A 144,179-nucleotide genomic window follows, 5' to 3' on the forward strand; every position below is an offset into this window, starting at 1 on the left:
TAATTACAATATATATATATATATATATATATATATCGTTTATTTTTATAGCATTTGAATTAGGTTTATGGAAGAATATCCAATTATTGGGAGAACATGGGGATTCAAAGATGCCTCCTCTTGCAAGTCCTTAGCCACTTTGGAATTTCAAAATTCGGAGTGGGATTCCCTATTCTGTCTACATTAATCCACTTGCATTCATAGGCGGCACCAATTGCAAATCCGCGTTGGACGCATTATGCATTCGGCCTCATTTTTAAAATGTTAAAACAATCGTAATTTACTATCATTCTCTACCCCTCTTTTTAGCCTTGGCCGGCCCCTAATATGTGAGAAATAATTAGGGATTGACATAGACAGAGACATAGGAAGGCCACCAATAATATAGGCAACCGTACAAGTAAGGGGATGCTGCCGTATTTGTAGCCCTTGATCCAAGTTATATCATATGAAAGAAGAATGTCTCTTTTGTATTGCCTATTATGTTAATGGCCATTCATAATGAATTAGATTAAAGAAGTAAAAGGAAAAATAGAATAAGTTATTTTCATGGCAAAGCCCTGAAAAGGAGGTCTAAAGGGATAGTCAGGGTTAAAGACGTTTGAGAAGAGGACAAAGGCTTTGGAGGGTGAGAGAATATATGCTTTGTTTAATGTAAGTTTAGGGCAAGAAATCAAGTATTGGGGGACCATGGTCTTCTTGCTTCCCATGCCCACTCCCACACATACTATATTATATTCCTCCATTATCAAATTTTCAGGCTTCACCACATGTATATGCATCTAGTACAGCTTCCTTGTTCACCGTCGCTCAAAGCATCGCAGCAGGCTCGTAGAAGCATTCTCCGGACTTTTCTCTGCTGAGTTCCAAATTCCAATGACAATTTATTTTCCTTAAAGCCTATGGGATTGATTAGTCTCAAAATCATTATTTAATGTAAATAATATTAAATTTGAAAGAAAAGGGTTATATGATGTCATCAAATAAGTAACTAGGAAAATATACCTTTCCCTATGGTTTGTTTGTATCAAATTATATCATCCAGTGGCTGTAGTTTAGTGGTGAGAATTCCACGTTGTGGCCGTGGAGACCTGGGCTCGAATCCCAGCAGCCACATACTTTGAAAGGTTAAAGCCTTTTTCCAACTTACACTAATTCCAAAAATTAATTTTTTTTACACTTTTCAACAAATTAGGTGATGTTTGTTGTGTATTGTTATGACTTTGGAATTTAATTGTTGCTCACATGAGTTATAGTAAAATAACTTTAGACTTGTATAGTGCTTAAGATATTTTATCAAACTATAATAATATAAAAAAAACAAGTAATTAAAACTTTTAATTGAACTAAATCAAATCAAAATAAGTCGATTTAGTTAGTGTTCGGGCATTACGTTTCATTCTATTCATTAACAATTTTATTCATTTTCATTCTTAAGAAGTGATTTAGTAGTTGTTTGATAAATCAATTTAATGACTTAATGTAAGTCATTAAGTAAATTTAAAATGTTTAATAAAATAAGTTAGTATTATAACTTAAAGTAAAAAAATAACTTTAAATATTAATAAAAAAATGATTATTTTTTCTTAGTCTCAAAACTCTTTTAACCTCTTTTACCCATGTTTAATGAAAATATATTTCATAATTATAGCTCTGCATTCATAATATTTTTATAATTATCTCATGTTTTTACAATACTTTAAATATGAATATTTAATAAATAAATTTATTACTTAAGATTAATGAAAATATAAATAATGGTTAAATTATCAGGGTAAATATGTTAATTTAATGATTTAGAATAAAATTTAAGTTAATTTTTTCAAAGAAAAATAAATAATAAGTTTAAGTTGACAATTTAACTTAAAGTCAACCTAAGTAATAAGTTTTATCATATACCCACTTACTCTCCATTGAAGATTTGAAATTGTCAATTCAATTGAATTATAGAGGTAAATCTGAAAAAGTTTGTTAGAGGTTAGTATGTAAAATGGTATAGATTAAATCCATTTTAAAAAATTGAGTAAAAATGTCTTCATTAATTTTTGGGAAGTTGAAATTTTATTTTTTTAAAGAAAATTTCATTTGTAACTTATCCTATCATTCCGTGAACTCTCAAATCTCATGATTTTCATCCCCTCATAATACATGGATAACAATATACATACCAGAAAGTAAGCCTTTAGGATAAGCGGTCAAGTAAATATATGCATCTTGATCTTATATAATGGATTACTAAATTAGAGATCCTGAATTGCATGGTTTTTTTATCACCATAGTTGGTGTGAAGATTTTCTAAGAAACATCTTTTCAATCCTACTAGAATATAAGATTTTCCTTTAGTTAGTATATAAGAACCAAACAAAATTGTTCTTAGGCTACGTTTGGCTGACGGAATAAGATAGATGAGAGATTTTACAAAAAACATATTTTCAATCCTCTAAGTGTTATCCTAGTGGAATATGGGATTTTCCAAAATGTTCTTAGTCTACATTTGGTTGATGGGATATGATAGAATAAGATATGTATATCATAAGATATCACATCCTATCATATACATATCATATTGGATATGATATACATATAATAAGATATGATTTCCAATAAAATAATAATCATATCCTATGTGGATATGATATTTTAAGGTAACATATCTAATGAGATATGCTATTTTATATTATATTTATATTTAATTTGTGAAATGAATAAAAAATAATATGAAATATATATTATTTCCAATGTTTAAAATAAAAATTATATCACATTCAAATATTTTCTATTTAAAAAAAATGAAAATTTTATTATGATTAATAATATTTATGATTAAAATATTTAAACTTTACAATAATTTTTTTTATATTATGTTATTTAATATATAAAAATAATTTATATATCATATATTAATATTATTTTATAAATATTTTTTTTAGTTTTTCATTTTTAATCATAAATTTAATTTATAATAAAAAATAATAATTTGTAAAATGAGGATATTAAAAATTAAAAGAATTGATAAAAAATAAAAAAATTGATACACGGGATATGTATATCTCATCTCTTACCATGGGATTTATATATTTCATCACTTATCCTATTCCATATTTGATTGAACATGAGATAAAGTAAATGATGAGATAACTTATCATATCTCATTACTGATATAATATAATATCCCCTCTCTTATCACATCTCTGATCAATCAACCATGACCTTAGGTTATTAAGATTGATTAGATTTTATTACTCAAAAATCAAACTAGTTATACATACCTTAATATTAGGTTGTGAAATATATTTATTTAATTTAGTGTAAATAATAATAAAAAACCATATATTTAAACACCTTTTCAAATGTTTTAATAAGTATTTTAATGTTGTAATATTTGTATTTAAAAAAAAACATTTAACACATTTTGATAGTATAATATTTAGAACCAGTTTAATAGTGATTTTATATCAAGATGGTATCCAATAAAACTAAAACTTTGGTAGTTATTAGCTTAAAATGACTAATTAATGTAATTTTATTAAAATTTATATTTAAAATTTTTTATTTAATTTTTTATTTTTCAAAATATTAAAATTATTTAATTTATACCTATTTGCCAGAAAAAAAAAAAAATCACTTGTATCATTGTATTAAATAATTAGCTTGTAAAAAAGAGTCCAAATAGAAATCGATAAATTCACCTTCATAAAAGTGAATTAAAGGGAAAGTAAATTAGTAATGATGGATGTGGAAGAAGTTAATACGGAATTAAGATTTAGGGTTAGGGGCATTCATTATTTTGAATTTTTTTTTAAAAAAAATTCTAAATTGCTTTTTGATTTAAAACAATATTAATAAATTAATTTATTAAATGGCGTGGTACTTTTTGATAATACAAGTCCATTTTAATGAATTGGACACAGCATGATTTAGGTGGCTGCCGAACAAAGGCAAAAAAAAACATGGAAGGAAAAATGAAAAGAGGCGTTAGGGATGATGAGCAGCACTCAGCAGTAGAGCACATGAGAAATTGGGTAAGGAGGGAGAGCCGGCCATCGAATAGGGCGCTTCCACGTGGCATGAGAGCTTGCTTATGATTCGGGAAAAGCGAGCATTCATGGAATGTTTCTTCGAAACATTCACGACAATGATGAATTAAAAGTGAAGCAAAGTCCCATATCTTCACTCCTCCAATCATTTAAGCAACTCCCCGCACCCCAGCTGGCTTCCCTCGCCTTCCCACTATCATCTTCCTTCCTTACTAAATCCACGGTCCCATCGCTCATGCCACCGCCTCAATTTCAACCTACCCCACAACCATCAACTAGGAAATCATGTGTTCATTTTATATATATATTTTCTATTTTTAATTTTTTAAAATAAAAAATAATTTATCTTATTATTTCAAAAAATCAATTTTTAAAATTTGAGATAATAAATTTTGTTTGATATTTCAAAATTTTAAAATTATTATTTTTCAATATAAGAATCTAAAATTTTTTGTAGATATATTTTATTTTTACTTATTTAATATATTGTGAATATAAATTTTGTTCAGGAAAATGGCAAGAAAATGACGAAATTAGGTATTTTTTTAAATGTGGGCCGAGGTGAGGGGATAGGACCGTATCAGTCAAATATAGCAACTTTCTAAATTTCAACAACCAACGGCATAAGAGGCGTGAGCCGAGCTAACATGAGCCGATGATGGGCGGCGTGCGATTTGTGAGTTTGTGCATGAATATGGCGATATTTCTTAAACAATTAGAGATCCGTTGTTGTCGTTCGTGGAACCAACGCCGTGGGGTGTAATGCGCCACCCCCAACCCCGTATTTATCTTTCTATCAGACTCTATCTGCTTTAGCTCGTTACTCCGATCACGACAAGATAACGAATCCCAATTTGAAAAAGATATCCCAATCTGTAAGAGATCTCACAGCTCTCCTCTCTGTAGATAAGGGAGATGTCTGGTTGTTTTCCCGTCTTCAGATCCTTAAATAACTTCGGCGGATATTCGTTGGGGTTAGGGTTTTGATTTCTAAGGAAACAGTGGTTTTCAGAGCGAATTCCAGAGTTTGTGGTTATTGTTTTTGATGGAGAGAAAATTTGAGCTTGGTTTGAATGTTTTGGGCGAAGAATCCGGAGCAAGCTAAAGAGTTTTTTCTTTGAATTCGAGGGAATCTGTGTGCGTCGAAGCTTGAGTTGAGAGAAATTCAAAAATTCAAGAAAGAAAATCGCGGTGAAAGATCTAGAATTCGTGGTTACAAGGCTTTTATCATTCGGAATTGAGGTTTTTTTGTGCTGGAATAAGTTAAAAGTTGAATGAGTGGTGAGAGATTGTGAAAAAAAGCGAAGGAAGAAAGTGAAGAGAATAACATAAAATCGAAGAAGAGAATCGCAGAAGATTGAAGCGAAGAGGTTGAAGTGTTTCTTTAAAAGATTGCATTAGTACTGCGGCAAGTAAGGATAGATTCTAAGCGCTTTTTGTATAATTTTTAAATCCTGTATCTTGTTTTGCATAGCTATCAATATCACTGCCTGTCTCACTCACTTTCTCAATTGGTTCCCTGCTGCAAAGTTAAACTGCTGTTTCCTGTAGGTAGAGTTAATTAGAGTTATTCGTGTTGTTATTAGCTTTTGCTCCATGAGATTTCCATTTATTACGGAATCAATTGTTCATTATTTCATGGATCTGGAAGAATTTAGTGCGTTCTTCTATTGTTTAACTCTTTCTTTCTTTCTTTCTTTCTTTCTTTTTCCTTTTTCAAATGCAGCAATATGTTCAGTGTTGTGATTTTGAAAAACTATTTTTAAGAATTTTCCTTAAAGGACTTTTTTTTTTCTTTTAATACATCAAACAACAACACGTCCGTTGTCAAAAATTCAATGATTTCAGTTTTGATGTCTTTGGGAAATTTTAACGAGTTCTAAAACACAAACCAAACGGACCCTTATGTTCTTTCATGTTCTGTTTCTCAGGGAAATGGCCACTCGAGTTGAGCCTCCAAATGGGTTTAGGTCACAAGGGAAGCATTATTACACAATGTGGCAAACATTGTTCGAAATTGATACGAAGTATGTTCCAATCAAACCCATAGGTCGAGGATCCTATGGTGTAGTGTGCTCTTCCGTAAACATGGAAACAAATGAGAAAGTTGCAATCAAGAAGATCAATAATGTATTTGAGAACCGTGTTGATGCTCTGAGAACACTGAGGGAGTTGAAGCTTCTTCGACACATTCAGCATGAGAATGTGATTGCTTTGAAGGATGTGATGATGCCTACCCATCAGACAAGTTTCAAAGATGTCTATCTAGTATACGAACTGATGGATACGGATCTGCATCATATTATCAAGTCCCCGCAGCCACTTGTGAATGAACACTGCAAATATTTCATCTTTCAGGTATTAAATTCTCTCAAACAATGAATGAATCTTCATCTGTTGTCTAGTTTTCACAACAGGTCAATACAAATGTGGTACTGAAAGAAAAAAAATCTACATCTTTGCTCTTGTGTTTCACTCAAGAATTAATATTTGATTCAATGCCTCTAAGTTGCTGGATTTGTGCTCTCTTCTTTGATGAAGTGATGCTGCCTTGGTACCATGTGAGTTTATGATATTGGCATTTGTATCCTAACTATCATTACATTTAAAACTAACATGTTCACAACCAGACTAATTACTGCGAGTTATAAACATACCTTGGCACTGAACAGGCATTTAGTGGTGAATACGATCAATTTGGATAAGACATGATATATATCTTTTTATGATTACAGTGTTACAAACATATGCAAAATTTGTGTCGGTCATAAAGTGGCATTTATTAGATATCTATCAACCTTTAGCTGGCATTATATTAGGTTTAGGTATATTTAACGTGCATATGTAAACATTAGATCAGTACAGAGTAGTTTATGCGCTACTTCTAAGTTCATGGACAAATAATGAATTGTGACAATTGATTCCAGTTTGTATTTGGATTTTTTTTTTCCTGCGGTATTTTACATGTCAAATAAATACAGCTTTAATTAAGATCATTATTCAAATTTTTTTTTCCCAGTTTTCTTTTGTTTTTGTTGATTTTTTGGCCCTTCATGAGTTCTGTTGCATCAATGTGTAGAACCTGGTTGCCTGGGATACTCCTGTATTTCATCTGGTTGATCTAATTTTGAGCTTTAGAAAAATTAAACATCTTTGGGTGTGGTTGAAAGGTAAAACTAGATACATAAAATCACTATGCATACTGTAGTGTGACAATCAAGCATTATTCAGTCAAATTGATGTGCCTCTTTGGTTCACCTTTTATGGTTCAATATTATTGTTAATCACTGGGTGCCACTCCAGGATGGCATGATATCCGTTTCACCAAAAAGCAAGGGCCTTTGGTAATTTACTTATTTTCTTTCCTATTTAAATGACAAGTGCCCCTTTGTCCCCTGTTGTGGCTTCCTGTGACTGTGAGCCGAAATAGATTGTGAACTGTGGACTGAGGAATTTACGAAATTGTGTACTAAAAGGTAAATGATTCTGTGCCATGCGAAGCAACTCTCATACACCCGCCATTCAAAATTTTTGAACTGCATGGAACATGGTGTGTTTTGGAAAATATCAGGCAAGATTCCTCTGTTTTACAGTACAATATGGATACTGTCATTGTTAATCTTGACAGTTAGTGACAATGAGGTTGGCTGCAAATAGAGAGAACTGTTGTTCCATTTCTTGAAGAAAAGTTCCCTATCTAGGGAATGATGTCTGCAGTATCATGTCATGCCTTGCATGACTAGAAAACTTTTGCACATGGTGCAAAGAGATCAAGTGTTCTTGCATCTTTCGAACAAGTTTCATGGACTCCTTAGCTGGGGAGGCTTTTAAAATGATCTAGGGAGCCTCTCCCTAGACTTGTGTAATTCCATTACAACAACTAATAGAAATATCCAATTTTATTGATCTGTCTTAAATATTGAAACTCGCTCATGTTAAATGTCACCTTTAAAAATATTTTTCTATTGCAACGTTTCTTGTTGATTCATCCTATTGCTATATATGCGTATATATATTAATTATGTGGCTTGAGTCGGTCCCATTTTTTTGCTTTTGTTTAAACCTATAACAACATGCTGTAAATGTCGAGAACATGCAAAATTTTATCTCTGGTACACAGTTACCTGTTGAATTTTTGAGATACTTCAGCTTGAAATATGGTACTTTCCTTAAAGTACCCCTCCCCCCTTTTACTTTAATGCCCTCTTGCTTGTGGCTAATCTTGCATTACGCAATGCAGTTGCTTCGAGGGTTGAAGTATCTCCACTCGGCAAATATCCTTCACCGTGACTTGAAGCCTGGGAACCTCCTTGTGAATGCAAATTGTGACCTGAAGATTTGTGATTTTGGGCTGGCAAGAACCAGCAAAGACAATGGCCAATTCATGACTGAGTATGTTGTCACCCGCTGGTACCGTGCACCAGAGCTTCTCCTCTGCTGTGACAATTATGGAACCTCTATTGATGTGTGGTCTGTAGGATGCATATTTGCAGAGATTCTTGGCCGGGAACCAATATTCCCTGGAACTGAGTGCCTCAACCAGCTTAAACTAATTATCAATGTTCTTGGCACCCAGCATGAAGCTGATCTTCAATTCATTGATAATCCAAAGGCCAGGAAGTATATCAAATCACTCCCATATTTTAGAGGGGTTCACTTTTCTCATCTTTACCCCAGGGCTGACCCTTTAGCTATTGATTTGTTGCGGAGAATGCTTGTGTTCGATCCAACCAAGAGAATTACAGTTACAGAGGCACTTCAACATCCATATCTATCAAATCTGTATGATCCAAGCTGCAACCCTTCTGCCCAGGTCTCAATCAATCTTGACATAGATGAAAACTTGCAGGTGCGGATGATTAGGGAGATGATGTGGAGAGAAATGCTTCATTACCATCCTGAAGCTGTTTGTTCTCATGCCTAGACATGCCTGGTAAAGCCTCATCTAGCTGTTTTGCATTGGAAATGCTGTAAAATGAGTTCCAACTATTCAGCAGAGAAGCATCCATTCTAGTGTTGTGCTGTTATCACTTGTTGTTTTCAGGAAGATTTTGTTTAATGTTTATTAGCTTCAATTGTCTACATGGTATGCAGCCTCTTGTAGCTTGTAAATAGGCAAGTTGATGCATTCCAGGCAACACGGTCTATTCTCTTGTATATTCATTATGCATCTAGGTCAAAACCAAAGTTGGGCCAGGCGGCTCAAGTCTTTGCCTAATAAGTAACACCTGTGCAGATAGCTGTTCACTTTTGGTATCATTGCATTCTCCACTTCATGGGCGATTCAAACATATTTCCTTGTTAACATAGCCACCAAACTGTACGGTCATCGCAAGAACAATAAATGTATTCAGTTTTCAAGCCTGTGGTGTTTAGAACTGATGGTTTATTTCTTGAACGGTTTAAACTTTTTGCCTGAACTTTTAATACTAGTGACGGCTTAATATAATATCAACTTTTTGTTGCATTTGGTACAATATCGGGGGCACTGGCGGAGCTAACTAAGGACCAGAGAGGCACATCACGCCCCACCCCACCCCCCCAATCTTAAACTTAAAGGGAAAGACTGTTTTCCACGCCCCCTCCAAAAAAAAAATTGCAATAGGGGTTTTGAACATCTTCTGCTTAAAGGGAAAAACTGTCTTCCACTGCATTATACACCATTGCCCTTCTTTTTATGCCCCCTTGAAATAATTCCCCTATTTATACCCCTCCTAGAGCACCTTAAAATTTTTGTCTTTCAAGTATAACAAAGTTAAAAACATTTTATAAAATTACTATCAAATGTGTTTTTAATATTATAAGGTTAAAATATTTTTATTTTTATGTATTGGTGATTATTTTTCATGGCCATCGTCAAAATTTTAATTTTAAATAACAAAAAATATTGTTAAGGGACTTATTGCAATGCTATCGGAGACATGTTGCAATTATAATGAGGACTAGTTTTTTACCAGTGGCAAATCAGTCGATATTTTAAATCTACACAATGTATGAGACCTTCAATGACACCTAGAATTTGCTAAATATTCCTTTGTACTATTATGAATGATATAGTGCAATTTGAAATATATATATACATACATATATATAAAGGTCAAGGACTTCAAATCATTGCTCTCATTGAAGTCTATTGGTGGTTTAGTGTTGTGTGGGTTGTCATAAACATTCAACAACCAAAAATGAGTGTCATAAAGAAATATTTCTAAGTAACAATATTAATTCTGGATGTCATCGAGAAATTGATTCGACCTCCAATTATTTCACAACATTCTTCCGAATAATTAATTTAATATTTAATTAAAACAATAAATTTGCTGGTTTGATTCCACATTTTGTACGAAGGAATGGCCAACCCAAGAGGGCCACCAACCCAACTCTGGTGTGGGGACCACTTAGGCAGAGAGGCTGTCCAATTCACTGTTGGGCTTTTGAGTAGTGCGCCCGCCCAAAATCACAGGTCAAGCACTAGCATAATTTGCAACAAGTAGTGGAAAGCTCCCCAGCAAGCCACTTGCAAAATGTGATGGCCTAGAGATGCGAGCTTTTGCTTAGCTGGGCTAGCAGTAGCAGCCAGCGGAAGTATTCTATTCCCTGTTTGGAAGCAAAGTCCATGAGTTGGCTTGTCACTGAGCCAATTGCCAGTTATCAAATCCTATGCCAAACTACTGAGATCATAACATAATTATAAAAACATCCAAAGCACCAATATTACCATAAAACAAATAATTTTAAGTACCTCTTCGTGACCCGAAAGCTTATACAATATTAAACGTTGATATCCGGGAGAGTCTATGAGAAGCTTCCAGGCTTCCAGCCACCACCCATTGTCTCTCAAAGAAACAGATGAATGAAAAAATAAGATGAAACTTTCGTTAATTTCTTTTGTAAATTAAGCAGTCAAAAGCTTTTGGGAATCTTGAGATCAGCTTCTAGGTAGATTCCTTATAAGCTAAAGCTTCAAAATAAGCATATGCTTTTCATGTTCACTAAATACTTTAAAGTTAACAGATTAAGTAGCCAAGTTTGAATGCTTTTGGCCGCCTTCTCTTCCTAAACCAAAAGCTTAATTTGAATGAAATAATGTGATGAATAGGTATACGTGACGATCCAGTTTCAATCGTATAAATATTGTCCATTTTAGACTCAAAAGGATCCTTACAATTTTAAAATATATATACATAATTAAAAGAAGTTTATACTTAGATAGCGTAAAAAATTCTTCTTTATCTGATTTGAGATACCACAATTTTATAGGCATGCTTTAAAGTCGTAAGGGCCTCTTTTACCGCAAAGCGAATAATATTTAGTTATATAATTGGGTGTGGGTCATTACAAATGATATTAGAGTCGATCTTCAACCTCGGTATGAGGGTTTGTTTGGCTCCATAACAAATATCTGTTTGTTTGGTCCCACAATCTTATGGGACATAGCAAGGACGTTGTGTCTATATGGAGTGTGTTTATGATATTCTACATTGGATATGAAAGAAAGTTATTAATATTATATAAGTATGAACTTCTCTTAATCATGTAAACACATTTTAAAATCGTGAGAGTTCCTTAATCTCAAAGCGGACAATATTTATACGGTTAGGTGTTATCAGAGCCGATCCTAATGTAGGGATTTGTTTAACTCAATAGGAAGTGTTTGTTTATTTGCATAATGAAAAAGTTTTTGACATTACGTAAGTAAGAGCACCTCTTAACCTGTAGATGCCTTGATACTATGTGACTATGAGTCTCTTTTAATCTCGTAGATGTGTTTTAAAACTGTGACGACTTCTTTGGGTTCAGAACGAAAAATATATACACGGTTAGGTGATTGTTAATAGTATACATGCACCTAATATAATTAAGCTTACAGCAGATCGACATGCAAGCATAGATATGGTTTAAGTCTGCTGGCAGTGCGATATTCTGGGTCGGTGGTTTCTTTCTAGTCCCAACTGCCCAGGTCCATATCTTAGCAGCAAAGCAAGGTACTGGACCATATAAAGTAATACAAAACCTAGCTAGAAATATTGAAGTACAAGATTCAACCGCCAATGGATGGTTGGTTCCTTCACAGAATTGCTCATCTTACTCTACTACGTTTAGTCCCCTGTTATAGACTACTGCTGCATGCATGGCTTTTGAAAGTGATGGAGGAATCTTTGCTTTTGGGACATGGATCTCTCTCACATATAGCTCGTGGGTGGCTTAAAGCCCTGTGGTGACGATCATGACCCGTAAAGTGTCCCATACACATCTTACCCTGGTGGAAACTGGAAAGTGCTGCAGTGGAGAAGACTAAGGGAGGAAAATGATGGATATTTACTTGATAAACTATATTAAGAAATTGGAGCACATTATATTGAATGCAGTTGAATTTTCTCTTTTGGAATCAAATGGTTTTGAATCCGCCATATTTTTTAAAATGTAAATACTTTCTTGGGGGGTAAATAATGTGAGGCGAGCCCACGACGTGCAGTCATCGATCTCTCTATCAAGAGGCCGCCAGCATGGTCCCTTTTCCTTTGTCAGTGTGCGTAGGTGGGTTAAAATATATTGGGATGCTAGAGGAGTAACCCTAAAAGAAAAGGCCACAGGAAAGGAAAAGAGACGAATATTTATCCTCTTGCTGCTTTAGTGAGGTCAGATTGCAACTTTTAGCAAACAAAAGAAACACTACCCTATTTTTAACTCAGAATGCTTGTGTACTATATATATATATATGTCCACAGAGAAAGAACACCCACTTGAGATCTTGCTCAAACCAGCCTAAAAATAATAAGTAAATCCTTGGCAAAGTTGAATGAACATTGACCCTAGAAAGAGACCCACTATCACCCCACCCCTCTTGCTGTCCTTTTTGACCGTCCGGCTCAAAGCAATCCAAGATGACAATTAAGAAAATACAGTAGAACCCTACCATAGAATACTGTGACCCGTCTCCTCAATTATTCCACCCCCAGCTGTGAAGGCAGTCGAGATAAACCCTAAAAACTGTGGAAAACATTAGAGTACAACAAATAATGCAGTGCCTGTGGAAAACCCTAGAAACAACAAAACTTCAATCCTCAAAGAATACGAGTGGGGCTAAGTAAAATCTTCAAAATTTAGAGCGATGTCTTGTCTAGTGTTTTGTTTTTTTGACGGTTCACATAACATTCACCTTACTCCCAATCTGCTACTTCACAAAGGACCAAGAAGCTTGTAACTAAGGAATTGTCTAAAGTATTTGTGTCAATATAACCCAGTTCTGCTCGTAATTCCCAATCAACCTCTATTCACTTTTTTAAATTAATGGTCATGATCAACATGGATAATTGATTTCCCACTAGAGTAAAAATCTGTGGCAAAAAGTTCATATGAAGTATTAGATACTGTACACAAGCTCAAATATATTCTTTTTCTTGGTGTTAGTTATGTTCAGTACTGTTCTTTCCCTTTCCTTCATGCTGTTACCATTGTTTTTTCTTATATATGCATGAGAGTTGTACAGGATTCCCTTCTATTTTCAAAGCCAAACAGATACCAACCACTATGTTAGGCAATTTGATTCAGTTCTCGTAAAAGAGATGCAGCCCAACAGCAGCATGCGCAACAGTAGTTTCATTTTTCTAAGGTGGGGTTCCCTCATAACTTCTTTTTCCTAATGTGTGACTATTCAATTTTGTCATGGTTTCTAAAGCTTTTGCGGTTCAATTCAGATCTGAGATTCCTTGCTCCAGCTCATTTGCCACTGTGATCCTGAAAGAGATGCCCCAGTCAACACCAACACATCACATATGCATGAATCAAAATAAAGTTTCCAATTTTTTAAAACTTTCTAGCATCTTTTGCAAAATATATATAGTTCGTTGGCATTGAAAATATAACTATTTTGAATAATTCTTTCACACACAAAATATTGAATTTGTCCTTCATATTGATCTTTATGCCATTTTCTAAAAGCATTGATTGAATATTGGAAAAGGGTGAAAGATATTGCCCTAAATCATAGATTTATACACCAGTTTCTTTTACTTGGACATGTACTTTTGTTTCCTATCCTGTGAATATGATTCCTCTGGCAATGAAAATGGATTTGGATGTTTTATGCACTCAAGGGCTTTCTTTGGTTTTACATTTTTGCTTAAATAAGGAAAAAAATAAGAGGAAAAGTAAAAGGAGCACACTTAAATAGAGATAACCCCATCTAAGCACACAGCATCCTGACAACGAATATGCTATGGGTTTGTGGAGATTATTGGAATCTCCATTATCACTAATCCTATTTTTAGAAAAGAAAAAAAAAGTGAAAAAGGAAAAACCATAAAGGAGGGCTTGGTATAATGGTTGATGCATCAAGCCCTTATTCAACTTTTAGTTTTGTGTAATCATGCACTGAAATTTAGGTTGCAAATTTGTCAAATAAATATCTTACAGATTGAGGGCACATCCTCTCGTATGAAGGTGTGGGGAGCATAGTAAAAATAATCAATTTTCCAATCAACCGATCTAGAAATCATGAGATATGGTCCTATCATACCAATTAAAACAAAAAACCAAAGAAAAGGATTGGGCTCTGGGATATAATTCTGAAGGTTGAAGTAGGTAAGGATACAGCTTCAATATTACACTGGGAATGGAGGGGCGCAAGAGAGGGCCACAGAGCCAATTCCAATTGGGACCCCAGCTCCAAAGTCTGACATGATTGCATGTGATATTGTACCGCACACATATTATACAAAGATCCAGTACTGCTCTTCCTCTCACCTTTTCCTTGAAATTTGTGGTGTCTTCCTCAATCATGGCGTCCTCTTCCACACACTGCTATTCCACCCTTGCCTCCCCCAGAACCCCCTTAATTATTATTTTTAACTTCCAAGTACAATATTTGAACAGTGCCAGTAACAATCCCCTTTCAGTTTCGTTGCAACTTACAGGTGGCAGTACCGTAGCAGTGACTGGAGGAGCACGAGAGGCCACAAGCAGCAGTCTGCTCACTGCTTACACACACCGCTCATATGTAAACCCCAGCTGGCCGCCCATACGTGGAATCCGAGGACAACAAGAACTCCTCCACATTAATCATATAGTACTTATAAAATAAACAGCTTAGTAGTGGCAAATTAAACATGGGTTCTTCCTCCCAACAAACGAATCCTGTGATCTGCCACTTTGAGCCACTTGATTTGTAATCTTGCTTTTTCTTTTTTTTGGGGCCTTTTTGTCAAGTCTCAATGATATAAAATTTTCACACAAGGTGGGTCATGGGTGCCCATACATTTCCCTGTAGAAAAGCATATGATAAGTGGTGTCCTTTTATATATGTATATGCATGGTGCATGTGCCCATTGATATATAAGCAATGGAAATAATAAGTTAGGTGCATGGTATTCCACCAACTGCGTTTCCAGTAAATAAAGATATATTATAGCTTTTGAAATTGCTATTCTCTTGCAATTATCAAACCGTAAGCTGTAATAATCATGCTATAATGTCAAAACGACGACGTTCTATGCATATGCGTAGAGTATATTTTTAGTTCACGTAACTCAGCTCTCCAGACCCCTTCTAGATGGAAGAAAAAGACCGTCAAGACAAAATTCCAAAAGCTTACACTTTTTTAAAATAATAAAAATAACAATTTTTAATTTATTTTCTTCCTTTCCAATGGGCTGGCCTGGTCTATAAATTCCAGTATTAAGAGCCACATAAACCTCTTCCACTTTCTTCTCGTCTTCCTTGTAGAATTTGAGGGTCTCCCTGCTCTTTTTCTGGCTCTCTCCAGATACTTTGCCAGATCGAGGTTCTGAAGCTCTTGTGTTTGAGATTCGCTCTCTGTTGTATTCTTAATTCATGATTAACATTTGGTTACTGATGTTTGAGATTCATGTCTCCAGTACTCAGTGAAGTTCTCCGTTCTGGGTTTATGATAAACTCTACCCTCAGACGCAGGACCCACTTAGTTCAGTCCTTCTCTGTTGTCTTCCTCTACTGGTTCTATGTTTTTTCATGAATCACTGATCGTCTTTCTTGGCCTTTTTATTTTCAATTTTCTTCCTAATCCGTGAACAGTTATACTAACACCATCTGGGTCCTGTGGACCTGTGCCTGTTCTTGTTCAAGCATAGTCCACCCACAAAAAATCTAGGTCTTTTTTAGCTTATTGATTTTCTTTTCTTCTGAGCCTGCATATTATGGGTTCTTCTAGTGGAGCTTCTTCAGAGTCCAGCCAACTTCAACACTCAGGTTCCGAAGAGGATCTCCGGCAAATTATGGATCAAAGGAAGCGGAAAAGAATGCTTTCGAATCGCGAATCAGCGAGGCGATCGCGGATGCGTAAACAAAAGCATCTGGATGACATGATGGCCCAAATGGTTCATCTCAGGAAGGAGAACAACCGCATCCTCACAACCATGAACGTCACCACACAGTTCCATATGAACGTTGAGGCTGAGAATGCTATTCTGAGAGCTCAGATGGCTGAGCTTACCCTCCGATTACAGACTCTCAATGAAATCATGGACTACCTCAACTCAAGCAACGTCCCCTTTGGAACTGAATATCAGGGTACCCAGATAGCTGATGAATGCTTTATGAATATTCCATGGGTTCCCCCCTTCATCAATCAACCCATCATGGCTTCTGCAGACGGCATGTTCATGTACTGAAATTCATAGATCAATCTTGAGTAACTTTATTGTAATTTTGCTAGTGGGTGCATGTTCCTTCAGATTCTCAATAAGTAGTCAGGAAAAAAAAAAGGGTCTTCGTTTGTAAAATAGGCGGTCATAAATATGAGTCCAGCTAAGAGCTAAATGTATGCAAGTTGTCATTCTGCAATTTTTATTACCAATAAAAAGAACACTTTAGAAGGGTGTTTTTGATGTATGCATGAATGTGGTTGTAGCAATGTTTATTATATAGAGTTACAATCACCAAATGAACGGTTATTATTGTTGAGCATATATAAAAAGGTAAGAATATATATATAATACCATCATTATTGGCCATGCATGGCTTCCCATATTGGACCTCCCTCAAAATTAATATTATTTCTGGATGGTGGTGGTCTTTTGTTTGATGAGGTGAGCTCTTTGGACATAAAGAGTATTATATACCAAAGTAATGAAATCAAACATGGATGGGCTATTGACAATCAGAGGATAAAACAAAATCCAACTCCTAAATAATTAGGCCTAAAGAACTTCAAGAATATGTGGGTCTAGAGTCATTGATTGTGTCATGGTTTTTGTTTGGTAATACAATCATGTTGCAAACCATGCCTCAGAAACCCTACCCAATTCTCATGAATCATTCAGTGTGTTTCAGTGGATGTCAATTCTTGACCCATCAATCATACCGAGCTTAAGGGTCGACCTCTTTGATGATTGCTTGATTTTTAGTACTAGAATGATTTGGGTGTTGTTCTTGAGGTAGGTGCTTGTGCATTTCCTGAGCCCCATCTCACCTAGATTGAAATGATCTCTAAAATAATCAGAGATTCCTCATTGAATTCAGAGAGTCACTCGTCTCTTCAGGCCCCATATTTCTTCAATAAATTACAAGTATTGCAAAGAGACAACCACTATGGCATTTTGGTCACCACATGATGATTAGATTATACCTTTTTTAATGCCTGATACATTTAACTTTACTGCATAAAATATACCCACCAGAGAATTAACCATAGTAATTTGACTTGAGGTTGGAAAGGAGGGCTCCCGGAAAAATTGATATTCAAATCATGATTGAGTCCACAAGGTTTTGTGATTTGTACTGCAAGTAGAATTTGACACGCCTTAAAGAGCCCGGATTTTGAACATAATATAAAATTAAGCACCTAGATTATGAATATAATCTAGATTAAGAACCTCATATTCTAACCGTATGTGCTTTGGTCTAAAGGAAATGGAATGAAGAAGTGGGACTGATTGGGTGAAGTGATCTCTTCTTGAACCATGTTGTGACTTGTGCAAGAGTAGACAAGGAAGATGAGATCACTGATTAGTAATTACCATGTCCATGTCCTTCAATCCCTATTATATTTGCCTGCATTCAATCAAGATATAATTAAATACGGCTAAAGAGGGATGATGAAAGCATCCATGTGGGCAACCATCTGCGAAACACAGGCCCACATCAGTCGAGGAAAAAGGGTGGTCGGTCACGTAACTGGGTTTAGTGGGGGGTTAGTATTAATATTAGTTTTGTGTGTCCATGGCCTGACGATAGCCTAATACTTAATGTCGAGTCTTTCTTGCCACTTGATAATTGATTATAATATGGGGGATAAAGTTATGAGCATTTCATTCTACAACATGAGCACGCTTGATGCATTAACAGCTAAAAATAATTGAAATGGAGATGAAACTCAGCCACCCATTTCAAAATATGTATATATTGGGGCAATTAGCATTATCTTTATGGATAATGAGAGAGAAAAGCTAGGTAGGTAGCATATATTGTCATAGGAAAGAGAGAGCAGTTGCATGGGTTTGAACTTCCTGAAAGCATGAAATGTCACCACAATACCTAATTAGAAACTTTAGCTATTCTAATCATTTTCTATGGCGAATGGTGCAATGTCATTTTCCTTAAATTTAGTTCGGGATTCATATTAATTATTAGGTATCTAGTTTGAGTAATAAATTTTGTTCGAATTGAAAAAAAAAGGTATTTTGAGCATTTTTTGACTCCTCTACTTCATCTAATATTGGGCTTGGACAACGACAGCCCAAGGGTGAATTCTTAGGAGCACTATGTCAGACTTGATGGTCAGTAGGCCCATTCAGCTAATGTGGGGTTTCCTATGCTTTGGGCTGATTATGGAAAATAATGGGCATCCGCCACTTCAGTAAATTAAAGAAACTGATGTAGTCCTACTAAACCAATCAAATCAGTTTGACTTTTAACAAGTGCAATTTGAATATCCATGGAAAATGTACTAATAAGACATTATAATCACCATAATGACCCGCTCTTAATCGTGTAAATATTGTCCACCTTAAAGCTAAAGGGACCCTCACAGCTTTAAAACACGATATGGGATGTCACAAACACCCCTCTATGTGACACAACATCCTCGTTGTGTCCCATGAGATTGTGGGGTCAAACAAACATCTTTACGGGACCAAACAAACCTCACACTAAGATCGGGAATTGACTTTGATACTATTTGTAACGATTCGCTCTCAACTATGTAGATATTGTTCGTTTTTTGTCCAAATAAATTCTCACGGCTTTAAAACGCGTCTACAAAATTACAAAGAATCTATACTTATATAGCATCAGGAACTTTTCCTTCTATTCGATATGGGATGTGGGAAAATATATACGGTACAATTTAGGTTATTAAATAATGATACAAGTAAATGAAATCAAGATATAAAGGTATAAATAAATGGGATCATGTTATAAATAATGAAACTAAAAATTATACACATGATACCACCTAATTAATGGTACATTTTCAATAGGTATCGGAAAAAATACCCTTCGTACTATAGTTAAGCTTTATTGATTTTATGAATATGCTATTTCATTTTCCTTAACTTCTAATTAATAACAATACATCTAAATCAATAGTTTAAGGTTTTATTTTTATGCGATATATGATTGTTCAAGATTTAATAAAAAATTTATATTTATTAATATATTTTGTAAATTTTATGAAAATATTTTTTATTATTATATGATAAATTAATTTTTAAATATTGTGATTATATTTTAAGCTAAAAGTTTTAAATATATTTGAAAATTAATTTTAATTATATTTTTGTTTTAAAAACATTGATATTAAGACCTAAATTACCGTGCATCTAACCATATTGGTATTCATTTGATTTTTACACCCCTTGCTTAAACCCAAAACCCTGTTCTGTTGAGCTACGAGTAGGAGTAATCAACTGAGCATAGGGTAAACAGATTTCGCGATGTCATCAGAGCTTGGAACCTCCGAAAACCCTAGAAAATGGCGGTTCACTTGGGAAGCTCAATCTCACATCCCAACCCTCCGATTGTTTCTCTTCGATCAGGGCACCAAACCCTGCATTCAATGCAAAAATCTGAAAGTCGATTTGAATTTCGAACGGTCATTACTTTTAGTGAGCTGGTTCGAAGAAGAAACAGAAATCTCATTTAGGGTGCCGGTTCCAAGGGTTTTGGTTGACATTGAATCACCGATTAGTTTTAGAGCCATGGAGGATCACATTGAGGTTAAGCTCGTCCTGCTTCTTCCTGTCGATCACCACATTGTTTCGAACTTTAATTCCATATTGAATATGTCGGAAGCTACCTCGCAGCTGTTTTCTATGGATTCTGGTAAGCTTAAGTTGTCGATAATCTTGTTTATCAACTGTTTATTGAATTAGCTTTCAGTTGGCTTAACCCGCTGTTTGGTTGAGAAAACTAAGGAGAAGAAAAGAACTGAAATTTTAATTGTGATTCTATATTTTTTTTTATTGACGACAATTCTGCTCAACTAAGCGTATATGTGTATGTGTATGTGTATGTGTGTGGGGGGTGGGTTGGGTTGTGGTTGTTTTTCTTTTCTTTTCTTACATTTTCTCAGCCGTCGACCAAAGAATAAATTAGAAATGTGTGAAATCGTGATGTTTTGGTTGGTTTAACCATGAAAATAATGAAATTTTCAATGTGAATGGTTTGATATCTTTGGCTATTTGAATGCATTTTGCCATAGCTGACCTGTAATGCTGTCACCTTTTAAAATAGACGCAATTTTTTTAAAAAAAAAACCAGGAGGAAACCGAAGTACTCAATTTTTTTAGAGGTTGGTCCAAATTCGTCTGAACCTTAGGTGGTGAAAGTAAATGTGAAGTCGATGATGTGAGCATTGAAATTGGAGATGGTTCCTATCTCCAAGATGAACTTAAGATTTGAGCTTAGACTTGCTAGAAATGGAAAGATGCAATTGATGCTATTATAATGTTTATAACAAGTCATGGCATGTAATGACCTATTTCTCAAAGTTGGCTCTCAATTGATCTCTCAAATTTGATAGAAATGCAATCATCCAATTTTTTTTTTTTTTTTTTTTTTTTCTATAAGTAATCAAAATTTCATTAAAAAGCTCCTAACAAAAGCAGTGTAGCCAAGTGCAGAGGAAGTACACAAGGCATGTTCGTGGTCAGAAAGGAAAGCTAAACAATACCTTAAGCTCTTCCTTAAAAGATAATTCAATCAAACAAGGAGCCAAACACATTCTCTAGTACAACATTAGACCTAGGAAAAAGAAAATCTATCAAGAAGTTTTCATCGTTTATTATGAACTTTATTCTCTTGAATCTTTCATTTCACTTGTTCAAATGGACCACATCAAACAAAGAGGAACAAGCCTTTAAAGCTTTTTTCAACTCTTCCCCATGAAACTGCCATGCCAACCAAAGAGCAGGGAGCACCCACAACACCCCAAACATAAAAAATAGCAAACCCTATGGAAAGAAAGTACTAACTGTGAAGCACCAACCATGATTCATAAGCTGATTTGAGGTAAGAATCTTCTCCCAAACAACTGCCCAGGCCAAGAAGAGAGAGAGAGAGAGAGAGAGAGAGAGAGAGAGAGAGAGAGAGAGAGGGAGATAATATGATTAGTTGGTTTCTCATCCCACTTGCAAAGGAACTGACTAGGAAGCACCAACCTTGTTTCGTAAGCTGATTTGACTAAGAATCTTCTCACATATCCTCCAGGCAAAGAAAAGACTAATGGAACCCAAACCTTCTTAGCAGGAAAAGAAATATGTACCTTGTGGAAAAAAATCTGGAAAAAAATAATAATAATTTTGGTTGAAAATTTGCCATTTTTAGTTATCCTCTAGCCCATCCTGTCAGGAGAAATCTCTCTTCACAGCCACTGATTGGATGCACTCAAGGAAATCTTGCACCATCCCCTCCTCCCTTTCCTGGAAATTTCTGTTAAAGCTGGGGGATTAGTGACCCTGATTGGCCCTCCTCTTTCAAAGATCAGCAACTTTAACACTTCCATTACAAGCAACATCAAACAGAAGCACAAAAGAGTTTTTAAATGATCACTTCTCTCAACAATTCTCACTCCAAAATTTGGTTTGAATGCCATCTCCAACAACAATGTTCATACAGGAGTGAAATGCTTCCCATCCTTTTCTAATTACTTCCCAAAGACCAATCTCATAATCACTTCACTCCACTCCTCCCCCCAACGATAAAGAGGCCCAACCTCCTTTACCTCGCCAATTTTGCCCTGGATGACTGCCCTCAAAAGAAAATGTCACTCCTCCATAAAACTTTAGAACCGTTTTCCAAGTAAGGCCTTGTTTAGCACTAAGAGAAAGAGAGGCTTCAGATTCCTAACCCTCTTAATTTCTTAGAGTAAACAGATGACCATCTTACACTGGCATAAAATAAATAAGAACACTTGAAATGGTGCTTTTGATCAGTGTAAGTTTCCCTCCCTCAGATAGATATTGCATCTTTCATCAAGCTGGTGAAACTTTTCCTCAACTGAATCCAAAATCAGCTGTGACTTAAATGGAGCACTCAGCTGTATCCCCAAGTAAGTTGACAGCAACTTTACCACCTTACACCCAGGGATTGCCACTAGCAAATCCAAATTCATCAACATCTCCTACCAGAATAATCTCCCTCTATTGAAAATTAATTTTAAGGCCACAAATCACCTCAAAACAAAAGAGTATCCACCTTAGAAACAAAAACCAATCATGATGTGCATCACAAAAGAAGGGAATCATCAGAAATAAATAGGTGCAAAAACTCTACTCTCTTTCCACCTCTCCCTCCCGTCTTGAGATCTATAATGAAACCACCCCCCACGGTTCTACTGAGAGAACAGCTCAAGGTCTCCATGACTAATACAGATAACAACGGGTAAAGGGGATCATCCATCATCCTGGCACATGCTACAAGAACTGAGACATAAACCAGTTGGTTTTCCATTAACCAACATTGAGATGCTAAAGCCTCCAATTTTTTTTTTTTTTTAATTTTGTTAAATTATACTTTCTTTGTCAAATTAAAAGAGAGTCAAATCCATCCTTCATGTTGTTCGTTTGTAATGAGTGAAAAATGTGAACCTGTATCAATGCCCTTGTCTTATAGAAGTTTGTCTTAGCATCTCCATTTCTTTGCATCCTTTTCAAACCCAGTGAGATCAGTTTGCAAATTTCCCTTATATCTTTTTGATTGAAAAAAGTTGAGGTGGATCAACCTTGATCAGGGTATTTTGGAAGTAATCTATTCTAATTAATATAATTACCGAACAAACTGTTTTCAGCAATGGTTGAATTTGCTTCTCCTATTAATTCAATTGGGATAGAGCTCAGTCTTTCTTGCTTTTGTTCTTTTTGTTTGTCCCACTCTTCTTTTCAAGATTAGCCTAAGCATGGAGTTTGGTTTTGAAAATTGGTGGAAGAAAGTCCTATCAAAAAAAAATTGGTGGAAGAAAGGCAGCATACTTTGTTAGGCTACTATTTGGCTCTCAGAAGCAGGATAATGAAAAAGAAAGCCGAGGCTTTAAGAGTCTTTATAGAATTAAGGCCTTTGAATATTTTGTGCTTTTATTTCCGTCTGCAATTTTACCATATCCAGCACATTATTGTGCTTGCTCAATATTTCCCATGAAAGGCATGCCATTGCTAAGCATGAAACCTATCATACACTGGAAGGAGTTCCTGTCAAGTTTTTTTGTGATAGGAACAGTTTGGAAGCTTTTCACCTATGAAAAACCCCACTGGTTGTTGGAACAGTGTGAGCTGAGACAGGCCATGCCCAACCAGTTCTTGGTACCTTAGTCTTTAGAAGAATCTAGAAGAATGTGCTTTTTGGTAGGCTCTGATTTATTGTTATCTTGTCCTTTCCTCTATGCCTTGTTTCTAATCTGCCATGAGTTTTTGGTTCAGATATAAAGAGTCTATCTTCCAGAGGAGGAGTGCACTTCTACTGCAAAAGTTGCTCAACTAATTTAACTAAAAAGCCTCTCAGGTAGGGTTTGTCCCCCCAATTTATGCCTATTAAATTGTCACTTTCTATTTTCTATCATGCTTGTGCTGCTGTGCAGATGTTGGATGTATTTATGACATTGCCTTTGAACTTTGAGTTGTTTGACATGCGTTTTGTCTCACTCCTCTTTATTTTTATGTTTATCTTTTGGCCACAAATATTTCTTCTTACATAAATAAGCAAACCAATATGGTGTCTAGATGCTAATCGCAGTAAAGTCAGAGTGGCCAGTAAATCAACTTAAAGCATCATACTTTTGGTTCTTAATCCATGACTATATTGATAAACGATATGAAGATTTTATCGTCTATAGCCTATCAGAAAGATCTTTTGCTTTATAAAATGCATATCTCCCTCATTCTTTGCACAAATAGTTGTGAGGGTCTCATTGTTATACCTTCTTGTGAAAGCACTGCTGATCTTATCTGAGGTTTGATTTAAAGATTATTTTAGCAGTTTCAGGTCAGGGTAGGCCAGGGCAACCAAGTTCTGTTCGATTCTGAAGATTGCAGTTTGGCAAACAGCCCATCCCCCCACCTGCCCTGAGTGCTGGCCCCTCATACCTGTCCAATTGTGAGTGCAGCAGCTTAGTTTTTCAATCTACCCATACCATTACCATCCCCATTGAGAATTCTCTCTGCCTATACTGTATGTTTTGCCCTATGGCCCCATTGAGAATTCTTTCTGGTTATGCTGTTTGTTTTGCCCTGTGGTTCCTAGATTTTAGATCATTGATTCTTTGAGAATATCCCCTTTTTTGGACAGGCTACCAACCAGAATAGATTAAAAAACACCTGCTAAAAGAGTGGGTACAACCCAAATGCACATGTATACAGATCCCACAAGAATATGAACTCTGCTGATTGAAAATGTGTTAGGTTGCTCCAGGGAATTAGAGATTGTGTGTTGTTATATACAACAACCTTATCTCTCTCCACACCCACCTCTTTTTTTTTTTTTTCTTCACTGAGGTGGGTGTGTAGAGACAAATGATGAGTGTTTTTTTTTCTTTTTTTCTTTTTCTGATAAATAAGCAAAATGAATATATTGATAGCACCAATGAAACTATACACCAAGGTAGATAAGACAAATGTAATAGGTGTCACTAGGCTTTGCCAACAAGAGAGAAAACATAAAAAAACTACTCCCTCCCTTACCCAAACCCTACCCAATCGACAAAATCAATTAAATACATTGATGCTTCTAATATCTACATCCTAACCAATAACGTCATACTTCTAAGCAGTGTTTGAAAAATCACAATTTTTCACCGAAATATCGGAAAAAAATCACTTATCAGCGGTGTCTGAAACGAAATCCACCATGGATAATCTATCTGGCGATTTTTCAGGAAATTTCCCAACTTTTTCGGTCAGTCAACTGACGGTCAACGTGCTGCTGCCCGTTCAAATTTCACCTGTGCCTGCCCCTTTAAATTTCAAATTTTTTAGGTTTAAGTTGCAGTCAAGGGGGGTTTAAGCTTGGTTACCACTGGACCAAGTTCTCCCTTGTTAATATATGATGATAATAAATATGTTAAAGTTCATTATTAAAAAATAAATAAATAAATTTTAATTTTTTTATTTTAAATTTTATTTATTTAATTAATAAATGTATAAAAACTATCATTATAATTTTCTTAATAAATATTTTTTAATATCATTTATATGATAATTAAATATTAAAAAGTCATATATGCATCATCATTTATTTTACATTATTGAATGCATTTGAATTAAATTAATTATAGTTTTAATATTAAATGTATCATCATTTATCTCATTAATCATATTTTAAAAAATTACTATCACTTCACTTTTAAAATTTTTTATATTTATTCTTTTAATTTTGAATGTTTTTGTTTAAAAATATTAAATATATAAATTTATTCAAAAAATACTAAAATATAAAAAAATAATAATAATGATGTTCTAATATTTTATAAATTAAAATTAATTTAATTAGATAAATAATAAATTATTAAGATTGATATATCCTTGCTTACCAATATTTTTCTCTTTGACCATACCTTATGTCAATTACACTTAGAAAATAACTTTAATACGTGTATTTTTATTTATTTTATGGTTTTTTATTTTTTCTAAATATTTCCATGAATTTTGAATAATTTTCACCTTACTGATATTTTTGTCAAAATATTTACCGATATTTCCGATATATCCGTAAAATCCAAGTACTGATATATTCATATTTACCGATATTTCAAACCATGTTTCTGAGGAAAGAGTAGTATAGCAATTGAACCATTGGCTCCTCATTTTGGATCGCTCTTCCATTTCTTTCCTTCCAATTCTCAAAAAAAATGTACAACGAAGCAGTTCTACACACCTTGCATTTTCTTCCCACAAAAAAGTCATGCCACCTAAAAAGACTCTCTATAATTGAAGAAGGAAGGTCCCAAACAATGCCGAACAAAGAGAAATGCAGCCGTCATAACACCCTTACTTTGGCACAACTCACAGTGAAGGAGGATGTGATCAATTGATTCTATGTTCCTCTGATGTTGGTCTAACATAGGAAAAAACTGGTGTATTTAACATCCTTAGAGATCTTATAGTTTGTTAATTTGGCATTGACAAGGCAGGTATTTTTTTTCTAGATCATCTACTTGTTATATGACTATATTTGTGATTTTTCTTGCTAAATGATTTTTTTATTTGGCCCGAGCTATGGCTCCACATGTCTATTGCATGTCCAATTGTATCCGCCATTGGATATATGCATGTTGGAGTATTAAGTCCGACCATAGTGCCATTTATGCATCAAAAAGAAAAAAAAGGGTTCACCATAGTGTCCAACAGATGTTCTTCCATTTTAGAAGTGTGTCTGCTACTGTGATTTTTCTTGCTAAATGATTCTTTATTTGGCTTGAGCTATGGCTCCACACGTCTGTTGCATGTCCAATTGGGTCTGCCATTGGATATGCATGTTGGAGTGTTAAGTCCACCACAGTGCCATTTACCTATCAAAAAGAAAAAAAAAAGGTTCACCATAGTGTCTAACACAGATGTTGTTCCATTTTAGAAGTGTGTCTGCTACTTACTGTTCCAGTAATGTTAAGCCTTTAAATAAAGTTTCTTTCTTGAAGAATTAAATAAATTATAATATATATTGGTCGGATTTAAAAATTCTGCTGCTATTTATGCTACTTTAATGACTTTCATCATTTCATGAAAACTTTTAGAGACTGTTCTTATACATGTTTATTTGAGTTTGCAAATTGCATGAAACAGGTTGAATTTAACCTTTTTTTCTCCCATTTATGTAGTTCTTTTGCTGAGATGCCATCAATCAATTGGCGAGAGGTTGCTGACAACTGGTTTGGTGCTTGTTGCTGTTCATTTGGAGGCATAAGTGAGAAGCTGGTAGCTAGATATGCAAATTCCTATTCATGTGGAGAGGAATCATGCCTATTAGACGCTACATCTGTTATTCTTTGCAAGGATGACCTTGTGGGATTTGAGTTTCCAGACAGGGATGGTGACCAAAACTATGAATCTGAACCTGATTGCACTGAAGATGACTGTATAAATGAAGATATGCAAGATGCTGGAGGCAATCATGGAAGATGTGTGTGCCCAACAGTTAAAAAAGAGAAAATGTCTGATCTCAGTGGAAAATTAAACTCCTTGCATATTCAGAAGGAACCCTTTGTTGATAGCCCAGGATACAAAATTATTGAAAAGGAAATTACTGTTCCCAGTTTGGTTGGCACGGTTCCAGTATCATATTTTTCTGAAAATGTAGCATCAGCACCTGGATGTTGTGCTGATAACAGAATTCATGTTCTGAATCATGATAAGGAAGTTTGCACTCCTGACACTGTATCATATTTTTCTGAAAATGTACCATCAGCACCTGGATGCTGTGCTGATAACAGAATTCATGTTCTGAATCATGATAAGGAAGTTTGCATGCCTGACACATCCGAAATCTCAAAGGAACAGAAGGTTACAAAAGCTAGTGAAGTCCTGGCAAATAAGAAGTCTTTCCTTAATGGCTTTCTTGGAAACATTTTCATGGCTAGATCCTACAATCTTTCAAAAGATGTTGAGTGGATTAAATTTGCATGCCCCCAGTGTTCATCTCTTCTGGGAGCATACCCTTGTGCTGATGGTTATGCACCCTTAGATGGTGGAGTTCGATTGTTTAAATGTTACATCTCCACTTGCTTGCCAGTCTGTGAATCAGGTGACCTTTTTAGGTAAGCAAATAGATGTCTATTATCTGCTTTAATTCTTCCACTTAATTTTGTGGATGACACCTGTGGGAGAATCTATTTTTTGGGTTTTGCTGCATTCATCATCTACTTAAGTTAGCCTTTTGTTTTAACTAATTATAAGCTTAACATGTCATAAAAAAGTATGGCATGCGAGTTTGGGTAAAAGGGTAATTACTTCCTGAGTTCTCAAGTACTGAGAGTATTTATCAAATATATATATATATACACATATATATTATGGCTTACAGTGTTAGGTAAATGTGGATAAAGTTGACTTTTACTGGTGTGGAATATAGAATTAACCTAAAAAAAAAAGGCAGTACACCACCCGCCAACCTCCATCAAAACAGAAAAATTAAAAAAAAAGTAAAAGAAGGATTTTTTGCTTTATGATTAGCTTTTATGTAGTGAATTATACAGAATTCAACACAACCATTATTGGACAAGGTGGAGTGTATATATATAACCTTTTTATACCAAGGAAAACCAAAAATCCCGTTGCCTGGACCAAGGTTTTGCTTGAACTACAGCCTCATTATGAACTTGACTTTCAAATGCCTAAATTGGTGACAAAAAAAATCCCAGGACTGCTTGTATTGTGTCCCATTAACACTGTTTGTTAGGCCGGGCAATCCAGTTGGTGCTCGAGCACATTATGGTTGGGTCGAATAGTATCCAATCTAACCTGGGCTCTCTGGTTTAGGGTTGAGCCAAATGAATTAGAAAACTTTGATTAAAGAAATATATATTTAAATGATTGATAATTTAACTATATAATGAAGCCTCTTTATAACTGGATCCCTAGCAATGCAAAAGGGAAGGACTTGGAAAGTTTGGGTTGGGAAATGGCAAAGTCCTGGGGATTGAAAGGCAAGATGGGTGTGGCAAGCTTGGGAAAAGGACGGGCATTATTGGAGTTAGAGTTCGTGGAAGAAGCAAGGCGGGTCCTCATCTCTGGTAAAAAGGCGGTGGGAGGAGTTCAGTTGGACTTGACACGATGGAGTCCAAGGTCGGGTTGTTTGGAAGAAGGCGAGGTAAGAAAGGAAGTTTGGGTGAGGATCTTGGGTCTCCCAATCTCACTATGGGTCCCGTCGGTGCTGAGAAGGATGGGGGATGTGTGCGGTGGGTTCCTAGACATTGACCCACAGATAGAGAGTATGGAGGAACTACAGTGGGCTAGGATATTAGTAAAATCGGACGGCGAGAATCTCCTTGGTTCGCTGGAAATAGGGGTTGAAGAGGCGACCTATATCCTAACCCTATGGTGGGAGGCGGTGCCGTCGCTAAGGCAGGAAGAGGGGAGGAAGCGCGGACTGTGGAGTCGTCCAAGTGGGGAGATCAGGGGTAATGCAGTTGCACGCGCCAGGTCGCGAGTGGAAGAGATGGCGTGTGCGGGGTTCGAGGAGCAGCGTCAGTCAGTGGATGAGACTGGACGGCTGGCGCAGGACGTGGGCTCCGATGCGATAGGCTCCCAAGTGCAAGTGGGTCTGTTGTAGGGGTCTGGCTCGAAGTCTGGGCCTTCGGCTTCATGCCTAGCGTTGAAATGGGCTGATGGGCTTTCTATGCCCTTAGAGGGTGAAGCCTCAAAGGGGGTTTTGTTTGGGCCGTCGCATCCCAGGAGCTCGGGGTGGGCTGCAGGCTCTGGGCTGGCCTCTTCTTTTAAGGAGAAGTCCATCCCGTTTCAGGCCCATCTCATTGATAGTGAGCTTCTTTTAAAAGCCTGGCCCCCTGTTTCCACCGACCATAGCAAGGATGGCAATCTGGAGTTAGAGTTCGTCAGACTCAGAGAAGAAATTGGGAGAAGGCAGCAGCCGGACTTAAACCACTCAATGGCAGATAGGGTGCTAGAGGAAGAAGCCGCGAGGTATGGATTAGTTATGAATTTGGGGGGTTTGAGGGCACAAGGGTCTTCCTCTTCTAACTTCTTTTATTTTGGTCGGACTCCGGAGAGGGAGTTTTACGACTATTCTGGGGCGCGAAGGGAGGGCATTCAGGAAGGAAGTGGGTTACGAAGACCAAATGCAGAAGAGCACGTCGGGAGAGGGGATGGCTGTTGGGACTTAGTAGAGGTCAACAGTGTCGATCCCTTGGAAAGAAATTCAAGGTGGACTTTAGGCCAGACTGAAATCCAAGAGGGTAGGAAGGAAGAACAGCTTAATTGGGAGGAGAATAGTTTGGTTAAGTTTAGTCATTTTCTAGGTTTCTCAACCAAAGGGTTGGAGAAGGAAATTTTGAGTTTCTTGGGCAAAATCAGGAAAAGAAGGGAGAAGATACATGGTAAAGGTCTGTTGGAGAATTCAAGATTTGAGAGGGAGCTTAAGAGGCTGGAGTGCTCTATTAATTATGAGGGGGACACCAAGAAGAAAGGCCCTACTCAGGGTAGAGGGAACCAGAGTGCAGTTGTCCAATGAATTTAAAAATATTGAGTTGGAATATGAGGGGAGTGAATGATAGGTCCAAAAGGAAAGTAATTAAGTCCGTTGTCAGAAAACAAAAGGTGGATTTGTTCTGCATTCAAGAGACAAAGATACAAGTTATGACTAAAGGGGTGGTGAGAAGCTTAGGCCCAGGGAGATTCCTAGACTGGAGGGTCTTGAATGCTATGGGGACGGCAAGGGGTGTCTTGATTTGCTGGGACAAAAGATCGCTGGAGATTTTGAATTGGGAAGAGGGCCAATTTTCCATCTCCTGTAGATTTAGAAATGTGGGAGATGGAGGGATCTGGGTGTTTACGGGGGTCTATGGCCCTTTCTCCAGAGAAGAAAGGGAGAGTTTGTGGGAGGAGATTGGGGCAATTAGAGGATTGTGGGAGGAGCCTTGGTGTTTAGGAGGCGACTTCAATACGATCCTGTACCATTCTGAAAGGAGTAGAAATGGGAAGATTACCTCAGCTATGAGGAGATTTGCCCAGATCATAGATGATTTAGGGCTAGTTGATTTCCCATTGCAAGGGGGATCTTTTACTTGGAGTGGGGGGCTCAACAATCAATCATGGGCCAGGTTGGATAGATTTCTAGTGACTCCTAGTTGGCTCGACCAATACAGCAGGGTATATCAAAGAAGACTTCCCCGCCCAACCTCGGATCATTTCCCGGTTTTGCTTGGGGGGGAAGGGCTAAGAAGAGGTCCTTCCCCTTTCAAATTTGAAAATATGTGGCTCAAAGCTGAGGAATTCAAAGACCTGATAGGGGGGTGGTGGCAAGGGATAGTGGTTAGAGGCAGCCCTAGCTACAGGTTGGCTGTTAAACTGAAGGGATTGAAACAAAATCTAAAAATCTGGAATAAGGAGGTGTTCGGAAGCTTGGAGAGAAATAAAGCTGAAGCCCTTCAACAGGTGGAGCATTGGGATTTAGTGGAAGGAGAGAGAAGCTTAACAGAGGAGGAATTATGCCGCAAAAAGGAAGCTAAGGAGGATTATGCAAAGTGGGTGTCGCTGGAAGAAATACACTGGAGACGGTTATCAAGGGAATTATGGCTAAGGGAAGGGGATAGGAACATGGGGTTTTTCCACCGTATGACCAATGCCCATAGGAGAGTCAATGCCCTGGATAAAATAAAGATAAACGGGGTGAGACTTACAGAGGAACAAGAAGTGAGGGAAGGGATTGCAAATGCCTACCAGCAACTTCTCTCAAAAAGCTTGGGTTGGAAGGCGGATATAGGGGGTCTGTTGCTGAAGCAGATTAGTCATTCAGAAGTAGAAGCCCTAAAGTTCCCATTTTCTAAGGTAGAGATTCATGCAGCCTTAATGGGGATGAATGGGGACAAAGCCCCGGGTCCGGACGGATTCACGGTGGCTTTTTGGCAAAGCTGTTGGGAGACTGTTAAGGAGGATGTTTTGGATATGTTCAATGAGTTCCATGAACAGAATTCCTTCATTAAGAGCCTAAATCATACTTTTCTGGTCTTGTTATCGAAGAAAGGAGGGGCGGAGGACATGGGTGACTAAAGGCCTATCAACTTGCTAGGGGGATTGTATAAATTGTTGGCTAAGGTGCTGACCAACAGGCTTAAAAAAGTGATAGGAAATGTGGTATCTTCCGATCAGAATGCTTTTATTAAGGGGAGACAGATTCTTGACGCCTCCCTAATTGCAAACGAGGTAATAGATTCTTGGCAAAAAAGGGGAGAGAAAGGCCTAATCTGTAAATTGGATATTGAGATGGCGTATGATAGTATCAATTGGCAATTTTTGTTAAAGGTTATGCAAAAGATGGGATTTAGGCCAAAATGGTTGGGATGGATATGGAGTTGCATATCCACTACCAAGTTCTCAGTGTTGGTGAACGATGTGCCAGCTGGGTTTTTCTCAAGTTCGAAAGGGTTACGTCAAGGGGACCCTCTTTCCCCCTACTTGTTTGTCATGGGAATGGAAGTGCTAATATGCTTATCACGAGGGCCATTGAAGGGGGCTTTATTTCTAGGTGTAGCATCTGGAGAGGAAGAGGGCAGGCTGTCAATATATCTCACTTACTTTTTGCAAATGATACAATAGTTTTTTGTGAGGCAAAGAAAGAGTTTTTAACGTATTTGAGTTGGATTCTCTTTTGGTTTGAAGCGGCCTCAGGGTTAAAGATTAATCTGGACAAAAGTGAGGTCATTCCAGTAGGGGAGGTGGAAGGGGTGAACGAGATGGCTGCTGAAATAGGGTGTAGGGTGGGACAGTTGCCTGCTGTATACTTGGGGTTGCCTCTTAGGGCATCTAATAAGGCCATTTCCGTGTGGGATGGGGTGGAGGAGAAGGTGAGGAGGAGGCTTGCCCTTTGGAAACGCCAATATACATCCAAAGGAGGGAGAATCACTCTTATAAAGAGTACGTTGGTCAGCATTCCCTTGTATCAAATGTCGTTGTTCCATATGCCAAAATCAGTGGCAAGGAGACTTGAAAAGCTACAAAGAGATTTTTTGTGGGGAGGGGCCAATGGGGGGAAAAAAGCACACTTAGTCAAGTGGGAGGTGGTGTGCGCGGATAAAGAAAAGGGAGGGTTGGGATTAAGGAAGCTTGCTTGTTTGAACAAAGCTCTTCTAGGCAAATGGATTTGGAGGTTTGCACGTGCTAAGGAGGATCTTTGGAAGAAAGTGCTTGAGGCAAAGTATGGACAAAAGGACTTTGGTTGGAGGACAAGGAAGGCAAATGGGGTGTTTGGAAGGAGATTTTGAAGGAGTCTGCTTGGTGTTGGGAAAATATGGTGTTCAAGGTGGGAAAAGGCAATAAAATCAGATTTTGGACAGATCCTTGGTGCGGGAATAATGTGCTGTCCCAAAGTTTCCCGAACCTCTTTTCCATGGCTACCAAAGGAATGTCACAGTGGAGGAAACATGGGATCATAATTTTGGTCAAGGAGGGTGGAACTTAAGGTTTTTAAGGGCCTTTAATGACTGGGAGTTGGATATGGTGGGCAATTTGTTGGTTGAGTTGAGGGAGTATAGAGTAACTTTGGAGGAAGACTCGGTGATTTGGAAGGAAGGAGGAGACGGGCTGTTTAAAGTCAAGAAAGCGTTCAGTGTATTGGCAAGCCCTATTGTCGCTGAGTTCCCTTATAGCAATGTTTGGGTGGACAGAGTTCCAACCAAAATTGTTTTTTTTGCTTGGGAAGCCGCATGGGGGAAGGTCCTCACTCTTGATAGGCTTCAAAGAAGAGGGTGGCAATTTCCTAACCGTTGTTTCTTGTGTGGGTGTGAAGAGAAAACGATTAATCATATTTTAATTTATTGTACAATGGTTAAAGGGTTGTGGGATATCATTCTTGTGTTGTGCGGTGTTCAGTGGGTCTTTCCAGAATCTGTAAAGGAGGTTCTATGTAGCTAGAAGGGCTCTTTTGTGGGGAAAAAAAGGAAAAAATTGTGGAAGTCCATTCCGCTGTACATTTTTTGGACAATTTGGAAGGAGAGGAATAGGCTAACTTTTAAAGGGGGGTTAGCAGTTCAGAAGTTAAAACTTTGTTTGTGTGTAATATTTGGGGTTGGGCTAAAGTGTACATTGGTATGGAGTCGAACTCCCTAATAGGTTTCTTGGAGTGGTTAGCCTCCAATTAGGGGTTGGGTTGTTTTGTTTTTTGGTTGGGAGGCCATAGTTGCCTCGTATACTCCTTGTATGCTTTGTGGCTTTTTAGCCTTCTGTTAATATATGTGCTTACTTAACAAAAAAAAATAACAAGGTTTCAACCTATAATTTAGTTGACTTTGATTGGTGAGTTGGGAAAGCATACTGCTTGATTCAACCTGTTCATAATCACTAATCAGGTTGTGTTTAAGTTAACCTGAAATCATGTAAGTTGCATGAGATGGCAATATAAACCTCTTTATTCCAGGTTTGTCTTTTGATAGTTAGTTTTTCGGTTGATGGACTTAATTGTCATGGTTATGATCCTCTCTCTCACACATATATGTGATTTTCTGCTATCATTTTATTTTCACTCTTAGTAATTAGCATCAATATGCTCCCTAAAAGAAACATTTAATTGAGAAAATCGAAAGGTTCTAAGTTTAGAGGTTGTTTCTTCAGTATTAATGTAGAGTACATGTTTGTTTAATCATCATGACAGGAAGTATACCCTGGAAAGAATGTTCACAAGTCAGCTGTTGGAAAGTGCAAAGGATGAATTATCATTTAGGACTGTGGTTAGAGATTTGAGAACCAAATCTCCAGTGCTTCAAATTGTTCTTTTAAATCCAAATTCCTGGTGCTGTACTGGCTATTGTTTGGGAACAGAGGACACAGTGGATCCAGTTGCAAACATAAATCTGTACCCCGCCATCAAAGTTCTTTTTTCGGACTGCAGTTACAGAACTGAATCTCAAATAAGGTAAGTTTATCAACTGAGCTCTTCATGCACTCTGTTTTCCTTTTTCTTTTTTCTTTTCTTTCTTTTCTTTCTTTTTTTTTTTCCCCTTTTTCTTTCTTATCAAAAACAAATCTACTCTGTTTTCCTTGAACTATCATAATTACAGAGTTCACTCATTGAATTTGTTCCCAATCTGATAAGAAAACTCATGAATGATGTGATGTGAAGGAATATTATCTCCATTGATAATTTTGTCATGATAAAAGCTTCCTTTGTTCTATATCTGATATGCTGTAAGTCTAGACTGTTAGACATTATTTGAGTTAGGTTGTAATCCCATTTATATATTATTTCTCTGGCTGTTCACTTCTAATCGGCTATTGAATTCTAGTTTCATAAAGTGGAAATATTATGTCTAATACTATTTTTACACGGACTACTTGGATTGCACCCCCTTTTTTTTCTAGGCCATATAAGATGGTATCCCTTTTGACTATTGGAAAGCAAGAAAAAAAATACTATGTTACTTGGATATGACACAATGAAAGAAAAACCAATTAGAAGCAAAAGTTAACATATCCTTGATTTTAAAAAATAAAAAATAAAAAACTTTCTGCTCTCCTTGGCTGAAGTTTTTTTTTTTTTTGATAGATAAAAGGATGTATTTTAAACAAGAAGAGGAAGCACCAAAAACAGTGCCCTTAAAGTATAGGGAGTATACAAAAACAGCCCAAAGTCGCAATCCAAGGGGGAAAAGATAGAAACACACCACCTTCCCTTACTTAGAGCCTAACCAATCTAAGAAACTTACAAAACTATAGACACCCTAACCGAAGACTAAATATTACATACAAAAGAATATTTCAGTTTTTGAAGCGAAAGCTCCTCATCCCCAAAAGCTAACAAATTCCTTTCCTTTCAGACTGACCAAAATATACATAAGGGGGCCAATTGCCGTTGGCTGAAGTTGGGTGATGCAAAAGAAGAGTATCACACCCTTGATTTAAATCCAAATGGTTAACATCAGAAGCAAAATGAGAGTATTCAATGAGGATCCTATACTCACATTTTTGTCCTATCGTATCAACTCAAGTTTGTTGGGTGAAGTTGAAGAGTCCGGGTAACACAGGATTTGGGTAAAGGGCATACCTAAAACCTTTATTCGAATCTCTTAAGAACATGAATTTGAAAAATACTTGGAAATTACATTTTGTTTAGTCAATATTACTTAACCAAGCTAAATAAGATAATCAAATCATTATTCCTTGTCATATCAGTAGTTTCAAACTGGGAATTTGAACTAATTCTTATCTCTTGAAGAAAATGGTGTTTATGTTGACCTTCATTCGGTTGAACAAAGTGTGAACTGATGATGATGCCACAAATCTCTTCTAGGTTATGGATTATTTAGCAAATAATTCTTGCAACCTATGCTGGGTTAAGAAGATGGGGAACAAATCTTATATTTTAGAAGCGTTTATCTTCATATCTCACTTAATGAGGCTTATTTTAGTTTATCTGATGGGTATTCTATAATGTGTCCTGTATCAATGATATTTTTGAAATCATCTCATTGTGATGAGTAGATTGCCTCTTTCACTTAACATTTTTGTATTGTAGAGATCATGAGGAAGTAATGGGACATTAAACACATGACTGATTGCTGTTGAAGTGTTCAGTTCCCCATGCATGATGTCTTTCTTCCATCGAACTTTTAATGTTGTCAGAGTGTGGGAATTGAGATTGGTGTCACACTAACTGCAGGGATGAAGTATTTTGTGTACTAGGAACCCCAAAGCTTTAGGAGATTTGTGTTGGAGTCACCAACTAGTTCAGTTTGGCTGGGTTTTGTCAGTTATAATCTAGGTTGGGATGAAAACTTCCCAGACCAAACTCTACTATTAAGGGGTAACCAATACCAAGAAATTTGTTCACAAAAAGGTTAAAGAAACATACAAAATGTTCTATATATTTTTACATAAGAAACTAATTAACTGGGCTGGGTTCAAGTGGATTGCCTTTTGGAAGCCTATATATTAGAATATAAAAGATAAATAAAAGAAAAAGAAAAGTTGATTGCCTTTTGGAAACTAGCTTAGACATAACTTGTTTATAATCTGTTTCAACTTGTAAGCTGGCCCATTTAGCAGAACATTGATCCTAAACCTGTTTCTTGGCACACTGGAAATTTCGTGTCAGATTTGCCCAACTCTGGTTGTCCAAAGATGGTGGATTTGTATTCTTTGGAGCCAGAAGAAATCAATCCATAAAAATATATGCTTGGAAGAATGCTTACAAATATTTTAATTGGGGATATCAAATTTTGTGCAGTACATGTAATATCTCATTAAAATACTACTAGAAATATGTCCGACATGACCAAAGAGCCACAAGTAATTATCACATGCGGTATACCATGATTTGCATATTTACGTTCATTTTTTCACCAAGTCCATTGAAGATTCACCTAAAATGATTTCCTTACCTCCCACCTGCCCTCTTCTTTTGTGATATGTGCTGCTGTCTAACAAACAAATTTGATGCAGGATGATAGAAGAATGGGTAACAAAAAATCAAGCTGATGAAGTCTACATGTTGGACCATCTAATAAGTGAATTAATTGTATCCTTGGAGGCAGCAATGGATATGTATCCACCTTCATACACCTTCCTACAAGGTTTGCCTTTATCATCCTTGCCGAGGTAATGGTAACCTCTTGATTTGCATTGAACTTTAGTGGGATACCAATTTTACTTTAAAGAAGGGTGTGGATTCACTCCAACAATGGATGGCACTAGTAGTTTCTGCATGGTAAAAGATTGGATGTAATTTTGAAGATCAATAGTTCACTCTGGAGATCAGTTTCATCATGGCAAGAGTTCTAGTTCTTTGCAATATGGTTTTTGTACTCTGGGGTTTGTTATTGGGCAAAAGTTGCAGCAAGTTTCTGAGTTTTCATAAAGGTTGCATGTTGAAAACTTTTGCCTTCTTCCTCTAACATCAATCAAAGCCATCAAAAGAGTCAGATGGTAATCATCTAACTTTATGCATATCATTTTCTGTTTTCAATGAAGTTCATTGAAGATATTATCTGTCCACAAATTTAATAGATCATGTTTGTTTTACAATTTCTTGGTCCTTCAGTCCCCTCATCTTGCCTTAGATTGTCATGCAGAAAAGAAAATTTGTATTTGCCGCTCACTTCAGTCCAAAGCACCCATGCTGTTTGGAGATGAATTGCTTAACTGTATGCAGACGCAGAATCAATTCAAGAAGCTTAAGGCTGCAACCTGGTGGATCAGCAAAGAAATTTGAAGAGGCGAATCCAGTTTAGCGATTGAACTTCAAGTTCGGACAATGTGAATGGAATAGAGGTTGAATCTCAATTGGAAAATTAGGAAGTAGAAGTAGCATTCGGTCAAAAAATATCAATAAATGTATAATTAGTTTGTAAATTTGCTTAATTTGTGTTTTAAAGAATTTTTAAAAAGGTACTATTTTGATAAGTATTACTCGCTGCAAAATCATTAAACTCTCTGAAAAAATCAGGATTTCAAGATTGGTTAGGAGGCCGCCGCATAAATATAAAACAACATTTTAGATTAAGGTAGTGATTACTGGTTAGTGCTTTGTAGTGGCTCCAAGGAATGGAAGAGAAGCCTACGAGTGGAGCAGAGGCCATACATTTTTTTGCTTATTTGCAGGATGATCTAGTTTTGAAATGGTCTAAAACTATAAAATCCGTACCTCTAAATTCCTCAATAGACTTGTATAATATAATATCTATATCTGTTAGTGTGAAAATAATATTATTTTCTAACCATATTAATAATAAAAATTTAGTAACCCTGATTGGTAGATGGGTATAAGGTGGGCTAGGCAGGGCTGCCTCAGGAGTGGGGTTGCCTGAGGGAGACAGGGAGTAGAGTGTTTTTGGGCTGGGGTGGGCTGGCTTGAGGAAGAAAGGGGGAGACTAGTTCATGGATGGCCCGGCTCACAAGCCAGGCCTGGCCTGAATCAAAATCCCAGACGTGACTGAAAATTCTCCGACTAATTTTTTGGTCATCCATGCCAATTTCAAGCTAATAATTGGATTCAAAAGTTTAAGCTGTTAGGCAATGAAACAATAATGAAAATCAAGTCGATTTAGGTTAAAACCCTAATATCACTGGCTTGCCTTCGCATAATTATATCATCAAATCAAGCAACATATGCGAAAAGACAGTTACAATATGAACGATACATACTGGACCAAAAGTACATGCAGCTCCTGAGGCAAGTTTTATAGAATGACTGCTGGCTTATTACAATCCATTTGACCATGCCTACGAGAGACCCCTTTTCAGATGTATTATATTACATATATATATATATAAGGGTGCCACAAATCTAGTACCTTCACAATGGATTCATAATCTATTGGGTGGTGGTCTGGATAGCTGCTACAGTTGAGACCATGGAATCCACTCCACATGCGTTATGACCTCTGCAGATCTTGTAATACCCATCTTCTCCCCAGCTTTCTCCCCAAGAGTTCTTTATGATCCAGTAAGGCTTTTCCTTGAACCGGATAGGGGCATAACCAGCAGAACCATATCCAACTAGAACCACTCCATGATCCAAATTTCTTGAGCAAATGTATGGGCATGAAACTCCCTTCATGTATGTTTGCATGAAAACTGCGTTGATACCCACTGTATGTACAGAGCAACAGAATTATTGAAATTTCAAGTCAAATCACAAATTTAGCTCATCACTAAATCAACCTCATCAAGCCAACAAAACAAACCTAACAAACAAGGGGAAAAAAACGCCTGCAAATGCAGCTAACTACCTGCAAGAGGGCCATTCTTCACCATATTTGCAGCAATTTGATCTTCATCAAGTGAAACAACACTGAAGTTCGATACTGATGCAACAATTTGGCTTTTGTTAAATTTGCAAGAACCACGATCAGATCCAATATAAGGATAAGTCTCTTCTCGCTCAACTCCCCCAGCTTTTAGTATGTACTCAAAAGCACTTGTCATCAACCCCCCATTGCACCCTTGGTCACAAGCACCATATTCTTCTGGATCACACTGCAAAAGGTACAAGCTTAAGTTGATTAGAGACGGCAATATATTTTTCTATTCACCATGGTATGAGGCAAGAGAATATAAAACAAGCAAGTATTATTTTTACCCAGAGTTATAGAGAACCAAGCAAATTGTAATGAATGTGAGGACAATGTTTTGGACACCTCTAGAGAAACTATTAGCACCAATCCTACTAGTATGTAGGAAGTGAAAGAAACATAATTTCTTGTTCCAAATGTCCACAACTTTGGATGTATGATTCAGCAAGTCTAGTGCCCATAGTTATTCTACCATCCCATAGGAAGAACATATTTTCTGCTCTTAACACATGCATTCTTAAACCATATGCTTTCACATAAAATTAAGTGTGCCTCTGAGTGTTGATTAAAGTGTTGGTAAGATGTAAAAAGAGGTAAAAAGTTAAAACAGTTCTGCAAGCACCCTCAAATATACATCAATACGGTCAAAGAACGCTAGCATTCTCATCCCCACGCACCCTCAAATATTATATATTCAATATGGCATCAGGAATTTTTCCCACGGAGAAAACACGAAAATGCAAGGGCCAGTTTGTTCTTCTTCCCACAAGGATAGTGGGATGTCCAAATTGGAATGACTAACCACATAGGTTGAGAGGTGGGATGAGGGTGGAGTATGGTCTCAAGCGGAGGTACCTCCAAAATCATTAAAAATTAATGCTAACCAGTTATCCTATGTGAATTGTGCTAAAGGGAAGCATTTTTCATTTGGAAATTAATTGGTAATCCTCTCTCCCTCTTAATCTGGTCAAAGCAAGCTTACCAATGTTTGGTTGTTCTTGCAATGAACCTTTAACTTTACGGATCAAACCATCTTATGTGCTTGATGGTCGGGCCAACCCACCAAGAAGGTGTTTTATGTAGGAATCCCAAGCATTCCCTTTAACTCAGGAAGCACTTGATCCTTTATGACTTGGAATCATCAAGGGAAGTGTAAGAGATAAGTTCAGCTTTGACGCAATTGAGACATTCTTTGGCAACCACCTTTTTGGAAGGGTGCAGAAGTGGATTCAAGTTCATGGTCATCCTTCTAGGTAACTGTTACTATCAAATTACACACCCAACACAAATCGAAAAGTAGTGGGAAAAGAAAGAATATCCAACCTCATGGTCACAATCCACAAGCTGTTGCTCACTCATGCTAATAAGATTTCCAGTCGTAAGAAAATGAGCTCCTTCCAAGGCTCCAATTGCACTGAAGGACCAGCATGATCCACAGGAACCCTAATATCTCAAATTAAATCAAACAATAAACATGAGTGTTTTGAATCAAATTCTTTGAAAATAAAAGTACCGTCACCCACTCACAAAATCTTTAAAGCAATAGAGATCAATTTCATACTTGATCTTTAACTGGGGTTACGGCACCATGATCTCTCCAGTCAAAATCGGTAGGAAGATCGTTGGTCGGGAGGATCGGAGCCTTTTGTGCATCGGCTGGGAGCCGGAGCGGCTTTAATCCGAGATAATCCCGGCGAAACTCGTCAGGAGTTAAATCGGAGAACCGAGTGACGCCGTGTACAGCAGAAGGATCGAGCAACTGGTGCCTTCTAGCGCGACGCAAGTTAGCCTCGAAGACGCTGAAGCGGTAGTCGTGCTCCTCGACAGTGGAGTAGGTTTTGCCGAACTTAGCCTTGAATAAGCCAAACTGGTGTTCAGCGCTCAATAGATCGTCCCCCTCCGGCACAACTTGGCGGATCAATAGGTCATCGGATTCATCGGAAGATATGTCGGAGACGGCCGCAGAGAATAGTAGTGTGGGAATGAGAAACAGGAGAGCGGAGCGAGAGACGGTACCCATAAGCACTTACCAGCCACAGGATTAACAGCCACGGAGCCGTATTGGGGCGCTTTGATATTTATCTTCGCTTTATTGGATTTCTCTTGACACGTGGCTTCTTATCTTTTGCTAGTTGTCCAGCGAAGTTGGACTCGGAGCAAAGAAAGAAAAAAAAACATGTGGTAGGTATTTGATTACAAAAATCTGATGTGGACCAAATTTCTTCAGTTTTCAACAACAGTATCGAAAGTTGTAGCGTGACGACAGAACATCGTTGTGAATTTGTGCACTACGTCTCTCACAGCTTCAATTGAAAACAGCCAAACGTTTTTATATTATTGTCGCTATGTTTATAATTTAAGGGCACATACGACAATTTACGAAGATAGAAAAGTGACATGGCGGCTAGCCTCCGTCATGGATGGCGTCATCCGAAAAAAAAGGTGAATAATAAGTTTATGAATTTATTTTTAAAATATCTCTGATTAAAAAGAATTAAATAATAGCTGTATTTGGAAAAATACTTTTTATGTATTAAAAATAATGAATATTTTTATTTTTGATAATAATTATAGACTTCTCATATGTTTGCTGGCAATCTATGCTTTGGTCAAAGGCTTCATCTACAAACTGTCTAATTATTTATTCCCCTAGTAAAATTTGCAATTCATTGGTCCAACTTATCAAAATCATCTATAATAATAGTAATGCAATAGTTAGAAAACAAAATATTTGCAAAATATTCGAGGGATCCAAATAAATTGTAATGATCACAAGATTGCTTTATAATGATAAATGTTGAGAACATTTAGAGTATTTTTCATCAATAATTACTTTTTGTTTTATCATCATACATGTACTTTTATCAACATTTTATTTTATCATATATTAACATGTAGTTGTTGAATTTTATAATTAATAAGCATGTTTTTTGGATTAATTTGAGAGATTTTATAACCAACTATAATGACATGCAAGAGATAATCCTTAATTCTAATCATTGCAAGCTTTCAATTAGAAAAATGAGGAGGAAATACTTTGTCACCTACCATGAAATTTTGGCTTGTAATAAATCATTATAACTATTTTTGTTAATTCAATGGACACTATGTGGTGTTCAATTTCTAATTCATTCATTTTACACAAAAGTTTAAATTAATAATGATATGCAATTAACAAAAAAAAATCTTAATTGATGAAATTAATTGATAAGCTTAGTATATACATAAAATAATAATTTCAAAAAGAAAATCCTTAAGAATCCAAGAAAATATAAATTAATAATTGATGAAATTCATAAAAATAAAAAAATCATAACATAACATTGAATAATTTTCTAATTTTTACAACTTCTATTTTTATTTATTTAAACTTTTTCTCAAACCATTTTGTTCTCTTAAGACATTAAGTTTTGGCATTTCTCTTTCTTTTTAAAAATCTTTTTATTTTTTACAATTAATTATCTCTACTTTAAGTTTTGACATATTTCTATTCTTTACAGGTCTTCCCTTTTGTACAATTTAATTTTCAATGTATTTAACTTGGAGCACATTCATTATTTCAAATTTATAGGTCACATAGGTACACAAATACAATATATAATACTCTCCTCAAATTAATAAATATTTATTAAATAAATCAATAACACAACTAAGATAATAATAGAAGTTTTTATGGGGCATTGCAGCTTAAACAAGTTATTATCCTTATTATTGGTTTAGTTTTGTTTAATTTTTGCAATTGTCTACACCCATTAGGCCGAGGCATCACTGGGTGGGGTGCCAGAACAGGCTGTGTCCGATAAGGAGGAGGATGCGGGCTAACAGATACATACATCGATTAAATGGTTATGTGCTCAAGTACAAATAAAACACCTCTTCACATACTGAAATCCATTTAGAACTTTGATTATAAGATCCATCTGACATTTTCAAAAACTTCTAAAACGTCACCAGAAAGAATAATTTATTTTCAAGTGGAGCACAGGATCATTATAATCATTTTCCAAATCACATACACACACACAAAATTGGCTGATGCATGGGCAAATACGCTTCCTTTCACATTATCATGAAAGCTCTTAGGCTGAAAACCAAAACTGCATCTTTAAATTTCTAATTCAGTCAAGCCTCGGGTTTAGATATGCTCTGACTACTGTAGTTGCCAAATTTTCTTGAGACTGGAGCTTCAGATAGTGTATCCCATACCTGCAAGTAATCAAACCTCAATAGAATGGATTAGACAGATAAAATTACAGATGGACCAAAAATTTGGGAGGGAATTTCCACTCTACCTCCAATTTTCCCGTAGAACCCCCTATAGCCAGCAAAAAGGGTCTGTCCTCTGAGAAGGAAATGGAAAAGACAGCTCCCTGATAGCATATTAGAAAACAAATCTTAAAACCCACACACATGTTTACATACTCACACACACATGGCGCACAAAGAGGAAAAAAACACGCCAAAACCTATTTGGATTGGACTTGAAGAATAACAATGATGACATTGTCCAAGTAACTCAAGAAGACTCCCTGACCCAAAAAATGTTCACAAGAATAAATACAAAATTGAGGGTTCCTTACAGCTTTAGGATTCCTGGTTGCAACACAGGAAGGTTGGTTATTTGACAAATCCCAAAGTTTTACCTGAGGCAAAATGGAAAAAAGCTCAATCAAGAGTATAGAACCATTTGTGTAATATCCATGCAGGGTAACAAGGTAGAGGCCAACACAAAGATCATAGAAGATTACCATTTTATCTGTGGATCCGGTTGCAAGAAACTGTAGAGAAAATCAGAAAAGAAAAATTACATAAACCAAATATAGGAAGCAAGCATGCAAATATTTTTTCTAGGAGTGCCAAGATGAATATATACATTAGGTGCCAAGGGATTGTAGGAGATTGTGCAAACAGCTTGGTCATGTGCATGGAGAGTGAAAGCTGGCTTTGACTCAGAAGCCGAATCTGACTTAGCAGTACGAACATCAAAACCTTGAACTGTACCATCCTCCAAACTGACCTGAAAACATATTTGCAAATTATAAATCCTAGTTTTTTTTTTTCAATGCCACTTAACTAAAATCTTAACAAAGAAATGTCATTCAGTGCAAAATGACTTCTGCATCGCTTTTCTGTTTAAAAATCATGCAAATAAATTAAGGAAGATAGTCATGGATACAAGATTGAAGCCCGCACCACAAAAGAGTGATTAGTGTGTGGATCCCATGCCAAGCTTTCAACATCAGCTGTGACTGACCACTTAAAACCAGCATGCGTTGGTATCCTCCCATCCTTCTGCAACAGATAAGAATAGTGAACTGCAGTTCAGAGAACCAAAGGGCGGCACACTTACAAGAAAAGGAAGAAAAGGAAGGAGAAAAAAAAACAAAAACAAAAACAAATACACACAAGATAAGAAAAGAAGGATGTGGGTTGAGGTGCTCTACATCAGGCTGTATTTAATGAAATGACATTACGAATAGCAAACTAGGATCTAATATCTGCTCATTAATAGCTTTTATGAACGTGCAGAATATTAGTTCATTATGAACAGTATAATAAGCAAATATCTCCATTACCATAACTACTGAACGATCAAACGATCCACTTAGAAGAACTTGGGGCTCATGATGATTCCAGGCAACTACTTGAACCTGTAAGAAATTCATTAGAAAGAAGGTAGCAACACAAATAATAACATATGGCATTGTAAACCAGCTCAAATAAGTGAGTGCAATAATCCTAGAAGGTCATTAATCAGTAATACAACACTGATAACAAGTTACTGTAGCAACCAATTGCCAAATATAATACAGAAACCAACTTAAGTTTGTCAACAATATCCAGGCAGTATTATGACAGGGTTTGGCACTACAAAACAAGCTCCAAAAGCTCCTGCTTTCATATTCTAGATTTATCCAAAAGTTTACAACCTAAAACAAAATGGTCATTGAGGCTTTTAAACCCCAGCAAAATCTGGGGTTAAACCAAGCCCACAGCCAAACTCAAACCAGATTAGAATTTATAAATTATTGATTTTTTTAGAATCTTCTTATACTTCAAAATCATCCATTTTAAAACAGTTTATTAACATATTTGATGTAATCTTTAGATATAAGTGGCATGCAGCTTCACCCAAAAATACATGGATCGGGTTTAGGATGCATCTCTCAAACTGATGATTAATAAGGTATGCTCAAGAGTAGCAGGCAGCTCTGGACATGTACTAAACCCAACCCATTTGAACCCCTTAAATCCAAAATTGAGCTTTCAGCATAAGGACCTTGCTACACGCATGTTGATGACTCAAGTGGCTCGCTCTACCACTCCAACTGCCTGTTTACAGCTACTTGCTGAGATTCTCGACTCTGAACTGATGCCTTTCTTGGTACTCACTGAATTATCACTCAGTGGGTTATTACTATTGTGATAATAGAATACTTGTATGCCTCTATCATGATGTAACCATCTTTCTATAATCTTAATGTGAAAGTGGAGTAGCAAGAAGTTCAGATCAAAGTTTTTAAAGGCGAGGTGTAAGCCTCAAGGCATTGAGGCTTAAGCCTTTTAGGACTCTAATTTTCATAGTTAATAAATATTTAAAATAATTTTAAATCAATAAAATTAAATTAAATTAAATCAACAATAAATTCATTTTCATAAAAAACCATATTAATAATTCCATAATGTAAATTAAAAAATAATAATAATTGCAGTACATAATTATTTTTATTTGAAAAATAATAATAATAATTCAATCATAAAATTGAATATAGAAAAAAATATACTATAAAATAGGAAAAGAAAATAATAATAATTAATAAAGTAAGTGACCTATATTTCTATTTTTATTATAATATTCTTATAAATTTTATAATGATTTAATGGAATGGAAAAAAAATTCTTTCAATAAATTTAATCATAAAAAAGGGAAAAAAATAGAAATTCAACCACTGGAAATAGGAAATAGTAAATAGGAAATAATGATTTAGAATTTTAGATGCATTAAAAGGGCACGTGATAGAGCTTATAGCAGTTTGACTTTTTCCACAAATAAAAGAAAAAAAAAGACATAAAACAAAGAAACGAGAGAGATGAAGAGGGGGAGAAACAAAACAAGAGAAAGAAAACGATAGAAATGTGAGAAAAGCAAAGAGAAAATCTGCAACCCGAGAAACAGAAAAGTGGCGACCCCAATGAGAGAAAAACAGACCGAAACAATGAGGATCTTCTTGTATCTCTCTTTCTTGATTTATTTCTATTCGATTTTTAATTTTTTTTGGGCACTTCAGTACCTCTGTTGAGGCTTACGCCTCACCCAGAAGGCATGAAAAGCATGCTTGAGGTGCACCTCAGCCACGTGTTAACCCCTAAGGCATACACATTTTAGGGTTTACGTTTTTTTTTTCTTACGCCTCAAAGCGTTTGGCAACCGCCTCGCCCTGAAGCGTGCCTCGACGTGCGCTTGAAGAACGCCTTTAAAAACTTTGTTCAGATTTCATAAGCAAAGAGAAGAAGGATCAACCCTCCAATCCTAAATTATGTCCATTATCAATATAGCCCCATCTATAAGGATTTTATGTCAGAAATCGATGAAAGAACCCATACGACAAACACATGGGCATTACCCAACATAGACATAAATTTTAATTGATATTGTAATGTTCATGTGCCTATATCACATAGGTTTTCGATTTATTTTTGATGAAAAATTACAACAAAAATGCTCATTTGACCTTTAGACATAATTAAAGGTTGGCATTACTTTAAACAAAAAAAGACTTAAGAGGCCAAATTGAGACAATAGTGAAAATATAGAGAGTTTTTGTAATTTACCCTAAATTTTTTTTAAGCCATGAAGTAAAATACAACAGTGAAAGTACAAGCCAATACTTGCCTTGTCCGTATGGTGATCCATGGTGATATTGCATTCTCCTGAAGTGACATCCCAAATCTTGACTAGTTTATCAGCACTTGCACTAGCAAGTATATTCCTGCATTTAGATTTAAAGAATTTAAAAATTAAAAAAGAAAAAAAAAAGTAAAGAGAACAGTAGATCTAGCATAGACCTAGTATTATAAATTTATATATATATATATAACCATAGACAAGCACAGACCTGTATTCCTTGTTCCAAGCAAGACCAAGCACTGAATCGGTGTGACTGCCTTTTCTGTATTTGACCGATGTCTAAATAAAGCAAGTATGCAGATGGTAAGAGAAGTGACAAGAAATCAACCATCTTCAGAATCAAATCACAAAATTTTTAAAAATTGCTGCCAATATTCTGAAAACAGAATTATCATGAAAACTGGCAACAAAATAAACTTCCATTGGGTTAGCACCTTACTACAGATTAAAAAAAAATTGAAAATGGAATTATTTATAATATACAAACAAAAAGAAAATTCATAAACAGCTAGAAATTTTTTTTGTAGGAATGATCATCATTTTATAAAATATCAAGAGAAGTACCGCACAGGAAGGAAATCACAGATCCAACATTGCACTTCTCATCAGGAAACAAAACATTCATTGGTATGAACTGTTCACTGTTATGAATAGTTTTAAGCACATGTAAATAATAAGAAATCCTTCCAAAAATAGAAGGATGATAAAAAGAAAATGGAGGAAATACCTAACAAAACAGCTATATAAATCAAGGATGAAACAATAACATATACAAAATATAGACACAATGTACAACTTAAGCGGATAAAAATCCACCAAAAAAAAAAGAGAGAAATTGGATGTTTGGCTTTGTGTATTGGTAATCGATCTACATCATTAGCTAAAAGTGGGAACCAAGAAAATGAACCCAATTACTATAGCTAGATCTGGAATTTGATGAAGCCATTAAATGATTCTAATATAGGGAAATTCTTTCTGATATAGTATGCATAGATATGACCAATGCTGGAGATTTTTCTGACTTTGGAATTGGCTGAAGGACCGTTTTTCTCTTCAAAGGAAGTCTGGGCCTCTAAAAACATGGGTTTCTTCAAGTGGGAAGCTTCATGGAGAAGAATCCTAACCTTGGATCAGTTCAAAAGAAGGGGGCTGTTTTTGGAAAGTAATTATTATATGTGCACAAGTGCAAAAGAATCAGCTGACCATCTCCTCATCCATTATGGGAAAGCTAGGAGGCCATAGAGCTTTGCACAACTCCTGGATCCTCCCTTCTTTGATGAAAGAGTTACTAATGGGTTTCCATGGGAGTTTCATGGATATGAAAGAGAAAGAAGGCTAGGAGAACAAGTTCTCTATGTTTGTTTTGGACAATCTATATGGAGCAAAATCGAATATCCTTTGAAGGGGTGCAACACTCAGATAAATCCCTTAAGGAATCCTTTATTTCAGACCTTTATCATTAGTCTCACTGCTCCCTACAAGACTGTTCCCTACCAGACTTGATAGACTGGTTATGCTCAAGTAGTAAGAATGTTGATGTGGAATATGTTTGTGCTTCTTATAGCCTTTTGGCCCCTTTGAACACTTCCTATGTCGGTGGGGAAGCTCCCATTTTTTATTGGTGTTTATAATATGTTTTTTCTTTCAAATGGCCACAAATAGTACATGCTTTTTAAACATAAGTTCAAATAGCCAAGTATAGTTGAGCTCATCAATCATGCCCATTGACCAACAAATATAGCCTAACCTATACTGTTTAAGACCAATGGGTTCTCTGCCTTTACTCCTGCATCAGATATCCTTGATTACAAGATAATTGATCATGCATGGACACAAAAATGGGATACCACATGGACATGGTGACACAGTGAATCCAGACCAAAAGAGAAACAAAAAAAACACAGACAGTGAGAAACAGCAATGAGCACACGGGTGTCTTTATCCCAATATAATTATATCCAACATTTCACTGTTCCAGTCTTCATGCTTCTCTTCCTTTGACAGAGAACTTATTTTACATTACTTCTCACTTCTAGTAAAACTTTAATTGTATACCACTTAGTCTTCATAACTCAACTCTTTTATAGTATTTCAAAAAAAGCATGTCCTTGTTAAACTTCCTATGTGATGGATCCACAAAAACAGATAAATTTATGTCCTGGGCGCTCCTAGGGTCGGTCTGCTGCACATAGCACATCAACAGACACATGTTCAACACAGGCGCATTTTCTGTCCAGCAGTCTAATACGCTACTTGAAAACTAATTCATATATGGAGTTCTAGGGACTAGCCTACAGGGCAAAACATCCACTAAATACTGACCAAAATCGTTTCCAATGTGTTAATAAAAAATAGATTTGGCTTTTTTTGAGTAATTGAAAACACTTGAAAAGACTCATTTCATAAATTTCATTTGCTCGATGATAGGCATATTAAAAGAAATACCATTAACAGGGAGCTTCATCATCAGTTTTCCCTCCTTCCAAACCATTTCTAATGCTAACAAGTCAATGCAATTTCAAAATTAGAAGAAGCACACTGAGACAAATATGATCTCGTACCAATAAATGATATTAGAATTCTAGATTTACCTAAGCCTAACACTTATTTGCAATGTACGAAGAAGTGTTAATTTGAAAGCAAAAATCAGAATTCAAACCACCCAGCTTATAAGATTTTCACGAGCTGACCTTCTTTGCTTTCTTCTTCTTCTTCTCAGCAACACCACCTAATACCAAAAATGGTTGGACTTCATCAATCTGAGAACAATGAAAACAGTAAGAGATTTTGCAGTAATATCTCAAACAATAGCTTTACCAACTATAAACCAATGAGATCAAGGTCCATAGCTCACATACAATGTCAAGGTCCCATATCTCAATGGAAGTTTCCATTGAGCCTACAGCTATAAAGTTCCCTGCCAACATATGAAAATCATTTAATAAAAAAGAAAAATACAAGATAAACATCAATCTGAGAAAAATACATTGAATAAATAAAAATTGGTTGAAACAAAAATGATCAAAGATGATGTTGCATATTCAAGCTCAATGAAAGGGAAGATGATAATGAAGTGGTTAAATTTGCATTTTTCTGAAAGATAACAGAGAAGAACACAGATAGCAGATTCCAGAAACAGTGTGCTTCAGCATTGCCAGCTTACAAATGAACTAGAACTGGTTCAGAACATCACAATTGAAGCTTGAGTCTACTATCTTCACACACACACACATATATATATATATATGATCTTGTACTAAATTCTAAAGCATTGTGAGAAATATATATCTTAGGTCCAAAACAATTCAATATAAAGGTGTCCCCACACATGAGAACCTTCTTTCTCAAAGGTCTACTGATTTTTTTTCCTTTTATTTTTTTCTTTGGTAGGTACTAAAGGTCTACTGATAGATACCCCACCTCATAAAGATCCACTTCTAACACCATTATTTCTGCAATTGGCGTAATTTTGCACTACTGACTGCCTTAAATGCAATCATTGGTAAACAAATTAACTTCCCCAACAAAAAGATTATTCTATAGTATGGTATCACAAAAAAGTGAACCAGGTAAAAATTTTCAAATAAATAAAAAATAATAAAATATTAAAATTCAAAAAAAAAAAAAAAAAAAAACTCACATTTTCATCTGATACAGAGGTGAATGACACTATTGGATGGTTGTCCACATTTTACAGATGTTCTTAAATAATACAGCACACTGACAACCCAACAATAATGCCTCACCCACCATCCAAAAGCAATGGTATGCTTCTTTTCCAGAATACAATTTTACAAAGCAAAAGTAGACTCAACGAAAATTAGAAATCTTTCTAAAGCAAGTTCCCCAAAAAACCTGTTCTCATGAAGTTGTAGGATTTCTTGGAAGGAAGTCAGCAAGAAACTACAAGTTACAACCATCATGATGCACACATAAAAACACCATACAGTTTTCTTCTTCTTTTTTTTTTTTTTGATAGGTACACATAAAAACACCATACAATCCAAAAACCACAATCATAAAGGTACATAACTTAGTTAATATTACCAACATAATTGTCCTTTTATTTCACTTTCCAAAATAAGGTAAAATTTGTAAGGCCAATGGGAGATTAGGCAATCATTCTTAAACAAAATCAGCATAATAAAGCAATAAACAAAAGACATAACTTGAATGAAAAACAGAGAAGTCCACATGTGCCTGCATGCACAAATTTCAAATTTCAACCAAGAAGTGGAATGAGACGCACCTTTTTCTCCACCTTTAAGTGGGCAATCAAGCCATGCTGTGCAAAGGGGAAATGCTGGGATTATGACATCATGATGTACATACATGTTTGAATCACCATCCTCTGATTCCTCAAATATCCAAACCTGCTTGTACAGATATTGAACTAACCAATGAGGGGCAATAAATAATGGGGGGAGAGAGGGAGAGGAATGTGGGAGAGTTACTAAAGCATGTAGACTCTAGCTAACTATTACATGCCTCAAGATGACTGAGATCATCCGCATTACGTGCACAAACAATGACTGAATCCTCTGCTTTTATAGTCATATCCTCAACCTCTTCAGAGTCATCATCCTGTTCAAAAAAAAAATTGCTATTCTAGCATCACAAGTCAAAAGACACCATCAATGCCATAAATGGTATTCAAAAGTCAGTCAAACTCACATTGTTATCCTTCAGGTATGGATCCATGTCATTACTTGGGTAGTAGGTGTCCCCAAGCCCCTTGCTAAATACCTCAATGCCTGAGTTCACAAATGACAATACAACATTTTTCACAAACAAATTATGCTATAAAAAAGTCATGATTTAGAAATGCTTCCAGACCATTTCCCCCAACTCACAACCACAATAAAAAATTAATAATAATAATAAAATTAAAAATTAAAAACACCCCCAGCACAGAGTTTTGGATATAGAGATACCATCATCCTCATCATCATAATGATCCATGTCAAGTTCCTTCAGACCATCAGTTATGTCCAGGAAACTTGTTCCTGAGTTCTTTGGAGTCTTGCCCAGGGCATCTGCAGCAGCTAATGCATGGGCAACTGTATCATCCTGCTTGGCAGCATCAGCATCCATAATTTCATCATCTTCCTCGCTTTCACTATCTCCACTGCATAAAAAAAAATGCATCAGAAGCACAGAATGGGCTGCAACATAGTACTCAAAACAACAATGCAGACCCAATTCTTCCAATCACAGTTTTTTTTCTTTTTTTTCCATTTAGAATATAACATTTTCCACGTATATCCAAAAAAATAAAATAATGGTAATAGGTAATATACTTAGTGACAAGCAAGGATGAAAATATTGGTTTTGAGAGATATATTGGTAACTTGATTTTACAGATATATAGGGATTTATCAGGAAATATCGATGGATGTTTTTACATAAAATAACAATGAACCAAAAATTAATCAAAACTCATGAAAATATGGGTAAAAACTCTAAAAAATGATAAATAAGAAATAATACATATATTCAAATTTTTCTTTAAAAAAAAAATATATGTATAATATGTTTTGTGACATTTTGTAATAATAGACCAAATTTAAAAACAAATTAAATTTAAAATTATAATATATTTAGTTTGGAATAAGTTTTTTATTTAAAAATATTAATAATTTTATTTTTAAATTTATATTTGTTTTGCATTAAAATATTATATAAGGAATCGTAAGGTGATTAAAATTGATTTATTTATAATAATTTTATTTTAATTAATTTATATAGTATATATGAATTTGTATGTGCAAACATAACACAACAAGACATTCGGTCTAGTGGTTCCCACAAACGAAAATCACACATGAGCACTCAGGTTCAAACCTTGGCTTGGTAGTGTTTGTGCACCTTTATTTTATATTTTAGCTTTAGCTTAAAAGCTATCCCACATCAGAAATAGAAAGAGAAAAAATGGTGAATTTATTGAGGAACCCACCTTAATGGACTACAACTACACTTGGGCCGTGTGGGCCTTCACTAATGGGCTGGATATGGATCCAGCCATATGAGAGATTTTTTAAGAAATAGTTAATGCTGACATGACACTGATTAGATCAGCAACATTACTGAAAAATCGGTATAATATCTGTATGTCACCAAAATATCGATGATAAATGCAGAAAAAAATCGAAATTTCAGTTGAAGGAGATATCGATGCACTTATCATGTCAGGCAGGCCTGACACCCAATATTTCAACTAAAAATTGGGGATATATCCCAATTTTTCTATCCTTGGTTACAATAATCCATAGATAACCCAAATGCCAGATTGTTATAATAAAATGAACCCATGCATATATGGACTGAAGGTAGATCTCCTATGACTAACAAGTTGGTAGGACTTTACTCTAAAGAAAGCTGAACCACAAAACATGGGATCAAGCAGAATAAAAGTGGGAAACAGCATTGCCAGCCTCATGACATGTAGAACAAATAAGAACCAAATTCCAAGAAGAAATAGCAATCATGTAACAAATCATTCAAAGATCTTATCATCACTGGTAAGATACCTTCTCGTCTTATTTAAGTGAATAACTGGCTCATGCCAAAGTTTTATCATGTAGACTGGAGGCCTATAAGAGCCAGGAAAGTAAATGATTGAAGGGAATACTGTGACATTAAATTTCCCAACAGTGGAAAAATATACTCAACTCAAAAGGCAACGCTTTAGATTTAAACAGTTTACTGTGGGCTTTACATTGATCAATTTAGAATAGTTTAAGAAGCATTGCTAAAGTTCTCCTGGCTAATCAAATAGCCCTTTTCCTTTGAAGTAACCAAAATTTAATTCAGGATCCAACAAATAAGTAAATATACTTTAGGCAAAAGAGCTTTGACCCACAAGGAATCTTAAGGAAATGCCCTTCCTACATGATATCAACCCTAGCCTTTTGTATAGACTTCTTATTCTTGTCATTGCAATAGCATTGGTAAACATTTCCTACTAATTGTTGTGCCCTTATTTATTCAGTTCTTTCCTAACAGACTCGTTTCTTCAGTGCAAAATGCTTATATACATGCACACAATGAACAATGTAGGAGTTTAATCTGCAAAGCAACAATAGTAATGACTTGTCAAGGTCTACCAATATTAGACTAAATACACCAGAGGAAATAAGTATGAATACACAAACACACGGAGGGCTAGAAAGAAAATTTTTACCATCTCTCCAAAGCACCGTTCTTGAGCATCTCTTCAATTTCCTCCTTTGAAGGTGGCTCAACCACCGAAGGAACAGACTTTGACACCCCTTTTGGGATCCATGAAATAGCCGCTATCATTCTTATTCACACCACAGTGTTCTATCTGAAACCAATTCAAAACCACAGCTCTAAAGGATGAAAATATAGGAATTTAAATGGAGATATCCGGATTGCTGAAACGCTAATCATATTGAAGAAGAAGAAGAAGAAAAATAACATTAAGGGTCAGGATTACCTCTGGGATGAATGGGGGGCGATTGTTTCTTGTATCTCCGTCCCCTCTCCCTCTGAGAAAAAGGTGAAACAAACCCTAGCTCTTTGAACCGACCAGCATAAAAAACTCCTACTACGACCTATACCGTATCTACAAATTCAATAAAGCCACCATGTATTACTTATATGATGTACAAATGGAACGAAATCTTAATGAATCTCCACCTAAAATAAATTTCGGAAATACTTTCGGAATTTATCCGAGATATTTTGGAAATCTCTGATCAATCCGATAGCAAGAGAGGATAGTGGGAGAGGAGAAACCGGAGAGTGAGACAGAGGCAGCGCGAACAGAGCATAGGGTTTTGGAGAGTTGGGTTTTTAGATGAAGATGGGTATAGCGCGTGGCCATCGCGTGACTGCCATTCATGGGCCGAAGAGGTGCCAAAAGTTCACTGTGGGCTTTAACATTCTCACAGCCCAAACGTTTGCATTATGGGCTCAAGCAGTGGGCCAAATTTTGGGACCCCAGAATCACTTTGAAAACTCAAGGTAGCCATCAGAATTGCTAAACAAGGCATCCTGATTCCGAAAGCTGGTCACTGAAATCAGCCATTGTCATCATCACAAAAATGGCGACAACCCTTTTGGACACCACCCCATCTTCACCAGTCTTGATGTGCTTCACTGTAAACCCTATCTCCCAAATTCGAAATCCATCAAATAACAGATTTTTGTCCCCTCCCACTCATCTATTGTGCATCATGTCTTATAGGAGAGTATATTTGAGGGGCATTTCATAATTTTTTAACACTAGTCAAGTACAAAAAAAAACCCTAAAAAACACACAGTGAGATCGGGGATGTGGAGCAAAGTTATTACAAATATATGATAATTTTGGCGAGGTGAACGGATAAATTTTTTTTAAAACCAAAATCGTTTTTTCAAAAAATCGGCAAAATCGGCGAAATATCGGTGAAGCACCGATAAATCGGAGAAAAATCACAAGTGGATCTGACGCGCGGAGCAACCGGAGGAGAATTTCAAAATATCGCCGATATTTCGGTATTTTTACCGATTTTTCGGAAAATTTCCCGATATTTCCTACCAGTCCAGCCCGCGCACAGGATACAAAATCTGGCTCAAAAATCGTGGATTTAGGGTTCGTGAAATTTAAATCCAATGGCACAACAGCAAAGAGACCCTTAAAACAGATCTAGAAAACACAGGGAGCAAAAGAAAAGCAAATTTTTTGGTTTTCTTTGGGGGTTTTGAATGGATTTTCTCAGAAATCAAACGAGGATGAATTTTCCCGGAAATCGAATGGGGGATGGATTTTCTTGGGAATCAAACGGGGGTTGCAAAAAAAATAATATCAACGTGATTAGATTAGTACCTGCGAGGATTGAGAGTGGCAGAGGAAAACAGGTATTTTTTAGGAATTCTCTCGGCTGGAGGGCAACTTCAGAAAAGGGATTTCTCTCGGCTGGAGGGCAACTTCGGCTGGAGTAACTCAAGTGGGTAGCCCTTTTAATTTTTAGATTTAGTAGAGGTAAAAAATAAATAAAAAATCATGAGAACAATTTTCCTCAATCCATATAAATAATTATAAATTATCCAATTTTATTTTGATTATTAAATAAATTAATATTAATAAAAAAAAGTTGTTACTATATATTTTTAATAAAATTTTAAAAATTAAATCTCAAATAAAATATTTTAAATAAATTAATTTAATTTTTATTTAAAATATAATAAAACATGTTTTAATAAAAATATTTTAAAATTTTTTAAATAAATATTATCTTCAACAAGTTGGGTCCTCTTCATCTAACAATATAATGAAACTATATCGATCTCCTCCTTATTATAAGGACTATTACAATCTCATATGTATTATATTTATGTATAAATTATTTTTATTCATTAAAATCAAATATTTTTTTAACTCAATTCTAACTTTATACACTTTTAAAATTCAAATATCGAATCTACCAATATACCTTTGTTTACGATATTTTTCTACTTAATTATATATATGTCAATTAATATTTCGAATCTACCAATATACCAAGTGTAGTTGTAGGCCATTAAGGTGGGTTCCTCAATAAATTCACCATTTTTTCTCTTTCTATTTCTGATGTGGGATAGCTTTTAAGCTAAAGCTAAAATATAAAATAAAGGTGCACAAACACTACCAAGCCAAGGTTTGAACCTGAGTGCTCATGTGTGATTTTCGTTTGTGGGAACCACTAGACCGAATGTCTTGTTGTGTTATGTTTGCACATACAAATTCATATATACTATATAAATTAATTAAAATAAAATTATTATAAATAAATCAATTTTAATCATCTTACGATTCCTTATATAATATTTTAATGCAAAACAAATATAAATTTAAAAATAAAATTATTAATATTTTTAAATAAAAAACTTATTCCAAACTAAATATATTATAATTTTAAATTTAATTTGTTTTTAAATTTGGAAATTTTTTTTTTAAAAGAAAATATATTTTTTTTCATGGGAACTCGTCTCGGTGAAGAGACGAGTTCCCTTGAGGAATTTTTTTTTTTTTTTTTTAATTTGGGAATTTTTTAAAAAAAATATTTTTTTTTACATGGGAACTTGTCTCTTCAAGAGACGAGTTCCCTTGAGGAAATTTCTTTTTTTTTTTTAATTTGGGATTTTTTTAAAAAAAATATTAATTTTTTTCATAGGAACTCGTCTCTTCAAGAGACGAGTTCCTTGAGGATTTTTTTTTTTTTTTTTTATTTGGGATTTTAAAAAAATATATATATTTTTTTTTTCATGGGAACTCGTCTCTTGAAGAGACGAGTTCCCCTGGAGGATTTTTTTATATATATAATTTGGATTTTTTTTTAAAAAATATATATTAAATTTTTTAATGGGAAATCGTCTTGGGGATTTTTTTTTAATTTGGGATTTTTAAAAAAAAATATTAAATTTTTTTAATTTTGAAATATATTTAAAATCATCTTTTGAAAAGACGATTTTGGTTTTAAAAAAAATTTATCCGTTCACCCTCTTTCCTAGGTGGCAAAAACTACCATATATTTGTAATAACTTCTTTTACTACAATAATTTAATAATAACTTTTTTAAATTACCGTACTATTGAGAAAAGTCCGGCGAAAAAGGTAAAAGTAAAACGAACGTGTCAAAAATGTCAAGTTAATTTGTAGACCCCGCATTTTGCTCGATGCATTCTCACTCGATAGCGTGACTCGCTTTCAATTTATTCGGTGAAAACATTAATTTTTAGAAAAAGACTTGGAATTGCCACTTATTTTTGTTTTATTTTTTAAGAAAAAAATAAAATAAGAAAGACAAACCCTAAGTGTGAGAAAAGATAGTCTGTGAAAAACCAAACCTGAGTTCGGGGGTTAGGTTACTTATTGGGAAGGTACGGTAAAGACCATAACACCTCTTTAAACCCCTAAAAATAGGTCTCTACTAAATAAGGTGAAGCAAACATGACAATTAACTAGGAAAGTAATGGATACCAATGAAATAATCAAATAATAAAACGAATTATGCATAAAAATAAGCAAAGTGGGAGTGATAACGTACCTTAACAGTAAGTAAGAGTGCCATAAAAATAGAAACAAGGTTTGCTCAAGTATAAAATTATCGCATGTATACCAAAGAGCAAGCCAAAAATCAAGTAATATCCATTAAGCGTGACAGTCAACAATCAAAAGAGAAAAACTCATATGTAAGGCTCCCACTAAAGCCCAATTGATCTTGCATGAATTAATCAAACAAATTCCCTTATTTTGGAATTATAACAATTATCTTCATGCTTATTAAAAATCAAGGAAAACGAAAAATTATTTTAAAATCAAAGAAAATTTGTTAAAGTGCTTACATGAAATGAAATGTAGCAAGTTTATTAAAACGAAATAAAATCCTAATAAACAATAAAAAGTCGTAGGATTAATGAGAACTAGAGTGGACTTAAAATTATTTGAAAGAAAACTAGAATTTAGAAAATTATTTGAAAATTGAAATTTTGAAGATTGGAATTTTCGAAAATTAGATTCAAAAGAAATTGGAGCTTCAAAAATTATTTTAAAAAATTGGAGTTTTGAAAATTTTTGAATTTAAGAATTGGAATTTTAGAAATTAAATTTAAGAATTGGAATTTTGGAAATTAAATTTGAAAGAAATTGAAATTTTGAAAAATTATTTGAGAATTGGAGTTCTGAAAATTAAATTATGAAAATTGGAAACTTGAAAATTATTTAAAAATGGAAGTTTTGAAAATTAAATCTAAAAATTGGAATTTTGAAGATGGAATTTTTTTAAAATAAATAAAATAATAATAATAAGGAAAATAATAATGATTAAATAAATAAATGTGAAAATTGGAATTTTGGAAACTGAAAATTAAATTTGGAAATTAGAATTTTGAATAATTATTTAAAGATATAATTTTAAAAATAAATAAATAAATAAAACAATAATAATAACGAAAATAATAATGATTAAATAAATAAATGTGAAAATTAGAATTTTGGAAATTGAAAATTAAATTTGGAAATTAGAATTTTGAAGAATTATTTAAAGATAGAATTTTAAAAATAAATAAATAAAATAAAATAAAATAATAATAATAACGAAAATAATAATGATTAAATAAATAAATGTGAAAATTTGAATTTTAGAAATTGGAAATTAAATTTGGAAATCGGAATTTTGAAGAATTATTTAAAGATAGAATTATTTAAAAAATAAATAGATAAATAAATAAGTAAAATAATAATAATAACAAAAATAATAATAATTAATTAAATAAATGTTAAAAATGGAATTTTAGAAATTGAAAATTAAATTTGAAAATCAGAATTTTGAAGAATTATTTAAAGATGAAATTTTAAAAATAAATAAATAAATAAATAGATAAAATAATAATAATAATAATGAAAATAATAATGAATAAATGCAAAAATTGGAAATTTGGAAATTGAAAATTAAATTTGGAAATCAGAATTTTGAAGAATTATTTAAAGATGGAATTTTAAAAATTGAATTTAAAAATTCGAATTTGAAAAATTAAATTTTGATATCAAATGGTGGTGAATTAATTAAAAAAAAAATGTAGTCCTTGAGTGATATACTATACAATGCAAAAAACCCTATTCGGATCCCATACAGTTACATTCTTGCTACATCTTCAATTTTTCACCTTTGCTTTGGCTAAAGGAGTAGACTTGGGCTATTGTGTCATTGTCACTGGCAGGGAGCACCATGTTCCTTGTTTACCAAAGTTACTCTCCAAGTCATGATCAGTCGCTTACCATACACCCGTGTAACCCAACAAATACATGTAAAGATAGTAAGACCCCAAAACAGTAGCATTCAATATTAAGAGAATCACTTAGAGGCTCGACGAACATCATAACCCTTGCTTCATCTTCTTTCTCACCATTGTACTAAGCGAGCACAAACAAAATTACTGCAGCCCGGAATAGAGCCCGAACCAGAATATCCTGAAGCTGCTCCAAAATGATTGCCCTTCTTGATACCGACAATAGTGCATCCATAATTTGAGAAATTTTGAACGGCGGTGACGACATTTGCGGTGTTGAAGAAGCCTCGAGCGTGAGCGGCGATGAACATGAATGAGCACATCAGTTGCACTACTAGCCGATGAGTAACTCCAGTGACAAACAACCATATATGAAAATAGCCAACGAAGCACCGTATCGCCCCTGCCACTCATGCGGTTTATCGGCTTTGGACGAATAATCAAGCAGGATAACCAATGTAGAATCATCCATTTAGGCTTGGACTCCAGATTTTCATCTTCCAATATTAAATCCTCAACTTCTGGAACAAGGTGAGTAACATTTGATTCTTTTCTAATGAGGATTGTGAAGACTTGATGAAGCAAACCACAAGACTCCTATTCATGCTGAGCAGAAGTAGCGTCATGCATGGATATGTTCCCCAACTAGACTGTGGCTATGGGCATATCGGGTAGTGAAAGGAGCAGGTTTAGTAGGTATGGAGAGATGGAGATATGGTAGTGAAAGAAAATGGGTTTAATGGGTTTGGAAAGATGGGAAGTGATGGTGGGATGGGTGCCGGCTGCTGGGAGTGAGTGTGATAGATGGCAGAGATGGTGATCAAATGGGAAATGGGTAATGGTGTGGATATGGGAGAGGAGGCAACCAGTCTTGAACAATATTCAATGGATTTAAAATTTTGACCTTACAGCCTCCATCGACGAAGAAAGAGAAATACAAACAAAACAAAAAATAACCCCAAGAAAAGCGAACAAGTAATCAAACCCTTAAACTAAATCTTGTTTCATGTGTTAATCAAAAGATCCAGAACAGATGGGAGAAACAGGGAGCAACAACATGATTAATAAAATTTCGAGCTCCAAAACAAATCTATACAACGATTATTTATCAGAGAAGCCCAAGGAACCAGGAAACAACCAAAACAGAGCAAGCATGGAAGTAAACTTGGATTCAATACAGCTCAACACGCAACAAAAATAAACTAACGATGCTCAGGCAATAGGAAAAGATGATAAAAACCAGTGATAATGGGGAAGAATGAATAAGAAGTGCACAAAAAAATATATATAAAAAAAAAATACCTAAAATGCTCATTTCTCCCGAATATTTGCAGAGAACCCCCCTTCCCCGCCCCACCAGCTCTCACCCCGCTTATCTTCCAAGCTACCTCCAATTTTTCTCCGAACCCCTCTTCAACCTCTCTTGCTCCCTTTTAAGCTTCCTGCCCCCTGTTTCTTCTTCCTTCATAAGCTACTACCAGCTCTATTGCTCCTTGTTCAAGGAAGATGTCACCACCCTCAACCACCACCATGGTGAGTTGGTGAAGTCCTCTGCCACATGTCTGAGCATGCAAATCACCTAGCCCTCCACTCATTGCCTAGCTCACTCTCGGGGTGATAAGAAGAAAAAAAATCTTCCATCCGAGGGGGTCTACATAATTATTTTTAATTATTACTTAAAATTCCTTTTTATTTTAACTCATTATTAAATTATTTTACCTAACACCCTTTAAATTTGATATAGTGTGTATCTAATAAATATTAATAAATAAGCATACATTATTTATTACGAAATTTAAAAAAAATCAAAAACAAAATTATTAATATTCATTAAATAAAAATTTATTAGAAATAATATTTCTTAAATTTTTTTAAAAAGCTAAAATAATAATCAAACTATATTTCTAACTTTTTATTAAATTAAAATAAAATAAATTATACTTCAATCATAATCTTTTAAAAAATATATTAAAGTTATGTATAAAAGCAAGGCCATTTATAATATTAAAAAGAGGTAAATAAAGTTTTATACCATTATTATAAGTAAAAAAAAAACTAAATTTTAAGTTTAAAAAAAAAGCTTAAATTTTAAATTCAAATAATTATTTGAATTTTGAAATTAATTTATTTTTACCTATAATTCTATGTAAATAAATAAATTATTTATAGAAAAAGGAAATGAGAGAAAAATGAGATAGAATTTTTACGGTTCTTTGAGGAATAAGAAGATTATATACATATATTTTGTTCTAAAAAATATCTTAAAAGCGTAGGTAATTTTATAAATCGAAATTTGCATGTACAGATTTTATTATGTCACATGTATTTTTTCTTTTAAAATAACAATATATATATATATATATATATATATATATATATATATATATATATATATATATATATATATATATATATATATATATTTTCTTTTAAAATAATAATAGTAGTTTTGATTAAAAAAAATTATATCTCAGTAGAGTAATACCATCTCCATGGATAGTGTGTGGGGTTCCCCTCCACGTGTCCCTTTCAAACTTAAGACCCCTTGGGCGTCTAGGGCAAGTATGTAACCTGTTTGGGATTATTCCATTTAGACTAAGATAAGTTTATGTAACCCGTTTTGGATTATTCCGTCCAGACCAAGATAAGTTACTTCTGATATAAAAAATGAGAGGGTTTCCTTCTCCCACAAGGTCAGACGGAATCGACTGGGCTCACTGGACTCTTAGACGGGAAGATCTGTCTAGTCTAGTCTTTAAGACTTCTGGCATATGTGATCAGTCACGCATGACGTCTGATCGCTAGCCTAGACACTAACATCCGAGCGATGGACGGGACTCCATTTACGTCCAAAAGTATCATGCATGACGTTTGATCGCTGGCCCAGACACCTGACATCTGAACGATGGACGAGACTCCATTTACGTCCAAAAGTCAATGTCAATTAATTGTTGCATACAATCCCAAACACTAACAGGCTAAATGGATGGTCAGTTGCACGGTCCAAGACTTTGGCACGTCAGCAGATGACACCTCTCAGCTACCTTGATTTGTGATGATTGACCAGCCGCCCTAAGGGCAATCATCATTACCATAAAGGGTAGAGTGCATAGTTAGCACTAGATGAGCATACATACATTCACTCTCTCCCACAAAATAGTTAGAGTTATTCTTGTCTGACTTAAACTTCGGAGGGGCATGCTTGGACCATTCGTCAGGATATTTTTTTGTGCAAGAAATAAGTCCTTCTGGTTTCAGTGCATTTGGACGGGTTCCTCAAGAAGCACGAAGAAGGGAAGAAGTCCGTCTAACTTCAACGAAGCTAGACGAATCTGGTTCCAGTTGGTTTGACGCTAACAGATAAGTGAATTTATAAAAGAATTATGAAATAGGTAGTCGAATTTTTAATCAAATTTCAGCCTACTATATATTAGGAATAATCATTGTAATCAAAATAAATAAATAAGTATGAAAGGGATAAGATTTTTTACATGGAAACTCCACACTAAATATATGGTGATAAAAAACCATGGATCCAAAACCTCAAATTTAAATTATATGAGAAGATTCATTTTTTAAAACCTATCAGAATCATTTTGAAAAATTGAAAATTGTAGTTCAAAAAAACACGTTTAGGTATATATTCTAAAAAAACTAGTGGAATTTGAATCGATTTAGAAATCATATTTTATTAAAAATTTAAGAGTTTTAAAAAGATTTGAAATATCTTATATTTTTAATCTAAAAAAAAAAGATTTGTAAAAAAAAATTCTATTTAAAATTCTTAATCTTAAATCTTTAATTTAAAATTTATTTTAAAAAAAATTCTATTTAAAATTCTTAATCTTAAATCTTTAATTTAAAATTTATTTCCAAATTATTTTTATTATTTGGAAAGATTTTTTTTTAATTTTAATTCTTAATTTTAAATTATTTTCAAATAATTTAAAAGGATTTCATAATTTCAATTAAAAAATATTATTTAAAATTTCTTTCAAAATTCTTATATTAATAGCAACCTTGAATTTTAATGGAGAGTAAATCACAATCTAAAGATTTTTCTTAGGCCAGGAAATAATTAGAACAAAATTACCACATATAGACTCATTGTCTTAATATTATATATTTTTTATAAATATTAATTTTACCATTATTAATGTTTGCATTTGATAAATATTAATTTTTATTTTTATTTTAATTAAAAAAAATGAAAAAGGGATATGAATAGGAATTTATAGTTTAAAAAAATATGTTACTTTTATCTAAATAAGTGCAAGTATATTAGACCTTGCTTTATTTTCCACCCTTCCCTTCATATTTTGAAAAAAAAAATTCTAATTTTGGAAAAAAAAAACTGATTTTCATGTATAATTTAGTTAAAGAGCTAATTGCGATTGTGATGAATACCTAATGTCAACCCTGAGGGGTAGCTTAGTTGGTCCAAAGTTTGCATTCAATTGTCACCAATTCGAGTTATCTCAAGGCCACTAGAGGATTTACTTGGTTAACTTCAGGCTACCCAGGATTAATGGATATTTTTACACAAAATAATTAATAAAAATTCAAAAAATATTTTTAAAAAAATCTAGAAAATTATATAAGAAGTAAAAATAGATATTTTAAAGTTATATATATATAATTTGTTTTATTTGATAATAACATCCTCTACAATGATAAAAAAACATAAATTTTATAAATATACATTTATTATTAAGTTGTATTATAGATTATTTTGTAATATTATTATGATAATATGTCTAATTTTAAAATATATTTAATATTAAAATTATGATCAATTTTAATTTAAATATATTCAGATAAATAATAATATATGGATAATTTTTTTAATATTTATATTTATTATATTTAATAAATATATAGATTATATAAAAAAACATAAAATTAAGTTTTTATATTTTTGGTAATAAATTAAATCAAATATAAAAATAAAATAATTATAATTTATTTATTTAATAATAAAAAATTCGGTGAAATATAAAAAAAAATATCTAAAAAAATTAATAAAATATAGGTTGAAACACAAAAAAAAAAATAAAAAAAATAATAAAATATCAGTAAAATATCCCGAAATATCTACCATCTTCTTCCATCTTCCAGATATTTGTATGGATATCATATATCATGTATATCCGATTGAGAACAGCGTTGATTGTTCCATGCACCGCGCAAGATTCATGAGAGTTGGTGTAGGATTTGGGTGTGGTGACACGCTCCTCTGGATGATCAGAATTGGAGAGAGCCTTCCCACACGTCTACCGCGTGAGGCCTCACGACAAAATGGACCTCTGATCAACGTGCCCAACCACTCCACTACCAGGCCAGATTTTTACAGCCCAATATAAAATTTGTTCCTTTTTCTTTATTGTTTGACAGCAATGTCATTTTTAATGTATCCAACAATATTTTACACGGTTTTTTTGCTTTAATAAAATAGAATTAATAAATAAATGAATTTTTTTATTTAATATAAAATTAATACTATTTAATTATTATATATATATATATTATAAAGGTACTTTAGAAAGAAAAAAAAAATCGGAGGAAGGAGCTAGAAGGAAGCCAGAGAGGCTTTACGAGGGTGAAGTTACGACTTTCATGGTAAAGCAATGGATGGCACAGATGCCATACTTTGTTCAAGGTTTATGTCGGTCTTGTTGTACGGAATGATGAAAATCCCTGGTGCTTATCCCCACTGCTGTCCTTGCATGATAGGCTACGTCAACTCTTTAGACGTTCTCCCTTGCCACGTGCCCTCCAACATCCTTACCATCCGGAGTCACTTCCCTTCCTGCTTTTAGTCAATCTTATCTCTAACCCCCCACATGAAACCATACTTGTCTGTTTTCTACACTGCCACGTGTCCTCCCATCCTTTACGTGGTACGAGCTTCCTCTTCACATGGCACGTGTACGATCATCCTGTCATGCACCTTGAGCTCCTCTGCTCCCAGAGTCGCACCCCCACCGACTCCATTGCCTATATAAATCCCAAACCTATTCCCCAACCTTTCATTCATCATCAGACGAAACCAAGCTTACTGATTGATTCCGATTTCTTGTTGCCGCTTTCATACTCAGTTCCGTTTCAAATTTCATCGATCGTTTCAACACAATGGCATATCAGCAAGATCCATGCGCCAACCCAACGCATCAGACTGGCAAGACCGGAGGCCAGACCGACCAGTATGGAAACCCAGTCCATCAAACCGAGGCCATGGGCGCGTATGGTGCGGGAACTGGCACTGGTATGCATGGTGGGGAGCATCAGCAGCAGCCCCACCAACAACCCGGCGTGCTTCATCGCTCCGGCAGCTCTGTAAGTTGCCATGCCAAATGCCAAATCGTTATTAATTAGCTTTGATATCTTGGTTTTGTTATTTTGACTGGATTTGATACGCAGTCATCCGAGGACGATGGGCAAGGTGGGAGAAGGAAGAAAGGGATGAAGGAGAAGATAAAAGAGAGGATACCGGGCATGGGACGCAAGGACGAGCAGAAGCATACGAGCGCCACAAGTACGCCGGGGCAGGGGCAGCAACAGAAAGGAATGATGGAGAAGATCAAGGAGAAGCTGCCTGGGGGCCACTAGGTGTGTCTGGAAATGAAGGGGACGTGGTCTAATCGTTTGTAACTGAAACGAGAGTCTAGGTCCATAGGTCATAGGTGAATGGGTGATGCATAAGCGTTTGGTTATGAACCAGACGAGTCTAAATTGAGTTAATAAATTGCTGGACTGCTGCTATATGCAGCCCGGCATCTGCTTTCTGCTTTCTCAATGTAGTCCCTGTATGCCTGTCCTCTTCGTATATTAGTAGCTGAGTGCTTATTAATGCTACACTTATGTTGTCATTTTTCATAAACTAGATTTTGTTTTGGTGTTACCACCCCCAATCTGACTTCATGCTTAAGCGCAAGTTTATCGTGCTTTAATTTGATCAAATCTTGATATATTCAGGTAACCCTGTACATGCTGCAATTCAGGTCTTGCAGAAACCACATGTTCACAACGAATAATAAATGTAAATAAATGGCTACAGCAAGTAAGAGCATGTATTAGAAGAGTAAAAAAAAAAAATGGTGAAAACAGTACCCACGAAATATATACTACAACGTTTAAAAAAATTAGGGCGTCATGGAGATAAAAACTAGGCATCACAAAGACAAACAATCCGACAAAGTATGATTTCTATATATATGTTCAATTCATAAAATTATATAAAAATGAATATTTGATAGAAGGAATATTAATTATATAAAAAAGAATATTTGATGGTTTACCATTGAATGCTTTCTCATTTTTTTCCCCTAAAGGGGCAGTTCTTCACACCTTCCCCTTCTTTTACCCACAAAAGCATCATCCCATCTAAGCAAGTTTTCCCTTATAGTGAAATGCAAAACCTATTGCTAATATACTAGTCTTGTTGCAAAACAGAAAATGATGGTCATTAATTTATTCTTCTTTACCATAACATACTAGTCTTGTTACAAAATAGAAAAAGATGGTCATTAATTTATTCTTTTTTACACTAGAAACATCTATTTGACATGTTTCATCCCCTTCTTTTCGATTCGTCAGTAATTAAAACTCTATTCCAAGACACTTGCCAAACAAAAAAAACCTACTCTCATCGGAATCCAAGACCTCCAAATAATGCACCAAGTGTAAGGATCACTAGACTTGTGTAGGAACAGTGAGTCACTTTCTCTCTAGCTCAAAGTATCCTTCACATCTCTTCTAACAGCCAAAGAATGAAGTTTCCAATAAAAAGACTCCACCTCTCCCATCTCCCAATCATTAAGGTGTCTTGAAAAGCGAGGACTCCAACAACCCAACTCCCCACTCTCCTCCTAAGCATTTGACACCCACCCATCTTTGTATGTAGCTAAGAGAAATAAAGTAGGAAAAACATCTTTCAATGTTTGATTCTCACACCACAAGTCCTTCTAAAACCGAACCCTTTTTTCTCATTATCTACTACATACGAAACGGGATCTATCTCGAATGCCCTCTCATTCTCTTCTAATGGCTTTCCACACCCCTACACCAAAACCTCCTCTCCCTCCAAACCAAACTTGTCGATGATGACTTGTTTCCAAAGGGGCTCTCTTTCTTTTGCAAATCTCCAACTCCACTTCCTAAGCAAAGCCTTGTTAAGGGCCATAAGGTTGCGAATTCCTAGACCACCCTCCTTCTTATTAGCACAACAAACTTTTCAATGCACCAAATGAGGCCTTTTTTCCAAGGCTCCACCGCCTCAAAGAAGGGTCTCTTTGTATTTTCTCAAGTCTTGCACTCACCTTCCGAGGAAGGACAAAGATGGACATAAAATAAATCAGAAGACTAGAAAGGGTACTTTTGATCAAGGCAAACCTCCCGCCCTTAGAGAGATATTGTCACTTCCACATAAATAATTTTTTCTAAATCTCTCTTCCACTACATCCTACACTCTTAGGGATTTGAAAGAGGCTCCCAAAGGAAGACCTATATAAGAAGTGGAAAGCTTCCCTACACCACACCCCAACCCCACAGCTAGCTCCTCCATATTCTCTACCCCCCAATGGGAATAACCTCGTTTTTATCTAAATTCACTTTTAAACCAAAAAGCGCCTCAAACCATATAAACACCCAACTTAAATATCTCAACCGGTCACTATTGACCTCACAAAAAATTAAGGTGTCGTCAACAAACAATAGGTGGGATACATCCCACCTCTCTCCATATCAACAATTAGGCAATATCAACAATTCCGAGAGTTAGATCTTGTGAATAAAAAACGAGGTTTTTGGTTCTAGGGGTACTAATGAAATCCAATAAGTAGAATCATTCTAAAAATTACAATGATGTGTTAAATTCTTGGGGTACTAATGAACCCAATAAATAAATTTCCTAGTTGCAATTGAATCATTCTCAAAATTATAGTTATCGCAAAATCCTGACTGTAATAATACAGAGGAGATGCTAGCTATATTAGGCGTTTATAAAATTGGGGATTAATTCAAATAAATCCAATACGGATGGAAAAGAAAACTGGGACTGCTACAGTACGATTTCCTGATGATTGCTTAAAGATGACATCTGGAGTTCATCATTGTGTAAATGATATTGTAGGTCGCCGGATTAAATCCATCCTTGTCAATTCTATTCTCTTCTTCCTTCAGAGCCCAGTTTGGAGCAAGTACTTGTGCAGAAGAGTGTACAAAGGTGGCAACTTGGGTGGATAATTAGGATTCAAATTCAATAGGCTCTGTACTGGTGTAAGATTAACCAAACTTCAAATGAGAAAAGAAAAGAAAAAATCCAATTGGTCAATGTTGCAGTTCCAATCCATGCTTCCATCACCAGAAGTTACCACAGGAGCATCTCCCATCGCGAAAATGGTGGAATCTCATGTTATCCCTGACAACAATTTCTCTCCCTGTGATCTGAGAAGCACCACACATTACTGAATGGCAATCTTCGCATATCCTGAGGTTCTTCACAATTCTAATGGTGCACCCAGCATTTGTAGTGAGCAGGCCAAACGCCAGAGCAAGCTTCTCACTATGACTCATTAGCAACCGCTTCTTCTCTTCATCACTAATGTCATAGGCCACAGAACTCAGGTTTGGCTGGTAGCCAAGATACTTTAATCTGTCGAGAAGATCCTCCAGTGCCTGCTTAATCTCCCTGGACTTCGGATGGGACATATCACCTGCAAAGAACTCGTGAATTATCCCTTTCTTTCCTTCAACCCAGCTGCATCCAGGATTCTTTTTCAGACCCTTCGCCCTCATTAACTTCCTTACCTTTGAAACATCATCCCACCTGCCTGCTGAAGCATATATATTGGAAAGCAAGATGTAGTTCCCAATACCATTGGGTTCAAGCTCAAACAAATGGCTTGCAGCAATCTGGGCCATATCAGGATTCCCGTGGATGCGACATGCCCCAAGCAGTGCTCCCCACACGCCCCCATGGGGATTCATGGGCATCATTTTTACAAGGTTGAGAGCTTCTTCCAAGCGTCCAGCTCGACCAAGAAGATCCACCATGCAGGCATAGTGATCCTCTGATGGTGCAACACCATGACATTCTTCCATCATTGCGAATAATTGCTGACCTTGTTCTACCATACCTGCATGGCTGCAAGCAGTAAGAACACCTATAAACGTGACCCTGTTTGGTTTTATCTCTGTCTTCAACATCTCATCAAATAATTCCATTGCAGCACCAGCCAAACCATGCATTGCAAACCCCACAATCATTGAACTATAAGAATACACATTCCTTTCCTCCATTCTTTCAAAAACCTTGTAAGCATCTTCTACGCTCCCACACTTCGCATACATATCAATCAATGCAGATCCCACAACAACATTACTGGTAGGCCCAAATCCAGATTGCTCTGCAACGTCCCGGACCCAATTAGCATACTTAGCTGCACCTAGTTGAGCACATGCTGAAATGACACCAACCAAGGTAACCTCATCCGTTTTAACGCCTGCAGCCTGCATTCTTTCAAAAACTTCCAATGCCTCTCTTGGCCTAGCATTTTGGGCATACCCTGTGACCATTGCTGTCCATGCCACCATATCCTTCATGGGTAATCCATCAAACAACTCACTTGCAGCCTCCATGTTTCCAACCTTCGCATATGCAACAATCAAAGAAGTCCAAGAAATCACATCTCTGTCCAGCATTTCATCGAATACCCGATGTCCACAACCCAAACACCCGCATTTCACATACATATCAATCAAAGTATTCCCAACATATAAATCAGAACCAAACCCGCCAATCAAAATCGTCTGGGTATGTACCTGCCTCCCCAAATTGACATCAAGAGCAGCGCTACAAGCCTTGAGCAGTGCAGTAAAAGTAAACGAAACAGGGCCAATGCCTTGCCTTCTCATACTATTATACAGAAGAACCGATTCCATAAAGGGCCCTTGAAGAGCGTAACCGCGAATAAGCGCGGTCCAAAGAAATGGGTTGGGGTATTCAACTTGTTGGAAGACAAGGCGCGGATAGGGGTCCATTGGGACATCGAGTTTGGTGAGCGTACGGAGGAGCTTGGCGAGAACAAAGCAGCACTGTTCCAGACCCTTTCGGAAGATGTGGGCGTGCACTTGTTTGACTTGGTTGATGTGGGTGCAGCCATGAAGGACTGACACAAGCCGCGATTCTAAAATCTTTTGTTCTTGGCGTACAGAGAAGGGAATGAAAGATTGAGTTTGCAGCTGACAATAGGAGGTTTTCGGGAGAATGAAGAGACATGTCTTTGTACAGAATTTGACCATTACACGCGATTTCACGGTTCATTGGGGTGCTTCCTGTGAGACATGAGAGACCACTCGAAGGAAGAAGGCGGCACATTAGATTAAAAGGGATTTTTAATCACGTTTTTAGAAGTATGTGATTTTTTTTTTTTAAGAAGACAGGATCCTTTTAATCAAATAAAACCCTTTTTCATCTTTTTCACCTCAGATCCAACGACGTCGTTTTGCCTTGGGCAAACGTACTAGTCCTACGTTTTGTTCTTAGGTAGTTTTGGGGTTGGAGAAAAGGTGAAAGGCAAAATCAATCGGCAGCAACAGCATCATGTTTGCAACAGCGATCAGGTATTTGGCAAAGAAACCGAAGCCAAAGCAGAAACCTATAGAGCTAAAAACTCCACCTGAGCAAACTAAAACCCTCACTAGGGTTATATTTGATATAGTAAAGGAGCACGGTCCTCTCACCATCGCCGACACCTGGGAACATGTCCAGGTAATTCTTCTCTCTCAATCCTCCATTCTTTATTCTTTCCAAACCTAAAACACAGATGCCCTTATTTTCCAGTATTTTACTTGTAGCTTTTAAGGTGAAGAAGGATTCCAATTTGTCACATCTTGGTTCCTCAGTGCAGAATCAAAGACCATAACCTTTTATAAGTGTAGTTGTTGAGTAGATCCTCATATTTTGATTGCACATTTACAAACATTATGAGTATTTGGATGATTAATTCATCTGCAACCTCTGCAGCAAGTTGGGTTGAGAGGACTGACCAGCAAAAGGCACATGAAGATAGTGCTGAGATGGATGAGGGAGAGGCAGAAGCTCAGGTTAATATGCAACCATGTAGGGCCCCATAAGCAATTTCTGTACACCACCTGGTTCGCCAAATCCAACGTCAATCAGCCGAAACCTGCAAATGGTTCTTCACTGCCTAAGTTGCCTTGAACTCTTATCGACTACCAGCTTAGAACCTTGCTCCTATGTCTTGATCAATACCTTTTCTATTGTAATCGTTCCTTTAAAGCTATAGAAAAAATATATATATGAAATGACTTTTCTTTATCTGTTGGTATTTCTGTTTTATTTTCGTGGAATTGAAGCACTCGTGGAGATATAAATGAGTGTTTGATACTCACTACGTTGATTTCCCAAAGAAAATAGTACCATCTTTGACGAATTGGAGGATATTCACCATTGCCCACCTTGCGCGTTTTTTCCAGATATATTAGGGGCAAACACGCCATAGACAAGGCAGAGAGGCAGAGATGCAGAGACCACTCTCATCTTCTAACAGCCAAACAACCAATTCCTGGAGGGAAGAAAAAGAAAAAAAAAAGTGGTTGAATTATGACAATCTCTCATATGAGAGCATTATTTCATTTGGTTGAATAAAGGCCTGTGATATTGATTTAAGTCTAATTTTCTCGGAATCACGTCCTATATCAGATACCTAAGCTGAAGCTTGAAACTATACCATAGAGACCCGGGTGAAGGGTGCAATTCCCAAAAATAACATGAGAATCTTTCATGATGTGAAACTGAGTAGCCCTTTGAGAGCAATGCAGGCGAATCCTTCTGCAAGGAGAGAGTTTCAACGGATGATGTTACTCGCCCAAATAACCAAATTCATTACTAAGGTTGTTGTCAAGGGATTGAGAGGAGAGAAGCCTCTAGGGAAAACCTTACAGTTCCATGCCAACTCCATTATATGCTTCTCTTCGATTCTTCCTGCATAAATCTGAAGCTGCAGCACTCGAGCATTTTTCACCACTTGAAAAGTTTTCTGCTTTTGTTGGTTCACTTTGTTTGCATTGCTCTTTGATAAAATCAAATTCTAAACAGTGTCTCTATGCATTACTTGTTTTGTTCGGACAATTCGAAAACCCTCTTAGTTAACAAACATTAGAAAGCACATGATACAGAGTAACATATTTCAAGAGAATTTAAACTGCTGTCTATTCAAAACAAAAATAAAAATCTAACAGGCAAACCTAATAGTAAGTACAGCTTTTCTCAAAGGGTAAGGTTTGAATATGTAGTCAGCAGCATGAGATTAAAACAAAAAACAAAAAACAAAACAAAAAAGGCAAAAACAAAATGAAAAGAAAAAAAACCCCACTGGTGCAGACAATGTGAAGAATATGTGCAGATGATCTTTTGCTATGAGCATCTCCTTGTAGGTGATTGTGATCTTATAAGCTAGCCACCAGCATTACATTCTCCTACATAGATAATTTCTGGTTCTCTTGGATATGACTCTTGCCAGACGGAAGAATGAGAAGAAAAAAACTTTGGGAGATGCTATTAAAAGGAAATTTTTTATTATGGAAATTCTAACCTCCCAAGCAAGTTTACAGCATTAAGAAGCACACTATGTATAAGCTGAACTGGAAGATTTTCTATATGGAGGCAAAGGCTTTAACTCTACAGTTTTGGGTGACTCTTTGCTTTCTGCAACACCTCCTTTAAAACTGTGGCAATCCTATGTGCCATGTGGTGTTCCAAAAACGTTTCTTTTACCTTCTCATATCCTGTCTTTCCCAGGGTAAGCCTTCTATGAACATTAGTGGCTAGTGTGACAATGTTTTTTGCAAGAGGAGTGACCCCTTCTTTCCCTGTTGGGTGTAACAAACCTGTTGACCCATTCACTACAATCTCGGTGGTGCCTCCTGCTGCTGTTCCCTGAATACATGTTTTGACAAACACTAAAATTTATGAAGTTGAATGCCACTCACAATGGAGGACAACCTTAATATGGTACTCAACACATACTATAAAGTATCAATCAGAAGGCCTCAAACAAAAACAACCAAAAATTAAAAGGAAAAGTCCATTCATTACCAATACAGGTAGCTGAAATGCCATGGCTTCAATGGTTATCCTTCCAAAGCACTCTCCTCGTGCCTGCAAAGAAGAAAAAGAATATTATGAAACAACTTCTCCATCGTTGAGGCATCTTTATCTATATGGGTTGTTGGTAACAATGTTGGCTTACAAACTTATGCTGGTAAACTGAAAACAATTAAAACAAGTGCAGAGACAATAAATCAAAGGGGATGTGCAAAGGAAAAGAAAGAAAAAGTGAAGTACAATAAAATCAACAGAATGCTAAAGCAGAGGGGAACCTGCCTGGGAATTCTGAACAAGAACATCAATGGCAGCTAGGTAAGGGGCCACTGTCAGCGTTTTATTTACAAAGTGAACACGATCTTGAATCTTTTTTACTCTTACAAAATCACGCAGTTGTGACTCAAACTTGGGCTGAGCAGTCATGTCACTTCCCACAATTACTGCATGCATTGATGGAACCCTCAATTTCTTTTGTATAATCAATTGCAAGCTCTCATAGAAGGATTGCAGAAATAAATCCTGGCCTTTTCCACGTGAAACACCTGAAATTATGTATACTTTTAGTGTTCCCAAGATATAATTGTACAAGATACTAGCACAAACATGATACTTTAAGGCATGATAGCATTAGCAATAGATACTTTATGTATCTATTAAGTGCAATGATGAGTGAGAATTGTAAAATGTGAGGACAGTTTCAAAATACAGTCTACAGCATATTGCTTCAACTGGTAGAAATTGCAAACATGTGGTTTTGGGCAAGCATGTTAACCAAATAAGCTGCAATAGCTGAACTCAACTACAACTGTACCAGACCAAAACGTTCATTCTAGATATGGAAAGGATTATAATGATTGAGCATTAGCAAAGTGAATGAAAACCAAAACATAAATCGGCAATGTGAAATGCATACTGTTTATCATTGCAAAGAGTACATCTTCATCCCGAACTCCAAGAGACTCCCGAACATGTTCACGCAAAACCCTTTTTGCCACACTATCTTCAGCAATGTCCATGAGGTCCTTGCTATTGCCAAGGTGAACCACATAGGTATCAGGCATTTTAATCCTGCAAAGTGGAAATGAGTAAAAGTTTTAAAAATCCTCAGTTATCAAACATTGGTATGTTAGATTTGGACATACAAACAATGATTACTAATCAAACATATACTCTTACACTAGGTTGTAATCTTCCCTTGTTGCACATTGCTAGCTAGGAGAACATAGAAGAAAATCATAGTTCTAAGGAAACACTGCACAACTTTGAGAAAGTCAATCTAACTAAAAGTTTTAAGGACATATATATCAAAGATAAGGTCTTCAAAGTCTTAATTTCACCCAATTTATATAAACCATAAGCATTGAAGGACCTGTACATTCACTACAAAATACTACTTTTCTTATCTTAGATCAATATGCCACAAAGCATATCAAAATGGAAATTGCAACTAAGAGCAGCAATATAAGAGCCACATCAAGAAACACACATGGTCATGCACAGACCAACACACACAACAATCACACACATGCACACACTCACACAGAGACACACACTTGCAGATACCTCAAATAATCTCTAGTTCCGGTTTTCCAGTACTCTGCTGCTACATGTGAATCAATCATAGCGGCAGCAACCAGAGGGAGGTGCCTGACATACTCTAATTGGAAATAATGGCCTTGTATTTCATGAATCCACCACAACACTTTTGGAAGAACGTGAGGGACATTTTCCTTCAGGACATCATCCAGCCATTTTCCAGCCATGACAGTGTTTAAAACAAGCAAATCAGCTTTTAAAGCTCTGTTTATAGCTTCTCGACCCTTTGCAGGCAAAACCTAACAACGTATGGACAACAATAGTTAGAAGCCAGATTCATAAGTTACAAAGAAAACCTACCAACCCACCAAAATAAAGGAAAAGGCAAATTAAGCAACATAGAAAAACCAGATATGTACAGACTCAAGTTCAAATTTTACCATGACTCCCAAGAAGATAAAAGTGTCTCTGCAGGCCATACCATCCCAAACCAAGATTAAAATGGCAAGCATCAAAAGTGTGAGCTTGGCACAATGCCAAACAGTCATCTGGAATAACTTCAAACAGAAGGCAAAAAAGCCTGAAGAAACTCCGTTGTAAACGTTTTTTTCTTACACCATTTTGAGAAGTACAACGTCAAAAGTCATTTAGAATTCTGTAACAGAGTTTGCAATTTTCATTTTAGATGTATTTTTATACCTTTTCACTTTTTTGAAATTCCAAGCTACCTTTTATTGTAATCAAATGATTTAAAGACCATGTTAGGCTTTTTGAAGTTAAATTCATCTATAATGTTTCATTTGGTGTTGTCAAAATAGAAATTCTAGTAATAATATACAGAAGAGATTTAATGTTCAACATATCAATGATTTCCCTCTCCCGCTGGCAATATGGACCATAACAAACAATCCTGCCTATTAAAGAGAACCCAGTGTGAACCTTTTAATGGTTAATCAAAATACCAAAATAATAATAATAATAATAATAATAACAACAATTTTCAAGAGTTAAGAAAAGATAACTGAAATAATAATTCCCAAGAATTAAGAAAAGATAATAAAACTCTTAGAAGCACACTAACCCAGTTCATAAATTGGCAATTTGACAAAATGAAATTTACATCACCTGTACTCCTCGGTGTTGCATTTTATTCTCCAAACTGTATATCACTTCATCTGTTTCTGATGGTTTATGGTTTGTAATCCAACAAACTTCAGCGCCAACACTTCTTAACAGAAATGCTAGCTCCATCAATAATAGCGGGCCACCTGTGAAGGAAACAAAAAATAAGAACTCCAAATGAAGGAGAATGAGAAAGCAAAAGTATAAGAAGAAGAAAGATATATTAAGCATATGCTTCAGAGACAAAGAAAAAGTTGTTATAGACATCAGACTTTGAAAACAAGAGAGAAAGAATGAGAGAGACAGAGAGATCTATAGCTGTTGGTGTCATTTATTTCCTATTGAGAAACTTGTCTTCTGCCCTCAGCAGAATTATGTATTAACACAGCATGTTCAAACCAACATTTTTCTGCACTTTTCTTTCCCTTTATACTAATTTCTATTATGATATAAATAAATGAAAAAAAAAAAAAAAACTACTCAAGACTTAAATACTGTCTTGGTAAGTAACTGATCCTTTGTGGTTAAAGTCGGGAGTTCCACCCTCGAAAGAATTTAAAGTTCCCAAAAGGAGAACTATATGGAAAAGAAGCATTTTTTGATGCATCAACACTTGTCTGTCTATTCATTAATTTTTTCATGCAAGGAAAATGACATAGTGAAAGGGTCTTCTCTGAAACGGTTGCAATCATTATTAAATGACAAAAAAAGTATTACTTCCTTCCATGTATATCGATATATTCGATCTAGTGAAGTTACCACTTGATCCATTTATGGAGCAACATTTCATCCCAAACACTAGGAATACTTGACAGAGTAATCCTAGGCTATATCCAAACCAAACTATATTATCATGCATATATTTCCAAAAATTTCAAAATTCAAATGACGTTTGTTATACTGCTTCTTTACTACTATGATACCCAAACTCTCCAACTTTACTTAGCGTATCTATGTCGACACAACATGACGTGGGTGTGGATGTGAGATCCTTGTTTGTTTCTCTTACTTGGCTTTGAATATGGCTGTTTGACTTTGACTATTTTTTTTCAACCTCCTTAATAGATCATTACATTGAAAAAGAGAGGATTTAGCGGTAATGAAGAAAAGGTAAAGATTAAAAATTAAAAAATAGAGGTTATTATCAATATATACTCTTTTCAATTAATTTCTAATTGGTTTTTCCTTTTTGTCCTTTTATTATGTCATATCCATGTATCCATATCTAAAATTTAAATTCCTTTTAGCTGGTTCCTTGCATCCTAAATTTTGGAGTTAAAAATATCCAACTCCTAAGGATGTACCCACACTTGACACATGTGGCCAAGTCCAAGCAGCATAGCTTCTTTAGAAGTTCAAGACTGCTGAGCAGTGCAAATTTTTTTGTTGCCTCCACAAAGCACCTCCCTTTTATCAAGTTGGGTTTCAATGGCTTCCATCATTTTGTGAAGGTAAACAAGCATGGACACAAAATATATCCCACCACTCTGTTAAACTTCATATATTCCAGATAGGCACCCCTGTATTCAATTTATAATTGTCACCAACACCTTAACGAAGAAAAGGACATTGAAAAAGAAAGGATTTAGCGGTAACGCAGAAAAGGTAAAGATTAAAAAATTAAAAAATAGAAGTTATTATCAAAATACCCTTACTCTTTTCAATTAGTTTCTAATTGGTTTTTCCTTTTTGTCCTTTTTTTATGTCATATCCATGTATCCATATCTAAAATTTAAATTCCTTTTTTAGCTGGTTCCTTGCATCCTAAATTTTGGAGTTAAAAATATCCAACTCCTAAGGATGTACCCACACCTGACACATGTGGCCAAGTCCAAGCAGCATAGCTTCTTTAGAAGTTCAAGACTGCTGAGCAGTGCAAATTTTTTTGTTGCCTCCACAAGGCACCTCCCTTTTATCAAGTTGGGTTTCAATGGCTTCCATCATTTTGTGAAGGTAAACAAGCATGGACACAAAATATATCCCACCACTTCCGTTAAAACTTCATCTATTCCAGATAGGCACCCCCGTATTCAATTTATAATTGCCACCAATACCCTAACTCTGCAGGCTATGAGATATTAAAGGGGAGGTTATTTTTTGGCATTTTACATTTTTTTTACTTACATGATATTTGGCGGACATCTAGTACCCATAGTAAATGGAAACACGACAAAATGGGAGAACATGCTAATAAAGCAGCCTATAATCCTGAAATCACTATATTCCACATAAAACCGTTAAAACACATTCCATGAACATCTTTCTGTGTTCATAACTAATACTTCTATTGGATTATATATGAAAATAAAGACAAACACATGGCTAAAATAAGTCATACTTACAAACCAGAAGCCTTTGTCAGATCAGACAAATGAGAAACAGGAAAAAAAACAACATAGATTCACTGAAAATGAAACCTGATAAAATGTGATGACACGCCAATGCATCCAGCACATTATCTTGACATCAATTTTTCTCAAATAATAGTTAAAACACATTTCGTGGACTTTTTTTGCATTAACAATTCCATTGAATTAGATACAATAAATAGCTATCAAAAATAAAATAAAATAAAAATTTTGAATTAGATACAACAACAAAAAAAACACATGCCAGGCTAAATGGTTCATCCTAACGAACAGAAATACTTTGTTAAACAGACACAGTACATAAAACAGTACGGATTCATCATAAAAAAAAAAACCGACAAATTGTATCTAATCCAGCAGCCTATTATCTTTACTTGTCACCTGGATGGCAGTTAAAAGACCTTCCCTGAAAGTATTCTTCTTGAATATTTCTGTTGAATTAGCTACGTAAGACAACACAGACATGAGCTGGCTAACACAATTCGCCCTGATAAATTGGAAGCCTAAGTTTCATGTGCTTCTTATCCATTAACTGCTTCCATATTTAGCTTTAGTGTATATTTTACTGTCTGGACATCAAAATAAATAATTTATTAATAACTTCCATTGAAATGTGCAGAACATCGGGTTGGAGTGCATCGCCGACAGTCCTACTAACATGCTCACCATACAATTACACCTTTTTAACTTACTGAGATTGTATTAGTTAATGACAATTGCAAGTAAAATTACCCTCCAATGAAATCCACATTTAATGAATAAATAGCCCAACAACTAGTGTAGTAACCCTCACTCCATTTCCAGGGAAAAACAGAGGAAAATTAAGAACATTAGGTCATTACACTTCCAAGTTAAACATCAACCAAATTTAATCCTCAAATCAATGGTTCACACACAAGCATAATAAGCGCCTCCCTAATAATGGAGAAAGCATATGAAAACTACAAGTATACAAAATCAATCGAACCTCTCGGTGTTTTTGTGCTGTTCCGGAGTCCAACAAAGGAAAAAGAAATAAACAAAGAAAGAAAAATATAACCTCGAATAAATGGCTCTGTCTTTCTGAGTACGAACAATTAAATAAGACTCAAAACCACAACAATTGCTTATACTTTCTTACATCTTCTCAGCAAGAAAAAGGAGGAGCAAACAGTTAATCGTTTCAAAAACGCATGAACACCGACAATTCAGGAGATTCAAGAATGTTACCTGAAAGAGAGAGCTCGTGCGAAACCAGAAGAACTCGCTTCGACTTCATGAAAGAGAGTGGGCTTGGAGCGGCCCCAAACTGCGGCAACGGTTCGAACCGCTTAACCCCGGCGTCGGAATGGCGATCGCAGGAAATGGAAGGGGCTCTCTTGATGAGGAAAACGACGGTGGGGACGGAGAAGAAGAAAACGAGAGCGAAGAGGAATTTCTTGCGAAGAGAAAACCGTGGAGCGGAGTGTCTCGCCATAGCTAGGGTTTGCGAATAAGAGATTCTCCCTCACAGGTCTCGACCTTTTAGGGTAAGGAGTTGCGGTTGAGAGTGGGAAGTCGTGAACGTCTGGCTTTGGAGGTTCGACACTTGTAAAGAGATTTTGGGCTTTTGTAGACTCTGGCAATCGCCACTGACAGCGGTGCTTGAGGTAATGAACCCCAATATTACAGCATCTTTGCTTGTTTTCATCCAGTCCCAGAGAGTGGTCACGCAGCCAGCTCGGCCGTTTATTTCAGTCGACGCTCACGACGACGAATGGAAACGAATGAGAAATTAAAAGGAATAGCTTTATATACTGCACGCGGGAGGAGTTTGGGCGGTGACTTCACTTCCACTGCTATTGTCCTTTTATATTATAGAAAAACAATTAAAAAGGAAGAGATAATATTTATATTAAAAATAAATAATTTTAATGTATTAAAAATTATATTTCATTTTGAGATTTTTATTATAAATTTTTTATATGAAAAGCGTATGATATAAGAAATAATTTAAAATATTGTTGAATAATATTTTTACTCAACAGATTTCTTGTTTATAAAAGATGGAGGTCTATTTTATTCATTTTAATCAAATAACTTAAAAAAAAAATGTAATATCTTATAAAATAATTCTTTTGTAGTTTCTGAAAAAAAAAATCAAATAATTAGCTGTTAAAATACAAGTTAATTTAAAAAAAATATATATATTTTTTCTGTTTTAGTATATTTTCTTAAATTTGTGTTTAAAAAACTGTTTTTAAGTTAAATAACAAAAAAACATTTTTTTATTGTTTTATAAAAATAAGTGTATCTAGCAACTTGTTTTTAAAAATAATTTTTTTGTTTTAATTTTATAAAAACATTACAAATTTAATTTATATAATATAAATTTAATTTAATTCAAATTTTATTAAAAATGAAAATTGTTTTATAACTATAAATAAATTTTAAAATAAATAGTTTTTAGTAAAATATGAATAAAAATATTATAATAAAATCATAAATTATATTTTTTATAAAAATATATACTATTTTAGTACATGTTCAAAACATAAATATATTAACATATTCGTAAATTTTTTTGGTTAAAAATCATTAATAATAATTTAATTAAAATAATAATTTTTAACAATATTTTAATGTAAATAAGTTAAGTTTTTCATTTCATATACACATTTAATTTTGAATTACGAATATAATTTTCAAGAATGTTTTCATTTATTCTACAATTAATTAGATCGGTTTTTTGAATTCAAAATTATTCTTAATAATTAAGAAACTAAAAAATTTATTAAATAATTTAAACTATTAATTATTTCTTACTTAATTTATAATTTATTTATCTAAATTCAAAAAATATAGTTGTATACTTGTACATTAAAATCATAGCTCATAATATATCATTTTTTTATCTATAATTTTTTTTAATAATTAGATCTATTTTTTTAATTTCAAATTATTTTTAAAAATAGTTAAACACATAAATAAATTCAATACAAAGTGTCACTTGGTTTGAAAATGTGAATTTAAAGGCTAATTAATTAAAAAAATCAATGGTAAAATCATGACTCATAATATATTATTTTTTATCTATTATTATTTTTAATGATTAGATTTTTTTTAATTTCAAATTATTTTTAAAAATTGAGTTAAACACATAAATAAATTCAATGCAAAGTGTTACTTGGTTTGAAAATCTACATTTAAAGGCTAATTAATTAAGAAATCACCCCATGGGTGAATTAGGTTTTTTAAAACTTTTAACAACACATTAAATTTAAACAAAATATAGATTAGTAAATGTAAAGAAACAGGGGATAAATGATGCAAACTTAAGATGTATAATGATTTGGTAATCTTTGCCCATATTTGCTCTCCTTAAACTCTCACCGAATCAAATGAGAGTTTCACTAACTTGAAGCTTTAATTAAATTTTCAAACCTTTACACTTAGATTTTATGACTTCAATGTGCACTACAAGTTCCTTTCAAGTATAACATCAACTTGAAGCTAAACACTCATAACCTTACTTCAATAACTATGAATGAAAACACTCATAGGCTAACTCAATAAATAAACAAATATAATGAAAACTAAGAGGAAAAACAAAAGTGTAATAGAAAATTTTGCAAACGAGGTTTAATGCACTTGAAAAGAATATGAGAGTTTTTTCATGAGAAATAAGTACGTAAGAAGACAATAGCAAATGTTCTCTATACAATAAATGAAACGAAACTCTCTATTTATAGGTTTTTAACTTCAAATACAAAAGCAAACACGGTTGAATTTTGGTTCAATTGATTGATTATTCATTAAACATTAATTTAAAAATCTATTTTTAAATCACATGACTAAATAGACTTTTAATTTCATTGAATACTAATTTGTTTTTGTATCAGACAATCAAGCTTGATGTAATAATTTTTTGTTATTAAATTCTAAAAATAAATTACCATCGCTATTTTTAAAATTAGCTCTAAAATATATGTGCCATCAAACATACCCTAATATTTTGAAAAAATATGCATGAAAGGGCTTTCATTTTTGTTCTTGCCACATTAGCAATAATATGTGTAAATAAAAAATTAAAGAGTGGGGTGGTGGAGTCAAGAATTTGAGGAAATGTGAGGGGAAGAAAACAAAGAGGTAAAAGGAAATAAAATTTTTTAAAATATATTTAAAATTAATAAATTATTTTATATATTATAATAAACTCATTTAATTCATTTTAATCATTCTTTAAATAATTTAAAAATATGTAATTTTTTTTATTAATTTTAATTATATTTATTTTTTATGTTATTCATAATAAAACCAAACATTAAAAAATCACTTTTCTATATTTTTTTCCTCTTAATAATTTTTGGAAATCAAGCATACTTTAAGGTCATTAAAAACATTGTGTGGTTTTTCATCACTACGACGTCATTACGGGAAGTGATAATTTCAAGAGTTTAAGACCAAAATAATTTATTTGTAAAAAAAAATGGTAAGAATAGTATCCATTTCAAAATATTTGTCAAAGTAATCTTCTTTATCCACGTAAGCATCCACATGGATTTTAAGTGTAAAAAACCACCGTTGGTGATTGTAGTTTTAAAACTTACAAAAATATCCTTAAAACCGCAGTTACAAACTGTGGTTTTACAATTTCTCTTAGAACCACATTTACTAACTGTGGTTTTAAAAGAAATATCCTTAAAACCACAGTTACAAATTATGGTTTTACAATTTTCCTTAAAACCACAGTTAGTAACTGTGGTTTTACATTTAATGGTGTTGTAATTTAAATATTATTTTAAAAATATTTTTTTATCAAAATAACCATAAAACCACAGTTAGTAACTATAGTTTTACAATTATTTTTAACCCACATCTATTTTAATGGTGTTGTAATTTTAATATTATTTTTAAAATATTTTTTTATCAAAATAACCATAAAACCACAGTTAGTAATTGTGGTTTTAAAAATGTTATAAAACCCACAGTCACAGATTGTGGTTTTATAATTTTCTTTAAAACCACAGTCACAGACTGTGGTTTTACAATTTTCACAAATATTTTTAAGGAGAACTCATGTGTAAAAAAGTATGGGATTTTAGAACTTTGCTTTTCACAAATTTTTTCGTTACGACTGTTTTAAAATATATATATTATCTTTATTTTTTCATATTTTCCTTGAAAATTTGAGGAAATAATTTGGTCTACATGCATTCCCATAAAAATTTATATATTTATGGTAAATAAAATATTTATTTGTTTTACGAATATTTTCACATATGAATTAAAGAAAATTATTTATTCATATTATTTTTAAATTTTAAAATAACTAAAGAAATTGTTTATATTATTTTGAAATTCTATATTTTCATACGAAAATTAATGTCAATGATTATGATTTTAGGTTATTTCTTATTAAGTATGATTTGAACTTATGTCTTGGTTAAAATGTATAATTTTTTAATTATATGAAAGAAAAATAGGTAATGGTTGTAATAATTTATTTAGTTAGAATTTCTTTCATTTAGACTTTAGGATGCATTTGAGTTTTATTTGTTTAAATTATCAAGGAAACATGTGAATAACATAACATCACTAATTTGAATTAACACTTTATATAACCTTAAATGTATAAACCAAAGTATAATAGTTCTACAAACATGAAAAAAGATCTCAATGTGTCCCACATGATGGAATCTTTCTCTTTCGTTGTGAACATCTACGGTATATGGCCATATTTGTTGTATCTATATGTGCTATCTGAAAAGTCTCCATCTCTATAGATTGTGACATGTCATCTACATGAACTATCAAATTAGATGGAACTGGTGGAGGTAGAACTCGACGTACACGTGGAGCTCGATGTCCTCTAGGTACCCGTACATGTAATCGTGCGGCATAAGCTGTCTCCTGAAGAAAAAATTAGAGGTGCAATGGACTCTGTAACAGGTGGAGGTGCAATAGACTTTGTAACAGGTGGGGGTGCAATAGACTCTGTAACAGGTAGGGGTGCAATAGACTCTGTAATAGGTGAGGGTGCATCCAATGATATAGATGGTTGAACAAGGGTAAGGGTAGATGGTATGGCAGTCTTGGGTCGAGATGAATGGGCTGGTATGGATATATCAGGGGGAGAAAATGGCAACTCTAATGATGCAGATGGCTGAAATAAAGGAAAGGTAGATGTGACTGGTGGATGTGAGGGTTGTACCAAAGTAGATGCCAAAGGTACATGTCGGTGACCAGCTCGACGACCACCTCTCCCCCGACCTCTAATGGGTGATACCCTAACAAGCGTAATCAATGATGGTGGTCTCATGGATGGCCTTGAAGATGTGGATGGCTCATGTGTCGAGTGTATGCGATGGTCCTCTCCTATAACACGTAAAACATCAATAACAATTCGGTGAGTTTCTTCCAAATCATTTGAAATAGCCATTTGCGATACGGCGGTGATTTGTATAAGAAAATGAAACATGAGGCATTTACACATAATTTAAGTTTAACATTCGTTAAAAAATGGTTTTGTATCTCAAATGCTCTCACCAATAACTCAGTGGTAGAAGCTGTACTATGGAACCTCATATGATCTCTATGCAAAACAGGTGTGATCAGGCGTCGCGTGATACGTCGATACCACTGCATATATGGATCATAAAAAGCCATGGTAGTAATCGCAAGTGGTGCTGTCGCAATACGCTCAAAACGAGTAGCCCAAAGAGAAATATATTGAGCATGGAATGTACTGATGTCGTCCTCGCCTATCCACTAAATGTAGCTCCATATCTATCAAACAAGGTGGATGTATCCTTTGTTGCATACGAAACTGGGGTAAAACTCGCTCTAGTCTATGCCACTCAATAATATCAAAGCAAATTAGAGGCGACATAGTTTGCCAAATTTCTTCATCAGCCTAACATATAGCCGGAAGATGTGCAATCAAATTTGCTGTATATGGTTCCCATAATACTTGTAATTTTTTTTAAAAAATAATTAGTCACATTGGTGGAAAATATTGTAAAGGTAATCTTACACATCTACATTTTACCTGATCCTGTGTTTAGGCATCCAATTAATCTCGATAGAATGTCAACACATGTGGTGATGGGTTATGAGACCAAGACAAGGGTACTCTCCACTTGTGGCCTAATGGATCGACTGGGAGTGCCTCATTTGGCAATAGATGATCATGTAAACCATAAACTACATCATCATGTACATGTGGGACTACTATAGGCATTGGAGGACGATCGAAATCAGGTCGACCCACATGAAGTCTCTCCCATGACCACAACTACAAAATCAGATAGCATTATCAAAATTAGACAACTTACAATAATAATGTGAGTCAATTAATTATAATAGATAGTTATGTCGAAATACGTGTAATAGTGTGATAGGTCCATAAATCTCTGTGGCACTATCTAAACTCGCACGACATAGTTCTCTATATAGGTATGCCAACACTGCACTGCCCCAACTATAGTGAGAAATCTCAGTGAAGTCTCTCAATAGTGGAAGGTAACATAATTGTACATGTGTGCCAGTCTTGTTTGCGAACAATGCTCCACCCAATAGTGCTAATATGAAAGCACGCGCATAGCGCTGTAAAATAACATCATCAACCCCTGTTGGTGGATATGAGAACTGCTCACACAACCATCGTGCTGATATAGATGACCCTCTGATCTGAGATGGAGGTGGGACGTCACGTAAAAGATCAGAACATAGTAGTGACCAATCTATGTCACATGTGCCAGTGATAGGAGGCCCATGAATACATAATCCTAGAATCATGGCTACATCCTGTAAAGTAACAGTCATCTCTCCAATAGGTAAATGAAATGTGTGTGTCTCGGGCCGCCATCGCTCAACAAGACTCGTGATCAATGACCAATCTAGTGAAATGTGTCTGACACGATATGCACCATAAAATCCAGATTGCATCACATATCGCCGAATAGGAGGGTCCATCTCCCACTCTCGCATGAATGTCCATAAACGTTGTCGACATGTCAATACCTGATGAAGCCACAAAAGATACCATTTCGATTAAATAAGAACTTAATTAAGGTTTATGATTATGTTTTTCTATACATCTATATTTATATATACATATATACCCAACCAGAATCCACTAATTGAGACCTTTGTCTGTCCTGTAGCGCTAAAATAGAGCGATCTAATGGATCTGGATCGAATCTGCCTTCTCTATGCTCCATTACTATACTATCATAATAAATTAATGTTAATATTACAATTTAAACAATTTCGACAGAGTATCCCCTATAAAAAAGGTATTCTCCAAAAAACAAAGATCCTGATTAATCAAAATATTTATTCGCAACCAATATCAATATCCAAGTACAATAATTTAAAAAAAAATTGTCAAACACTAATGTTCACATCCAAATTTTAAAAATTTCGACAGAGTATCCCCTATAAATAGGGTATTATCCAAAATACAAACAACTTGATTACTCAAAATATTTATTTGCAACCAATATCAAGATCCAAGTACAATAATTTAAAAAAAAAATTGTCAAACACTAATGTTTACATCCAAATTTTAAAAATTTCGGCAGAGTATCCCCTATAAATAGGGTATTCTCCAAAATACAAACAACCTGATTAATCAAAATATTTATTTGCAACCAATATCAATATCCAAGTACAATAATTTAAAAAAAAAATTGTCAAACACTAATGTTCACATCCAAATTTTAAAAATTTCAGTAGAGTATCCCCTATAAATAGGGTATTCTCCAAAATACAAACAACCTAATTAATCAAAATATTCATCTGCAACCAATATCAATATTCAAGTACAATAATGAAAAAAATGTAATAATATAATGTTCGCATCCAAATATTAAAAATTTTGACAGAGTCTCCCCTATAAATATGGTATTCTCCAAAATACAAACAACTTGATTCATCAAAATATTCATATTACAATTTTGAAATTAACAGCAAAGTCTCTCTTATAACATAAGTATTGTCCAAAATACAAATAACATAATATCAACATCCAAAGCTTACCACCCATCATGAAGGCCCAGCACCCATGTTCTTATTTGGACAAGAACGACGATTGTGACCACTTTGTTTGCACAAACCACATGTAACCGAGGTTTTACCTTCTCTAACATTCATTTCATTGTACAAACAAGTAGATTTAGGTCATCCACTTGACACACGTTTCATTGAATCTGTAGGCACAATAACTGGACCAACATATGGTGGCCACTCGTACTCATTATGTATGGGGTTAAACAGTGGTGCCCAAGTGCTAAAGTACGATTGTATAGTATAATAATGTTGAACAAATGATCTAAAATCAATTGAACGAAAATGACATGCCGCTAGAATATGACTACATGGGAATCCATATATGAGTGTTTTGCCACATGTGCATCCATGCTCACGTAGGTTAACACGATATGTTCTTCCACCAGATGATGTCTTTTTACTACCTACTGGCCTTCACATGAAACAGTCCTTGGAAGTGGTCATACAAAACAACCTCATGAGAACCTGCCTTAACAACATTTGCATTAATCTTAGCATCAACATAAAGAGTGTATTGTTCACCTAAAGCAAGTCGACTAGCACCATGTTCTCTTCTTACAACAAAGTAACTATTAACTCGATAGAATGTCAATTGAACAAATGCGGTGATAGGGAAACTTCGTGCCCCTTTAAGCACACTATTGAACACTTTTGACATGTTCGTAGTCATTATGCCATATCGTCAACCTCCATCATGTGATAGTGCCCATTTCTCAAAGGGAATAGCCTCCAACCAGTTGAGTGCGTCTTGATTGATTCTCCCAATCGTCTCCATATGCATGTTGAATTTTTCTACCTTAGTTTCTAAGGCGGCTCTGCATAAAAGTTGTTTCAAGCATTTGTCCTTAAAGTGAGTCATAAAGTTGCTAGCAAAATGGCACATACAAATTTGATGATATGCATTTGGCTCAGACTAACCAAGATAAACATCAACAAACGCAGCCATAATGCCCGGATGACGATCAGAGATAACACAAAGACCCCTCATTTGAGTTACTCGATTTCTAATACATGCCAAAAACCATCCCCAATTATCAACATTTTCACCCTCAGTTAATGCAAAAGCAAGAGGAAACAATTGATTATTTCCATCACAGCCCATGGCAATCGTTGCAGTGCCCTTATACTTCCCATACAAGTCTGTACCATCAATAGTTAGCACATGACGACAATGCTTGAAACTCTCTATGGAAGGATGAAATGCCCAAAAGTCTCGTTGAAATACCTCTTCATTTCGCATATTTCCTGGGAATGTTTTAGAAATTACAACACATCCTAGATTGGCTTGCTCTAAGGCACCAAAAAAATGTGGCAGTTTACCGTATGATTTATAGAATCACCAAACAAAATAGTTAATGCTTTACGCTTGCCTTTCGAAGCCTTAGTGTATGAGATATGGTACCCGAATCTTTCTACAACACTTGCTTGAATGGCAGCCACTGAAAGTGTGAATTGTGTCTTAATCATTCCCTCTATATGGGTGGCTATCAGGTTTGAGTCTAACTGATGATGATCTTGGTTCATGCAAGGATTGACACATGTGTGTGGGCCACTATATTTGTTGATCTCAAATAAAGATGTCCCTTTAACAACCGTAGCACGAAGTCTCCAAGGACATTGAGACTGTTCAGCTTTCTTGCATCTTAGGGCCAACAATTTCTTTGTGGATGACAAAACGATATACTCTTGGTGCGAATTAATAGAGTACATCTTTACAGCATATTGCAAATCTCATTTGGAATTAAATATTTGTCCAACTATGAACTCTCCAATTGGATGTCCCATAAGAGTATTTCCCCATGGGGTCCATTCACTTGACACAACATGACCAATGTTTTCAACATTTTCAAATTGTGGTGATGGTGCCAAATGATATTGCATTGGAGATAATTCAATTGGGTCATCTAAATCCTATGTATCTGGATTGTTTGACAAGTTACATCATTCCCCATCCACAACCACATATCTTATTTGTTCTCTTTCAATTGCCTCATGAACAGCTAAAAAAGACGAGCTACCTTCCCTATCTTGATTATCATTATTATGAACATCCTCGGCTCCTACACTGTCATCATCACATTGTCTTCCTTCTTCGTCTTCCTCATCCTCTTCTGATCTATGCTCAAAAGTAAATGGATTTTGAACATTACTAGTACCATCATTTTCACCAAGTAACAAAGGCATGCAATTACCAATTGGTGAATTCATTTGTAAGTCAATAGGTACTTGTTCAACAAATAACTCAACTTCATCCATCCCAAATCTGTTATGCATTTCTAACATTCGAGCTACACCACTATCATTCTTTACTGGGCAAGGTTGGAATTTATTCCATTTTTTCATAGGATACTTCAACTAAGAATTAATCAAAAATGTTCTTTATTGATGTCAGTGACCGAGTATATCATTTCCAACAGTTTTTCATATATTGTCCCAAGAGGCACATCAATAGGTTCAACCACAACTCTATCCCCAACATAATCAACATCGGTTTGTGTTCTCACCATTTTCCCATTACAAAAACAAACTATTGCCACCGATAAATTAGACATAGTTTACCTATAGAAGAAGCCAAAAAAATCAAATCAATTTCATTTTTAACCACAAAATTACACAATAGAAAACTTTACTAATAACATCAATTTTTAATGAAATAACAAATAACAATAATAGGGTATGTTATTAACAATAATCAAATAACAAATAACACCTTAATATCCAAATAATTCAATGTTTTTTATTAATAATATTTTCTTATTATTTATTACCATTAAAATTGAATAAAAGGTTGTTATTTTTCCATTAACAATTAAAATGTCTTTGTTTAAGCTACCCAAATTAAGTGGGAAATTTTTTTAAATTTGTTCAAATTTTGATTTTATATAAGTTTAAAAAATGGATGTAATGTGTACATATTCTACATAATTAATAGTTACGACTATAAATATTTTAATATTTTCCATTAAAATAATTAAAAAAGAGAAAGCGGAATAGTTAATACACTTTTGCTTATGTCTGGTTAATTTTTAATTTTTTTTAATTTAATTAAATTTCTACAATTTATAATTTAATAAGTTAAATTTCAAGTAAAAACTAATATTTTCTATATATTAAATTTGTTTTCAATGTTTTTTTTTTTTTTTATAACTATTGAGTTATTCAAATATCTTATAATCTTTAGGAGTCTATCTTGATCTTATAGATTTTTCCCTCTATGACCTAAAATATTTATAAAAATATTCTAAATAACTTTCCTTATTCTATGAGAAAATATGATATCACAATAATAAATTAACTTAGAAAATACTTTATACAATATTCTTTACAAAAACGAATTTATACTAATTGAGAATTTGATACACTTTCTAATATATGATACAATTCAAAATCTAACCAATAATTACAAGCAATTTTCATGGTTTGGAGATCTAGCCTAGGTTCTACATGTCCTTTTACAGTTTTATAAAGTTGTTAGCATTTGTATAGGTGCTATTAAATGTTCCACATGCCATTAAATGATTCGAGTTCTAGGAGCCCTATAATGGCGAAGAGATTGTTATATGCGCAATAGTATTATCTTTATAAAAATCTTGATTGAAAAATGACACACTCAAATCTCCTTGATCCTAATAATTTTTTTAAAAATACATATATAATAAAAAGTATATATTTTTTTAGAGGAGAAAAAGAAACAAAAATAAATTTAATAATCACTTCCAATTTTATAAAGTTAATAAATTATGAAAACAAATTTAAAAATAATTTGAAAAACTTAAGCATTTGTAATGATGGTTTCTCGGTAAATCTAGTAATTATAATAAATAAGAAGATAAAATATTTTAATAATAAACAAGTAATTATAACTCATAACCCTAAGGATTTATTAGGAAGTGTTTTGAAAATAGTTTTAAATTTGATTCTATTTGTAATATTTTTTTAGAATAAAAATACATATGGGAAGATTTTGGACATGTTTTCTTGTTTGTCAAATATTTATTAAAAATTCAAATATTTATTAAAAATATATTTTATTTATAATATTTTATCTATCAAAAACTTGTGTTTGAAAACAATTAATAACTATACACAATTTGATATTTTTTAGTTTTCATAATCATAATAATAATAATAATAATAATAATAATAATAATAATAATAATAATAATAATAATAAGTGATATATATATATATATATATATATATATATATATATATATATATATATATATATATATATATATATATATATTCCTTTGTGGTTTTTTTTTTAATTTTCTTCTATTTTTTATTTCTTTTTGTTCCCACTCTATTTTTAAACAAGTGGATTATGATTAATTTTTAATTTTTTTTATTTAAAAAAGGAAAATAAACAAGTGGATTTTTAATTTTTTATTCAAAAAAGGAAAATAAAAAATGATTAAACAAATAATTTTTATATTAAAAAATTCAATCAGTTTTCAAAATTTTAAAATTATAAAAATTAATTCAAAAATAATTATCAAATATCCCTCAAAGAAAGTTAAAATAATTTCTTTATGTGCTCCAAACCATCCTTTCTGGCAGCCCTCCCTACCCTCCTTCTTGTCCTCTTTCTATCATCAAAACTAAAAAATTCCAAGTTTCAACCAGTAGAGATGAAAGAGGTGAGAAAGATGAGAAATCCATAATATTCCCATGCTATAAAAGGTCAGGTGAGCCGAGAGCCTATTCCACCAACATACAGGTGAGTAGGTGCCATACCCTCCTCCTCGCTCTGGTAGAACCTCCGTTTCCAAAAACTATTATTACGAGGACTCCTCGTCTTTATCATGGGAATTCAGTGATCCCAAGATCAAGAGAATGAAGAGGATTGCGTTGTATAAGGCTTATGGCATCGAGAGAAAGATGAAGACCTCCTTGAGAGGAGGGTTTCGTTGGGTTAAGAACAGAGCTAGAAGATTTATTTATTTATTTATTAAATTGGGCAAAATCAAAGAATTTGCATTTGGGTAAAAAATTTGTTATTTTTGCATGACCTGCACTTTTTCTTCCTCTTCAAACCTTAACCCACCATCGCCTAAATTCGAAATCTACCCAAACCCTCAATGTACAGAAAACAATTTCATTTAATTTTTCGTTTTCCTCTATTTGGTTAGTAAGAAAGCTAAGGAAAATGAGGGGAAAAAAAAACATACCTAGCCACTGCAAGATGTTGCTAGTGGTGCTGCTAGTGGGAGCCGCAGATGGTGAGGAGAGATGGTGGGAGCCGTAGAGAAGAGAAAATAATAGTTAGGGTTTTTGTTGAATGATTTCGGATGAAAAATTGGGTCTTTAGAGTAGTGGATTGCTGATATGGATTGCTCATGTGGATTCAAAAGACTAGTTTGACAAATACTTTGAAAGATGTATTAGTTTGGTTTTTTTTTTTAAGTAAACATTACTTTGACTGCAAACTCTAATTTCAAACCTTCTCAGTTTGGCACCTAATCATGTTTGACAAAGATTATTATTACAATCCCTAAATAGATTGATACTAAAAAGCTTTTCCTTGGTTGAACCATCCCATCTCTTCAAATGGACCAAGCTATCCATGAAAATGATTTGTGGATGTTAGCAGGTTAGATAAAATTTTAACCTTGACTACAGGATGGGGGATGTTGAACGGTTTTGGTTTAGCTTCCTAGATTAAATTTCATACTTTTCCAGAGAGACAACTTTTTCCATTCCCATCTCTAACTATCCCTTTAAGAACAATTTGCCAAAAATAGATGACCATAGTTGCTTCCTACTCGAGTCTCTAGACAGATCCCTAATCCATTCCATTTCTAGGTCAGACAAAGTAGGAAAACTGCTAGCTGAAGTCTTATAGAAGGGATTGCAAATGAACAAGTAAATGGGTGGTATCAAGGTTAATGATGTGGTTTATTCCATTCTTAATAGTTCTAAGAGTTGAATGACTTACTAACTTTAAATTCTCTCCTGGGCTTTCCTTGGATTTTTCAGGCCTGTGACACTCACAGGTTACTCTCTTGGAGCACGAGTGATTTTCAAGTGTCTGCAGTATTTGGCTAAAACTGAACAAAATGGTAATTGGTACCCTCAAGCTGTTTGTGATGGATGGTTTGTATTGCTTTAATGATGTGATACACAAATTTTTGCAGCTGAACTTGTTGAAAGAGTTGTTCTTCTTGGAGCACCCACTATCTTCTATTTAGCCTTATTACCTCCTGCTATTTTGCAGATGGTGGTTGGAGGATTTGTGAATGCATTCTCAACAAATGATTGGACACTTGGGGTTGTCTTTCGTGCTAAGTATGTATAATTTACAATTGAGCTCCATGAGAATCTTCAACCATGAAGAAAATGGTAGATGTGCAATTGATGTGCCCTTGTATGTCTTGGTCTGATGAATCATTCTTATCGTTGCTTTAGTTAGGGCTGCTCCTTCTGTAGGTTGGTTCCCAATTCATCATTATCTTTCTTGAGCGGGCTTTGAACATTACATGAGCTAATCAAACCAACCAATCCTGATTGTCTTATTATATTTACACAATTTTGGTAATACATCTACTTCAAGAAGAAGATAGCTTCAGAAACTGTGTTGTCTCATATCATAATATGATTGTGATGTTAATTTCATATATTTGCCATTGGAACATGTGTGCTGAATTATTGATGTGTAGGGAAATTATTTAGTTCTAGATCATCACATAACAATTTTAGTGTATTTCCTATTGAACCAAATTTTAGGATTATTTGTGATTAAGACATTTATTACCTCTATAAACCTTGCATCTTTGTCACAATATTTGTAATTACATTTGTAGTGAAACAAATAATTAATGTTATTGAGATACAACCAGTGGTATTTGACTTCATTATTATACTGATTAATTGTATTGATGTTGTTCAAATTTAGTTTCTTTCTGTAGTAAAGATTCTGGTTTCTGATGATAAGAGAATGCACCTTTAGCATGTAACAAATGCTTTTACACAGATCTTATAAAGTAGGGCACTTGTTGTGAGTCATAATTCATGTAATCAACTGCCGCCAATTAGGAATAGAGGTCCACACATTAAAGTGCTTTGTTTTTAGTTTGAAAAACTACTGTTGAAAAGATTACAAAATAGTAGAAGTTCCATGTTAGGTATTTTGACTTTGTCTCAACAAACAATAATGGAGAGACATCATTTTTCTCTCGTGCAACATGAGACTGAGAAACTTCAAATTGATAATGCGCACTGAACTAAGGTTTGGTTTCACATAGATACTTTGCAACAATTTTTTCCTCATATGATGTAAGGATATATATTTTTTATACTTCTTCATAAGACAATCACATGCATTGTAACACAACCATGAAATTGACAAAGTCACTACTGTGGTAAGGGCTGAGTTAGCAAATCATAATGTTGAAACCATTACCCACACTAGCACACTAGATCGAGTGTTAAGGGCTGAGTTAGTAAATCAAAATGCTGAAACCATTACCACCACTAACAAACTAGATCGGGTGAGTATCACAAGTGTAGCTGAGAAGTGTTTTTCATTACTTGTATATCTATGAGGTTCAATCTTTGTTTTTGTTTTCTAAAGTTTTTTCGGGTTGTCTTTTTTTTTTTTAATCCTAGGACATTCATGCAGTTAGAGCTCAGTTAGAAGCTGCAAAGTATGATGTTATTAAATACTGTATGGGTACCATTGTTTCTATTTTAGCTTTGAGTTTTGCTGCGATTCGCATGTTGATGTAAGGAGTTTAGCAAATCATGCTATTGGAAAAAAAAATGAATATATGGTATTGATTTTTTGTGCATTGAGCCATATCGTGTTTTTGTGTCCATGGTGGTTACCTCAGCTTAAGGAGTAAAGAGTTTTCAAAAATGTAAGTGAATGCATTTCTATTAACATTTCCAAAGCAAGGGTATTCAGTACATGTTATTGACTATTGAGCCACATCTCTCTTTTTGTGCATTGAGCCACATTCTGTTTTTGTGTCTATGGTGATTACCTAATAGAGAAGATTTTAACCATGTATAATTTACAATTGAGCTCTATGAGAATCTTCAACCATGAAGAAAATGGTAGATGTGCAATTGATGTGCCATAAATAATCAATGGAGCTATTGCTGATAGGATGTGCAATTGATGTGCCCTTGTATGTCTTGGTCTGATGAGTCATTCTTATCGGTTCTTTAGTTAGGGCTGCTCCTTCTGTAGGTTGGTTTCCAATTCAACATTATCTTTCTTGGGCGGGCTTTGAACATTACATGAGCTAATCAAACCAACCAATCCTGATAGTCCTATTATATTTACACAATTTTGGTAATACATCTACTTCAAGGAGAAGATAGCTTCAGAAACTGTGTTGTCTCATATCATAATATGATTGTGATGTTAATTTCATATATTTGCCATTGGAACATGTGTGCTGAATTGTTGATGTGTAGGGAAATTATTTAGTTCTAGATCATCACATAACAATTTTAGTGTATTTCCTATTGAACCAAATTTTAGGATTATTTGTGATGAAGACATTTCTTACCTTTATAAGCCTTGCATCTTTGTCACAATATTTGTAATTACATTTGTAGTGAAACAAATAATTAATGTTATTGAGATACAACCAGTGGTATTTGACTTCATTATTATACTGATTAATTGTGTTGATGTTGTTCAAATTTAGTTTCTTTCTGTAGTAAAGATTTTGGTTTCTGATGATAAGAGAATGCACCTTTAGCATGTAACAAATGCTTTTACACATATCTTATAAAGTAGTGCACTTGTTGTGCGTCATAATTCATGTAATCAACTGCCGCCAATTAGGAATAGAGGTCCACACATTAAAGTGCTTTGTTTTCAGTTTGAAAAACTACTGTTGAAAAGATTACAAAATAGTAGCAGTTCCATGTCAGGTATTTTGACTCTGTCTCAACAAACAATAATGGAGAGACATCATTTTTCTCTCTTGCAACATGAGACTGAGAAACTTCCAATTGATATAGAAACAATGCGCACTGAACTAAGGTTTGGTTTCACATAGATACTTTGCAACAATTTTTTCCTCATATGATGTAAGGATATATATTTTTTATACTTCTTCATAAGACAATCACATGCATTGTAACACAACCATGAAATTGACAAAGTCACTACTGTGGTAAGGGCTGAGTTAGCAAATCATAATGTTGAAACCATTACCCACACTAGCACACTAGATCGAGTGTTAAGGGCTGAGTTAGTAAATCAAAATACTGAAACCATTACCACCACTAACAAACTAGATCGGGTGAGTATCACAAGTGTAGCTGAGAAGTGTTTTTCATTACTTGTATATCTATGAGGTTCAATCTTTGTTTTTGTTTTCTAAAGTTTTTTCGGGTTGTCTTTTTTTTTTTTAATCCTAGGACATTCATGCAGTTAGAGCTCAGTTAGAAGCTGCAAAGTATGATGTTATTAAATACTGTATGGGTACCATTGCTTCTATTTTAGCTTTGAGTTTTGCTGCGATTCGCATGTTGATGTAAGGAGTATAGCAAATCATGCTATTGGAAAAAAAAAATGAATATATGGTATTGATTTTTTGTGCCTTGAGCCATATCGTGCTTTTGTGTCCATGGTGGTTACCTCAGCTTAAGGAGTAAAGAGTTTTCAAAAATGTAAGTGAATGCATTTCTATTAACATTTCCAAAGCAAGGGTATTCAGTACATGTTATTGACTATTGAGCCACATCTCTCTTTTTGTGCATTGAGTCACATTCTGTTTTTGTGTCTATGGTGGTTACCTGATAGAGAAGATTTTAACCATGTATAATTTACAATTGAGCTCCATGAGAATCTTCAACCATGAAGAAAATGGTAGATATGCAATTGATGTCCCATAAATAATCAATGGAGCTATTGTTGATAGGATGTGCAATTGATGTGCAATTGATGTGCCCTTGTATGTCTTGGTCTAATGAGTCATTCTTATCGTTGCTTTAGTTAGGGCTGCTTCTTCTGTAGGTTGGTTTCCAATTCATCATTATCTTTCTTGGGCGGGCTTTGAACATTACATGAGCTAATCAAACCAACCAATCCTGATAGTCCTATTATATTTACACAATTTTGGTAATACATCTACTTCAAGGAGAAGATAGCTTCAGAAACTGTGTTGTCTCATATCATAATATGATTGTGATGTTAATTTCATATATTTGCCATTGGAACATGTGTGCTGAATTGTTGATGTGTAGGGAAATTATTTAGTTCTAGATCATCACATAACAATTTTAGTGTATTTCCTATTGAACCAAATTTTAGGATTATTTGTGATGAAGACATTTATTACCTCTATAAGCCTTGCATCTTTGTCACAATATTTGTAATTACATTTGTAGTGAAACAAATAATTAATGTTATTGAGATACAACCAGTGGTATTTGACTTCATTATTATACTGATTAATTGTGTTGATGTTGTTCAAATTTAGTTTCTTTCTGTAGTAAAGATTTTGGTTTCTGATGATAAGAGAATGCACCTTTAGCATGTAACAAATGCTTTTACACATATCTTATAAAGTAGTGCACTTGTTGTGCGTCATAATTCATGTAATCAACTGCCGCCAATTAGGAATAGAGGTCCACACATTAAAGTGCTTTGTTTTCAGTTTGAAAAACTACTGTTGAAAAGATTACAAAATAGTAGCAGTTCCATGTCAGGTATTTTGACCCTGTCTCAACAAACAATAATGAAGAGACATCATTTTTCTCTCTTGCAACATGAGACTGAGAAACTTCAAATTGATATAGAAACAATGCGCACTGAACTAAGGTTTGGTTTCACATAGATACTTTGCAATAATTTTTTCCTCATATGATGTAAGGATATATATTTTTTATACTTCTTCATAAGACAATCACATGCATTGTAACACAACCATGAAATTGACAAAGTCACTACTGTGGTAAGGGCTGAGTTAGCAAATCCTAAGGGCTGAGTTAGCAAATCCTAATGTTAAAACCATTACCCACACTAGCACACTAGATCGAGTGTTAAGGGCTGAGTTAGTAAATCAAAATGCTGAAACCATTACCACCACTAACAAACTAGATCGGGTGAGTATCACAAGTGTAGCTGAGAAGTGTTTTTCATTACTTGTATATCTATGAGGTTCACTCTTTGTTTTTGTTTTCTAAAGTTTTTTCGGGTTGTCTTTTTTTTTTAATCCTAGGACATTCATGCAATTAGAGCTCAGTTAGAAGCTGCAAAGTATGATGTTATTAAATACTGTATGGGTACCATTGTTTCTATTTTAGCTTTGAGTTTTGCTGCGATTCGCATGTTGATGTAAGAAGTTTAGCAAATCATGCTATTGGAAAAAAAAAATGAATATATGGTATTGATTTTTTGTGCATTGAGCCATATTGTGCTTTTGTGTCCATGGTGGTTACCTCAGCTTAAGGAGTAAAGAGTTTTCAAAAATGTAAGTGAATGCATTTCTATTAACATTTCCAAAGCAAGGGTATTCAGTACATGTTATTGACTATTGAGCCACATATCTCTTTTTGTGCATTGAGCCACATTCTGTTTTTGTGTCTATGGTGGTTACCTAATAGAGAAGATTTTAACCATGTATAATTTACAATTGAGCTCCATGAGAATCTTCAACCATGAAGAAAATGGTAGATGTGCAATTGATGTGCCATAAATAATCAATGGAGCTATTGCTGATAGGATGTGCAATTGATGTGCAATTGATGTGCCCTTGTATGTCTTGGTCTGATGAGTCATTCTTATCGTTGCTTTAGTTAGGGCTGCTCCTTCTGTAGGTTGGTTCCCAATTCATCATTATCTTTCTTGGGCGGGCTTTGAACATTACATGAGCTGATCAAACCAACCAATCCTGATTGTCCTATTATATTTACACAATTTTGGTAATACATCTACTTCAAAGAGAAGATAGCTTCAGAAACTGTGTTGTCTCATATCATAATATGATTGTGATGTTAATTTCATATATTTGCCATTGGAACATGTGTACTGAATTGTTGATGTGTGGGGAAATTATTTAGTTCCAGATCATCACATAACAATTTTAGTGTATTTCCTATTGAACCAAATTTTAGGATTATTTGTGATTAAGACATTTATTACCTCTATAAACCTTGCATCTTTGTCACAATATTTGTAATTACATTTGTAGTGAAACAAATAATTAATGTTATTGAGATACAACCAATGGTATTTGACTTCATTATTATACTGATTAATTGTATTGATGTTGTTCAAATTTAGTTTCTTTCTGTAGTAAAGATTCTGGTTTCTGATGATAAGAGAATGCACCTTTAGCATGTAACAAATGCTTTTACACAGATCTTATAAAGTAGTGCACTTGTTGTGCGTCATAATTCATGTAATCAACTGCCGCCAATTAGGAATAGAGGTCCACACATTAAAGTGCTTTGTTTTCAGTTTGAAAAACTACTGTTGAAAAGATTACAAAATAGTAGCAGTTCCATGTCAAGTATTTTGACTCTGTCTCAACAAACAATAATGGAGAGACATCATTTTTCTCTCTTGCAACATGAGACTGAGAAACTTCCAATTGATATATAAACAATGCGCACTGAACTATGGTTTGGTTTCACATAGATACTTTGCAACAATTTTTTCCTCATATGATGTAAGGATATATATTTTTTATACTTCTTCATAAGACAATCACATGCATTGTAACACAGCCATGAAATTGACAAAGTCACTACTATGGTAAGGGCTGAGTTAGCAAATCCTAATGTTAAAACCATTACCCACACTAGCACACTAGATCGAGTGTTAAGGGCTGAGTTAGTAAATCAAAATGCTGAAACCATTATCACCACTAACAAACTAGATCGGGTGAGTATCACAAGTGTAGCTGAGAAGTGTTTTTCATTACTTGTATATCTATGAGGTTCAATCTTTGTTTTTGTTTTCTAAAGTTTTTTCGGGTTGTCTTTTTTTTTTTAATCCTAGGACATTCATGCAGTTAGAGCTCAGTTAGAAGCTGCAAAGTATGATGTTATTAAATACTGTATGGGTACCATTGTTTCTATTTTAGCTTTGAGTTTTGCTGCGATTCGCATGTTGATGTAAGGAGTTTAGCAAATCATGCTATTGGAAAAAAAATGAATATATGTTATTGATTTTTTGTGCATTGAGCCATATCGTGCTTTTGTGTCCATGGTGGTTACCTTAGCTTAAGGAGTAAAGAGTTTTCAAAAATGTAAGTGAATGCATTTCTATTAACATTTCCAAAGCAAGGGTATTCAGTACATGTTATTGACTATTGAGCCACATCTCTCTTTTTGTGCATTGAGCTACATTCTGTTTTTGTGTCTATGGTGGTTACCTAATAGAGAAGATTTTAAAATTTGAATTCCCTATCTAGTGGGAGAATCATGTTGAAAGTGGGGGAAGATTTTCTTTATTCTTGGGGCTTCTCTCCATTGTAGCACCCCCTCAATATTTTGGGCCAGGGTTTGTTTTTATTGTAATAGCCCCAACAAAAATCAATGGATGGTTGATCAGCTAGTTGGCAAAGCTCCAGGTGTTGTATGAAAACTTCTTGTGCTGTCTAGGGAGTTCCATTGTCTCTAGGCCTCTGCAGATGCCTGTGTGATCCCTTGCAGGCCATTTAGGATCTGCCTAAATTCTAATTTGCACCTTTAGGCATGCATGACTCCTTAATTGGGCCTTGGGGAAGCCTGAAGGATCATTGTGGAGTCTTTCCTTTGAAGGAAAGAGGAAAATGGACAGGATGAACATTCCATAGGAATTTCTCAATCTTTGGGTGATTTCTTGTCAACAAGGTTTAAATTTGGGAGTCTAAGTTCTACAGGGTTATGAATTAGACCACTCCAAAGATTATTAACATATTCAGATTTTCTAGGAATAGAGTGAATGGTTGGAGACAACCCTTAATTCCATTTTCCATATAGTAAGATGTCAGTAGAAATATTATTAATCTGAAATGAATGGCCTTGGCTGAAGAGATACTGCCTATACTTAGAAAACTGATCACTCTACCTCTGTATGATACCCTATGGTACTACCATTTGTTATTTGTGATTGCTAAATTATGGAGCAGTTCTACTATAAAAAGTTAGTAATGAAGTTTTCTGTGATCATTGAGGGCAGCCGAATGTAAATTTTCATTCATTGGCTTCATTTAAAATATCATCATATTGATTGGCGATTTTCGCCAGTCCCCGATGAGTTAACTGGTCCATCATATTCATACTCCGGATCAATGGTAAACCCTTGGGCCGAGACGGGTATGGTAGCCTACGGCGAAGCCGGAAAACTAGACCTTACAAGAGGATTAAAGGAACAATGAATAAGAGTGTCATTTGCAAGGGTTGCAAACCTTCCATAATAGAATCCATGGCTTCTCCTTCACTCCCTGTATGTGTTAACTCTGCAACTTAAAGGATGTTGCCAGTTTTGAGAAGATATGAAACGGGCTTTTTTATACACAATTTTTGTGAGCCTTTTTGCACAACCGGCCAAACCATGTGCTATCTCACTAGACACTGTTCTTTATTTTAATTTATATTTGGGAAAGTTAGGTTTTAGGCTATTGATGTGGAAAATATATGGATTTGAAAACCCAAATATACAAAATATGAGATCCAACTATCAATAGGTAAAATAATATCCAAAACGTGCATTATGTCCTGTTAGTTTTTCCTCTTTCCAGATTGCCCTTAAATTTCTCCATGTCATCAGCAAATCCTCCTCATGTCAGTAGAACAATTTGAAATTTGAACTAATTCTCAGAGTTGAAACACAAAGAAACCCGACCCGAGAACCAAAAGTAGAGAATCTCTCTCACTTTTGATCATTTTGCCCTAACCCCATCTCAGGAAATTCCCAATTTTGAACCTAGTTTCAAAAAACACAACATTCCCTGATAATAATCTTCTCCCTCCATCATCGCCTATCAGTCTCTTTCCCCGCGTTTGGTTCCCAAGAAAGCCCAGGAAAATAAATCCAAATGAGCTCCCATTTCCTCCATTCCACTTTCCCACGGTTTCTTCCTAACCAAACACACTATTTCTGAGCTTCAACACTTCTTTTTTCTCGACGCTTCAATCGGGTTTAGATATGAGAAGTGCGAAAGTTGGTGCTTATTGCCCTTCCCCTGCTCCCACATTGGTGGTTCTCGTTGTACTATTGGTGGGTTCAGTGCAGTTCGTACAGTGCCATAACGTGGATGACTACAACGAGTTTGATAATCCCGAGCTTCTTCCGTTGTTCACACAGCTTGGTTATGGTCAGATTTCCAATATGACTACAATGTTGAGTGCGGAGTTTCAGAAGCGCTCCAATTTCTGCGTTAAGGATCCGTGAGTTCTCTGTTTGGTTTCTGAAAAAGAGAAAAAAATTGTTTATTCTGGATTTTGAATAATTGAAGAGTGAACTGAGCTGGGGCAATTGGTTTAATTAAACTCATTTTAAGTGTTTGATTCTTATCAAATTTGGTTTGACTTTGAACTTGTATTGCCTATCAGGGATGCTGATTGGAACCAGGCTTTTAATCTTTCATTTAATTTGGACTTATTGGCTACTTGCATCCAGAAAACTAAAGGTATGAGTAGTTTTTACAAGTTACATTTGAGCTTGTTTGGATACCTAGAAAATCCGAGTAAAATTGGAAAAAATGGCTTTCATGGGGGAAAAAAAACATCTGGAATCAATCAATTCTAATTAAACTAGTTGGTTACCTGAGTTGAGTTTCTCATTCTTTTTTGATTCTTTGGAAGGAAGACAAAATGGAATTTGAAACTCAAATCTTAATGGCTTTTCTTCACCAACTAAAATGGAGGGTCACTAGAAATACCCGTTGTGTTTCTTGGTCAGAAACTTCATATTTGAGTGCACTGTTATAATATTGGGAAGAATTATAGGAGCATTATTAATGTGATTCGGCTACTGAGACTTCATAGGAAGGTGGTTTGGACCGGGTTGGTGTGTATTCCAGTTTTTTTTTTCTCACTTGTCCTGGTGAATTCTTAGCAATGAGACTAGGATTTAAGCTCAAAAGGTTATACTTATCCATTGTTTCTAACTCTTTTAACTTGTTATAATTGATGAGGAAGATGATAGTTTCTTTCCGACCCATTATTGGAAAGTTTCTCTTTGAGGCACCATCATGCTCTTTCCTTGGCATCTCTTTCTGTAAGGATCTGTTTTGGCCCAAAGGGCAGTAAGCAATAAAGAAGGATCTTGTAAAATATCAGACAGAGAAAACCGAGTGCTAGCATTTTATGTTGCTTTTCTTTCAGTAGTATTTTCTGCAACTAGTGGGTCATTTTGAATCATAAGTTGCATTCTCATGTAGTACAATGGTTTGAATTTCCACAACAAGAGATATTACCCGATAATTGTGTACATCTGCAGAAACAAAGTTCTACTTCAGTAATTTCTTTGTGAAATAAGAGAGTAGCAATTATTTGAGACCTAACAAGAACTGTAACTTGACTACATGGGTTTCTGGCTGTGAGCCTGGATGGGCTTTTAGAGTTGGTCAAAATCAGCAGGTTAACGTTAAAAATTCACAGAACATTCCTACCAGAACTCATGATTTTCAAGCTTGTTGTGAGGGTTTCTTCTGCCCTCGTGGTATATTGTACCAAAAATGATTTAATATGACCATATATAGCCAATTAACAAGAAAAAAAAGAAAAAAAAATTATGCACTTAGTCTCTGCCTGCCCGTCTTGCCCTATACTACTTCTATTAATGATGTTAATGTAATTAAAATTTCCAAATATGTTCCTGGGAAAGGTGGCAGTACATTGTTGCTGTAGTAATAAAGTCACCTTGCACCATGTTGAAATTTGTGCGGAAGTCCATGACTAGTAGAAAAGAGGCTTACAGTACACAGAAAAGTTGTCAGGGTTATGTGGAAGTTCTTCACTTTGTTTGTTTGTCATTGTATTTTTTTTTATTTTTTTTTGCTGCATTCATGCTATTGAGTCAACCGAATTCACTCTTTTATTTTTCTCCTGTTCTATTTTTTTTTTCTTCTGTTGTTTTGCATTCATGCTATTGAGTGGATGAGATTCAGGACTGGTTTTGAGATATTTTGTAAAACGTGTTTATTTTAATATTTGACTTCTTGATAAAGAAATCTACCTTCTTTACCATTTCTGTATTCTTTATCGGGCCTTAGTCAATAGGATCAAGGGGATACTCTAGGATAAATTGCACCAACTCATACACAACAGTTAAATGTCTCTTAAATGAACTTTTTTCTATGTTTCTTTAATGACAAATCTTGTTAATTTGGTGAAATTCCTTTTGAAAATTTTGTTGTCTTTTGGGTTTTAAATTGCAGTAATACAAGTTAGAAGTTGACTATTTGTATGCTCAGTTTAGCATCACAATAAATTTTGTCAAAATAGCCTGTAATCTTAGTTTTTTTTTCTCTCTCTGGTTGTAATGGTCCTTCCAGGTTCGTATCGTTGCTGCTCAAGCTCTTACAACCCTGGCAATCAGGTCTTGAGCCTTTTAGGCTACAAATCTTTGAATTCTTACAAGCTTTAGCACAGGGTGGTGCTAAGATTTGAATTGCATTCTTGCTTTTGAATTATAATTTGGAAAATAGGATATAGTTAACCTATTTTGTCCTGACTTCTTAATTATGAGAATGCAGCTGCCTCATGGGTCCTTAACTAGCTCTCTCTAAAATCCCTCTGTAATTGTCAAACATGAAAATTGATAGGATCTTATACTTTGAAGCCCAATATATAAATATAAATGTTTATGTTGTAGGCAAATGCAAAAAAGGGAGGTGCAACCAAGTACAAAGTGTAAAAAGTGTGTCAAAGGCCAAAGAAACTAGAAAGACCAAGCAATAGGCACTACATTTCTTTGACCCCTATGCAAACTATCAATGAAATCTAAAATGAGAACTATTAACTATTCTCCCCCAGTGAATCCCAAAACCATGCAAAGAGGATTTAATAAAAATATCTATCTGCACCAACTCCAAATGCCCTAAACCTTTATAATTACTTCAATTCTTCTTTTTTCATATGCACTAAACCAAACATAGAGGGTTTAACCTCAAAATTCTATTTTGAGTCTTGCCCACAAACTATCTGGTCAACCCAATGTCTCCCTAACAGAATGGGGAAACACTCATGAGAATCCAAACAAAGATTACAACGAAGTCTACAAACAAGGAGCCTTCCCAAAATGGATAACAATATATTTAGTTGACTTCTCACTATGCTTGCACAAGTAATGTCAATTTATCTCCACCACCTATGCTAATAAACCATGATAAATTTTTATTGAATAGCCCCCAGGCAAAAAATCAACTTTAAATAGAGCCCTTGAAAACACATTCTTAGTTGGACATGATTGGGATGCAATGGGCTTAATTAACTGCAGAACAATTTAGAAACTAGAATTTAGAAAGCGTTTCTAGTCTTTCTAATACTTGAAAGAAAATTTTTTTGTTAGTGTTAGAAAGGTTAGAAGTGCTTCCTAGAATCATTGCAAATGGACTTTTAGTTCCTAGTCATAATCACTAAAACCTGAAACTAGAATTTGGGGAAACTGAGATTGGTATATACCTAAGTAAAGTAGTTCTAATTGGCCATTTCCATGATTGGAAGGTATTCTATTACCACCCACTCATAAGATGTTTAGTCCAGGTTAGGGTATCTGACCAATTAAATGAAACAAATGGTATGATTTTTGAAGTTATTTGATTCTTGTTCTTCTAAATGTATAGAATAAATTCATGACCCCCAGGGGTCTACTAGGACTTCAAGCAATTTTTACTGTTATTGTGCCTCCTTTAATTTTCAATTGTGTTTTTCTTTTTCTTGGGGCATTTCTTGTCTTTAGTTCTTTTGCCTTAACAAAAATTTTGTTGCCTATCATAATAAATAATGAATAAATAAATAAATTCATGATTAACACTCTTTTATCTTATTCTTAATGTTTGTAAATGTAATAGACTTAGGAACCCAAGCCTTGTGTATTTCCAAATGAGAATAGAGATAAATTTGTGACCGGCAGAAAATTTATTAGAATGATTCGATATGTTACTTTTAATATATTTTTCTTTTTCCAAGCCTTTTTCTTTTTCTTTTTTTCGATAGGTAAATTTTTTTCCCCATTGGGACTTGAACCTATAACCACCCACAAACCCCCCAACCCTTGTACCACTTGAGCCAGGTCCATTCAACAACATATATTTTCTCACTATCCTCCAAACTAGAAGAAAAAGGTGCAGCTATCATTAATCCACATTCAGATGAAGGCAGAAGTAGATGAACGCAGGGAGTATATGAACCCATTCTTAATTTGCATGGTTATGAAACAATGTGGCAGCTATGGCTTTAAGACAAGGACATGGTTCCCCAGTGTCAGCAGACACAGGGGTATCTGGCTGCAAATTTCAGAGTAATCAAAACCTGGGGGCATGAATGTGCACACATACACATACACATACACATACACATACACATACACGCACACACAAATTATAAAATTTCCATTTTTTACTTGTTAATTTTAAATAAATCTTAAAATTTATTAAAATGATTCGATATGTTACTTTTAATATATTTTGCTTCTCAAAATGATTCTGAAAGAGAGTGATTCTTTTGATTGTTTGTTATGTTGTGGGAATGAGAGTAAACCATGATTTGGAATATGTTATTTGGACCATAAATAACTAGGCTATTAGCATTTTTTCTGTACCCTGCTTTGTCTAATGCTGCAGTTTTAATAGCATGGAACTATTGCTTACTCTTATTAAGAATAACTTTGATTGTATATCTGATTCTGGCAACAAGTTGACTTCGTGGTAGCTTCCTTTGATTTGGACAATAAGTATCATTTTATTTATTGGCAAGAAACCATGATTTTTCATTTGGTTCTTATTCAATTTTTTTACTGTTGTTGCTTTGGTCAATGTAATTTTCTCTACATGTATATTTTGTTTGTTTAATGTGACATTATAACCTCATTATGTTATTTTTTTTGCTTTTCTCGTGAAATGAAAGCTGATGTTTTGACTTAGCAGGTGAATTTAGGTTAAAAGATGAGTACTCTGGATGCAACTCGAGCAGAACTTGCTCTTGTAATTTTGTATTTGAACAAACCTAAAGCTAGGGAGAAGATATGCAAGGCAATACAATATGGTTTGAAATTTTGGAGTGATGGACAGCCTGGTACTGCCCAAAATGTTGACAAATCAACCAGCTTGGCACGAAAAGTTTTCCATCTTTTTAAGGTTGGGTGATATCGTACATTGTGGTGTAAAACTTTGATCTATATATATGTGTGTATACATATATTACCCTTGTCTCCGGTTTATGTTGGCTTCTCCATTGTATACATGAGCAAAGGGGGCACCCTTACTGCATTTAAAAAAAAAATTCTGATATGGAACTTGCATTAAATCATTATTATTCTAACGTTTTATGTTTCATCCTTCTAATTGCAGTCTGTCAATGACCTGCATGCTCTTATTAGTCCAGCTCCTCAAGGGACTCCTCTTCCACTTATTTTGCTGGGAAAGGTAAATTTTTGTTGATTAAATGTTTCTTTAACAATACTTTAGTTCTTTTTGTCTTTTTAAACATTGTGTTTGTTGCAGTCCAAAAATGCGTTATTATCCACTTTCTTGTTTCTTGATCAAATCGTGTGGCTTGGTAGGTCAGGCATCTATAAGGTTCATTTTGCACCTCGCTTAGCTAATTTCATACATTCTTTAAATTGGTTTGGTATAGAGGATAGGCTGGAAACTCGTGTACGTGGATCATGAGAATGACGTGCTGCTAGTGGGGATGATCCTTGGGAGTAAGTTCTCTATTTCCTTAGTTAATGGAGCTCAATTTTTTTCGTGTATTTTAATCTCTACATGCTTGTATACCTATGGATGCCAAACAAGACAAATAATTCCAGCATAAGTTTTTGCATTGCAATGGCCCACCCTTAAAATATGGGAAAAAGACCTATCTGTGCTTTCATAAACCTTTAGGAAGCTCATGATTGAAATGATCAGCCTTCCCTAGAAGGATAAAAATATGAGTGAGTTTCTTGCCCCACTTATCAGCCTGGTAACTTGAAATTGATTCATGGTCTGAAAATTATTGCTAATTTCACTATTCAAAAAATGATTAAATATGGTTAATTTGTGCCGGCTTATGTTGTCTGGTTTGGGGTATTTCAGGGAGTTTGTGGACTGGGTACACTGCATCAAGATCCTTTATCCTCAAGAAGTCCAGCAGATGAGGTTGGATGGAGATATTGGTAACAGTTTACTTCAGAAAGAAGTCTGTAACAGTGTACTTCTAGTTTCTCATGGATGATTAGGGAAAGACATGGACATTCATGTAAAGCTCAGCATGTATCAGTTTATGGCATTGTATTAATTTATGTTTTATACACTGATTTTCAAGACCCAAGACCCTATTTCCATTGAGAAATGATATTTAATATTTCAAACACCTGAATGAGCATTCGAGTATTGATTCCATTGAGAAACGATGGACATTCATCACTTTTCATTTGCAGACCCCCTTAGTTTCGGTGGTTTGTAAGGACTCAGGACCACAAAGTGGATTCCATGTCACCATTGCCTCACTTTTGTTAACATTAGACATCACAAATGGGACCATTAATATCTCAAGCCTCTTATACAAAATGGTACTAATTTTTTTCTTCACGACTAACTTGACTTGTGTCTTTCACATGGTATGACGTTAAACAGAAACTGCTCAGGGTTCCATCCCTTTTTAAATTCCTGGGGCCTGGCCTGTGCACACGCACTCCGTCGTTGGAATTCGAGTTAATTCTTCGTGTATATTTAATATTTTTCTCATTCACATACGAGTATTTATTCAGCTTTAGGATCCATCATCTCTGTCTTGTCTCCAACATATGAACACAGAAATAATTTTGTATTTTTTTCTTTTCTTGTCTTCAAATTGTGAAAATAAAAATAAATATAATTTAAATTATTTTAACCTTTTTGTTTAATTTCTATAAAATTATGCCGTCATTAAAAAAAACCTGAAGTTAGAAATTAAAAAAGTTGTTTTTTCTTCTACAAAAAAAAAAAAAAAAGTCTTTCTTTGTAATAAACCAATATGCCTAACATAAAAATAAGTGTTCAGTAAGTGTGATGCTCTTCAGTCTTGACAAGTCAATTTTTCCTTCTGCTGTAAAATACAACCATGAGAAAGCAAGCAAATGGTCAGCTGATTTTGTGGACTGTTTTATTGAATTTATTGTTTTGTTTTTTTGCTTCGCTGTATGTTGTCACTCACTTTGGTCTCTTCTAGATGACTGCAAATTTTCAACAATTTCTAATTTTCTACATTAATTTTCTGGCCTAATACCAACCCCAGGTCAAATGTTAGTGACTGATTAAGGAAAAAAAGTCAATTTTTTAGTAAAACAGTAATGCAATCGTGACGGGGAAATTAAAATTTATTTTCATTAAAAAGAGAAATGAGTTTACATCAACTTAAGTGCAAATAAGCTAATGAAAACCATGGACCTTTCCACAATAAGCACTTTCTCTGCCACCTTTCTCCTCAGTCCTTTGGGAAAATACTAATTACAACCTGGGTATAACTTATAAGAAGTGGATGGTGAGAGACCTTAATGTTGATGGTAAAATTCCCCTGCTGCAATAGTAATCACCAGCAACAGAATCTCGATCAACGCGTTACAGTGAATCCTCCTTCCTCCTGCAAAAAAGATGTCCGGATGGGTTGTCCGGACACACCCTCCGATGATTAAGTTAGTATTTTGGAAGCTGTTGGAAAATAGGGTTTTCCTTTGGGAGTGTTGCTCTGTGATTTTCGTCAAGGATGTTTATCCCTTAGCAGGATGTTTATCCCTTTGTTTCTTATCTCTTATTTCTTACCTCCCTGAGAGCCTCCTTAGAGTTTATATATGAGTCAGAAAGTATGGCCCCGCTGTGCTAGCAGGTCCCATCGTCATGATTGCGGCTCATAAGGTGGCGAAGTAATCATGACGTTTCTGGTGCGAGGTGACGACTATCAGGAAGATATTTAGGCGGTGGATGTCGCCTCAATTTATGACTTTAAATATCGGGGATGCGTCAGGAGACCTGAGAAGACTTGAGAATGTCTTGTTGAATGTATCTTGTATTAAAGATGAGTGACAGTTCAGGAGACTTGGTCGTCAGTATTGTCAGAGTTATCCTTTTTATTGTGGGCGGAAATGGATTCGGCGAATCGCGAGTATCTGACGAGCCAAGCTATCTGGGGAATCTGAATCGTTGGCCACGGAGGTTCTCCGGGTAAGCGCTACCAGAGGATTCGGATGTGAGATATCCGAAGAAGGCGGGACGTCGGCCGGATCCGGATGTGAGATATCCGGAGAAGGCGGAACGACGGCCGGGTCCATATGTGAGATATTCAGAGAAGGTGGGATGTCGGCCGAACAGAATTTTTGTCAGGGTGGAATGAGCGATGCCACGTGTCGCAAGGGGGACGTCTGCGTGTCCAAGGGAGAGGGAGCCACATGGCATTTTTTAGGGAGGATCCCACAATGCCTCTTTTTATATCGCCTGTCTGGCCCGATCAGAAAAGGCGGGATAAAAATTCTACCTTTACAAAATTTCTCTTTCATATGGACGACAATGGCACGTGGCGCTTCCTCGTTGTGGGAGTTAGTGAGGCGCGCTTGGGATTTTCAGGCAATGCCCCCGTTTGTAAATAAGCCCTGATGTCAACCGCCCAGTCGTATTCCTTTGGGCTCTTATTGCAAATGTGTGATTCAACGATGGTGGGAGTGGCTTGAACGTATACAGGTAGCATTGTTGACTCTTTCACGGGAAATGATGCGGCTATTCTCGCCAAAGCGTCGGTTTGCACATTATCTCCCCTTGGGATTTTCTCAATGACCTACTCTCCCATCCGGTTGAGTGATTCTTGTACTTTCAGTAAGTATTTGGCCATGCGCTCGTACTTGGCCTCGTATTCTTTTCGTATTTGCCCCACGACGAGCTGGGAGTCGTTGTGGATTTTGACTTTTGAGGCGTTCAGGGTGGTTGCAAGGCCCAATCCGGATAGGATGGTCTCATATTCAGCCTTGTTGTTTGAGGCGGGAAAATCCAAATGGATGGATTGCTCTAGCTGTTCTCCGGTTGGTGCTTTGAGGAGGAGTCCGACTCCTGATCAGGACGAGCGGGAAGCCCCATCAACATGCAGAGACCACCTATCATCCGGAGTCCATTCTTTGTCCGGCGCGCGCGCTTCAGGCAACTCTGCTATAAAATCTGTCATGACTTGTCCCTTCAGAGATAGTCTGGGTTGATGATCTATCCCATATTCGCTCAGCTCTATCGCCCATCGTAGCATCTTTCCCGTTATGTCCCATTTATGCAGAACGTTTTGGAGGGGTTGATTGGTGAGTACTGTTGTGGGGTGAGCTTGGAAATAGGGACGCAGTTTCTGAGCGGTCGTGCGCAACGCCAAGACAGTCTGCTCCATCCTTGAATACCTTGTCTCTGCATCGGTAAGCGCTTTGCTGATGAAATATACGGGCCTTTGTTCTCGGGGCAACAAGGAACTGAGCAAGACCGCACTAACAGCCCAATTGGTAACCGCCAGATATGTAGGATCCTCCCTAAAAATTGCCTCATGGCTCCCTCTCCCTTGGACACGCAGACGGCCCCCCTTGCGACGCGTGGCATAGCTCATTCCACCAAGACAGAAATCATCACTCATTCCATCCGGATATCTCACATCCGGAATTCTGTCCGGCCAATGTTCTACCTTATCCGGATGTCTCACAGCCGCAATTCTATCCGGCCGATGTTCCACCTTCTCCGGATATTTCATATTCGGCGCCTGTTGCAGGATGGGAGAGGAGGACGATTCAACTTCCCCGGACAGCTTGGCTCGTCAGATACTTGCGATTCGCCGGATCCATTTCCGCCCACAATAAAAAAGATAACTTTGACGATATTGACGACCAAGTCTCCTGAACTGTCACTCATCTTTAATGCAAGATACATTCGACAAGACATTCCCAAGTCTTCTCAGGTCTCTTGACACATCCCCGATATTTAAAGTCATAAATTGAGGTGGCATCCACTGCCTAAATATCCTTCTGACAGCCGCCATCTTGGACCAGAAACGTTATGATTGCTTCGCCACCTTATGAGCCACAATCATGACGATGGGACCCATTAGCACAGCGAGGCCATACTTTTTGACTCATATATAAACTCTAAGGAGACTCTCAGGGAGGTAAGCATTCTTGAAGCCATAGAGAGATAAGCAAAGCAACAAGGGATAAACATCCTGCTAAGGGATAAACATCCTTGACAAAAATCACGGAGCAACACTCCCAAAGGAAAACCCTATTTTCCAACAACTTCCAAAAGACTAACTTAGTCATCGGAGGGTGTGTCCAGACAACCCATCCGGACATCTTTTTTGCAGGAGGAAGGAGGATTCACTGTAACGCGTTGATCGAGATTCCGTTGCTGGTGACCTGATGACTATTGCAGCAGGGGAATTTTACCATCAACATTGGCACCGTCTGTGGGAAACTTTCTTCTCAGTAAATTTTATACCTTCCAACTGTAAAGATGACTTCGCCCACAAGGAGTCGTTCTTCCGCCAGAGGTGACGAAGATTACTTCGAATGGCGAGACAGCATGGAAAGACGACAACGAGAAAACGAACAGCAGATGCAAATTCTGCTCCAAGAAACAAGGAGACTTAGGGAAGAAAACAATGTCTTGAGGATCCGAGGCTCTTCCCAACCTCAGCACTATCAGTGGATGCAGGATCCCTGTCACAACCAGAGAGTTCCACTCCCCCGAGAGGTGAGCCCAACCCTCGGGGCGCATGAAGCATGGCCTAGTGAAACCCCGGTACACACTCGCCATGTACGACGAGGCGAAAGTTCAGGCTCTACTCGAGTCTCGTCCAAGCGACAATGTGAGAAAAGACCCCAAATATCTGACGCAGCGAGCGCGTCTGGGACCCCAAACACCCTACAAAAACAGGCCTCATACCACCATATCACTGGATGCACACTCCGAGCCTTCAAGCTCACCTATTTTGCAGGGACATGCCGCCCGCCCCCTCGTGGAGCGGGTCGGTAAAGATCCCTCGCACACAGCCCTTCTAGGCTCTATCAGCAGGCGTCTGGACGACATGCTCTCCACGCCTTTCAGTCCTCGCATCATTAAATATGAACCCCCACGAGGGTTCATAGTCCCGAAATTCTCCACGTATGATGGATCCAACGATCCTGATTACTACTCAAAAAGTGTTATTTCATAGCTTGTAATTAACTCTTTTAAACACTTTTGAGTAGTAGTTATCACATTTTAACCCAATTAACATATTAAGGACCCTTGCAATCAATTCTAATCAAATTGTGTTAAGTTTTGGTGTTTTGATAGCTTTTTGATCACCAAAGCAATCTGAGATTGAGGAGAGTTATTTGGAATCCATGGCAAAGCAATGGAAAGCTTAGAAACATGAAGAGCTGAAGCTTTGAAGTCCTTTGCCATAAGCAAATCCAGAATACAAGGAGTATGGGATCCTGCTCATTCCACCCGGACGGGAATCATAGCTCATTCCACCCGGGTAGGAATTCCATCCGGCTGACGCCACTTTCCACCCGGATGTATCACATCCGGAATTCTGCTGCCGCTGCCATTCCATCCAGATGTATCACATCCGGAAATATACTGCCGCCGCCATTACATCCGGATGTCTTACATCCGGAATTCAGGAGCCGGATGGGAGAGGAGGGCGTTTCAACTTCTCCGGATATACATATCCGGATCCTCTAATAGCGCTCACCCGGAGAGTTTCGCAACCAATTTTGCACAGTGCCGCGGTGTTTTCCTAAAGCTTCCCGATATTTGCAACCGGCATCTTTAGATATTTTTCTTTAGATATTTTTAGATATTTTGCTTTAGATATTTGATGTCTAAATACCCAAAGTCTCCTTGTAACCCACCTATCATAGGATTCCTTAGTCTTTAAGTAAGTACAAAAGGTAAATAACCCCTTATATATAGTTTGTAATCTTCTTTGAAAGAAGGATCGGAATCGGATCTCGGGAGCTTGTTCCCAGGGACGTAACTTTTGTATAGTTTTTCAAAGGAAGAAAAATACAGAGCTCTGCTCTGCTTTTACCTTCTCATTTTGATTGTATTTTCTTACTAGCCAAACAAGCTCTGAGGATGTTTCCTCAGAGAATGAGTGGTTAGACTTTTAGTTCCTTAGAGTTAAGGTTGCCAGGAAAGGTTCCAAGTGCAAGAATTAGTAGCTTTGTGGTTTCAGCCATTAATGAAGAGAAAGTGTGATCCTTTAATGATTTTTATGTTTTTAGTTAACTTAAAACATCTTCAATTCACTTGAGCCAACACTTGGTAAGGCAAGCGATCTCCATCCATAGAGATGCACTAGTTTACCTCTTGCGAGCTTTTGGGAAGTGACTTGAAAGTAGGATTTTCTAGAATTGCCAACACTTGGTAAGCTTTTGGACTCCAAGGAGACATCCATTAGTTATCTCTTGCGAGCTTGAGACGGGTAATACAAGGTTAAAGATCACCTTGAATGGCAAATGCTAGGTAAGAGGCACGAGTCATTGCAAGATGCATCAGTGAGAGGGATTTAGTGTTTGAACCCATTAAAGGGAAACATCTGTACAACACCAGTTCGGGAAATAATTATATGTTAAATCCCCAACGCGAGAAAAATAAACAAGTGATCGGAACTCTCCTTTTTGTATGAGGAATCTAAACCCAGTGATCTAAACTCCAAGAAACACTTTTCTTTGTAAGTAAAATCAGTTGCTATTTTTGGTTAGTTTAAAACCAAACCTTTTTCATTCAAACATCTTTATGTTTTCTTTTAAAGCCAACCTTGAAATGAAAATGCACCAATTCATCTTTGAAGTAATATCAATTGTGAAGTGAAAACCCATTCCAGTGAACGATCTTAGAGCCACTATGCTATAGTAGCTTTATCTTTGCTACCCTAGTTCATGGTGTAATAGGTTATAAATTTTGTTGATTACTCCCTCAATCAAGGAGTACCAGCTGGACATGAATCAGCTGATACACCGATTGGGCACGAATCAGATCCCTTTGATCACATAATGCATTATCGGCAGCTCATGACCCTAGACATAGGGAATGATATGCTGTTGTGCAAAGTTTTTCCAGCCAGCTTACAAGGCCAGGCTCTTTCTTGGTTTCATCGACTGCCCGCAAACTCGATTGACAATTTTCGGGATCTTTTCGAGGTCTTCGTGGGGCAGTACTTATGCTCAGCCAGGCATAAGCAAAATATCAGCACCTTACAGAATATCAAAATGCAAGAAAATGAAACTCTGAGAGAGTTCGTGAAGCGTTTCAGACAAGTTGTCCTACAAGTAGAATCGTACAGCATGGACGCAATCCTTCAAATTTTTAAACGGAGCATATGCCTAGGGACCCTCTTCTTCGAGTCCCTCGCCAAAAAACCTCCTATATCCATGGACGATTTATTCCGGCATGCGAGTAAATACTCCATGCTAGAAGACGACGTTCGAGCCGCTACACAACAGGTCTTGGTAGTTGGTCAAGCCGCAAGAAGCGAAGCCACCAAGAGCTTCAAAGCACCCAACCATCATGGGTCATCCAATAGGGGACAGGATGAGTGACGCCCGCCACTCATTCGGACACTTCTCACCAAGTCGTACGAAAAACTGCTTCCTATAATCTGCGATATGCCCGGCTTCAAATGGTCAGAACCAATAAGACCGAACCCCTCAGAAAGGAACCGCAACAAAAGATGTGATTACCATAAAGATCATGGGCACACCACTGAAATGTGTAGAAGCCTTCATTACATGGTGGAGGATCTCCTAAAGGCGGGACACTTGAAGCAGTACGTCCGAACAACGCCTAAAGGTGAAGGATCTTCCCATGGTCGAGACCCACGCACCCCAATGGCTCCTGTTAGGGCAGTAATCAACTACATACACGGAGGACCCTTGGATGACGAGTATAGTTCCAAGAGGAAAAGACAGAGATTGCTGCGAGCAGCCACGGTTCGGGAACAAGTAAGCTCCATTCGACCGGGATTAGCCAGTGGTAGCATCCGTCCCATAGAGGGAACCATTGTTTTCCCTACTGTGGATCCTAATTACTACTCAAAAAGTGCTATTTCATAGCTTGTAATTAACTCTTTTAAACACTTTTGAGTAGTAGTTATTACCTTTTAACTCAATTGACATGTTAAGGATCCTTGCAATCAATTCTAATAAAATTGTGTTAAGTTTTAGTGTTTTGATAGCTTTTTGATCACCAAAGCAATCTGAGATTGAGGAGAGTTCTTTGGAATCCTGCAAAAGATGTCCGGACAGGGCATCCAGACAACATATCCGGATAGGATATGCTATCGTCCGGGTGTGATGATCGCGAGTGCTGCGTGGGCTGTGGCAGGCTGTCTTTTTCATTCGGACAACCTATCCGGATAGGATATGCTATCATCCGGATATTTCAACTCCGCCGACATTCCACTCGAATGTCTCACATCCGGATAGGGGACTGCGCCGACATTCCACCCGGATGTCTTACATCCGAAAATCTGCTCCGCCTCCATTCCACCCGGATGTCTTACATCCGACACATTCCATCCGGAGGCGTTTCAACTTCTCCGGACGGACATATCCGGATCATCTGATAGCGTCTACTCGGAGAGTTTCGCAGATATTTTGCACAGTGCCGCGGTGTTCTCCTGAAGCTTTCTGACATGTGCCACCGACATTTTGAGATATTTTGGGATATTTTGCTTTAGATGTTTTATGCCTAAATCCCCAAACTCTCCTTGTAACCCACCAATTATAGGATTCCTTAGTTATTAAGTTTGGAAAAATGGGTGAATAACCTCTTATATATAGTTTGTAATATATCATCAGAAAAGATATCCTGGGAGCTTGTTCTCAGAATATCCTGGGAGTTTGTTCTCAGAGATCTATCCTTTGTACAGTTTTGAAAGGAAGTAAAATACAGAGCACTTGCTATGCTTTTGTTTTCTCATTCTTTTTCTTTCTAGCCAATCAAACTCTGAGGATTTTTCCTCAGAGGATGAGAGGCTAGACTCTTCGTCTCTAAAGAAAGTTGGGTAAGTTTCCAAATGCATAAATTGGAAGTTTTGTTGTTTTAGTTTTTAATGAAGAGAAAGTGTGACCCGTTAATGGTTTTTTATCTTTTTAGTTAACTTAAAACGCCTTTAAATCACTTAGGCCAACACTTGATAAGGCAAGTGATCTCCATCCATTGAGATGCACTAGTTTATCTCTTGCGAGCCTTTGGGAGGTGGTTTGAAGGTAGGATTTTCTAGAATAGCCAACACTTGGTAAGCTTTTGGACTCTAAGGAGACATCCATTAGTTATCTCTTGTGAGCTTTTGACGGGTAATCCAAGGTTAAAGATCACCTTGAATGGCAAGTGCTAGGTGAGAGGTATGAGCCATTGCAAGATGCATCAGTGAGAGGGATTTAGTGTTTGAACCTATTAATGAGAAGCATCTATACCACACCGGTTCAAGAAATAACTATATGTTAAAACCCCAACGCGAGGAAAATAAACAAGTGATCGGAACTCCCTTTTTGTACAAGGAATCTGAGCCCAGTGATCTAAACTCCAAGAAACACTTTTCTTTGTAAGTAAAATCAGTTATTATTTTTGGTTAGTTTAAAACCAAACCTTTTTCAAACATCTTTATGTTTTCTTTTAAAGCTAACCTTGAAATGAAAAGGCACCAATTCAGCTTTGAATTAATATCAATTGTGAAGTGAAAACCCATCCCAGTGAACGATCCTAGAGCCACTATGTTATAGTAGCTTTGTCTGTGCTACCCTAGTTCATGGTGTAATTGGTTATAAATTTTGTTGATTACTCCCGCAATCAAGGAGCACCAGCTGGACATGAATCAGCTGAGACACCAATTGGGCACGAATCAAATGACGTCGTTGCCGGGGATGGTGCCACTTTACAGTGATATGACCTTTTCAGAGTACTTGTGATCTTCATCACAAGTTTGATGACTTTTCTTTTCCTTTTACTAACTCTTTTTATTTCTTTATTTTTCTTTGTTCATATTTTAGTATACCTTTTATTCAGTTTTTAGTTTACCTTAATTTTTTTTTCTTAGAATTGTTTTTCTTTTGTTTTCTCTGTTTTTAATTCACAAATTGCTAGTTGTGCATGCCATATTGAATACGAGATAGCAGAGGAAGCCATGAACTTCATGAGTTATGTGGCTGAAGTTTAAAGAGGTTGATCTGCCCACATGCAAGTTAGAGCATAAGGAAGAGAGTGAAACAGAGAAAGAAAAGAGGGAGGAAATCAAAGGAAAGAAAAAGGGGAAAAATATAGAGAAATGTGACTATATAGATGAAGAACCACAGAGGATAGTCATCAAGGAAGAAATGATGAAGAAACACATGCATCCGTTTTTCCCCCAAGCTTTGTATGGCAAAATCATACAGAGCAAGTCTCAAGTGAAGGATGCAAACTTCATATGGGATCCGGGCAAGCTGAACCAGGATCAAAATTTTTGATGGACTTAGTCTTTTTAAAGACTAGTTAGTCCATATCTTTTTGTTTTATTTTATTAAATACTTTAATTTTAATTTCAATGCTTTAATTTTATTTTGTTTTGATGTAATATAGGTTTTTGGATGATCAAAATCAAGAGCCTCACAACCATGCATCTAAGGAGAGAGCCCCGCGCACCTTGGGATCACACACACCAAGCCTCTCACTCCATTTCTTACCTCCTTAAACCATGAAAGCCCATAGCTCCAACTGAGAGCTCCAGCTGAGGAGACTATGCCACCTAAGGAGACTACCAGAACAGAGGCCAAAGTCCTGATCCAATCCACTCAAGAGGCCACAACAGATGCATCAGCTCCACAGGACCCTACCAGTACTGTATCATCTATTTACTTTTTGTCTTTACTTATTATATTAGTACAAATAATTCCATGTTTTGATGTCTTATATTCTGGGATTGGATGTATTACTGATGATACATCATACATAGACATCAATTTTTGTTTAAACTTAGCATTTATCTATTTCCTCTACTCACTAACTCTTATGTTTTCTTTGAAAAATGTGGTTTCTCCTACATGACTCAGACTCCATGTCACTCAGGAGGTACCACTTCCTCCCTATTTTTCAATCGCTTTTGTCATATTGAGGACAATGTTCAGCTTGGTTGGGGGGAGAGTTGAGGAAGGAAGTTTTTATTAATAATGTTGAGTTATTTTGGTAATTTAATTGCTTTTTGCTTAATTTTTAAATTTTTTAAAGTTTTTTATTCTACTCTCTATGGTTATTAAGAAAAAATTTTCAAAATGAAAAGGGAGAAATTGAATTTTTGTCTTTTTTCTTGACTTAGAGTTTGTATTATGTTTATTAAAGTTGATGAATTGTTAAAGTTTCTATTGAATTCAAGCTTATATCTTCCACTTTAAGCTATTCACACACTGTACACAATAGGTTCCGATTATAAGATGAAAAACTATTTCCCTCTTGACTTAAGAAAATTTTAAACTTGGTGTCTTTGACCTCATTTAATAGTGTTGGGACACCTTGTAAAAGGCCAATGAGTCTTTGAAAAAAAGAAAGAAAGAAAAATGTTTGCTTGCCTTGAAACCCGAGCAAGGTCCGAGGGGTATATGGTGAAAATCTTTAAAACCTGGTGCCCTAAACCTTCATTGGTTGGGAGTCACCGACCTCAATGCTCGTTACAAGGGTGGATAGGTGGAGTCTAACATATTGTAGGTGCTTGGGTATTAAAATTCATTCTCAAAAGTCCGGGGTAAAATTCGAGGAATTAGTGGTTGAAAGATCCTTAAAACTTGATGCCCTAAACCTTAATTGGTTAGGAGTTATCGATGGACCCCCGTTACATGGACAATTTAGAAAAAGAATACCTTTAAGCCTTGTACTCCTACAATGAAAAAAAAAATTGTGAAAAAAGAGGTGCGTTCTTAGCCTATTGGAGGTTGACTAGTTTGCTAAGCTTTGAAAAAGAACTAGGTTGGGGGGAGAGATTAGTTCAACATACTATATTTGGAAACTAATAAGTAACACTTAGATTTTTGTGGAAGAGTAAGGTTTGACTCTTTGGGAGTGGAAACTATTTTAAAGCTTAAATTTGCATAATGTCTTCTCTTTAAGAATTGTGATTAGATAAGTTATTTGATAACTCTTGTTGAAGTTTGAGTTTTATTTTTTTAATGTTCCATGTGAGAGTTAGATCATCATGCCACTTGGAAATTGTTTTTTGATCAGCATGATGTTGTAAATTATAGTACTTTTTATTTTTAATTTTCTCTCCTTCATTACTAAGGGACTAGCAATATGTCGGTTGGGGAGAGTGATTACTACTCAAAAAGTGTTATTTCATAGCTTGTAATTAACTCTTTTAAACACTTTTGAGTAGTAGTTATTACCTTTTAACTCAATTGGCATGTTAAGGACCCTTGCAATCAATTCTAATAACTTTGTGTTAAGTTTTGGTGTTTTGATAACTTTTTGATCACCAAAGCAATCCGAGATTGAGGAGAGTTCTTTGGAATCCTGCAAAAGATGTCCGGACAGGGCGTCTGGACACACCATCGGAGGGCATCCGGACAACATATCCGGATAGGATATGCTATCGTCTGAGTGTGATGATCGCGAGTGCCACGTGGGCTGTGGCAGGCTATCTTTTTCATCCGGATAACCTATCCGGATAGGATATGCTATCATCCGGATATTTCAACTCCGTCGACATTCCACCCAGATGTCTCTGATTACTACTCAAAAAGTGCTATTTCATAACTTGTAATTAACTCTTTCAAACACTTTTGAGTAGTAGTTATCACCTTTTAACCCAATTAACATATTAAGGACCCTTGCAATCAATTCTAATCAAATTGTGTTAAGTTTTGGTGTTTTGATAGCTTTTTTATCACCAAAGCAATCTGAGATTGAGGAGAGTTATTTGGAATCCATGGCAAAGCAATGTAAAGCTCAGAAACATGAAGAGCCGAAGCTTTGAAGTCCTTTGCCATAAGTAAATCTAGAATACAAGGAGTATGGGATCCTGCCCATTTCATCCGGCTGCCGCCGCCATTCCATCCAACTGACGCCACTTTCCACCAGGATGTATCACATCCGGAATTCTGCTGTCGCCGCCATTCCATCCGGATGTATCACATCCGAAAATCTGCTGCCGCCGCCATTACATCCGGATATCTTACATCCGGAATTTAAGAGCCGGATGGGAGAGGAGGGCGTTTCAACTTCTCCAAATATACATATTCGGATCCTCTAATAGCGCCTACCAGGAGAGTTTCGCAGATATTTTGCACAGTGCCGCGGTGTTCTCCTAAAGCTTCTCTATATTTGCGACCGACATTTTGGGATATTTGAGATATTTTGATTTAGATATTTGTTGTCTAAATCCCCAAAATCTCCTTGTAACCCACCAATTATAGGATTTCTTAGTTATTAAGTTTGGAAAAAGGATAAATAACCTTTTATATATTATTATTGTAATTTTCATATAAATATCTCTTGGGAGCCTGTTCCCAAGGAGGACGGATCTTTTGTATAGTTTTCAAAGGAAGAAAAATATAGAGCTTTGCTCTGCTTTACTTTCTCATTTTTATTATATTTTCTTACTAGCTAAACAAGCTCTAAGGATGTTTCCTCAGAGAATGAGTGGCTAAACTTTTAGTTCCTTGGAGTTAAGGTTGCCAGGAAAGGTTCCAAGTGCAAGAATTAATAGCTTTGTGGTTTCAGCCATTAATGAAGAGAAAGTGTGACCCGTTAATGATTTCTATGTTTTTAGTTAACTTAAAACGCCTTTAAATCACCTGGGCCAACACTTGGTAAGGCAAGTGATCTCCGTCCATGGAGATGCACTAGTTTACCTCTTGCGAGCCTTTGAGAGGTGGTTTGAAGGTAGGATTTTCTAGAATAGCCAACACTTGGTAAGCTTTTGGACTCTACGGAGACATCCATTAGTTATCTCTTGCGAGCTTGAGACGGGGAATCCAAGGTTAAAGATCACCTTGAATGGCAAGTGCTATGTGAGAGGTATGAGTCATTGCAAGATGTATCAGTGAGAGGGATTTAGTGTTTGAACCCATTAAGGGGAAGCATCTGTACAACACCGGTTAGAGAATTGACTATATGTTAATTCTCTAATGCGAGGAAATGAACCAAATGACCGGAGTTCTGTTTTTGCACGAGGAACCTCCCCTGTAAACCCAAACCTCCAAGGAATGTTTTTCTTCATAAGTAATTTCCATTGCTTCCTTTGCCATTAGCTTAAACCTAAACCTTTTTCAATCAAAGTTTGTGTTTTATTTCTTAAGCTAACCTTGAAATGAAAAGGCACCAATTCATCTTTGAATTGGTATCATTTATGAATTGAAAACCCTTCCCAGTGAACGATCCTAGAGCCACTATGCTATAGTAGCTTTGTCTTTGCTACCCTAGTTTATGGTGTAATAGGTTGTAAATTTTGTTGATTACTCCCTCAATCAAGGAGCACCAGCTGGACATGAATCAGCTGATACACCAATTGGGCACGAATCAGTCTCACATCCGGATAGAGGACTGCGCCGATATTCCACCCGGATGTCTTACATCCGGAAATCTGCTCTGCCACCATTCCACCCGGATGTCTCACATCCGGAAATATGCTCCACCGCCATTCCACCCGGATGTCTCACATCCGGCACATTCCATCCGGAGGTGTTTCAACTTCCCCGGACGGACATATCCAGCATCTGATAGCGTCTACCCGGAGAGTTTCACGGATATTTTGCACAGTGTCGCGATGTTCTCCTGAAGCTTTCCGACATGTGCCACCGACATTTTGAGATATTTTGGGATATTTTGCTTTAGATATTTTATGTCTAAATCCCCAAACTCTCTTTGTAACCCACCAATTATAGGATTCCTTAGTTATTAAGTTTGGAAAAATGGGTGAATAACCTCTTATATATAGTTTGTAATATATCATCAGAAAAGATATCCTGGGAGCTTGTTCTCAGAAGATCCTGGGAGCTTGTTCTCAGAATATCCTAGGAGTTTGTTCTCAGAGATCTATCCTTTGTACAGTTTTGAAAGAAAGTAAAATATAGAGCACTTGCTCTGCTTTTGTTTTCTCATTCTTTTTCTTTCTAGCCAATCAAACTCTGAGGATTTTTCCTCAGAGGATGAGAGGCTAGACTCTTCGTCTCTTGGAGTAAAGAAAGCTGGGTAAGTTTCCAAATGCATAAATTGGAAGTTTTGTTGTTTTAGTTTTTAATGAAGAGAAAGTGTGACCCGTTAATGGTTTTTATCTTTTTAGTTAACTTAAAACGCCTTTAAATCACCTGGGCCAACACTTGATAAGGCAAGTGATCTCCATCCATCGAGATGCACTAGTTTATCTCTTGCGAGCCTTTGGAGGTGGTTTGAAGGTAGGAATTTCTAGAATAGCCAACACTTGGTAAGCTTTTGGACTCTAAGGAGACATCCATTAGTTATCTCTTGCGAGCTTTTGACGAGTAATCCAAGGTTAAAGATCACCTTGAATGACAAGTGCTAGGTGAGAGGTATGAGCAATTGCAAGATGCATCAGTGAGAGGGATTTAGTGTTTGAACCCATTAATGAGAAACATCTGTACCACACCGGTTCAGGAAATAACTATATGTTAAATCCCCAACGCGAGGAAAATAAACAAGTGACCGGAACTCCCTTTTTGTACAAGGAATCTAAGCCCAGTGATCTAAACTCCAAGAAACACTTTTCTTTGTAAGTAAAATCAGTTATTATTTTTGGTTAGTTTAAAACCAAACCTTTTTCAAACATCTTTATGTTTTCTTTTAAAGCTAACCTTGAAATGAAAAGGCACCAATTCAGCTTTGAATTAATATCAATTGTGAAGTGAAAACCCATCCCAGTGAACGATCCTAGAGCCACTATGTTATAGTAGCTTTGTCTTTGCTACCCTAGTTCATGGTGTAATAGGTTATAAATTTTGTTGATTACTCCCGCAATCAAGGAGCACCAGCTGGACATGAATCAGTTGAGACACCAATTGGGCACGAATCAGATCCCGCCTGAATGCTGCAGCCGCATCGAGATGCTCTCATCCTAACATTAGGGGTGGGAGACTACGACGTGAGAAGAATCCTGGTCGACCCAGGCAGCTCCGCGGACCTGTTGCAGGTGGCGGTCATCAAACAAATGGGTTTCATACCCTCCAGCCTGGAGAATCCCGGAAGAACCCTGTCCAGATTCAACGGTTCTTCCACAATTTCACTTGGGGACGTCACTCTGGGTCACTTTGGCACCAGAGCCAAAAATCAGGTCGCTTTGGCACCAATACAAATGGTGGCAACACCCAAATGTTGCAAAAAAAGGCCAACGTTTAGTAACCCAGATGGTACCAGGAGAGCAATGCCCTGTGGTAAGAGCCTTGTCGCCACCATGAGTTCGAATCCTGGGGAGGTAACTCTGGTCCTAGCCCATTCCGGCTGTGATGCCCCCGTCTGGCACAGTTCGGTGGTACGGCTGGCCAGAGCCGAAAATACCAGGAGGGCAACATCCCAAGCCTTAAGGCCTGCAGGACTTAAGTTCGAATCCTGGGAAGGCCACTCTGGTCCTTAGCCCATTCTGGTTGTGATGCCCCTGACTGGCACAGTTCGGTGGTACGGCTGACTAGAGCTAAAAATACTCCGGTCCAATCTCGGATAAAACAAATGACGTCCCAACACGGCGGACAAAGTTCCCCCGGCAGCAGACCCACTGAAAGCTGTACAAATATCAGAGAGAAGTGAGTGTTTCACGTACGTCAGTACTCTCCTCCCGCCAGCCTAAAGGTTTGAGCTTCAAAAGGTGCTCCAACAAAATCGCGATATCTTCGTTTAGGCCCACTCGGACATGCCTGGAATACTTCCGAGCATCGCCTCTCACCGGCTCAATATATTAGCCACCTCCAAGCCCGCTCGACAAAAAATTCGACGATTCCACCCGGACAAAGAATCGACTCCGGATGATTGGTGGTCTCTGCATGTTGATGGGGCCTTCCGCTCGTCCGGATCAGGAGTCGGACTCTTCCTCAAAGCACCAATCGACGAACAAATGGAGCAATCCATCCGTTTGGATTTTCCCGCCTCAAACAATGAAGTTGAATATGAAGCCATCCTATCCGGATTAGTACTTGCAACCACCCTGAACGCCTCAAAAGTCAAAATCCACAGCGACTCCCAGCTCGTCGTGGGGCAAATACTAAAAGAGTACAAGGCCAAGGACGAGCGCATGGCCAAATACTTATTGAAAGTACAAGAATCACTCAGCCGGTTGGAAGAGTGGGTCATTGAGAAAACCCCAAGGGGAGATAATGTGCAGGCCGACGCTTTGGCAGGAATAGTCGCATCATTTCCCATAAAAGAATCAACAATGCTACCTGTATACATTCAAGCCACTTCCACCATCGTTGATTCACACGTTTGTAATGTGAGCCCAAAGGAATACGACTAGGCGGTTGACATCAGGGCCTATTTACAAACGGGGGCATTGCCTGAAGATCCTAAGCGCGTCTCACTAGCTCTCACAAACGAGGAAGCGCCACGTGCCATTGTTGTCCATATGAAAAATAAATTTTGTAAAGGTAGCATTTTCATCCCGCCTTTTCTGACCGGGCCAGACAAGCGATATAAAAGGGGGCATTGTAGGATCCTCCCTAAAAATTGCCGCGTGGCTCCCTCTCCCTTGGACACGCAGACGGCCCCCCTTGTGACGCATGGCATAGCTCATTCCACCCGGACGGAAATCATCGCTCATTCCATCCGGATATCTCACATCCAGAATTCTGTCCGGCCAACGTTCTACCTTATCTGGATGTCTCACAACCGCAATTCTATCCGGCCGACGTTCCACCTTCTCCGGATACTTCACATCCGGCGCCTGTCGTCGGATGGGAGAGGAGGACGATTCAACTTCCCCGGACAGACATGTCCGGATCCTCTGGTAACGTTTACCCGGACAGCTTGGCTCGTCAGATACTCGCGATTCGCCGGATCCATTTCCGCCCACAATAAAAAAGATAACTCTGATGATACTGACGACCAAGTCTCCTGAACTGTCACTCATCTTTAATGCAAGATACATTCAACAATACATTCCCAAGTCTTCTCAGGTCTCCTAACACATCCCTGATATTTAAAGTCATAAATTGAGGCGGCATCCACCGCCTAAATATCCTCCTGACAGCCGCCATCTTGGACCAGAAACGTCATGATTGCTTCGCCACCCTATGAGCCACAATCATGACGATGGGACCCGCTAGCACAGCGAGACCATACTTTTTGACTCGTATATAAACTCTAAGGAGACTCTCAGGGAGGTAAGCATTCTTGAAGCCATAGAGAGATGAGCAAAGCAATAGGGGATAAACATCCTACTAAGGGATAAACATCCTTGACAAAAATCACGGAGCAACACTCCCAAAGGAAAACCCTATTTTCAAACAACTTCCAAAAGACTAACTTAGTCATCGGAGGGTGTGTCCGGACAACCCATCCGGACATCTTTTTTGCAGGAGGAAGGAGGATTCACTGTAACGCGTTGATCGAGATTCCGTTGCTGGTGACGTGATGACTATTGCAGTAGGGGAATTTTTCCATCAATAATGGGCACACCATTGAAACATGTAAAAGCCTTTATTACATGGTGGAGGATCTCCTAAAGGTGGGACACTTGAAGCAGTACGTCCGAGCAACGCCTAAAGGTGAAGGATCTTCCCATGGTCGAGACCCACGCGCCCCAATGGCTCCTATTAGGGCAGTAATCAACTACATACACGGAGGACCCTTGGATGATGAGTATAGTTCCAAAAGGAAAAGGCAGAGACTGTTGCGAGCAGCCACGGTTCGGGAACAAGTAAGCTCCATTCGGCCGGGATTAGCCAGTAGGAGCATCCGTCCCATAGAGGAAACCATTGTTTTTCCTGCTGTGGATCCTGCCTGAATGCTGCAGCCGCATCGAGATGCTCTCATCCTAACATTAGGGGTGGGAGACTAATACGTGAGAAGAATCCTGGTCGACCTAGGCAGCTCCGCGGACCTGTTGCAGGTGGCGGTCATCAAACAAATGGGTTTCATACCCTCCAGCCTAGAGAATCCCGGAAGAACCCTGTTCGGATTCAACGGTTCTTCCACAACCTCACTTGGGGATGTAACACTGTCGGTTCAAGCCGGACCAGTCATCCTAAATTTCTATTCTTTGTGGTTGAGGATTTATCCCTTTTCAATGCCATTTTGGGACGCACGTGGTTGCATGGTATGAAGGCCATTCCGTCCACATACCATCAAATGGTCAGCTTCATCACCCAAGATGGACAAATTGATCTTTACGGAAGCCAGCTCACTGCCAGGCAATGTTATCAGATCGCCCGCGAGGCCGGACCCAGTGCCGATCGCGAACACTCTCCCAAAGAAGCAAATGCTTCTGACCAATAACAATTACAGCACCCAGCGCTCAGATGCTACCAGGAGGGCAACGCCCTGGGGTAAAAGTCTTGTCGCCACCCAAGTTCAAATCCTGGGAACGTCACTTTGGGTCGCTTTGGCACCAAAGCCAAAAATCGGGCGCTTTGGCACCGATACAAATGGTGGCAAGACGTCACTCTGGGTCGCTTTGGCACTAGAGCAAAAAATCGGGTCGCTTTGGCACCGATACAAATGGTGGCAAGACGTTACTCTGGGTCACTTTGGCACCAGAGCCAAAAATCGGGTTGCTTTGGCACCGATACAAATGGGGGCAACACCTAAATGTTGCAAAAAAGGCCGACGTTTAGTAGCCCAAATGAGAAACTGCGTCCCTATTTCCAAGCTCACCCCATAACAGTACTCACCAATCAACCCCTCAGAAACATTCTCCATAAACCGGACATAACGGGAAGGATGCTACGATGGGCGATAGAGCTGAGCGAATATAGGATAGATTATCAACCCAGACTATCCCTGAAGGGACAGGTCATGGCAGATTTTATAGCAGAGTTGCCTGAAGCGCGTGCGTCGGACAAAGAATGGACTCCGAATGATTGGTGGTCTCTACATGTTGATGAGGTCTCTCGCTCGTCCGGATCAGGAGTCGGACTCCTCCTCAAAGCACTAACCGGAGAACGGCTGGAGCAATCCATCCGTCTAGATTTTCCTACCTCAAACAATGAAGCTGAATATGAAGCCATCCTATCCGGATTAGAACTTGCAACCACCCTAAACGCCACAAAAGTCAAAATCCACAACAAGAAAGCGCCACGTGCCATTGTTGTCCACATGAAAGAGAAATTTTGTAAATGTAGCATTTTTATCCCGCATTTTCTAACCAGGCCAGACAGGCGATATAAAAAGGGGGCATTGTGGGATCCTCCCTAAAAAGTGCCACGTGACTCCCTCTCCCTTGGCCACGCAGACGACCCCCCTTGCGACGCGTGGCATAGCTCATTCCACCTGGACGGAAATTCTCACTCATTCAATCCGGATATCTCACATCCGGAATTCTGTCCTGCCAACATTCTACCTTATCCGGATATCTCACAGCCGCAATTCTATCTGGCTAACGTTCCACCTTCTCCGGATATTTCACATTCGGCGCCTGCCGTCGGATGGGAAAGGAAGACGATTCAACTTCCCCGGGCAGGCTTGTCCGGATCCTCTGGTAGCGCCTACCTAGAGAACATCCGCAGCCGACAATTCAGATTCCTTGGATAGCTTGGCTCGTCAGATACTCACAATTCGCCGGATCCATTTCCGCCCACAATAAAAAAAATAACTCTGACAATACTGACGACCAAGTCTCCTGAACTGTCACTCATCTTTAATGCAAGATACATTCGACAAGACATTCCCAAGTCTTCTCAGGTCTCCTAACACATCCCCGATATTTAAAGTCATAAATTGAGGCGACATCCACCGCCTAAATATCCTCCTGACAGTCGCCATCTTGGACCAGAAACGTCATGATTGCTTCGCCACCCTATGAGCCGCAATCATGACAATGGGACTCACTAGCACAACGAGGTCATACTTTCTGACTCGTATATAAACTCTAAGGAGGCTCTCAGGGAGGTAAGCCATAAAGTAATAAGAGATAAGAAACAAAGGGATAAACATCCTGCTAAGGGATAAACATCCTTGACGAAAGTCACAAAGCAACACTCCCAAAGGAAAACCCTATTTTCCAACAGCTTCCAAAAGACTAACTTAATCATCGGAGGATGTGTCCGAACAACCCATCCGGACATCTTTTTTGTAAGAGGAATGAGGATTCACTATAACGCGTTGATCAAGATTCTGTTGCTGGTGATTACTATTGCAGTAGGGGAATTTTACCATCAACAACCTACATGTTGAAGCTGCCTGAAAGGCTTAAGCTTCACCCGACTTTCCATGTAAGCTTTCTGAAGCCTTACCATGAGGATCTGGATGCAGAGAGGGTGCAGACAAAGCGAGCCCCTCCCTTGGTCATGAAACAATTTGATCTGGAGATAGAGAAGATCTTGGATCACAGGACCATGGGACACAGCAGAAAGAACCGGTGAACTGATTTCTTGGTTCAGTGGAAGGGGATTTCAGAAACCGAAGCTTCATGGGAAAGCTTTATGGCAATTTGAGAATGAGGTCCAAGAATACTGGCAGTCTAAGTCAACGAGGGCGTCGACTTCAGCAAGCGGGGGTGGATTGTCAGCCCCTTAGCCACTTGATTCAGACCCGGAGAAATAGGCCTCATGGGTAGGCCTTGCACCCATGAGAGCCTAGGCGAAAAGCAAGGAAAGCCTGGAGGTTTGGTGCTTCAAACCCCAGGAGCTAAGTGTGGGGATCGCGGACAAGTCAAGCGCGCACTCTGGATAGGCGTTACCAAAGAATCCGGACATGTCTGCCCGGGGAAGTTGAATCGTCCTCCACTCCCATTCGACGACAGGCGCCGGATGTGAGATATCCGGAGAAGATGGAACATCGGTCGGACAGAATTCCGAATGTGAGATATCTGGAGAAAATGGAACGTCGACGGACAGAATTTCGGATGGGAGATATCCGGAGAAGATGGAACGTCGGCCGAACAGAATTCTGGATATGAGATATCCGGGTGGAATGAGCGATGTCACGTGTCGCAAAGGGCCGGGTGAGTCCTTTAAAAAGGCTCCTGTAGCCTTGAGATGGGAGAGGAAGGGAGACAGAGGGAAGTGTCTCTGAATGCTTGGGATGTAAGCATTGCTCTCTAACTCGAGGAAGAGTCTTTTAAAAGGGCTCCTGCAGCCTTGAGATGGGAGAAGAAGGGAGACAGAGGGAAGTGTCTCTGAATGCTTGGGATGTAAGCATTGCTCTCTAACTCAGGGAAACAATTTTGTATCTTGTAGTTGAGATTAATACAAGTTGGGAAGGATTTCCTGTAACCTCGTTGTGTCCTTATTTCCTTTGGTTTGCTATTGTTTGTGTGCGTTTTGAGAAGGCTGGGAAGGAAGGTTGGCTGAGGAAGGGTCCTTAGCACCGCGCACCAGGTGAAAATTTTAGGGTGATTTTCGAGGGTGTGACAATAGTCTATTATATAATGAGCCCAATTAACTAGTGATCATATTTTGGATTGAGTTTTGCATATTTTGAGTAGAAACTCAATTGAGTGGCAAGTGTAGGCTATGGGTCTCATTGAAGCCCATTATGGGAGAGCCCAATGAGAATCCAATTTGAGTTATGCTAAGTCCCCTTTCTAATCTAGATAAAAAGGGTTTATCTGTTTTCTCAAAAAGCCACCATAGCTGTTATCAAGATTATAGAGAGAAAGACTTGGTTGCAACAATCAATTACGGTTTTTTATCATGGCTCAAACAGGTATATTCTTTATAGTGATTTCCTATTATTAGTATCCTTTAATCATGTATGATTAATCTATGTGATTATTTAAATATGTTACATGTGGTATCAGAGCCTGATTTACATGATTTAGGATCTACAATTAGAAATCGAAAATAAAATTTTTAGTTTCTTATTTTATTTTCTTTTCGGAGCCGAATCTGTGATCCATGAATGTGTATGTTTTTTTTTTTTTAGTTTCTTTTGATTGTGAAACTTTAGGCCTTTTGTTCCATTTGTCACAAACTTCTAATTGATATATATATCATATGTGCAATTTCGTTGTTTAAATTGAGAGTAATTAAGTTTTTAAATTTTTAGAAATTTCTTGTTTAAAGATTCAAGAAAAATTTTATTTGTTCAAATTATTGTGTTTTACTCAAATTAAACTCTTAGATCTTGTTGTTTAAATATATTATAGTTGATATGTAGCATCAATTTTGGTTTTTTGGCTCAATTTGGTGAAAATTGAAAATTTGAAAATTTGAAAATATGGGTATGAACCCTAGAAAATTTGTTTTATATTTTTTTAAAAAAATTGAGCAAGATTGAGAAGTTTTTTTTGTTTAATTAATTTTTGTAGAGAGATTTCTTATATTGTTAAGGTAAAAAAAAAAAAATACATGTAAAATGAAGCCGAAATAGGTGTTAAAATAGAGTTTTTTGATCTTGGCTATGGAGATATGAAAAACCGAATTTTGTTAATCAATTATGGAGATCTTTAAGTTGTTTTTTTTTTTTTTTTATGATTAAATGTCCTAGAATTGTTAGAAACAACCTAAAGTTTAAAACCCATCAAGATCCCGATCAAAAAAACCTTTTTTTCAATTGTTTGTAATCCGGGTTGCAACCGGGTCATTTGACCCGTATTGCAGAATTTTGGACCCAGTGTTAGAGGTTGAAGATGACTTCCAGCACATGCCACACGTGCCACATGTGTCACACGTTCCTCACTCGCAGGTCAAATGTTTGAGGCGCATGTAACCTCATCCGGTTTCCGTTTTGAGTCCCGTTTTTTTCTGTACGCTCATTTTTTTGTAATCTATTTTTTTGGGGTCAAAAATATTTATTAAATAATTATTACTTATTTATGTGATTTAATTAGATTAAAAATATTTTTTGGTATAATTTTCTGTTGAGAATTTACCAGAAATTATGTTAATATATATGGAATAGGAGTATGGTACTCACTCTCTTTAGATTGAAACTTTTTCAAGCATACTCTCCTACTTGGTTTAAATCACATAAACTAGTTAAATAATTAGTTTAAAGTGTAATAAAAAAAAATTGTTGCTCAAATTCTTGTAACTATAATTGATCATTGATCATTGAAAGTACATTTTGTGACATACTTCATCTTGTTTGATCATATGCATATATATCGCTAATATGCACTATTGTTGTTGGGCAATATTGTTTTTAATTTACCCAATTTTGGAACGTTGCATGTGAATTGTTGAGGTTATTTCACAAAGTGATTTAACCATCAAAATTTGCAAGTTTATGAGTTCTTATTTTGTTGATGGGGAAAATTTTAGATTAATTTGTACAATCGCCTGCCCAAAGGGGGTTATTGTGCAAATCAATTTAACAACATGAGGATATTGAATGAGATAAATAATTTGATAAATTTATTTGCCCAAAAGAAATAAATTTTAATGAATTATTTGTTGATCTTCATGCTAGCTGATCCTCTAACTAAAGGTTTAAAGCCCATAATGTTCAAGGAACATGTTGTGAATATGGGTGTCATTAAGTCTTTTGATTCTTTGGTTTAGTGGAAGCTTTTGTAATTTCCCTTATTTCAATTATTGTTTTATGTAAACATTGATCATTATTGTTATGTGACTTGCAAAATTAAAATCTTTTTATTATGATCATCATAATTAAGTATTATATTATAGTATGTCGTAATTGAATTACATACAACATGGTATCTTAAGATATTAAACCTTAAGAATTACAGTTGTATACTATTGGATGTCACAAATACCACTATTTTGAGATCTTGTGGTGCATTGTTGGTGACATAGGACTTGTTAAAGTCAAGCAATTTCATATTGTTTAGAAATTGCATCAATTTCATTTTGTTGAGAAATTGCAATTACAATTTCATTTTGCTGGTAAATTGTAATGAGGACTGATAAGAAACAATGCATATAGATGATGATCACATGTTGGCATTGATTTCTTACTACATTACTGGGTTTACGATCCATGTCGATATGGTTATAAATATTCGTGACTATAAGGGGCATTATGTTTGTTGAGATTAACATATAGACCATTATAGTCCAATATTAAGACCATGTTGGACCGGATAAGTTTAACAAGATGCTACTTATAGACTATCATTTCTTTAAAAAAAAAAAAAAAAAAGGTGTGGCCACACAAAATAAACTTTTCTGTACTTAACCCGAGAGTCTTATTTTCAAAACGAATTTAATGAATCCTCAAAAACAAATAATGTAGCCCAAGTGGGAGAATGTTGGAAAATTTTTTATATGGGCTAACATTAATTGAATAATTTGTATTTGCAAAAATGGGTTAATGGATAGTCTATTATATAATGAGCCTAATTAACTAGTGATCACATTTTGGATTGAGTTTTGCATCTTTTGAGTAGAAGCTCAGTTGAGTGGCAAGTGTAGGCTATGAGTCTCATTGAAGCCCATTATGGGAGGCCCAATGAGAATCCAATTTGAGTTATGCTAAGTCCCCTCTCTAATCTAGATAAAAAGGGTTTATCTGTTTTCCCAAAAAGCCACCATAGCTGTTATCAAGATCATAGAGAGAAAGACTTGGTTGCAACAATCAATCACGGATTTTTATCATGGCTCAAATAGGTATATTCTTTATAGTGATTTCCTATTGTTAGTATCCTTTAATCATGTATGATTAATCTATGTGATTATGTAAATATTTTACAAATCAACCTTCATGAAGTAGTCCCACTATCTTCTATGTGGCCTTATTACCTCCTGCTATTTTGCAGATGGTGGCTGGAAGATTTGTGAATGCATTCTCTACAAATGATTGGACACTTGGGGTTGCCTTTCGTGCTAAGTATGTATAATTTACAATTGAGCTCCATGAGAATCTTCAACCATGAAGAAAATGGTAGATGTGCAATTGATGTGCCATAAATAATCAATGGAGTTATTGCTGATAGGAAATGGCCCTTGTATGTCTTGGTCTGATGAGTCATTCTTATCATTGCTTTAGTTAGGGCTGTTCCTTTTGTAGGTTGGTTCCCAATTCATCATTATCTTTCTTGGGCGGGCTTTGAACATTACATGAGCTAATCAAACCAACCAATCCTGATAGTCCTATTATATTTACACAATCTTGGTAATACATCTACTTCAAGGAGAAAATAGCTTCAGAAACTAACATTGTCTCATATCATAATATGATTGTGATGTTAATTTCATATATTTGCTGTTGGAACATGTGTGCTAAATGTTACATTGCATATCACTTTAGTTCATGCCGTTTTTCCAATTTGATGGCTTTCTATATGCAATTTTGATTTGATTTCCCTAGTTCATAGCTATCTTGTCAGCAGCTCCCTACTCATAGGTTACTCACTAACTTTTCATTTAACTTTTGATTTGAAGGCGCTATATTTTGATGGCTGATGGTCTACTTTTTCAATCTTTTCCCTTTTTCAATTGAGAGATTTGTAACTTCAAATGACCATTATATGTTTAAGTCTATTGCCTGCACATAAAATGGTTTTTTTTTTTTTTTTTGTCCTTTCTCTTTTGGGGTGAAGATTGAAGTTTCGTTTGGACTATTCATATTTCCGAATTTTGGATTTCTTGATTTAATAATTTTGGGTCTTAAATTCGAGTAGAATGTAATCTTGGTTGATCTTACATTCTTACCCTAGACTTGGTTGTGCTTGTAATTATTTGTCTCAACTTCTTCGATTCTTATTTATTTTCATACAAACAGTATTATGCGTTATTGCAAAACTTAATAGATATAACATATTTATGCATCATGTACGAGGTTTTAATGTGAATGTTTATGAAGAAAAAAAAAATCATTTTATTTGGTAATAAAAATATTATAAATAGAAAAATAGATAATTCTATTGAATATTTAGACATTCTATTTTTCTCATGAAAAATGCTATGATACTCTATTGTGCCCATTGAACAAGAGATTCAAACTATGATGAGATTTAGGTTTGTTAAGTAAGGGTACAAACGAATGAAATTTAGGTATAAAGGTACAAATAAATAATACTTAGATATAAAAATCTAAACAAATGAGATTTAAAAATACATACATGACATTATCTAATTGATGGTAAATTTTTTATAAATTCGTGAAGTACACTTCAATACTATAATTATATCATTTTTTATTTTTTGTATTTATACCTCTATACCAGTGAAGCAGTTTGGAAGATTTTAGAAAAGGCTAAAGATGTCCACACATCTTTGAATAAATGTGGAAGACAAAGGAAATATGTGGAATAATCTAGAGAGTTCTAGAGAACTCTTGTACAAGCATTGTATATAGGATTTGTATTAGAGTTTCTATAAAGATGGATAGAAATTTTGTAGGTTCCAAAAAGTTACTTGAACGCTTATGAATAGATGGTGATTTCATTTGGTCAAGACATTAAGCACTTGAGAGCAATCAAAGTTTTGTAAAACATCATAATGCAATATAAGTTTCATTCTTTTAAACTATAAGGGGGTGTTTGGTATACGGGAATAGGGAGTGAGAATAGACATTTCATTCATTTTATCCCTTATTCCTATGTTTGGATAAATGTTAAGAAGACAAAAATGGAATAAAAAATTATTCAGGTAAAAACCAAATCCAACTTATAAGTAGGATTTGAATTCATCAAAAGTAGGTGATATTCTGATTCATTAAACCCATTTGATAGTATAAAATAACCTAAATTTACTATTTTACCCTCTTATCTTATTCTTCAAGCCCGATGTTTATCTTTTTTGTAAAGTTAGAGACTCATTCATCATTCACAAGCTCAATGCTTATCTTCTTTGCAAAGCTAGAGACTCATTATTCAAAATTTTGATAAAAGAAAAAACGAATATTTAAAATTTTTAAGGTTATGGATTTTATCAGATATGCACTTTTTGAAAAGTAGAATGAAATTTGAATTCTTTTATTTTCTCTTTTGGAAATAGGAAAAACATTAGCTAGCTTTGAGAATATATATCTATATATATATATATATATATATATATATATATATATATATATATATATATATATATATATATATATATATATATAGATATTGATAAAATATAATTTTATATCTACTTAAACATGACAAATTATTCAAATTTTTAATAAAAATAATAATTGAATATTTGTACATTAGGGTTATATGATTTTTTATGGTTAATTTTTTATTTATTGAGTATATATATATTTTTAGTCTTATTATTTAATAACAAAAAAACTCTCAAAATTTATTTTTTAAAAATAAAAAAATAAAAAATTTATTTTTTAAAAATAAAAAAATAAAAAATTTATTTTAAATTATATATAAGGATATTATTATAAATTTATTTATTTTTCATTTCCATTCCTATTATTATCAAACATTGGAATGAAAACAAATAATTATTCTAATCTTGCATTCCTAAGTTCATCCAAATGTTAGAAATTAAATTATTAAATTTCTTTATATTCAGTAAGAAATAAGAATGAAAACAAAATATTACCAAACACCCTACCTAAGTGTTGCTTCCTTCCTATTCCTAATTTCTAAATTGCGCACAACTAATCACATGGGGAAAATGTTGACTTAGTAGCATCAAAGGACTTTAATTGTTTAAGTGTGTGAGTTGATATTTAGCTTTATCAATTCAATTTAAAAGGTGTATATTTGACATTTGTTCATTTTTATTATTAAGTCATTTTTGCATGTTTTACCTTTCTCTTGGATATGCAAAATTAACAAAGTTACCCTAGCTTTCGGCTAGGGGTGATATATATAATAATACAATATAATTTGATATGTTTTTTCTTAAAAATCTAAAAGAAAAATTAATATTATTATATAAAATAATATGTTTCATAAATATTATAAAAACATTAATCGAGTTTGAGTTAGGTCTAAATTATTTGAATTTTGATTTAAATCTAACTCAAATTAAGGTCAGTTGAAAAAGATGTAATCAAAGATTAATCTGAGTATTGAAAGTGATTGCTCACATTTGTTAAAATGTTGAATTGGGTTCATATAAGGGAAACAATCCAAATTAGGGATGACAACGGAGCGGGTTTTTTCGGGTACCCGCCTCGCTCCGCCCCTAATGGGACGGAGTTTAAATTTAATAAACAGGTTTGGGATGGGTATGAAATTTTTATTAAAATCGGGGCGGGTTCGAGTATTGTCTCATCACATCCCGCCCCGACTATATATAAAATTAAATTTAAAATTAAATTTAATTTAAAATTTTATTTTACTATTTTTAATATATAGATAATAATAAAAAATTTTAATAAAATAAGTTATAAAAAATATAATAATTTTATTATTTATAAAATATATTTATTTTAATGTAATTAAAAATTTTAAAAGTAATTTAAAAAAAAAAAACGAAACGGAACGGGGATGGGAATTGTTTTTAATAAACGGGACGGGCTTGGGATGAGGGCGACCCGTCTTGAACCCGCCCCGTTTCTATTCCTAAATTCCAAATTAATTTAGGCCGTGGTTAGAAGAAAGAGTTGTTTAATAGCAGGCTTTTAAGGGATATTTAAAAAGTTGAAGGGTAAAGTTGTAATTCTTTAATAAACCGGTAGGATCGGCGGGTTGATATAAAACCAAATTCGTTCTTTCTTTCAAATCTTGAGTTCATACATTACGGTTTCGGGTGAATTGGAGCTTTGTGCTTGCAGATTATTTTGAATACACTTGCTGAATCGAATGGCCGCATGTGCAGCTTGTAGGTATGCCGGGAAAATTGGAACGGTTTCAGGAATGGGGACTGCTCTCTACAAATTCAAAGCGTTTAGTGTGGAGGGGAAATCGAATACCACTTCTGTTTCTTCGCCTTTTGGATATTGCAGAAGATCTGATTATCGGCCGTTTTCTCAGTTCGTGAAGTCTAGTGGAGGGCGATTGTTCCCGGTTGACACATTGGCTCAGGTAATTCTATTCATATTTTCTTTGCTGTTTCAGTTTTTAGTTATAGTCTTGATTTGCATTTTCGTTTTCCTAGAAAAGAAAAAAATGATATTTAAATTGTATTTCCAATAATTATGGAAATCAGAACTAGGCTCATTTTTCAGTGTAGATTTTCTTTAAAGAAAAGTTATATGATTCAAGAATGTAATTTCTATTACTTAAGCATAGAGTTTAATCTGGATGGAATTCGAGAATTGCTAATGACATCTACCAAAACTGAAGTCTTGACTGACAGTTTGGAGAATGTGGCTCAGTCCTTGGTTTCTAAGGGCGAAATACAGAAAGTAAGGTTTATTGATTCTGGGGTGCCTGTAGGTCCATGGCTTGTTATGCTCCATGTTTATATACGAGACATGTCAATAGATTCAGGTTTTTATAATTACGATGTTAAATTTCATTTTCTGGTATTGTTAATTCACATGCATTCATGTTGCCTACAGATTGAAATGACTCAAGAATCCAATTTGTCCAAATTCAAATCTGAAGTTGAAAGCTCTCAGGTACTGGCTTATTTAGCAAGTGATAACCTTTTTCATGACTGTATATCTATTTTGGAATGGTATTCTGTATCCTCTTTCAAAATCTTTTGGTTGAGCATTGTTTCTGGTGTTATAGGGAAATTATTTAGTTCCAGATCATCACATAACATTTTTAGTGTATTTCCTATTGAACCAAATTTTAGGATTATTTGTGATGATGATGTCATAGCATTGTAAGATATGTAATTACATTTATAGTGAAACAAATAATTATTGTTATTGAGATACAACCAGTGGTATTTGACTTCATTATTATACTGATTAATTGTATTGATGTTGTTCAAATTTAGTTTCTTTCTGTAATAGAGATTCTGATTTCTGATGATAAGATAATGCACCTTTAGCATGTAACAAATGCTTTTACACAGATCTTATATAGTGCACTTGTTGTGTGTCATAATTCATGTAATCAACTGCCGCCTATTAGGAATAGAGGTCCACACATTAAAGTGCTTTGTTTTCAGTTTGAAAAACTACTGTTGAAAAGATTACAAAACTACTCTTTTTCATATGCTTCCTAACTTAAAAGACCTCAATTTACGTTTTTCTGCCTAGTGATGATCTAATGTTATTCTTGTCCATTCAACAATAATGAAAAGAGCAAGGTTGTTTAGTGTGAGGCAACCGGCTGGCAACAGGGTTAAGCACAAGTGAGTAGAAAGCTATCAAAGTCAGGGTTGCCTCTGTGTGTTCATGGTTACTTCCTCAATATTTGAAAATGCTTATATATAGCCATGTATCATGGCACGGTTGCTGATAACAACTTGTTAAAAGCAAAAAACAAGGTTATTGAGTGTTGGGCTACAAGCAAGCAACAGGGTTAAGCATTAATGAGCAGAAAGTGGTCAAAGTTAGGGTGGCCACTGTGTTTTTGTGGTTATCTAGTTATCTTTGATCTTTCATAAACTTTTAAAAATGCATATGTATATAGTCATGTATGATGGCATAGTTGCTGATATCAGCTTATTTTTTCTACTGAGTTTTATTGTTAGCCACTGATATAAAAAGCTAGTTCCTTTTCAAATAACAACAGAACCCAGCTTTTATTTATTTCCTCATTTTTTTTATTTTTTTTTATCCTCAGTTCTCACAAATGCTTTCATAATTTAGCGTGTGGTTTTCTTGTCTTGTGATTGATCCACATAACACTTTCACTTTAGTTACACATTTTATTAATATGTTGTTTCAGTGGACAACCAATTTTCACCTCATGCATCCACTTTAATTTTTGATATGTTGTTTCGACAACCAACCTTACACCTCATGCATCAACTTTAATTTTATAGATAACTCCTTTTAACTCTTTTTTTTAATGGATGGTGAATAGTTACTTTTTTGGTGTATCATGGCCAACAATCATCAGTTTTCTTTTATTTGCATTATTTATTTTGTAAAACTAGATTTTCTTAATTGTTTTTTCATTTAAACTATAGTAGCAGTTCCATGTCAGGTATTTTGACTCTGTCTCAACAAACAATAATGCAGGGACATCATTTTTCTCTCTTGCAACATGAAACTAAGAAACTTCAAAGTGATATGGAAAAAATGCATAATAAGCTAAGGTCTGGTTTCACAGAGATACTTTGCAACAATTTTTGCCTCATATGATGTAAGGATATATATTTTTTATACTTCTTCGTAGGACAATGACATGCATTGTAACACAGGTATGAAACTGATGACGTCACTATAGCGATAAGGGCTGAGTTCGCATATCATAAGGCAAAAACCGATCACATGTACAACAAACTAGATCGGGTGAGTATCTCAAGTGTAGCTGAGAAGTGTTTTTCATTACTTGGATATCTATGAGGTTCAATCTTTGTTTTTGTTTTCTAAAGTTTTTTCGGGTTGTCTTCTTTTTCATAATCCCAGGGAATTCATGCACTAAGTGCTGAGATAGAAGCTACAAAGTATGATGTGATAAAATATTTCATAGGTACCATTGTTTATATTTCAACTGTGGGTGTTGCTGTGATTTTTAGGGCATTGCAAAAGGGGCATGATCATGAACCTTGAATTTTTTTATTTCTTTTTATTGGTTTTGTTCTTTTCTTATTTGCTATTATTGTAAACTGGAAAAGAAAAGAACACATTTGCCACCGTTTTTTAATATTTAATGCAAAATTCCAAGTATGGACTTCATGCAACCAATGCAATCATAAAATTTTTAAGAATCATTTCCTGTTGCATCCTAATGTAATCATATATTTTCCCTTTTATTATAATAATTAGTCTGCACTGTAGCCTGTTTGTTAACATATATTTTTGATTCATCTATTATTATTATTATTATTGGTGATGTTGTTGTTGTTATTGCTATTTTACCGAATGTACACTTTGAAAATTTCAAGCCAGGTCTATGTTGAATGCACTTCACTGCATTGTGGTCTCTTTGCTAACATATTTTTGATTCAGCTTCAGATGTACCCACGTTGGTATGGTCACAAAGCCACCTCAATGCGGAGAATTGTTGTATTCCTTTATCTTTTATAAGATGTATTCTAAATTTTGTCCTTCATGGTATTACTTTATCTTCAAATCATAGCTCATAATATATCATTTTTTATCTATTAATTTTTTTAATAATTAGATTTATTTTTTAAATTTCAAATTATTTTTAAAAATAGTGAAACACATAAATAAATTCAATACAAAGTATCACTTGGTTTGAAAATGTGAATTTAAAGACTAATTAATTAAGAAAATCAGTAGTAAAATCATGATTCATAATATATCATATTTTATCTATTATTATTTTTAGTGATTAGATTTTTTTTTAATTTCAAATTATTTTTAAAAATCGTTAAACACATAAATAAATTCAATATAAAATGTTACTTAGTTTGAAAATATAAATTTAAAGGCTAATTAATTAAGAAAATCACCGATTAAGTTTTTTAAAACTTTTAACAACATATTAAATTTAAATCAAATATAGAGTAGTAAATGTAAAGAAACAAGGGATAGATGATACAAATTCAAGATTTATAATGATTTGGTAATCTTTGTCTACATTCACTCTTCTTAAACTTTCACCGAACAAGAGTTTTACTAACTTGAAACTTTAGTTAAGTTTTCAAACCTTTATACTTAGATTTCCGACTTCAATGTGCACTACGAATTCCTTTCAAGTGTAACATCAGCTTGAAGCTAAACACTCGTGACCTTAATTCAAAAACCATGAATGAAAACAATCTCTGGCAAACTCAATAAATAAACAAGTATAATGAAAATTAAGAAGAAAAACAAAAGTGTAATGGAAAAATTTGCAAATGATGGTTTAATGCACTTAAATAGAAGATGAGAGCTTTTTCATGAGAAATAAGTATGTAAGAAGACAATAACAAGTGTTCTCTATACAATAAATGAAACAAAACTCTCTATTTATAGGTTTTTAACTTCAAATACAAAGACGAATACCTATTGGCCTCATCCAATTGAATTTTCGTTCAATAGATTGATTTGCTGTTAAACATTAATTTAAAAATCTGTTTTTAAATCACTCGACTAAATAAACTCTTAATTTCATTGGATGTTAATTTGTTTTTAGATCAAACAATCAATGCAATAATTTTTTGTTATTAAATTCTAAAAATAAATAGTAAAATAAATTACCATCACTATTTTTAAAATTAGCTTAAAAATATATGTGCCATCAAACATACTCTAATATTTTG

General features: G+C 35.6%; 11 protein-coding genes and 1 non-coding gene across 24 annotated transcripts; 8 read left to right on the forward strand and 4 right to left on the reverse strand.

Annotated features, from left to right (window-relative positions):
- Positions 1 to 1,044: 1,044 nt before the first annotated feature.
- Positions 1,045 to 1,116, forward strand: TRNAH-GUG (transfer RNA histidin (anticodon GUG)). The gene has a single exon. It is a non-coding gene; the product is annotated as a tRNA-His (tRNA).
- A 2,999-nt stretch (positions 1,117 to 4,115) lies between these two features.
- LOC100242068 (mitogen-activated protein kinase 7) lies at positions 4,116 to 9,398 on the forward strand. Its single transcript, XM_002276122.4, has 3 exons — positions 4,116 to 5,449; positions 5,969 to 6,395; positions 8,278 to 9,398. Exons 2-3 carry the CDS (start codon positions 5,973 to 5,975, stop codon positions 8,959 to 8,961), a joined length of 1,107 nt encoding a protein of 368 aa, XP_002276158.1. The 5' UTR covers positions 4,116 to 5,449; positions 5,969 to 5,972; the 3' UTR covers positions 8,962 to 9,398.
- Positions 9,399 to 15,708: 6,310 nt separating this feature from the next.
- Positions 15,709 to 16,901, forward strand: LOC100247207 (bZIP transcription factor 44). Its single transcript, XM_002276043.3, has one exon. The coding sequence runs from the start codon at positions 16,208 to 16,210 to the stop codon at positions 16,679 to 16,681; it is 474 nt and encodes a 157-aa protein (XP_002276079.3). The 5' UTR covers positions 15,709 to 16,207; the 3' UTR covers positions 16,682 to 16,901.
- A 2,936-nt stretch (positions 16,902 to 19,837) lies between these two features.
- On the forward strand, positions 19,838 to 38,548 carry LOC100260906 (uncharacterized). 3 transcript variants are annotated; one of them, XR_009465553.1, is made up of 6 exons: positions 19,838 to 20,333; positions 23,924 to 24,005; positions 27,313 to 28,248; positions 34,812 to 35,072; positions 37,598 to 38,080; positions 38,215 to 38,548. XR_009465553.1 is itself a non-coding variant. In XM_059736429.1 (5 exons), the coding sequence occupies exons 1-5, from the start codon at positions 19,946 to 19,948 to the stop codon at positions 37,755 to 37,757; spliced, it is 1,827 nt and encodes a 608-aa protein (XP_059592412.1). In that variant the 5' UTR covers positions 19,848 to 19,945; the 3' UTR covers positions 37,758 to 38,548. The 3 variants fall into 3 exon arrangements, 1 of the variants encoding a protein (XP_059592412.1); XR_009465552.1 differs by having other exon boundaries at positions 19,848 to 20,333; positions 38,227 to 38,548; XM_059736429.1 differs by having other exon boundaries at positions 19,848 to 20,333; positions 37,598 to 38,548.
- Positions 38,549 to 39,196: 648 nt separating this feature from the next.
- LOC100233020 (cysteine protease RD19A) lies at positions 39,197 to 42,290 on the reverse strand. The gene is made up of 4 exons (XM_002275723.4): positions 41,510 to 42,290; positions 41,272 to 41,391; positions 39,886 to 40,132; positions 39,197 to 39,745 (listed from the first exon to the last, which is right to left on the reverse strand). The coding sequence occupies exons 1-4, from the start codon at positions 41,966 to 41,968 to the stop codon at positions 39,468 to 39,470; spliced, it is 1,104 nt and encodes a 367-aa protein (XP_002275759.1). The 5' UTR covers positions 41,969 to 42,290; the 3' UTR covers positions 39,197 to 39,467.
- Positions 42,291 to 43,824: 1,534 nt separating this feature from the next.
- On the reverse strand, positions 43,825 to 56,869 carry LOC100257466 (uncharacterized WD repeat-containing protein C17D11.16). Of its 5 annotated transcripts, XM_059736430.1 has the most exons (19): positions 56,691 to 56,794; positions 55,619 to 55,990; positions 55,317 to 55,445; positions 55,041 to 55,184; positions 52,792 to 52,985; positions 52,532 to 52,611; positions 52,346 to 52,441; positions 52,107 to 52,230; positions 50,716 to 50,774; positions 50,548 to 50,616; positions 48,066 to 48,136; positions 47,843 to 47,939; positions 45,525 to 45,599; positions 45,142 to 45,240; positions 44,822 to 44,965; positions 44,697 to 44,726; positions 44,529 to 44,591; positions 44,241 to 44,318; positions 43,825 to 44,154 (listed from the first exon to the last, which is right to left on the reverse strand). In XM_059736430.1, the coding sequence occupies exons 4-19, from the start codon at positions 55,157 to 55,159 to the stop codon at positions 44,071 to 44,073; spliced, it is 1,482 nt and encodes a 493-aa protein (XP_059592413.1). In that variant the 5' UTR covers positions 55,160 to 55,184; positions 55,317 to 55,445; positions 55,619 to 55,990; positions 56,691 to 56,794; the 3' UTR covers positions 43,825 to 44,070. The 5 variants fall into 5 exon arrangements, with proteins under 5 accessions (XP_059592413.1, XP_010649103.1, XP_059592414.1 ...); XM_010650801.3 differs by lacking the exon at positions 55,619 to 55,990 and having other exon boundaries at positions 56,691 to 56,869; XM_059736431.1 differs by lacking the exon at positions 55,619 to 55,990 and having other exon boundaries at positions 55,041 to 55,209; positions 56,691 to 56,795.
- A 9,810-nt stretch (positions 56,870 to 66,679) lies between these two features.
- On the forward strand, positions 66,680 to 67,628 carry LOC100232959 (dehydrin). The gene is given in 2 exon segments (NM_001281292.1): positions 66,680 to 66,967; positions 67,052 to 67,628. Coding segments are annotated over 2 exon segments (393 nt in total). The 5' UTR covers positions 66,680 to 66,763; the 3' UTR covers positions 67,241 to 67,628.
- Positions 67,629 to 69,476: 1,848 nt separating this feature from the next.
- Positions 69,477 to 73,741, reverse strand: LOC100266109 (pentatricopeptide repeat-containing protein At5g44230). Its single transcript, XM_059736428.1, has 3 exons — positions 73,596 to 73,741; positions 73,384 to 73,484; positions 69,477 to 73,218 (listed from the first exon to the last, which is right to left on the reverse strand). Exon 3 carries the CDS (start codon positions 71,930 to 71,932, stop codon positions 69,989 to 69,991), a length of 1,944 nt encoding a protein of 647 aa, XP_059592411.1. The 5' UTR covers positions 71,933 to 73,218; positions 73,384 to 73,484; positions 73,596 to 73,741; the 3' UTR covers positions 69,477 to 69,988.
- LOC100267751 (uncharacterized) lies at positions 72,234 to 72,854 on the forward strand. Its single transcript, XM_002275640.4, has 2 exons — positions 72,234 to 72,401; positions 72,657 to 72,854. Exons 1-2 carry the CDS (start codon positions 72,234 to 72,236, stop codon positions 72,852 to 72,854), a joined length of 366 nt encoding a protein of 121 aa, XP_002275676.1.
- Positions 73,742 to 73,825: 84 nt separating the features above from the next.
- On the reverse strand, positions 73,826 to 81,588 carry LOC100243789 (uncharacterized). The gene is made up of 7 exons (XM_002268703.5): positions 80,996 to 81,588; positions 77,421 to 77,563; positions 76,323 to 76,594; positions 75,673 to 75,827; positions 75,039 to 75,301; positions 74,751 to 74,813; positions 73,826 to 74,591 (listed from the first exon to the last, which is right to left on the reverse strand). The coding sequence occupies exons 1-7, from the start codon at positions 81,240 to 81,242 to the stop codon at positions 74,334 to 74,336; spliced, it is 1,401 nt and encodes a 466-aa protein (XP_002268739.1). The 5' UTR covers positions 81,243 to 81,588; the 3' UTR covers positions 73,826 to 74,333.
- A 21,747-nt stretch (positions 81,589 to 103,335) lies between these two features.
- On the forward strand, positions 103,336 to 110,299 carry LOC100242057 (peroxisomal membrane protein 11C). Of its 5 annotated transcripts, XM_010650799.3 has the most exons (7): positions 103,445 to 104,167; positions 104,333 to 104,409; positions 106,279 to 106,322; positions 108,871 to 109,080; positions 109,294 to 109,368; positions 109,580 to 109,649; positions 110,023 to 110,299. In XM_010650799.3, the coding sequence occupies exons 4-7, from the start codon at positions 108,889 to 108,891 to the stop codon at positions 110,082 to 110,084; spliced, it is 399 nt and encodes a 132-aa protein (XP_010649101.1). In that variant the 5' UTR covers positions 103,445 to 104,167; positions 104,333 to 104,409; positions 106,279 to 106,322; positions 108,871 to 108,888; the 3' UTR covers positions 110,085 to 110,299. The 5 variants fall into 5 exon arrangements, with proteins under 5 accessions (XP_010649100.1, XP_059592415.1, XP_059592416.1 ...); XM_010650798.3 differs by lacking the exon at positions 106,279 to 106,322 and having other exon boundaries at positions 103,336 to 104,167; XM_019219202.2 differs by lacking the exons at positions 103,445 to 104,167; positions 104,333 to 104,409 and having other exon boundaries at positions 104,416 to 106,322.
- Positions 110,300 to 139,615: 29,316 nt separating this feature from the next.
- Positions 139,616 to 142,649, forward strand: LOC100255728 (uncharacterized). Of its 3 annotated transcripts, XR_009465554.1 has the most exons (4): positions 139,616 to 139,921; positions 140,401 to 140,460; positions 141,985 to 142,257; positions 142,375 to 142,649. XR_009465554.1 is itself a non-coding variant. In XM_059736434.1 (3 exons), the coding sequence occupies exons 1-3, from the start codon at positions 139,700 to 139,702 to the stop codon at positions 142,105 to 142,107; spliced, it is 405 nt and encodes a 134-aa protein (XP_059592417.1). In that variant the 5' UTR covers positions 139,616 to 139,699; the 3' UTR covers positions 142,108 to 142,336. The 3 variants fall into 3 exon arrangements, 2 of the variants coding, with proteins under 2 accessions (XP_059592417.1, XP_019074780.1); XM_059736434.1 differs by lacking the exon at positions 142,375 to 142,649 and having other exon boundaries at positions 141,985 to 142,336; XM_019219235.2 differs by lacking the exon at positions 142,375 to 142,649 and having other exon boundaries at positions 141,939 to 142,061.
- The last annotated feature ends 1,530 nt before the right edge of the window (positions 142,650 to 144,179 follow it).

The sequence above is a fragment of the Vitis vinifera genome, chromosome 4 (assembly GCF_030704535.1).
Source record: "Vitis vinifera cultivar Pinot Noir 40024 chromosome 4, ASM3070453v1".
Taxonomy (NCBI): domain Eukaryota; kingdom Viridiplantae; phylum Streptophyta; class Magnoliopsida; order Vitales; family Vitaceae; genus Vitis; species Vitis vinifera.

Coding starts and splice junctions, on each gene's coding strand:
- LOC100242068 (XM_002276122.4), top strand. CDS start 5,973: ATGGCCACTCGAGTTGAGCCTCCAAATGGGTTTAGGTCACAAGGGAAG. Junction 6,396..8,277: donor GCAAATATTTCATCTTTCAG/GTATTAAATTCT, acceptor TACGCAATGCAG/TTGCTTCGAGGGTTGAAGTA.
- LOC100266109 (XM_059736428.1), bottom strand. CDS start 71,932: ATGGTCAAATTCTGTACAAAGACATGTCTCTTCATTCTCCCGAAAACC.
- LOC100257466 (XM_010650801.3), bottom strand. CDS start 55,159: ATGATAGCGGCTATTTCATGGATCCCAAAAGGGGTGTCAAAGTCTGTT. Junction 50,617..50,715: donor AGATATGGGACCTTGACATT/GTATGTGAGCTA, acceptor CATTGTTCTCAG/ATTGATGAAGTCCAACCATT. Junction 45,241..45,524: donor TTGATCGTTCAGTAGTTATG/GTAATGGAGATA, acceptor TATCTGTTGCAG/AAGGATGGGAGGATACCAAC.
- LOC100267751 (XM_002275640.4), top strand. CDS start 72,234: ATGTTTGCAACAGCGATCAGGTATTTGGCAAAGAAACCGAAGCCAAAG. Junction 72,402..72,656: donor ACACCTGGGAACATGTCCAG/GTAATTCTTCTC, acceptor CAACCTCTGCAG/CAAGTTGGGTTGAGAGGACT.
- LOC100243789 (XM_002268703.5), bottom strand. CDS start 81,242: ATGGCGAGACACTCCGCTCCACGGTTTTCTCTTCGCAAGAAATTCCTC. Junction 77,564..80,995: donor GCACGAGCTCTCTCTTTCAG/GTAACATTCTTG, acceptor TTTCCTTCACAG/GTGGCCCGCTATTATTGATG. Junction 76,595..77,420: donor TGCAACACCGAGGAGTACAG/GTGATGTAAATT, acceptor ATACGTTGTTAG/GTTTTGCCTGCAAAGGGTCG.
- LOC100233020 (XM_002275723.4), bottom strand. CDS start 41,968: ATGGGTACCGTCTCTCGCTCCGCTCTCCTGTTTCTCATTCCCACACTA. Junction 41,392..41,509: donor TAACCCCAGTTAAAGATCAA/GTATGAAATTGA, acceptor TTGAGATATTAG/GGTTCCTGTGGATCATGCTG. Junction 39,746..39,885: donor GAAGAATGGCCCTCTTGCAG/GTAGTTAGCTGC, acceptor CTGTACATACAG/TGGGTATCAACGCAGTTTTC.
- LOC100247207 (XM_002276043.3), top strand. CDS start 16,208: ATGGGTTCTTCTAGTGGAGCTTCTTCAGAGTCCAGCCAACTTCAACAC.
- LOC100242057 (XM_059736432.1), top strand. CDS start 103,926: ATGAGAAGTGCGAAAGTTGGTGCTTATTGCCCTTCCCCTGCTCCCACA. Junction 104,168..104,332: donor AATTTCTGCGTTAAGGATCC/GTGAGTTCTCTG, acceptor ATTGCCTATCAG/GGATGCTGATTGGAACCAGG. Junction 104,410..106,278: donor TTGCATCCAGAAAACTAAAG/GTATGAGTAGTT, acceptor TGGTCCTTCCAG/GTTCGTATCGTTGCTGCTCA.
- LOC100260906 (XM_059736429.1), top strand. CDS start 19,946: ATGTCATCAGAGCTTGGAACCTCCGAAAACCCTAGAAAATGGCGGTTC. Junction 20,334..23,923: donor GCTGTTTTCTATGGATTCTG/GTAAGCTTAAGT, acceptor TTTTTGGTTCAG/ATATAAAGAGTCTATCTTCC. Junction 24,006..27,312: donor TTAACTAAAAAGCCTCTCAG/GTAGGGTTTGTC, acceptor CCATTTATGTAG/TTCTTTTGCTGAGATGCCAT.
- LOC100255728 (XM_059736434.1), top strand. CDS start 139,700: ATGGCCGCATGTGCAGCTTGTAGGTATGCCGGGAAAATTGGAACGGTT. Junction 139,922..140,400: donor CGGTTGACACATTGGCTCAG/GTAATTCTATTC, acceptor TGTTGCCTACAG/ATTGAAATGACTCAAGAATC. Junction 140,461..141,984: donor CTGAAGTTGAAAGCTCTCAG/GTACTGGCTTAT, acceptor ACAATAATGCAG/GGACATCATTTTTCTCTCTT.